At 38.7% G+C, this 131,112-nt stretch overlaps 4 protein-coding genes and 3 long non-coding RNA genes across 32 annotated transcripts; 4 read left to right on the forward strand and 3 right to left on the reverse strand.

Annotated features, from left to right (window-relative positions):
• Positions 1-7,319: 7,319 nt before the first annotated feature.
• On the reverse strand, positions 7,320-18,766 carry LOC124211062 (uncharacterized). 9 transcript variants are annotated; one of them, XM_046609726.2, is made up of 14 exons: positions 18,368-18,766; positions 17,754-17,808; positions 17,266-17,426; positions 15,191-15,264; positions 14,960-15,069; positions 14,660-14,874; positions 13,018-13,126; positions 11,900-11,979; positions 11,409-11,472; positions 11,273-11,348; positions 10,126-10,383; positions 8,605-8,710; positions 8,277-8,505; positions 7,320-8,194 (listed from the first exon to the last, which is right to left on the reverse strand). In XM_046609726.2, the coding sequence occupies exons 3-14, from the start codon at positions 17,406-17,408 to the stop codon at positions 8,057-8,059; spliced, it is 1,602 nt and encodes a 533-aa protein (XP_046465682.1). In that variant the 5' UTR covers positions 17,409-17,426; positions 17,754-17,808; positions 18,368-18,766; the 3' UTR covers positions 7,320-8,056. The 9 variants fall into 9 exon arrangements, with proteins under 9 accessions (XP_046465682.1, XP_046465689.1, XP_046465683.1 ...); XM_046609733.2 differs by having other exon boundaries at positions 10,126-10,158; positions 10,249-10,383; positions 17,754-18,766; XM_046609727.2 differs by lacking the exon at positions 17,754-17,808.
• On the forward strand, positions 18,264-20,379 carry LOC124211064 (uncharacterized). The gene is made up of 2 exons (XR_006881376.2): positions 18,264-18,588; positions 18,654-20,379. It is a non-coding gene; the product is annotated as an uncharacterized lncRNA (long non-coding RNA).
• Positions 20,380-26,287: 5,908 nt separating this feature from the next.
• On the forward strand, positions 26,288-28,155 carry Idh3g (Isocitrate dehydrogenase (NAD(+)) 3 non-catalytic subunit gamma). The gene has a single exon (XM_046611034.2). The coding sequence runs from the start codon at positions 26,507-26,509 to the stop codon at positions 27,665-27,667; it is 1,161 nt and encodes a 386-aa protein (XP_046466990.1). The 5' UTR covers positions 26,288-26,506; the 3' UTR covers positions 27,668-28,155.
• A 4,659-nt stretch (positions 28,156-32,814) lies between these two features.
• On the forward strand, positions 32,815-54,152 carry LOC124210969 (uncharacterized). 2 transcript variants are annotated; one of them, XM_069133922.1, is made up of 6 exons: positions 32,815-33,249; positions 34,102-34,310; positions 34,407-34,539; positions 38,474-38,607; positions 39,752-39,959; positions 53,302-54,152. In XM_069133922.1, coding segments are annotated over exons 1-6 (747 nt in total). In that variant the 5' UTR covers positions 32,815-33,188; the 3' UTR covers positions 53,304-54,152. The 2 variants fall into 2 exon arrangements, with proteins under 2 accessions (XP_068990023.1, XP_046465440.1); XM_046609484.2 differs by lacking the exon at positions 53,302-54,152 and adding an exon at positions 41,276-44,834 and having other exon boundaries at positions 32,828-33,249; positions 39,752-39,953.
• Positions 32,830-33,830, reverse strand: LOC124210971 (uncharacterized). The gene is made up of 3 exons (XR_006881346.2): positions 33,324-33,830; positions 33,122-33,247; positions 32,830-32,965 (listed from the first exon to the last, which is right to left on the reverse strand). It is a non-coding gene; the product is annotated as an uncharacterized lncRNA (long non-coding RNA).
• A 2,008-nt stretch (positions 54,153-56,160) lies between the features above and the next one.
• Positions 56,161-63,935, forward strand: LOC124210968 (neurogenic locus notch homolog protein 3). Of its 4 annotated transcripts, none has more exons than XM_046609481.2 (8): positions 56,205-56,320; positions 56,489-56,539; positions 59,073-59,151; positions 59,852-59,977; positions 60,134-60,307; positions 61,369-61,622; positions 62,786-63,008; positions 63,394-63,935. In XM_046609481.2, the coding sequence occupies exons 1-8, from the start codon at positions 56,315-56,317 to the stop codon at positions 63,756-63,758; spliced, it is 1,278 nt and encodes a 425-aa protein (XP_046465437.1). In that variant the 5' UTR covers positions 56,205-56,314; the 3' UTR covers positions 63,759-63,935. The 4 variants fall into 4 exon arrangements, with proteins under 4 accessions (XP_046465436.1, XP_046465439.1, XP_046465437.1 ...); XM_046609479.2 differs by having other exon boundaries at positions 56,206-56,320; positions 59,073-59,223; XM_046609480.2 differs by lacking the exon at positions 56,489-56,539 and having other exon boundaries at positions 56,161-56,320; positions 59,073-59,223.
• A 13-nt stretch (positions 63,936-63,948) lies between these two features.
• Positions 63,949-69,162, reverse strand: LOC124210970 (uncharacterized). Of its 14 annotated transcripts, none has more exons than XR_011176511.1 (4): positions 68,875-69,162; positions 66,310-67,555; positions 65,418-66,241; positions 63,949-64,790 (listed from the first exon to the last, which is right to left on the reverse strand). It is a non-coding gene; the product is annotated as an uncharacterized lncRNA (long non-coding RNA). The 14 variants fall into 14 exon arrangements; XR_011176509.1 differs by having other exon boundaries at positions 66,310-67,662; XR_011176506.1 differs by having other exon boundaries at positions 66,310-68,114.
• Positions 69,163-131,112: the final 61,950 nt, after the last annotated feature.

Consider the following 131,112-nt stretch of genomic DNA (forward strand, 5'->3'; position numbering starts at 1 on the left):
GACGGCCAATTGAAGTTAATTTTTCGATAAAATTATGGTTTTTTTTTTTAATTTGTCTCAGTAGTTAAGTTTGGGTAAAAATCATCAAAAACGGCTTGTAGAAAATTAAATTCTCTACAAAATTTTTTTTTTATCACCATATTTAGAGCTAAAAATTCTGTTTTAGCTGTTTAGCTCTAAATATGGTGATAAAAAAAAAATTTTGTAGAGAATTTAATTTTCTACAAGCCGTTTTTGATGATTTTTACCCAAACTTAACTACTGAGACAAATTAAAAAAAAAAACCATAATTTTATCGAAAAATTAACTTCAATTGGCCGTCGGCACGTGTTATTTTTGTTTAAATCGCAAAAGCAAAATTTTCCCCGTAGTTTCTCATCAGAAGGAAGGATTTTTTCGGGCGCCGCAAAGATTTTAATTTTTAACGACCACACTAATATATATGTAATCCAAATCAAATTTTAGCCAAATTTGTTCAGGTTCATTTCTGTTAGATTGTAGAAATGATGGATTCATGTTTGCCGTCATCGACGCAAATAACATTACTGAAAACTATTTAAACAGTTTTTTGTCTGTTCTTGACTTGGAATTCAAACAGTTCAGTCCATCCAGCTGTTCAGCTCCCCATTAGCAAGTATAAATTATGAACAGAAACGGTGAAAAGTGCAAGTGCGAAAACTGTAACTATACTAAAGGAGACTATGATACCTTAAATTTCTGATGAAAGATTACCGCGAATCGTTTTTTACCCCAATGAAATAAAAGTCGTATTAAACAAAACACTGAGGATGAAATTCCATTGGTTGAAATATCTAGCTGCTAATTGTTCATCGTTGCCAATTATAGCTTTTACCGATCGAACAAAATCATCAGGTATATCACGATCTTGTATACAGTCGTTCGACGAGATCAGTCGAGTAAAGGGATAGCACCACTCTAACGGCCGAAAAAGGCCTAACTTTGACAATTTATTTTAGGAGTATGGAAAAAGGAATAGGATTTCTTTTCCGAGGATTTATTTAACACATATAATTGGAGTGTGAAAAAAAATGTATTATCATTTTGATGCAAAATGGCGGAGATAGAGCTAATCTTTGAAATCACTTTTTTTTTAAACTCCTTTCAGAGAGGACGGACGGATATCTCGTACAGTATGAGAGCTGGAACAAAAATTTTTATAATCTACTGGGTGTTGATGTTAACTTTGGTCAGACTTCTAGAGTGTGTAGGGGCTGTCTAAGCAAGCATTTGGAGGCAAGACTCCCATGGTTGGAAACTCATCCTAACAGCTGTGAAGGGCTTTGAAGGATTTATTACCGCGCGCTTGTTCATCGTCTGATGAATCAGACGTGATCGCTTTTGACACAATGTTTTATTCCGCCGTAGATAACAGTACAAAATTCTTGTGTGAAGTCAACAAAACAATAAAATTGGTAATAAAAAATAACAAAACAATTTTCGGTGCTTATAAACAGAATTTCAAACAGTTATGGAAAACGAAAAGCTCAAGTGTGCATGGTCACAGTATGTAGAGTGGCCACCTGTGACACATAACGAATTTTACATATTCCGAATTACAAACAATTGTTTTGTAATTTTTCTCATTGTTTATCGTTTTTTTAAGCTTATCGTTTTGTTGATTTCACTCAAGAACTTTGTACTGTTGCCTGCAGCTGAATTAAAGGTTGTGTCAAAAGTAATCACATCTGATTCATTACATTACGAATAAGCGCGGGGTATCAAATTCCTCAAAGCCCTCCACAGCCATTAGGATGAATTTCCGACCATGGTTGTCTTACCTCAAAATGCTTCCCTAGACAGCCTCTACACACCCTAGAAGTCTGTCCACAGTTAACATAAACACGCTTTGTATACTATTGTCTATGGAACCACGTGGGGTTTTTTTTTATATCGAATTTTGCAAAAATGGTGCATTTTGAAAAAATGAATCCATTATTGGCTAGAAATAAGCAGTAAATGATTGATAAAAAAAGTTAATATTAAATTTTTTAAAATGGCTCTGCACTTCGATAGATAATGTAATTGTGAAACTACTGGCAAAATTTCAAATCGATCCATGCAATGGTGTTCAAGTAATCTGTCTTCTCAGTTTGAATAAAGTGTTTTCGAGAAAAATGCGTTTAAAGATTTAAGAGTACTCAGCGCGCACTTCGAGGCACTGTGCCAAAATTGAGAATTGAACCTTTTAAAAGAAATTTTTCGCTGCGGGACCAACAGGGTATTGTTTTTATGGACCGAAAATATTGTTAAAGCAAAAAAAATCCAAAATCTTAGAGCGGTGTTACCTATTAAGGGTATGCAGGCGTCTAGGTCGAAATTGGTCTAGGTCGATGAAAATTAGGCAAGTTGTTTTTACTTTGAACACCTGTGTAAAATTTGAACGCGATTATCTGAACCATACCAGAGTTACATTACTTTTAATTTTTCGTGATTTGGAATTGATCCTTATGGGAAATTGTCAGGTTCAATGTAGAATCACAAAAAATTGTATATAAAATAACTCCAGTATGATTCAGACAATCGCTCCCAAATTTTACAAAGGGGGTTTAATTGAATGTAAGAACAATTTGTATAATTTCCACTAATCCTCCACGATTTCGACCAACACGCCTGTACACATGCGGAAATTGATTCTGCGACAGCTAATTTTTTTTGGCCGCAAGTTACGATGGCAATGAACACGGGACAAAAATTAGCTATCGCACAATCAATTTCCGCATACGTACCACGGCCTTTGATACTACACTAGGACCTCGGTAATTGCAACCACGTGGGACCGGAAACGCATCACACTTGCAGAAATCGAAGGTGCGCAAGGCCCGCCCATGCTTACAATGCGCCCATAGTCGCTAACAATGCCGTACTAAGTTCGAGTGTCACGATTAGCGCCTTCTTGCATATAATATATATATATATATATATATTGTGAGTTTTCCCGCTCCTCGGTCACTCGGAGAAAATGACCGAGAACTTACCGCGTGCACAATAATTTGGCGTCCACGATGTACCCTGGATCTAAAAACAATATCGCGAAGTTTTGTTTAATGCGCTATACCTCGGGCATATGCTCGATAGCTCAGTACCGCGGAGAGGGGAGGGGTAATATTTGAAGAGAGAGAGAGACACTCGAAATACACACGCTATTTAACAAAAGAAGTAAAATAAAATCTTATATTTCCCAATAGCGGTGATACAAAAACAAAAAAAATATAATCCAAAAGTCGCTCATCGCGATTCTAAAAATAAACAGAAAGTTACACGTAACATACTCTATTTCTTACTCTACGGAGCTCGCGGCACCTTAACTAAAATGTCACTCAACGATCACAAAATCTTCATACGCAATTCTGAATTTGCAAATTCGCCATTTCTTCTTCATGGCGATTATTGCTCGAAACCGAAACTAGAACTAATCACTCGAAACCGAAACTAAAACTAATTACTCGACGGTGCGCCGTCGGGCTACCGAACAGACGGCGTCCTCAATCTCACCCGAGATCTCACCCGACTCGGAGCTTCGACGCTACCGCGAGCTGCCGTAAATCTAAACGTGACAACATAACTTAACCGAAAGCTTATTTCCTACTTATCTCAACTAAATGAATCCGCAAACGTTACTATATTTCAAACGCAACCAAACCTCAATACTCAAACTTCTCGTCTCAACTGCTGCTCAACGCAACGGCAATCTCGACTAAACATTATCTTAACTGAACGGCAACTTAACTAAGCGCAAGCACCACTAAACTTAACTTCAACTAAACACAAGCTCAAGGTAACACAACTCAATTTACATTATCTTAACTAACGGGTACGGGACTCAATGCAGGCGCAACTAAACGTAACCTAAACGATACGCTATCGCAACGCATCCGAAATCAAACCTTCTCAAAATCCTCCAAAACGTTATCCGCTAATCCGAGCACTCCAATTCGGCACTTCCCGAACTACTCGAGAGGTGACACTGCAAAACCCGATAACGCGGCTTGACCCGGTACACCGAAATTCGGCTATACTTGATTTTATAAACGAGAGAGACTCAACTAAAACCCGTGACTCTACTCAACTTTCTCACGAACTCAAAATTTACTCTACTCTAACACGCGTACTCAGGCTACGGTCATCAAGCAAAAGAATTGGCCAAAGAATTTCGAGTACTTTTCTACCTTATTGAGCCTTATTGGCCTCCTTCTTTCAAGGCAGGTCTCGAGCTTCCTTGAGGAAACCTTCGGCACTGCGATTGGCTGTTTCGTTTCATGTAGCCAATCCTTGCGCTTGCGCTTGGCGTCTATGCACTTATGACCCGTATGACGCAGAGATCACAGCCAGTCTACAGGTTAACTTCTTTGAGGTTATACACTCTCATCAACCGATGCAACTTGACAATGAGAGCCAAGCGGTTTAAGTTAGATTTAAATATAGCCGAGTGGCGCTTCGATCAGCAGTTTCACCACCATAAGCAATGACATATCCCTAAATATGTCTTCCTTCTGGAAGGGAGAGCCAAGTTGTGACTATGAAACGAGGACGCCTCTGAGATTCAAGGAAGCCTTCATCAAGGCGTCCTTTATCTTTGAGATAAGGAGACACTATGAATACGGGTGTATGAAATGTGAAATGAGAAACAAGGAATCCTTAGCTCTGTTCGTTTTAGTTACACTTTCTACACTTTTTACACTTTCCCTAGGAAAGGGCACCTTCCATTGACTAGATTCAGGAAAAGTGTAAAAAGTGTATAAAAGTGTAACTAAAACGAACAGAGCTCTTGTTCCTCAAGGAAGGACTATGAATGTAGCTGTAAGACTCACTAGGCAGCGACAGAGCTAGTCACTAAGGCTAGTTCCAAACGCGGCAGCCCAAAATAAATAAAAGATTGTTAACAGTACCGGGAGCTATTTTCGGAACGTACCTTGAATTAATCTTCCAGCTCACTTGTTTTCAGTCCGAAACAAAATGCGACTTCAATTTTATACGAATTATTTGACAATGACTAGCGATGCAGCTCACGTGAGAGAATGAGATGCACGTCGGCTGCACAGACTTAAGAGACTGCGCGGTCTGAAGTATTATTCACAATCAGTGTTGCCAACACTCTGAATTCCCTCCCACTAAGACGACCAATCAATTCCACTGAAAAACCACTAAACTTGCCCCTGGTGGACTGAATTAAAAATTTTATTTCAATTTAGCGCGCGAATATTTGCCTAAAAATAATTATCTTATTTGTATGTATTAAATGAACATCTATAATAGAATTTGGATCTAATTATTACTTTATAATACATGGTAATATAACATTAGCATTGGACGTCAATATACCGTTAATAAAATCGAATAAAAAAACAAAAAACAAATGAAGTTTACTGTTATTAGAACATGAATATTTATTATTGATATAAATTGTAACATCCATAAGAAGAAAAGGAAAAAAGATTTACTTTTCATGCTGTCATCTAATGATTAAGGAATTAAAACGTGTAAAAACTGATGACCAACCATACCACTGACAAAATCTACTCACTACCAAAAGTGCATTTTTTCTACCGTCCCAGAATAAAAACAACCAGATTTAGTGGAAAAACTACTGAGTTGGCAACGCTGTTCACAATTGACCTAGCGCGGTTGTAGTTCGCTCGCATGGTATTCCTATTTCCAAACTTCCGCACTGCACTACCACTGCACTAAATTTATTGTGAAGTTGTGCAGAATATGTCTATGGTCAGCTGCGATAAATGACAAACACTGATAATAAATTAATGTTATAGAGTGGAACTCACATTTTATTTCGGACGGCAAGCAATTAGGCGAGAAAGTTAAGGCATTTATGCATTTTATTGTAGTACATAGGTCTCAACCTTCACTCAATGTTTGTTGGTGGAGGGGTCCCCTGAACGGTTCGAAAAATTACCTAATATTCCTCTAGTGGAAGCGTTACAAATTAGGTGGCAAGTTGCTTACTTTGATTTAAATAAGCGTTAGTACCCTGCATAGACATGGCGGTTACCCTAATCGTTGACTGAAGAGATATATATCCTCAGTCAACGCCCTAATAAGTTTTGCGTATCTTCATAGCTTGCACGTTAAATGGGTTTCGTCGATAAAGAAGCTTTTGGATCGGTAATGCGGCTTTTTGTAGTCCCCTGATCATCTCGGTCTCACTTACCGGCCGAGTAGTGATCACGAAAATCTGTCCAGAGGTCAAATCCGTCTTTAAATTTTTTCGTCAACAAAATGCAACGAACTTCCTCATACCTTTCATACATGTCAACATACAGCTGACACCGTAACCGATCAGCATCCCTTATCAGTTGTTTGATCAAGTATGTACGTTTGCTCCGCAAATACATATTATAGTAGAACCAGTTAGTCTCAAGACTTTAAGACGCGAACATTTACCTGTCATTAACTGACCTACTTGACCTACTTTCACCTAATTTATTTTTGCCGGGTGCAGTATTCCTTGGTTTAGAATTTACTCAATACGCACCGAGAAACCTTTTATGTAGTATAGTCGTTACAATATGTTAAATATGTATTACGTTACATAGTATGTAAGAACTACTTATTCGAATACTATGGATGAAATTTTAGTATAAAATTTTTAAAATGTGACATGATAAGTTTTGCAGCTATGTGGAACAGCCAAACGCTTCACATCTAGGTATTGTAGCATTTAGTAATTATTAGGATTAACAGTCAACATTTTCCTATCAATTGTTATTCGAACATGATGAAACTTGCTAGTTTTTCCAGATCAATTAATGAGCTGCAGCTCAAATTGTATAACCTTCAATGATCTTTCATGTTGATGATGTCACAATATTTTAGACACAATCATCTTAACAATTGACTGCCAGTTTTAAGCCAAAATCTTCGCACGCTCCTCGTAATGTTCGTATTTGTAATTTATAAGTGGGCAAAATTACCACAGCATTTTGGAGTATTTATTGGGTATTTTGGTTCATACTTATAAGTTGTGTGCAAAGTAATACCATTTTATAATACAGTAATTCATAAAGATATCAGTACAGTAATATGCTAAATTATAGTACTATAACCGAAAGGAGACAGACATGTCTTATTCAATTGTTACTGGTGAAAAAAGAAAATAAGGATGGAATTTGTGTATGTATATTTTGCTTTCAAATACCATAAAATACAAACACAATTTTATAACGAATTATAGCGAATTGCTCAGAATTATAATTCGGAAATGAGTTTGAAATAAAAAGAAAAAATGGTATCAATTAAGTAAACAAAGCTTAACTACACTGGGACCTCATTGATAATTGGACGTATAAAATACAATGTGTTTAATAGTTTTTAATAGAGAATGCTCCAACAGTGGTAACGATAAATCTTACAATTCCGATACACGTGTATATAAATTGAATAAAGTACTCAAAGTACAAAAAACATATCAGTTAGTATTTAAAGATTGTCATATTTTGCTACAGTTTTTTGTTATAGATAAAAAGGCATGAGAGGCAAAGATTGAATACAAAATAATAATACTTTGCTAAGATTTATTTGAAAAAAAAAAAAAAAAAAAAAATAACCAAGGGATATACGTGATTAATTAGAAAATTATTCAAAGGTAAATGTTGAGCCACTAATGTTTAAATAACAAAAGTCTGAGCATTTAATCGAGATTTTGTTATCTACTGTTGCCATTATATACACACACACGCACACACACACACACATACATATATATATATATGTGTTGTATATACATATCGCATGTGTATGTGTATAGTTAAAACTGTTACTTTCATAAAAAAAACAACGTTTTACGTTTTTCCGTTATAACTGCTGTCAGTGGGAATTAACTACAGTCGTTAGAATAATTAATGATATATACACATATAATCAATCCTCAACCAGTTACCAAAAAATTACAAAAAATTGTCAAGTTAAGTTACGGTAAAAATAATTTTAAACAAAGACATAAAACAGAAGAAAAAAAAATTGTAAAATGGTAAAACAAAAATAAAATAAATTAGTTTAGAATTGAGGAGCTATTATATAAAAATTAACGACGTTGAACTTCTTCTATCGCATGCTGTAAAGCATCGGCAATATTTTGAAATACAGGTACACCTTCGCGAGTCGCATAGTCTGATAAATACATTCTTCCTCGATTATAGTCCTTAATAGCTTGCTGAGTTAGCTAGAAGAGAAAAATGCAAAGTACATTGGTACATCTTTCCACTGAATTTATTTATTTATAGATGAAGAGTGATGAACTATACCTTTTCTCCAGAAATTGTACAATCATCAGGAAGACTCTGAATGCATAAAACAAGTTTTGAGCGGAGTCCTATGAAATGAGCTGCCAAAGCCATTATAGATATTCCCCTCGAATGGGGCGGAACAATTAGTAAAATTAAACGTGATGCTTTCATATGTTGTAATTGTTGAGATAATATCCTCACATCATATTCATTTAAATCTGCTTTGTACACAGATAAATCCATCGATCTAAACACAATGTGAACCAGAAAATTAATATTCAACAAAACTCTTGACCTTTAGAGATATTTGCCTAAAATTAAACCAAATATAACTTAAAATACTCACTTTATCAGAGGTGCAGCCGTTGAGTTTAACCAGAATATATCTTTCCCAGTTACACCAACAAATATGTCTCGATTTTCTGACTCTGGTATTAAAGTGCTAGGCCAGCCTGTAACGAAAACTTTATAAATCTCATTTTCCCATTCCTTGTTCCTTGGTATATACATGCAGATATGTAATAATTTGATTCTAGATCAAGTAAATATGGGACGTTTGCTTGAATATCCACTATCTTTTTCATTTATATATTTACATATTTATAATATATTTAGCCAATTGAAGATTGAAGAAAGAAGGAAAATAGACTACAAAACGAAAAATCGTATAATACAAAATTACAATCCTATACATTTATAGCAATGAATAGAAAAGATTTAAATTTCATGTGGCCACAATCTTAATTTATTGAGATTCATTCAATGATAAAACAAATAGTTATAATAAGCTAATCAATTTAGCAGGGCTGACATCGTAGTGGCATAAAATTGCGCACCTGTAGTTACATTTCGAAATTGCATAAAAGGAGAATTTGAACTTAGAAGTATTATTTTCTTGCCGTAAAAACATTGCACATTTTCTCGTACATATACAATTAGTAAAACCATTATAACCCAGACTCTAGGGGGATATATGATTCGAATCAAACTAGTCCTGAACTGATTTCCAATTTGGCAAAAAAGAACTACTACCAATGTCAAATGGTCTAATATACATGAAATGTGAATATAGGGTTTGCAGAGACTGAAATTCACTCGACAATTGGTGGTATATTAAACATATTTCGAGAAATGGAAATACCTCAGTTTCAAAACTCAAATTTAAAAGAGAACAATCAAGTTTACGATTGAAATATAATAACGATATTTATACGTATATATTAAGGATGAATCGGTCAGACTGTCTGGATCAAAAGTTAGGAAAAGAGGAAAAACTGTTAAAGAGATTTTCAGCAATGCTATTTGCGCCAATGATAGTGAACATGAAATGAAACAACATCCTTTATAAGTAACAGAAATGAATCTGGCCAAATCCAAATAACATAAGCTCAAATATCAACAATTTGAGAAAACATTTCACAATTAGACCGTACAAAAGAATCAAACTCTAGTGTTCTTTTCAAAGTTCTGATGTTTTTGGGCCCACTTTGCTCACTGACTAAATATTCACAAATTGTCTGAAAAACATATGAATAAAACAAGCATGAAAACATTAGAATCAGACAAAAAACGCACTGCAATTTAATCATTTTGAACGTTCTAACTATACAATCTTTTTTCAAATTGTAATATCATACACTCAGGTTGTGTTATTCAAATTTGCTCAGATAAATTTTTTTTACTGAGGAGGTATTCGGTTTCATTCATTTTCATCATCATTGCAGCAAATAACATCGCCAGACTTTTTGAACGTTTCTTCCGTCTGCTCACCAGCCAATTGATCCTCAAACGTAATTTTTGTGAAATATTTCAAAGAGCTCATTCGCTATTGCTTGTGATTATATGGATTATCAAGGATCCACATTACCAGTTAGCAGAAGACTGTTTGAACAGGAAATACCTATAAAGTTGTTAAAAGGGCGAATGATAGCTCTGTGGAGGAACTTTGAAGCCTTCTTATAAAATATACTCCAAACTGAAGGTATCTCACTTTCACTGGTAACGCTGTTATTTTTTAATTTCCAAGCCCATTCAGTTGCAACGGCACAGAATTGTTCAAAATTAATTTGATATTCAGCCGGATCATCTCTTGTCGAAAAATTCGCTATCAATGTCTCATATACATCTGCAACATTAAAATTAGCAGTTAGGTGGGAATAATTGTTTAAAAATTTGAACTCAATTCATTCATTTGAACTTCGAAATAGTTTCCATAAAACAATGACATTTTTTTGATGGAAAATTCTTGAACGTGGTTTTAACTCGATGCATTAAGACAGGGCTGCCTTTTTTTGGGCAACTCTAGGTGTATTATCTGGAATTTTTATGAAATTTTTTTCCGTTGTATATTGCAATGAAACTCGGTAAATATTTTTATTGATATTATTACATGATGCAGGAATTCTGTTTTGTCACACGATATTGAATGCTTTAGGGTGGTGCAAGCTGCGCTGTAGGACTGCTGCTTTGCGACCTGGACTATGATCATGGCTCTTTTAATGACCTGAAAAAGAATATGCAGACATACTTGTAACCAGAAGACTAGTCTCCATTGTCTAACTACGGCCGTTTTTTTTTTTTTTTACATTCGACAAAATGGTGGCACAATTTCGAAGACTTTCAAATATTTTATTATTTTGTTTAACTTATTATTTCCCTATAAATTGTAATTTTCAAATCTGAAAGTCGTCTGTAGTCCGAACAATAGATACTAGTTTTCTGATTACAAATATGCCTGGATTTTCTTTTTCATCTCAATAGAACATTCACAATTGTGGTCCAGGTCGTAAAGCAGCAGTCCTACAGCGCAACTTGCACTAACTTAAGGATTCAATATTGTGTGACAAAAACATTTCTGGATCATGGAATAATATGAATAAAAATATTCATCGAGTTTCATTGTAACAAACACAAAAAAAAATTTTTTTTCAAAAGGGGACTCTATCCTTAAATACAAATAAGCACTTATTCCGATGATTATCATCTCTCACATTCTGTTTATATACATATATTACCTGAATTGTGTATAGCATTGAGCGAATCTGCAACTGATACATTACTTTTTGTATTAGACTGTAACGCAATCCATGCCTGAAAATTATTGGTCATATTATAATACCAAACAGTTATTAAGAACGATTGCATACTTACTTCGCCCAAGCTTACTGTTCCCGTGTTATTAACATCCATAGACCTAAATATCTCATTCAATTTTCTGAAAAACAATTTTATCATCATCAGAATTTAACGATCTAGACAATGCGAACGAATTTACACTTATTCAGTTTCTCACAATACCTGAAACCCCAAAATCGACTCGAACGATTCATATCACAACACACGAAACGTCAAACCTTCGGCTACTAGCAGACTCGCGAAACTAACTTTCTCAGCATACCGTGTGACAAAAATATAGTTACTGAATCTTCGAAGTACTAGAACGATATTAGAAGGAAAAGAATTGACAACTTCCAAACGGATAATCATTAACATCAATATCATCAACTCCTTTCTTTTGATAACATTACTACTTTTAGCGATTTTGGGCACAGTTTCTGAATGACAAGATTCAGAAAAGCGAATGAAAATTGAAACTGAGCCTTAAATCTTGCCCAATTTACACATGTTTAATAGATACATACATGAGGTCAGTTCCCAACCGAAGTGGCCTAATTCCATCTTCAACATTTAAGTCCTGTACATTAATAGCATCACGAAGTATCTGCAATCACAGCAATTGCGCGTAGTTATTCTCATGGTTTTAAATTTGGTAACAACAGAGTCAGAATAGAAGAGAAGTTTTGCTACGTTTTTTGGAGAAGATCGGAAGTATTAGAACTTGAAATTTCGTGTACTAAAGTACCATAGCATCCCAGATTAGTGGATATACGACTAATATCCAACTGAAGGTAGTAAAATTGGACCAAAATGAATTACAAGTATATATTCGACATCCGGGTAGAATATAAAACACCTGAACCCGTTAGGCAAAGCTTTTGACATTGCTCGATTGCACAAAAATACTGCCATCACTGCTCATCCTTTCACGATGTTAAATACATTGATAGCGATGCATAATAAGAGATGATCGCGGAACGTAACAGGATTTGAATCTTTAGTACCAAACAGAGTCAAGGAAAGCCAACGTTTTTTGTGACTTTTTTTCTCAGACAGTGAAGACATCTACGCAGCCAAAAAGCTATTATGTTACGCACTAAGCTACATACAGAATATAATTAGAAGACCATCTAAAATTTCATAATAAAGTAGTTAACTTTTTGTCTAGGTCATGATTGAACTCTCTGTAAAATAGCTACATGTTTGATAGTTACGATTAGTTGGGTAGTTATACACTTAAATTTTCATTTGACTGTCAGAAATTTACGGGAGCATCTATGATATACCTATATTCACAAAATAAACTCTCATTCAGAACAGAATTCGTCTTCAATAATTGTAATATACAGTATTAGGTATTTGAATGATGATGTAATTGACATTGAGCATTGAATAACATTTGCAAAAAATACTTCATCGCAATAAGTGAGTCATGACGCGAATGTATGCCATTACAAAATTTCCAATTCAAGTGTTTTTCAGTATTTCCTAATGAACTGATTCAAGTTTTTGATATTTCTAACAATCCAGGTTAAAAGCTTGATACGATTTACTAATGTGTGTTATATGTTCATGTAATGCGTCACATAGACAATGCTTTTTACGGATTAATAATGAGGTAGTTTGCAATTTGAGCAGTTACCTTAGATGTACAATTGAGAGCAATCGATATATTCCCAAATATTGGTATTCTTTGCCGTTCCACGAGATTTTGAAGTACTAGTAGCCCATTCATCAAGTCATAGTATTCTCTGGAATAAGAAAAACCCTCAAGTAGAATCTATTGCATGTTATAATAAACGAAGAGAATGATCGTAACTCTAATTGTAAAATGAAAGGATAGATGGGGCCATATTGCCTCGATCAAAAGTTAGGAGAAGAAAAAAGAAGAAACCGTTCAACTAATATCCAACAATCTTATCTGTGCCAATGATGGTGAAAATAAATGAAATAGCATCTCTACTATGGGATAGAAATGATTCTGAGCAAATTCGAGTATCATAAGCCAGGACCAACAATCTGAGAAAATGTTTCATCATTTGAATATTCAAAATGATTGACATTTCGTGTCTTTGATTCCATTCTGATGTTTTTCGACTTGTTTTGCTTCCTCTAGAAATCTATAGAAATGGCTTCGAAAGATCGTAGATATAGTTGTCTCCAGAACGAATAAATATATTTTTTTGACACAGTACAACAGATTTTAGTCAATAATTATATTTGCATTTTAAAACAGTACTATAAAAAGATTTTTTGAGTGTTTTTCAGACATTTTTTAGCGATCCGCTCAGTGAGTAAAATGAGCCCAAGATCATTATAATTGGTTCAAAAAGACCAGAGGTGAAATATTTCAAATGTTCAAATTATAAAACCGTTTCTTGAATTGCTATATCTTAAATGTCATTATCCAAATTTTCCCAGTCACTTCTAATACATGTTAAGGATGTTGTTTGAATGGTTGTCACTAGGGTGGTCCTTAAATTAAACTTTGCAAAGTTTGTTCAGGCTAGCCCCTAACCTGTTTTTATAAATAAATGAAAGTCTCTTTCAAAGAATAGTTCGCCATCTCAAACGTAAACCACAAACCTATGCAAAATGCAGAGGGGGTGAAATTTGGCATTTAATATGCATACTTTTTTTTTTAACTTGACTTTCAGTATACATTTTATCGCACTACCAACTATTTGCATAAAAATCTATAACCATGGGAAATTAGTAAGCATTGACACTACTATTTGATAAAATATCAGTATCGTCCAGAGAGCATTTTCAAGTTGTACACCATTATCAACCTAAGAAAAAATTCACGCTCTAATGGTGTACAACTGATATAGTTCTCTATAGACTATGCTGTTATTTTTGTCAAAAAGTAGGATCAATACTCACCAATTTCTCACAGCCACAGATTTTTTCGCAAACATTTAGTGTCGCGATAAAATATATACTGGAAGTGAATTAAAAACGCATATATTTTAAATGGCGAAATTTATCCCCATTGCAAGCACAGTTCAGAGCTGAGGTCTGTTAGTTATGGTATGAAAGAAATTTTTATTTATTTATTCGAAACAGATTTAACGGGCGGCCCAATCAGAAGTAAAAATAGTCTATTTTAGAAACTACCCTGGTGGGCACCATACTTGGTGCAGATGATACGGCTAGAAATTTATAAACGCATTTCCTTTTTTCCCAGCTTTTGAGTCATATGTTACGGCCCGTTTATCCGTAAATACCAGTTTGTATTCTTACTATATAAAGGCCTTTCATTTATAACTGCATATACTTACTGCATCGAAACATTTTCTCCAAGTATGCTTTGATCAGGTCGATAAGGATAAATAACAAGTATTAAGGAATTGCTGCGCGTAGCTGCCAATTGAGCTGCTTCTATAATACCTGCAGTGTTGCGTGTTTGGTTGTCTATAACAAATAGTAAGACCCTTGCTGCCTGTTTAGCTTCATATTCCTGAGCTATCAGTTCTGGTCCCCACTGTGAAACTTGCTGCAAAATTCATTTCCTCGTTACAAAAATTTGCAATCGTCGTACTGAGGAAAGGAAATCAGAGAAACAATATCCAATTACTCACGGGATTATAATATGTGATTCCAAGTCTTTGGAGTGTTGGTATCGCCACGTCTGACCTCCAAGTTGTGGGGTTACAAGATCCACCCAAAAATACCTCACTTGCCATTCTCTCTAGGGACACGCATTCATAGAAAATGTATCACAGATACCAATGCACATTGTCAGAATCCAACGGCAAAGAAATATATTGTAGAAATAATGGTATGAAAGTTATTCTTACTCTGTTACTCACTTGAATTGGTTTTAAAATTAATATCCTTTCCATCACAATGCACTGAAAGATTGGCGCTCATAGGAACAGGTACTCTGCAATTTAAGAAATACTTAACAATATGACAAGCTGTTTAACAAAAAAGTGAAGCCTCAATTTGTTGGCTTACATACTTTTTCAAAGCTAACAGTAGTGAACAGTTTCATTTTATCAAATCATATTTATCTTTCATTATTTCAAAGATTTTTTACAAGGATAAAACAGCTTTTGCAAAAAACATTTTTTGTCTGTTTGAGGTTTATGTGGATACAATATATTTGTTATTGAAAAAACAAACTTTTAGCTGCATATAAAGTTTCTTTCATTTCGCTCAGTTTTCAAGCTTCTAATCACGACGTGTTTGACATTTAGACGCACATTGTTGCTTAAATGCATTTCACTGTTACTTTCCGATATAATGATTTGCTTCCATCTCTTTAAAACTTGAGAGTTTAATAGCTCGCGAATTGCGAGAGACTGTGTGAGTTGACTTGTATGAATTATTTTAGTAAAATTATGTAATATTAATGTAATCAAACTTATGTCACAGCTATTTCGATTTAATTTATAACGTAGTAGCTTTTAATGAATATGTTGATGTGTTAATACAACATAGTTTTCAATTAGCACATACCAGATACATACAAGCAGAAATTGATTTCCATGAATACAAAGCAATGTTAGTATATTAATCAACAAGACCAACTAAAAAGCATTGAATGATTCATTTTGCCAGATTTTGATTATTTTCAGCCTTTGCACTTTCGGCATGTATCATGCCACTCAAAGTACAGAAGCACAACGCTATTGCGACTTTAATTTTGACGATTAAAAGGAAAAATGGTGCAGACTCGATATTAATCCATGAAACAATAATGACATAACATGACAATTAGTTTCTGAGGTAAATTTGTTGTAGTTGGTTAAACAGTTCTGCTGTTGCTATCAGCTTCACATCTAATCAATGATACATTGTTAAATCAATATTACAGCCAACCATGTGTATTATTCAGTGAGAATTATCTTCAATACTTATGTCAATCATATTTTGAACAGTTGAAACGATAATTTTTCCATAGTTGGTAACGATTTTTCTACGAGTCACAAAGATTTTATTTCCTTCATACAGCATTTTTCCTCTGTTTCAAAACTAAACAGTAACGGCGTACAGGAAGAAATTTGATAAGAGAATATAGATAATCAATGTCTATTATCTACAACAGCCGCACACCGTCACAATGGCGTTCGAGAAAAACGCCATATGCATAATTTGAAAGTGAAACATGATCACGCCCTATGTTCGTACTGAATTTCCAATTTCATCATTTGTTCATTTTTTTCCCCTGTTTTCCAGTGCATTGTGCAAGTTATCAGATGCTTCCAGATGAGTTCAATTTGTTTGCGGCAATTGGCTTTGGCTTTTGACGAATAGTTGTTAGTTCGACATGTTACTTAGATAAACCCTTAACTTTTAATAGTAATTTTGTTATTTTTTCCAAGTATTGGTAAACGTACTTCCAAATGTCAAATCCTTTTGCAATGAAAAACAGCACACCACGTTTCAACATCATTAACATATATGAGTATCCTTTGTAACAATTATGTTCATTTACAATAGATCTTTAAATACTCTTCCCTGGAACAAACAAAGTAAACTGTCATCTAATTTAATTTGTGTTTTTTTTTCTCTCATAATTGAAAACAGAATATTTTAAAAAAGAATACGAGTACTCCAATTCTCTTGTTATGAAGATGAAGTTAGTAGCCGGAGTTAGCGGCCAAACGTGTTAAACTGCGTGGAAATAGAAAACTGCAGTTCAGTTTTGTCTTGATAATTCTATAAAAGTATTGGGTTTTAAGATATTTTACAAAATTTTGATTTTCTGACTTCATTACCTTATTCGAATGAACATTAGAACGTTTGGCTGCTAATTCTGAGTGCTAGCTTCATCTTTGTTCTTCAGTTTCATTTATCATATTCTAAACTATTTCTCTTTTCAGGCAACGATCTACAGTTAATTACTGTGTGCATGCCTTTAAATTTGATACTTACTTACCCTCGTTCGCATAAGCGCTCAAGTTCTGTAGCAAATATGCAAAATTCTCCAAACATTATACAAGTGACAGAACTTATTTCAAAACATTCTTCAGCGCAATGCAGCATCTCGTGCAGCTGCGACCGACTTGGAAACAACTGCATCACGTAAGGGTAAATTATCTGAAACATTGAAAGAAAATTATTAAATAAAATACATTTTCGAGCAGAAACATCGATCGGGTCACAAATGCTTGAGATTAATGGTAAGAAGTTGATAATCAAGATCGAAAGAAAAGTTTATATAAATTACGTGAGTTTTTTTGAACCGAGTCGAAGAAAACGATAATACGAATATTGAATGTCATGAAACAAAATGTTGTCGTTCATCGGAGCGAGGGGTGGAAAAGAAAGCAGTCTTGATCTAACATCGGCTTGAGATTGAACTGAGAACGCACTGGCCGAAGAATAGAAACAAGAGGTGAAAAATCGAAGGTAGGAAAAACTAACCTTGGTAATGTTTGATCATCAATAAACGTCCACTCGTAAAGGAAATATGTGGCAGCTGTCATTGGAAAGGTAACAAATGACGACTGCATTTGATGTACAGTAATAACGTTGTATTTGTAAGATGTAAATATTAAGAATAATAACGATTGATAGTGAGAAAAACGAAAATAAACAAACAAACGGATGACTATTGTAAAATTGTGTGCGTGTGTGTATGCTGGCGTTAAAAAGAACGTTAGACGGTTGTAGTGGTGGCGGTAGTGGTGGTGGTGGTGGTGATGATGATGGTATTGGTCATACTTATTTATACACTGTTATATTTAAAGTAAAACACGTCCGAGTTGTTTAAATACTGGCTGAAATTATCGAGGGATACATTGACGAGGGGGAGGGGGGACGCACAAGCGGAGGGGGGTTTAACTTTGTACAACTGTTCCGCGTGTTTTGGAACAAACGATATTAAACCAGGAATATCGGTCTATTCGGAAATTCACAATCGAAGCCCGCGTCGTCAAAATAATACCGATCACCACCGTATGACGATTTTTTTTTTCTTTGCTTTATTCCGCCAGTAAATAAATGTTATTAACGAAAGTACCAGAAGTTGGCGCTACCGTAAAATGTAGCGTGCATGCAGCACCAGCAGCAGCAGCAGCATCAGCCAGCTAGGCTAGCGGGCATGAAACAAGGTTGACATGTTTAAATATAAATGCGTCTGCTGCCAGCGTCGAAGTTGTACACGATTGATAATTCAATATCGGACAGGATTTTTTAATGAACAATACGCGATGCATCATGGGTGAATCGACAGAATCCATTCCTAATACTGCACGAAGTAAATAACACCAATCTAACAGTCACGGTAATACGTATAATATTGTAATCAGATTTTCTCGGTAGATATTCCAACTTAAGAATGACGTAAACCTCCAACAATGAACCGTGATGTCACACATCGAAGTTCACACAGGCTGCTGTACCATTCTATCCATGCATATTATACGTACGTACGTGTGCGTAGTAAAGAGAACGTGAATGGTTTTTGATCAAATATGGTATGAGAGTTGAATGGAAATTTCAACCAAACTCAATCCTATAATCATTGTAACTGTCAAATCACAACACACTTTGAGTAATTGTTCACCACGATTCACATATCTTGTCGCACAAATAATCTATGATTGAAATTTTTCTACACGCGCTCAAGGCACGCAGCAGAACCGCGAGAACGAAAAATTAGAAAATCTCGAGTGCGTACAACCAGCGGATACTTTCGACTTATACGCCTCGGTATATATTAATTTCTTCCCACGCGATTATTACTTTTTACGCCACTCGCCAATCGAATTTCAATTATATACACGCACAGGTATCCGCATACACACAATATATACGTATCATGTACACACATATATAATGTTATATATATCCGCGTTTATAGTTATTATTACAACACTAAAATAATTTATGCAGATTATTATACCAGTTTTGCAATCGGATTTGTTTTAGTCACCATATATTACATTATTAAAATACACTCACATACACACACGTATATAATATAAAGTAGGCTGTCACATACAGATCACACTAAAGAAAGTATAGCGCTTTTGAATATGCTTATGAAAATATGGATTATTGTTATTTTTATTATTATTGTTGTTGTTGTACATACTTGCGACGAAAACGTACCAATTTCTGTCTCACGACGATTTAAATACGATTACTGATTTAATCCACGACAAATATATGTAATTTTTTTCTTTCAATCATCACGCGAAAAAATACGAGAGCACTTCGCTTCATTTAATGTCGATACCTTTGATCCTGAGCCTCACGTCTACTTATCCGAAGCCGTATTAACGCTAGTATAGATTACGAACGATGATCCGTTTTCTAATTATAATAGGTAATAATAGTTTGTAATAAAAGATCTGCAGATAAGTAACAGCAATTTCTGGTCACATTTCAAAGAAGGAAAACGAAAATACGAATTAATCAGTGAGAACGAAAAAATTCCAACTGTTTTATCATTTGTTCGTGTAGCTGTAAAACACGCGGGAGGTCCAGACTAGGTATACTACTATTTTTCATTACTTCAGTAATTTATTATATCGCATGTGTTCTCAGCAGTTGCTCAATTTGAATTAAACGTCATGAAGGGATATCTGCGCAATAATGGCAGCCAACAATTACGTGATTCTCTACCTCACCAATGAGCTGTCGAAGCACGTCATCTCTCTCTTTGGAAGCTTCCTTGAAAATTACGCAGATATAAATTACGTGTGTGTAATTGAAGAGGGTTTTATTGAGGCTTTGATATGGTTCCTCGAACTCTGTGAGGAACTTTGTGAGGGTCTAAGAAAAAAGAAATAAACAAAGAAAAACTCGTACGTAGTTTTTATCATACGAGACCAGGAAAACCAATAATTCACACAATGCATGTAATTCAATTCCGTAAATATAATCTTGATTTTAAATAAATTTTCTTCAAATCTTCCTTGAATACGTCAAGTGGAGGACATTTTTTTCACAAACGAAAAAGAATTAAGCAATTTCAACGAGTGGATAGAAACCGTTGGAAATGTGTATACTTCAACACGTGCCAAATAAACTTATTTTGCAACCTTGTTCAATTGAGATTATCAACATCACATTGACGGACATTCTCTTCAGCAGTTGAATCTCGGATTCATGCATCTAGAGCCTATGGAAAACAATATCAATCAATTATAACGAAGATATACATGAAAGGATATTGAAATCCAGGTGTGGCTTTTGGCGCAGGAATCGGAGTTAGCATGCGATGAGGCCCGTAATCATTGATAATAGAAAGATAAATCAGACAGGGGACACTCGCGGACAAATTGAGAAGTTTTTTTTCGGCTGGAGAATTCTATACGAGATTTGCTTTCTAATCCAAAATTCGATTGGTCTATAATGCAGTGAATGTTTTATAAAAGGTCATACGCACCTATTTGAACCTCATAATTTCAAATACCGAGGAAATGACTTCGTTTTAACTAATTTACATCTAAAAATTGGGCACTATTCTTTACTTTTTCATACCTCCTAGTGTGATGGTAGAGTTTTGCATATTTAGACAAAAACAACTGTAGAGTTAAAGAGTTATAAATGAATCTTGAACTGAAATTTAGAACAAGACGTAGAGGTATACGTTAAATTACACCGGCCCACAAAAAAAAAAGTGTTCTGTACATTTGAACAGACCTACCTACCTTTATGTATTTTGGCGCGCTGAATCTGAATCTGAGGTCTGTTTGGTCCGTACAGCCTCAAAAGTTTGAGAAAAGTGCAAAAAACCGTAAGAATTGCAAAAAACTGCAGTTTTGGTGATAATAAATATTTCTAAATATAAATCATACAAGTTTTACATGTGATACGATCTGCTGAGTATAAATCTGAAGTTTATTTTTCCCGTAGGCCTATAAAAATATAAATAACCTGCAAAAAATCCTTAAAAATTGCTATAAATTGTATTTACAGTAGTAAAAAAATTGATTAAACATGATTAAATTTATTTCTCACATATTGTGATGCACTAAATCCAAATAAAAAATCTTTTAATGTGAATCAGTCAGAAATTTACCAAAAATCGTTCAAAAAAGCATAGAAAGATAAGGTAAGGAATGAGCTTTATCGATATCAAGGGAAGTGGAATGTCAACATGATGGCAGATTTTTGCTGGACGCTGAAGAGAGAAGTAACGAAGGACAATAAAAAAGGAAAGAGAAACCCGTTGCGTAGGTCATTTGAAGATAAAAGAGTTCGACACAAACGAAGAACAGCTTGAAATCGATAAAGCTCGTTCCTTACCTTATCTTTCTATGCTTTTTTGAACGATTTTTGATAAATTTCTGACTGATTCACATGAAAAGATTTTTTATTTGGATTTAGTGCATCACAATATGTGAGAAATAAATTTAATCATGTTTAATCAATTTTTTTACGACTATAAATACAATTTATAGCAATTTTTAGGGACTTTTTGCAATTTATTTATATTTTTATGGGCCTACAGCCGAAATAAACTTCAGATTTATACTCAGCGGATCGAATCACATGTAAAACTTGTATGATTTATATGTAGAAATTTTTGTTATCATATAAAACTGCAATTTTTTGCATTTCTTACGGTTTTTTGCACTTTTCTCAAAATTTTGAGGGTGTATGGACCAAACAGACCTCAGATTCGGATTCAGCGCGTCAAAACACATAAAGTTAGGTAGGTCTGTTCAAATTTACAGACCACTTTTTTTTCTGGGCCGGTGTTATTAAAGTACAACAATAACAAAATCGTTTCGGGTTAATGTCGACTACAGTAACAGCTTATTGCCATGAAAAATGAAACTGAAGTTAAAGTCTTACCATATCCGTATATACAAAGTGACCGAGGACTATTGCCTCATAGACTATCCAATATGTATTCCTCGTGAAAATCTGCGATTGCAACATTTTATGTTTCTCATAGGAAATTTGTTGCTTACAAATTATAAACATTTGAAATCGGCCCAACTAGCAGCATCGAATGGCTCGAACAGAACAAGAAGAGAACTGGCCGAGCGCTATTTGATCGTCATGCGCTCGGGAGCTGTACTTTAAAATTAAAATTAATTAAAAAAAAAAGAAATTATAACAAACCAAAACAAAAACAAAAAAAGTACTTGGCGCGACTGTTAGTTTATACATTATTAATTTATAAACTTCACTTCATATTAAGGCAGTCGCGCTAAGTACTTTTTTTGTTTTTGTTTTGTTTTGTTATAATTTCTTTTTTTTTAATTACTTTTAATTTTACAATTTTTATTTTTATTTCATTTTATTTTCTATTATACATTTTATATCTATTATTTTGTGGTTTAGAGGAAAAGCTGAACTCGGTAAGTACTTTTTATTTTTTTGAATACATTTTTTACATTTTTTACGTCGAGAAAGATGTTTGCGTTTTTAAATTGAAGCACCTCAGCTCAATAATTACTATATGATTGAAAAAATGAATGACGGTAAATCAGCAAACCACATGTGCTTGGCGACACATGCTTCAGATGTTATCAATTTATTTCACAACTTTTTGCAAAGGATATGTCGAAGACTATATACTTTATTATATGAGAGTGGACTTGATTCAAATTTTTGTGCATAATTTTTTTGTGTATTTTTAGTGTTTCATTATACATTTTTTTTGTGGGGATATAGATAAAGCTACGTACGTAAATGTACTTGTCTCCAGTTTTTTACACCATTTTTAGTGTTTTTGGGGTTATACCTATTTCAGTGGAGTGATGTAAACACGAATGAACTAGTCAGAACAAGATATCGTTGCATTACCTCAACGTCACGCTAGATAGCACTGTCAATATATCCATGTCCCACATCTTAATGCCAGCTTTGCCGACTACTAAATGGATTCATATGTTTCGGGTGGAGTACACGCAAATGCATGTCATAAGAAGTCACTAAATCGAAATTCACCGGATTCGTGTATATTTACGCAGTTTATCTGCGCTTCAAACACATGGTAGAAGGCGGATTTGTCAGATGAATACGCGAATTTTATTAGCAACATGAGTGGTAATTAATTTTTGTGTAAAGAATTCCAATTTTTGAATAATCTTTAGTTAATTTCAAAAAAGTGAATACCCAAATTCCTGTGCTCGTGAGACAGAGGCAACTGTTAGCTAGGATATGCTATTCACGGTGTACAGTGTGCGTGTACTCACGTGCGTGACTGACTGAAAGCAAAACTGATATACGCTGTCTCTTTTGTTCTGCACCATGATTGGATGGCTCATCGAGCGAGGAGAGCGCTCGGCTAATCACGGTGCAGAGCAAGAAAGACACAGTGCATCGGTTCCAGCTCCCTGCAACTCTGTGTTTCAGAAAACGAGTCTATGTTGTCACACTCGGTAGAGAGCGTTAGTAGTACAGTTGCGCGGTTTGCGATATATATCAGTGGGTTTGCGCGATTACCTTTACGGCCTTTACAGAGTGCAACCCGTGCAACTGCACTACTAGCGCCTTCAATAAGAACTAAAATTATGTGACATACTAGGTTACTCTTTTTACTTTTTCGCTCGATCTAGTTGCAGGGGGCTGATCGGTTCTAAGATCCGACTGGCCCGCTACCAATATTTTCCCTTCATTACTACTGTACATTATTCTTATAGCGTTTTCCACTGGTTGCACTGAGGCCGTGTTCGAAAATTGACTGACCGTACTGTCAGCAATCTTTCATCTCTTTTGCGCTTCCGAGTTCGTGGATAGCTTTGACTCTGTCCTAAGGAATTTTCAGTACTGTCAGTCAATTTACGAACACGGCCTGAGTGTGAACTGAGAGCGCACTAGCGGTAGACTCGTATTTCCAGCGTGTTCCATTGGCAGCTCGGGTGCGTGAATTTAGCATTGAGTGCGTAAAATATTGCCCTGAAATCGGGAGTCGGTGTCAAAGCAGTGCAATTATGGCTGCCGATCGTGAAAGAGTCGAAATAGATGCTGTGACAGCAACTCTTTTATTAGATCTAATTTCATCTTCGTCTAGCAGTGATGATGAATTGCTGGAGCCGAAAGATGGAGGAGAGATACCCAAAATTTTAAATTTCATAGGATTAATCCACAGCATGTCCGATATCAAAGTGCGGATACACATTTTTTCAGCTTTTAGAGGTTAACTTCTGGGTATATTTCAGGAGATTGGGACAACTTGACTTGTTGCTTATTAATTTTTATCTTTTCAGTGGAATTGTCAATTTTTTTGGCCTTGTATGGTCGTGCCTAACATTTGTGACATTTATTTACAAACAAAAAATTACCGTTGCGTTTGTACAATTGGCTTGCTTGAAAAACTGACAGTCGCGTAGTCGCTCAAGTAACGTCACATTATTTCTGATTTAGGAGAAATTATGATCTAGTCTGCCTCTATACGTTTTACGGTGTGTTCCACACATAAGGTTCGCCCCGATGCCGGGCGACGCATGTACGGAACGAGTGCCCCTTGTTCGAGCCAGTGGGCACTCAGTGCAACCAGTGGAAAACGCTATTACCAACCACGCCTAGTTTTCGCACGAGAATCTTGCAATAAAACCAAAAGTTACTAGATGACATATAACTTCTCAGATCTAACTATGTATTACTAAATTATAAACCAGATTTACTTAAGAATCGCGAGATCCTCTTACAGAATCTCAATATCACTATATTACAAGTGCGCCTATTCAAAATTATTATTCGATATTAATTATAGTTAGTAAGGAAACTCCTAGAGATGCTTTTCTGGGAGAACAGACTAATTGTGCTGTCCCATGTAAGACTGGATCGCCGGTATCCGCAATGTCGTAACGGATCGCAGAGGAAATCTAATGAACTTCCGAGACCGTTTCAGGCATCAATGTCGATGGTTTTAGGTTTGAAGCAAATGTTACTGAAAAACCCTGCCGTCCTACGTAGCAAAATTTCACGCAACGATGGAGCGAAGTAGATTTATATTCATGAAGTAATACTAAGGAGACACCGCATGTAAAAGTTGACTCATTTTATTGCACGAAAAAAATTGCACAAAATTCGCTATTACTAGAAAATGCAAATATTTAAATCTTTCTGTGCCAAAATCGTAATTTGATTGAGTAGAAGAAATATTTTCCTATAAAAATATCCGTATTCCAACGAAATTATTATATTGAATAATATTATTACAATAATGTGTATTAAATACATAATGCAATCATTCATTATACGTATGATGAATAATCGTAATTCGAACAATCATTTGATTAATACATTTAACACATAAAAAAGTTAATCAATTCCTTTTTTCTTCTTTTTTTTTAATTCAACTAATTTTGGACTGTTTTAACCAATAACCGGTTGAACGTTCAATTATTAACTGTTTAGCTGTTTAACCGGTTAAACCATTAGCTGATTAACCGGGTTGGCCGTCTTGGCTAGTTAACCAGTTAAACCATCGGCTAATTACCCAGGTTAACCGTCTTGGCCGGTTAAGCCAGTTAAATCGTACAGCCTTTGTAGCGACCTCAAGTAGTATATGCTCTAAGGCATTGCAAAATACTGCATTATCCCCCCAAATACTTCAGCCTCCATTGTCGACGGGCCAAATTTCACGAGGCTAGTAGTCTTAGGGTGCTATTTCATGAGCAGTAAAAAGCAGCAGCAGCAGCAGTTTTCCCCTATCACTTCCGGCGCAAGTTTCTGCTACTCACAGTTCAGTTTCTCGAGCGACAAGCCACAAGATCACAAGACCTTATTTCATAAGCAGCGCGCTGCTGCGTAAAATTACCAGCCTGATGCTAGTGAAAACTAGTAAGTTACTAAACCACTGTTGCTTTTTACTGCTCATGAAATAGCACCCTTAGGCCGTGTTCGAAAATTGACTGACAGTACTGTCAGCAATCTTTCATCTCTTTTGCGCTTCCAAGTTCGTGAATAGCTCTGACTCTGTCCTAGGAAATTTTCAGTACTGTCAGTCAATTTACCAACACGGCCTTAATATTTCCTTAGCTAACGCTGCAGAGGTTCATTGTTGTTATCGAGTTTCGTATCTGGGTATTCGGACAGAATGAAAAGAGGTTGGCTCGGTTACTCTGGCCAGGTGTATAAATAGAAATTGAAAACCAGTATGTGTGGTGTACGCGTTAGTGCCTACTAATAGAATCCCCGAAGTAGTTTGTTAACACTTCGGATCCTAATTAAAGTGAGAATAATTCCTCTCTCTCATCAATATGGCCGCTCGATACGTGTCCAAATATGTTCGAACGCCGCAGCTTCTGCTACTGCAGCTTCACCGGGGAGCGAGCACAATGTCGATGTTTGACATTCAGCACAAAACCCCGACCGTTCGAAAGGTACCAAACATACCGAAAGCTCACTACGGTGGAAGGCACACCGTTACGCTGCTTCCAGGTGCCGGTATCGGCCCAGAATTGATGGGTTATGTAAAGGAAGTATTTCGATACGCAGGTGTTCCAGTCGATTTTGAGCACGTCGATATCGACCCGATGTCCGACAATAACGATGATCTTGATTACGCGATCACGACGATAAGGCGTAACGGTGTCGCCCTCAAAGGAAACATCGAGACGCGGATAATGGAGGCAGGTGTTCCTTCTCGCAATGTCGCAATGAGGAACGAGCTCGATCTCTACATAAACGTGCTCCACTGCGTATCGTACGAAGGCGTGTCGTCCCGTCAGAAAGACATGGACATTGTCATTGTCAGACAGAACACTGAGGGCGAGTACGCAATGCTGGAGCACGAGAGCGTGCTTGGCGTGGTCGAGAGCATGAAAGTAATAACAAAATCCAATTCTGAGCGTGTTGCCAAGTATGCCTTCGAGTATGCCAGACGACATGGCAGGAAGAAAGTCACGACAGTTCACAAAGCTAACATAATGAAGCTATCAGATGGATTGTTTCTAGAGACCGCTAGACAGATGGCCAAAAATTACCCGGAAATACAACACAACGATATGATCATTGACAACACTTGCATGCAGCTTGTGTCTAATCCCCACCAATTCGATATTATTCTCACAACCAATCTGTACGGTAGCATTGTCTCTAATGTTGTATGCGGATTGCTTGGTGGTGCTGGCCTGTTGGCCGGTAAAAATTACGGGGATCAGTATGCCATCTTTGAACCTGGTACGCGAAACACTGGAAGTTCCATCGCTGGACAGAACGTTGCCAATCCAATCGCTATGCTCAACGCCGCCGTTGACATGCTTAGGCATTTGGGTCACAGGCAACATGCACATGTCATACAATCCGCTATAAATAAGACGATAAACCAGGGGGTTCACACTCGTGATCTGGGAGGCACTGCAACGAGTTCTGAAGTTGTTGAGACAGTTATAAAAAACATTAAACAAGGGGTGCATTAGAGCCTTCATCGTTGTATCTACCGACTTTCAGAATGTAATTGTACGATGTTATGTAGTATTGTATATTCAGCTTTGATAATTTATAATAATCATAGACATACCTCTTCAATATCACGAACAAGGCTGAAGCTAGCTGCCAGAATTAGCAGTCAAACGTTCTAATGTTCACTTGAATAAGGTAGTGAAATCCGAAAATCTAAATTTTTTTTTAATACCTTGAACCCCCAATACTTTTATAGAATTATAAGAATAAATCTGTACGGCATTTTTCTACTTACAGAAAGTTTTACACGTTTGGCTGTTAAGCCCAGCTACCAGCTTCAACTTCATATATCATGACTGTTACGATGTGAGAGGATTATTATCAAAAATATTGTAAAAGTCACTTGCTCTTTAGGTGTGTACAGAATAATTTCATCCCTCAAGTTGAAACCAAAAACATTTACCCGTTAGTATTGTAATTGAATAAACCCACTCGTATTATTTGAGATTATTCTTTTAGGTGTATACTATTCATCTTTCTCGTTTGTTGCATGTTACGAATGAATAAACACACACACACACACACACTTCATAAACATTATCAAGTTTGATTGATGTAATACAATTCATAAATCATTCAGAGTTGCTTACTTTGTTGTAATCAAGGATTGGATACAATCAGAGCGTGCCACTGATTTTTCACAAATCTTATTATCTGGCAATTAATTTACTGTTTTCAGAAAGTGGTGGTATGAAAATAAATTACGATGTTAGTCAAAGTGTACGTCTCATAATAAAAGAAACGCGATAATATTGTTGTATGCAACTGATGCATCCAATTCCTGAATTATGCAAAGCGGTGAATAGAAAATCTGCTGAGAAAAGATTTCTTTACTCATCAATAATCCAATAACCATTTAAAAAAATGTACCATGACGTCATTGGCTACAGCAGTACTTGTAAGTAATCGTTAAACTGAATTTAGTTTCGAAAATTGTAAAATAGAATTGTTTTTTTTTTTTGTTGGCTGTAAGTAACTCGACCAACGTGTCTGATCTTTGCCATTTTTGATTTTGTTGAACAAATATTCTGCAATTGGCCCGACTCTGAAACAGTGTCCTGAATTTTTTTCAATTTTTTTATTCAACTGCTTAATTATTTATAAACATTTAAGTTGAGCACGAAAAGGATCTTTTTTAAAATTCTCAAATATTTCAGAAACTGTATTTTTTATTCCAAACATTTCAAGATCGGACCCATGTTAAGCCGATTTTTATTCCATTTTTCTTCAGCACTTTCAATTTTTTTAGTCAGCTAAAACATTGATTGTACGGTCTGAAAATTCCCGAAAAATTCTCAAAACTTCTACTTTTCACTTCGAACATTTCTAGACCGGTTCCATTATGCAGCGATTTTTGTCTATTTCTTTGGCACATGAAACTTTCTTTTATCAACTTCGTAATGAAACCGCTGTAGAAATGTTTTGAGTGAAAAATAGAAATTTCGAGACTCCTGGAATTTTTCAGCTGTTTAAACAATGTTTCACTTAATCAAAAAAATTAAAAATCCTAAAAGAAACATCGTAAAACAAATCGGCCCATCATGGGCCCGGTTTTGAAATATTTGGAAAAGAGACCACAGTTTTTTAAAATTTTTTGAGAATTTTACAAAAAAATTTTCCTAAAGTTACTCGTAATATTTACAAATAACTCATCAGTTGAATAAAAAATCTGAAAAACTTCAGGGTACTACTTCAGAGTTGGGACTATTATAGAAAAAATTATGAAAAAAATCAAATTGATGAGGGTCAGACGTTGGTTGTGTTCACGTGGAACAGTAACATCCTAATAAAACTATGAAGCCCATTATTTTAATCTGTGAATTGCGTCTGTATAAAAAAAAGAAAATTTTCATCGATAAACTTGGACATTTACCTGCAGAACACAATTACTGTAAATCATGAAACACATAGCTTGTAGAAATTTTTCGTGAAATTAGATTGTCGACTCTGTGGAAACGTACTGTACTGATTACGTTCAAACGGGTGCAGCACGTGGCTTATGACTACCATGACACTATATTATAGTTTTGCTTCTGTCACAAGTGACATACATACATCCCGTACGTGTACCGATTTGCCATTGACGCTTAATATTACCTTTAAGTTAGTTTAGGTAAGCTAATTAGATGTCGGTGAAATCTCGTGGGGAGAATGAAATCAGACGTCGGGTTTTACTCATAAAATTCACATAAATCATGGGTCGCTTTTAGTACGACAATAACGTTTTTGTTCGACTTCTGTTTGCTAACATATACTTCGTCTAGTGGACCATGCTTGCGATTTTTTATTGGCCCTACGTTACGTAGATCGATGAATTACGCTTATAGATATGCAACTTACATTGCAGCAATGCAGTGTTGTGTGAGCACGATACACTGCAGCAATATAACTGCCCATTCAGAAGTTTTTGTATTCCAGCTTGTGCAGATCGATTCTGATTCGATTTTCAATATGTTGCTGAAATAATTTCTGCCCGTAATAGGAAATTGCGGAATCACTTTCCGATTTTCATACCAATGGGATTATAGTTTAACTACAAGGTCAATTGGTACTTATATACGTGACACTATTTCGTCCTCCTTGTGTCGAGTCACAACATTACTCGAGAACCAGAATTAGATTATTGACAAAATTTAATTAGCCCGAGCTTCAACGAACTTATGAGGGGTATTACATGAAATCTGGACAAGTTAGTCGTAATTTGGAAAATGGACCAATACCTGATAAAGCTGTAATCGGACGGGAATTGTCTTTTATAAACTGTCCACATCCTGTTACAAGTTCACCGCGGACATGACATCGATATATTTTAAACGGAGGATTAGATAAAAGTTATCGATGTCGAGATCATCTATTTATTCAACATGCAGCCTATTCAAAACCGCAATATATACTCAGAAAAGAGTGAAATGCAAAGCACCGAGGTCCCAGAGCCTGGGGGAGGGGGGTTGGTACACGAAGCCCCTATTGTTAACATAAAACGAAGTGTTTAAACCTTTTTTCAAGTATCAAACTGTTTTTTATTTACAAACGTCGTTACGATAAGTTCTAGCAGCTGGTGTTTATATAGTTATTGCTGAATTCAATGCGGATAATCAAGCACCGTATGTTTCGGGCTTTGTTCAAAAATTCTTTCAGCAAGTCATGCTAACCTTCGCAATTTACAGCTTGGTACAACAATTTCGTACATCATGCGTGGTGTGCAGAAATAGCTGTGTTGAGTTGGGTAATTCGATCTTGGTACAAAATGATTTGAACGCTTGGCGCCTCGTACAAAGGTTGCTGTGAGATTCGCTAAATGTACGATTTCGGACTGGGTACGTACCATATACATAGATATATAGATTATAGGTATGTATACGTCGTAGTCTATATTTACGGCATGCGCAAGCACGGATCTACTAATGAATGCTGACGAAAAGCAATAAATTGGGTTAGAAATTTCATTGATGGTTCAAAGTCCGGATTATTAATCCACATCTGAGAAGAAGAATAGTAAAACGCCTAATTAATCAAAACTTCTCATTGGGCAACATACCTAACCCGGTATCTGGATCATGTTTTGACTTCGGCGATCGCATTCGAAGTCGTCGTCATTTTTATTACATATGTAAATAATACTTACAATTGGTACTAGTAATAGTATCTAATCATAAATTACATCATTTTACAACGTTTATATTATATGCGTTATCATTATTTATATGCTTTGTTTTATACATGTTATGAGTAGGAGCTTTACGCAGAAACTTTTATAAATTTGCCCGCGTTCGCTCTTTTAAATCTATTTTCTGCCTGAATGAATAATACTAATTAACGTATCGATATAGATGCTTTTATATCTTAATATTAAATTTATTCCGGTAATGTATTGAAGACGTAGGAAAATTTTATTGAGAAAATACTACTGGAATAACATTTCTATTCCGTTGCATCTGAGCGTGAGTAAGCGATTCTTAAACTTTCGATCCTAGCATTTTTCTTGCTTTGTTGGGCTTTCAGCATTTAGAATGTACAACATTTACAGATTTGGCCCAACTACTACTTCGTGGGCCCAATACATGAAAAACGTTCCGTGACTATCTTCTCGTTACATTTAGTTAAAGCAGCCATCTACTTACCTATATTTCGATGGTGCCTGTTAAAATTTACTGAACTTTGGAGAGGTTGATTATAAAAGACCTAACTTTGGCGTGACGATTATAATCCAAGTAACTCTACAGTTCCTGATGATGAAAAAATCATCTTCATACCCCAGGATTTAACTGTTTTACCATCATGGTTCGTAGAGTTATTTGGATTATGATCGTCATGCCAGGTCTTTTATAAACAGCCTCTCTAAAGTTAAGTGAATTTTATTAGGGGCCATCGATTTCCTCTTATTTGCACCTAGCGGTTTTTCACACCATATACACTACAACCTCGTATGTAGACCTTCGCTTTCAATACGATTACTATTATTTTTCCTTGCGTTTATTTATACAATTGCTTGAAATTTTAACTAAACTTTATTCTCTGTTGACAAAAAATATTTGTTGAAATAAATCTACAATACAATAAATATCACTGTTTTCAGCGAACTCATATTAAGTATCATAACAATTCTTGCAGTAATATGACGTTTCGATTTTGACGGTTGATATGTTATACCTACGAACTGCAGTTACTGTTGGAATGACTGTAAAACACTCATGAGTACATAATATTTTTGGGGAAAATTAGTTACATTTCTCTGTGTTTCGTGTGTTTTCAAAGATTTCCAAGATTTCAGCTCACATTTTTACAAGATTTCACATTTCGTCCGGTCTACACCAGATTTCAAGGGGGGTCTTTCCCTCGGCATGGCACCACGTCACAATTCCGCGGGACCGCATCTTCACATCGATTAAAGTGACACAACGAAAGCAAAACGAACCCCAGTACACAACGTAAATAATAAACATAATCAACCTAGATAGGGATTTGTGAATTGACTGGTTGAATGACGTCAGTAAGCGCAGAGAGTCCTGCGCATCTGGTTCAGCCCTGAAAGCCGAGGTCCTTCGTGGCTGACCGAGAAGGGGACAGAAGGGCGACCCTCCGATGATCCGGCGGGCGTTTCACCGGTTCGTATAGTAGCTGCTGGTGGCTGCTGAAAGCAGCGACGGGCGCAAGCTCAGAAGGAGTCGGCGTAGTCAAATGGATCGAAACGCTTAGTTGAAGCGCCGACTGGGCACTCGATGTTGTCGTAGTGTAAAGCACCCATTCGTAACACACTGTAACATAGGCACTTTTATATAGAGGAAAGAAGAATCTAAATAAATAAACATACACGCACATCATTGATGTAGATCACTGTTAAACCATATTAAATTACAACATTACAACACGGCACGAAGGATAATGTTGATATTATAGAGAATAGCTGAAACCTTGCGAGCTTCACACCGTAATTTATCCCCTCAGTAAACACACGCCACCCATTTAAGTACTGCTAAAATGCCGTGTCAAGTGGATTGGAAGCGAGTTGTCCTCGTCTACGTTCTTCAGATTTATTCCTGTAAGTTGGAATCAAGTTATTTTCAAGGTTTATTCATAGCATATCGCTTTTTTGTATATTTAATTCGCTCTCACAGTCGCTCCAAAGGTTCTTTCACGATCTGAAGTGCCACGCAGATTCTCACCCCTTTTAAATTCTCAATCCCCGATTACTGAACGCACAATTTAGCGTTGTGTAAAAGGTCAGGGATTGGTGAACCGCATATTTATTGATTCGAGAACCTGTGAAAAGAATTTGTTTCATCTTCTGACGTGAATGCAAATACGACAAGTAAGTTCGTGGTGTACATTTGAGTCGATGACGGCCATCGGCTAATACAATGTATGGATTTTCCTTTTCTCGTTAAATGGGGGCTGAGCGGTGATCTATTGTCAGTCTTGGATTGACATGGACGCGACTTTCAGATTTCAATTATGTAATTCGTGAATTCTTCCGTTAAAACGCTGTAAAGTTAAGAATCAAGGCTGTTCAATGTGTTCAATGTAACTTTACTTTCAGACTTTGAGATTTATAAGGTTTATAGAGTATCGATATACCTGACTGGACGCCATTTTGAACGATATGCCGCGAAAATGTTATGCGAGCACTGTGTTACGTGGCGAAAGTAGATGCAAAGGCAATGTTGACACGAAATTTCACAGACTTTAATCAAGTTTTTTATTTTCATTTCTTTGTATAATTATAACATACTCCTTGCCTAGCGTTTCCCGATGTTTGTGAGCCTAATTGATCAAACTACTCGAACTCCAAAATCGTGTTTTTATTTTTCGAAGCTTATACAGCTTGAATGTATTTCGATTTGTTTGTTTCAATCAAGGATGAGTGAAACACGGTGTACGTTGTGCATTTCAGATACAGCTGCAGTAGTCGTTTGGGTACAGTTAGACGTACCCAGATACGTAGAATATCGAAGCACTGTAACATTAATCTGCAACCACAGCGTATCTGAGAATGTTTTGCATAAGATTGAATTCATACGAAATGAGTACAAGATATTTCAGTACATCAAAGATCGGACACCACCAACTCAGATGCACAAAGTTCCAGGGGCCGAATTGCAGGTACGGAAAAGAAAGCTCGTCGTCAAATAATACGTTGTTTCTCTTCTTTTTCCATAATGTGAAAGAATTAAACAATTCTTTTGCAACGCGTTTCAGCCAACGTCTGCGATGAACGTGATTAAGTTGAAGGACGTTGGATTTGAGGCGTCTGGAGTTTATTCCTGCGACGTATCAATGGCGACTCCGATTTACACTGTGGGTTCGGATTCCGTAAACATGGAAGTTATTGGTAAGTTTTTATTACATTGATAGGGTACGGAATTAGCTAAATTACGCTGCGGTCCGTGAAGAACAAATAAATGCTTGAACACACTGTTGCAGGATCGATTGACCGATTGCTTAAATAGGGTGTATTTCGATGACGTTCAATTACAACGTCGATAGCGCGTTGTATTAAAATGCAGTTTTCGCGAATTCGGAAATTAGATTAATTACGGAAAGCCCTGAATGACAGACAGAGATTCTGATATAAATCTGTTCTTTAATTTCTGGTACTGCAATATCCACTCTTTAACTTTTACAACTTATTCGTCCTTTTGATAGACGTTATTATTATTACTGTTAATTTCTTGCATAAATCATTTCACTACAGTAATAATAATAATAAAGTAATCATATTTCTGGCATGGTATCATTTGCAGTGATTATAATGGGATGAGATTATGACGTCAGTTACTGTTGAGAGGAAAATTATGTGATAGTTGAAAGACGAAGATAATAATGCGCAGGATATATGATGATAATTTATGCAACACGTATGACTAAATTTTTGCAGTAGGCTTTCCAGATGTGACTGTGATTCTTTCGACTGCTATTTTGGCTATCGGAAACTTTAGCTGTGTACTTTGTCATAATCATTGGTTCTTTTTATGTACGCAGTTGTTAATTAATCTGTATGAAAGCGATTTTGAAGCATAAACGTTCAAGTTTGAACCCCTTTAAAATTGTAACCTTAAATTCCCACCATTCGGGCAAAGGATATGAATCCATAATTTGGAGAATACCGCCTGCTTGACAGCCGTATATTGAATATTTAAGATTCATTTTAAAATATCGTCGAAAAAAAAATTTCCTCATATGCATTGGGGTCCTGAAACTTTTGACGTAATTACCTACGGCAACGTGGTGACGGAAGCGATGATCAGCTGATCGTTTTAAATTAATTTCACAGATATCAACGCACAAAAGACATCCTAGAAACTGTTAGATCTTTCGAATCGGAGGATTCCGATACAATATTTTTCTTAATTCTAAGTAGTTATTTTCGTAGCAAGTGCGCATAAAATAAGAATTTTTTGACGAGTGTAAAGCACCGCAAAAATCGAAGACGAGTGCAAAACTCAAACGAATCAAGATATGTCCCTATATGCCACAAATCCTATATATGCTCTGCGCCACCTCTTGTCAAAAACTACAACGTAGTCGCGTTGTTTACGAAGTTAGCGCAGATAATAATTTATCAAATCTCAGTAGCACAAAAACCAGCGAAATGAATTACGAAAATGAAATATAACGCATTGATTCATATTTTATGCTCAATTGTGACGAAACCAATTTAGACGCTGATTAAGGGTGTATGATACTCCTACCTTTTTTCACCGAGAAAACTCACCCTTTGTCTTAACTATATTAAATTTAAAAAATGGATGGAAAGGGTTCAAATTTCGACGGTGCATCTCTCTTTCGTAGCGCAATTCAGGGAAATTACGCATGTCCCAAAAATCGTCAAAGAATGTGTGATTTTTTGACACGTGTTACGATTTCCACATTTCTCGCATTTCAGAAGCCAAAAACTGCATAGTTGAGATACTTCGCGCGATTCTGGAAAGAATGAGAAGTAAAATGATGAGCAAAATTTCTTGAAAATAGTCTCAAGATGGCTCATTTTACTTCTCATTCTTTTCGGAATTGCGCAAAGTACCACAACTATACACTTTTTGCCAGCTGAAATGCGGTAAATGTGGAAATAGTAATACGTCTCAAAAAACCACACATTTTTTTGACGATTTTCGGGATATGAATAACTTTCCGGAATTACGCTACGAAAGAGCGACGGACTGTCGAAATTTGAGCACCTTTCGTTCATTTGTTTATTCAATATAGGAAGAAAAAGGGTGAGTTTACCCGGTCGGTAAGGGTAGGAGTACTGCACACCCTTAAGAAGGATTTGCCCACTTATTTTATAACATTAGAATTCAGAAACATTGTTATGTATGCAATGTATAATGCAAGACGGATCACTCGCACATGTAGAAAATTTATACAGCATACCATATCCTATATTAAATTCGAGTGAATTATCTTGCATGCAACAGTTGTAATATTCGTGCAGATTGCACTCTATCAAGATGTTTAGCTCTTCTTTTGATCAAGCTCTTTTCGTATAATCACGTTACATTGAATGAAATGAGTATAAATATATAATCACTATAAAAATTTAATGAAATTTAAAGTTTTCACAGTGTTGGTTTATTGCACAAAAGATACCGATAATTCTGAACTAAATATTGAATTCTATCATCAACCGAACTTTCGACGATGACGTCTTTAATTACTAAAGTTTTTTTTTTTTTCTACGAGAATTCCATGACCGCCTTGATCAAAGGGGCTGAACATTCTTAAAACGTGTCGTTATTACGTCCTTGATACCCATTCCACAGCCTAAATAGAAAAACTAATTATACTCACATTATCCGTATACGTAGTCATAAGGTGGGCGCATGACGTGAGAGGGTTATAGATAGCACATTGTCCCATTTTTGGCCGTGAAAAACAAAGTTAAAACAACTATAAATCAATAATGTTATAAGATAAAAAAAAAAAAATCTTAACTACAGTGCTGAACTGATGTGATAATTACTTATAAACAAATCAACGAACAGTTCTGATAGTGAAATTGCGGAAAGTGATGACACAGCTTTAATAGGTCGTTACAGAGCCGCCGTGGGTGTTCTTGAAGTGATAAAAAAAAAAAAAAACAGCCGTGGCGGCAAAATCGTTCCCTTAACAAATATCGTAGCGTGAAATTTTCCCCTTCGCCAAGCCGAAGCACTTAAATTATATACTCTGAGAAAAGAGAGGAGGAAAATTCGGAAGAGCAAAATGTCACACAATGGCTACGGAGGACTGTTAAGATGTACGTTAATGAGAATGAGTACACGGTCTACGTATTTGTAAAAAAGAAAAATAAAAACGCTGGTCTTCCCGCGGGGATTTACATCAGGTTCACTTAAACCTGGAAACGAAGAGGACTGAGAACTGCGAAATACGTAACGCGTGTAAACGGCACACAGAAAAAATTGGCGAAAAGCTCGACTGGCTGTTCCGAGGCACGAGTTTATGTGCGAACAAAAAACACAGGCCAAGCGTCAACTCACAGGGAGGAGGACAATCGTGCGATCATATACCATACAGACATAATATTCTCACTGAATTGATCCGACGCTTTTTTCATTTATCGTTCTTTATGTAACTAATAAATAGTACGTTAATCGGCCTTGATGTATATCAAAACATGACGGGCTCGTATTTTTCATACCAAATGCCCAATTGTGAAATGTGAGAATAAATCGCCCCTCAAACAACTCAACAGGAGTGAAAATAATCAGAGGAGAGGGATGAGTTCAAATTACGCGCGTACATAATACAGCGTGCATAACTATTTTATACTTAAGATGATGTTTGGTATTCGGCAGATATTGCTCCACTTTTCGAAATCTCGAGGCAATTCACAGAGTCGTTGTTGATTGTGTGATTATACGTTACACGTCGACGGTTCGGATTAAGAATAAAATTGGTTAGGAAGTAAATTTGATTTTTCAGCGTGCAAGATTTTTACAATAATGGGAATTTTTGTGTTCCGTTATTAATCGTTATCGGGTGATTATGTCACGCGTCGGTTTGTCGTCCGCGGCTCGGAGTGTCAATAAAATTGCGCAGTGGTACGTTTTAATTTAGAACGCGTGGGATTTTTGAATATCAGTATTTTTCGGTATTTTTAATTGTTTTTTTTTTTTTTTTTATTAATGATTATTGTACAAACTACGAAATGTCTACCTATCGACGATCGACGGTGAGGAGGCGAAATCGAACGAATACCGGCTCGCGTTCCCGTCGAACGGATGAAACCGATGTATGATAATTTGTTGTTGTGTTATTTTCAGTGCCTCAATCGGAAGATCCACGTATAACATTTAAGAAGCCTTATTACGTTGTGGGAGAAATCCTTGAAGCTAATTGTACTTCGTCCCCCGCACATCCGGCTCCCCATATAACTTGGTTCATAAATGGCAAAGAGGTAAACTACCAACAAGATATATTATATCGATAATCTCTGTTTGCCTTCAGTTTAATTTCTTTATTTTTACGATACATCGATTTTCGACGTACTATCTCATTCTCTCTTTCTCTCTCCATTTGTTTTCTATTACCTTCAATATTTTTTACGGCTAAAAATTATATGAATTAATTAATCCCACGAAAATTTTGCGTTTATCTCTTTGTTGTCTGGCTGTTCTTAAAAATTCGTACTCTGAATTCAATTCCTCTGACAACGTACGTAATTGTATATTTTTTGAATACCGAATGACACAAACTTGCGGTGCACTTGTATAATTGCCTACGATAGAAGGAAAAAACCGGAAAAGCTTTGAGGGAGAAAATAACGTCGCCACCGGATTGTTTTAAATGTATCGGTGTATCGAAATCGCTTCAAGTTTCGCCCAGGAGCGTTATAGAAATTCTAAGGCTGGAGCGAAGAAAAAAAAACAAGCAATAAGACTTCATCGAGTATTCAAAAGCGTGTGATTATTCGGTGTATCGCCTACTCGAGTGGCTAAGAATAGGATCCAGAAAAACTGCGAGAGGAGTGAAACAATGTAACAAGAAACTACAATCGATCATCGATAAATGTATTTGGCAACGAAGACGTGCCTCGCCAATATAATAATAACTTTGAGTAAAATTTATTGCGTTTATTAAGTGACGTAAAACTAACGCTCACCTTCTCGTGCGAAGCGATACGCCTAATTTGATAACTGACAATACACGTATTCATCAGTCCTGTTCTGACCTTGACTCTGCACAATAGTTATATTATCCTTTATTTTGTATTGAAATGCAATTTAAACGCATGCCTCGCACTATTTCCTGGATATGCATCCTCATTTGTACGTACACGATTAAAAATTTATACGATTATTTCACTCGCACTGTGGCACGCTATAATAGATATTTTTATTCTCAACGTTCTCTATACGAACAATAACATTTGGTCAAATTTTACGAACAAGAGATGTAAAAATATAATCATATCGCTCGTCGATTGTCGGAATAATTATGTCCAAATTTTTAATCAGCCGAATAGAATTGGCGTTCGGTCATGGTCTTTTGTTAGATATGGTGATCCGTGGGTTTTCTTATATCGTGGACCTTATTTTCAGGTTGACGTTTTCCTGGTCAGAACATTTCCCATTAAAACACGTGAAAATCAGCTGATGTCAACGGTTGCGCAATTGAGCATTGAAGTATCAGCTCTGCATGCCGGTGAGAACGGGCGTTTAGAGATCAGTTGCAATTCAACGATACCAACTTACCCGATGCAGAACGGGCAATATGCTGATTTCAAATCAGAGACTAAGTCAAGTAAGTGTACAATATAGTTTACAAATCGCTTTGTGAAAGAATTTTTCTCTGCCTCATTTTCTGGGCTACCTAGTACCGTCTTGACCCTTTAATTCACGCTGGGGCGTTCAGTGTTCCACCTTTTTTTGCAGCTTTTTATTTATCAAACTACTTTCTTGGTAACAAACGTCGAATTTTTTGTTTCCAAATGGTCCCTGAAATAGTTTTAAGTCTATATATATATATATATATATATATGGGCAGAATTCGTACTTATCAAGAAAAAAAACGTATTCTCTGATAATCTACCATGATAATCCGAGTGGCAGTTTTGACGCAAATTTAATACACAGTAAAAAATTTTACACATTTTTCTCCGAAGTTTTTTTCCTGTTTTCGTCTATCCACCATTTTTAATTTTCGAATTTCGAGTACAGTTGCGTAATCAGCGATCCCAAAAGCCATGGTTGCAGAATTTCAAGTGAATCGCATATATGGAAAAATATATGCATGAAAGGGTTAAGGGGGTGCTCCGGTCGAACTTACCGACCCTCAGAGTTTTTTCCGGTGCATCCACATCGCTTTTTTATACGGTCTTAGATGTTTCTTGAGGAATAGATAAAAGGTGTCTAGGCACAGATTTCAATCGACGCAAGTAAGACGCCCACATTTTATGATTCACACGACGCAGTGACGTAAAATTTCGTCGATTTTGATCGACTTTATACTTTCACCGAAATCTATTCCTCAAGAAATATCAAAGGCCATAGGATCAAACGATTTCGATGCGCTGTTTTGGAGATATTCAAAAAAATTCTAGGGGTCGGTAATTTCGACCAGGACGCTACATCCCTCACGGAGAAAACCTTCAGCTTGTGCATAAATTTGTCCCCTCGATTTTATTCTTGTGCGAATTTTAGTATTATCTATGAGTTGGAGGTAAGAATTTCCACCCGAGTTGAAGATTTTTCCGTGAGGGTTTAAAGTACGCTTAATGAACGGCAGACATTAATTTCACTCCTAAAACGGACGTGACTGAGCAATATGGCGTCGAATTCAGAAACAGCCGATCGTGTTGGGTTAATTTTACCTATATCAAGGTACGAAAAGCTCTGTGTGAGATGGATTGTTTTCATTTTGTCGGATTAAGTTGATTTGTGGTAAAAAAACGATGGAAAATAAAACTTTTCAAACTGTAAACGACAGATGGCATCGCCCGATAAGTTAGGTTCCTGCAATACTGTGGCCATTTTACGAGATTGAACCGGTAGAAAATGTTTATGCAGATTTAAAAATCTGCATTTCGCATTGTTTTTATAGTTCCTTTTTACAATGTGTTTCAGTTAAAATCATTTCTGTTCCTCTCACTCCGTCAACGGCGTCCAGCTGTCACCGAGAGAACGTCGTCTTGTTGACAATCAGCGGAATTATCGCGACTAACGGAATAACTAATTATTTGCAATCGATAGTCGTAAAACTATTAGGTCTAAATCTCATTGTACCATAAAAATATTTTACTTATATATACGTATATATTTATAAATCTAACAGGATAATAATTAAAAATGCAACGATGCATGGTAACTTGGAAAATATATTGAAGTTTAAATCAACCATTGCGGGTATAAATATTAAATATACGATAATATAAACAGGGGAGAACAATGTGAAAATTTTTATATTTTTTATTTTAGGTTTCTTAAATCGTTTTGTTTTATTACCGCAGACCATCGACGATTCATGATGTACGATTTTTCGTTATTTATTTCTGATTTTTGCAAAACTTTATTCAAATAACACAGTTATCTTGGCGGACATAATCAGCAGAATGCTTTTGAGTTTAATCGGAAAGTTAGGAAACAAGTCATTGAAAGAAAAAAACTGGACTGGTTTTGTTAATTCCATTAGGAGCCCTCTTCCCTGTAGTTATCGATATACTTAAATTGGAATCATGCCAAGGTTGGATTATATTTCCACTTGATCTTGCACTCTCTGTTGCATCTTATGAGTGGCATAAATTTTATTCTTTTTTTATACATGTATGGGCGACCGACAATTACTTTATTGGCTTAGTAAACAAATAATTATACGTGTTCTCAATATATTATATATTTTTGTGGCAAATTTGAGGATGCAGAAGAAATAGGTAAAGATAAAATAAAAATTAAAAGTAAAATAATTCTTCACGTCAACAGGATCAATTACATCAGTCTCTTTATACTATTTCAAGGTATATAGATACATACCCATGAGCGATTTACATGAAATTAGCTCGCGTTAATTGTACTGATTAATTGGGATTCAGCATATAGGCGTGGCTGAGTAATATGGCGCCAAAAAGCACGCCGTTTGGAAAAAAAACACCGTCAGTATCAAGGTACGGAAAACTCTGTGCATCACTGTAATTTTGGGATTTTCTTGTGTTGAATCGATTCTTGGTAAGAAAGATACGAGAAAAACACTTTCAAAATTAAACGCAATCATTTTTGAGCTCCACATTTTCGATTAAAAGATGGCGTCTTGCGATATGTTGGATCCCGATGGTACAGGTATAATAATAAACACAGACCGGGTTTGCCAAATTCATCTGTTGAACGTCCTTTTTTAGGAACGCATAATGATGTGAATCAATGTAGTATATAATTATAGTAAATGTGAAGTTCGCATATCATATGTATATAAGTAGCTGTATAGATGCCTTTAAGGTACCGTTAACGCGAGTTGACTAAATAACCACAAATATGATCAAGCTGTCTAAAAATCGTGAAGTTGAATTTTATACATATTGTATCGTCTATTATATTTTTGGCATGATATACAGAGCCTTGTTCAATTCAACTTTGAAACGATTGTTAACGCATGGGAATAATAATTATGTCAAGTACTAAACGCAAATTTGTGTTTGAATGATTCTATGAATCATAAGAGCTTAACTCCACAAGGCAACCTTAAACATTAATCTACATAAATGTGAACGAATAGATAAATGAACACGTTATACACGTCATTTTATGTGTATTCATGTCTGTCAGGTGACGAAACTTTCGTTCCTGGTTAGGCGTGACGTAAACGCGTGTGAATCAAATCAATGTAACACATAAAAATTACTATGTTTTATATATACAATAAATGGGATTTCACGTGTGTATTATATTTGTATGTAAATTACAAAATACGTATATTATAAGAGTTTCGCCACTTGACAGATTTATATATATGTGTACACGTGTAATATATGTAGGTATAATATCAAATAGACTTTTATGTAAATGGTAGGAATATTTGACACGTAGATGGCTTAGGACAGCTGCCGAGCACATGACGATCAAAATTCGATGGTCCCTAATGAAATTCACTTAACTTGAGAGAGGCTGATTGTAAAAGGTAATCCAAGTAACTCTACGGACCTTGATGATAAAACAGTTAACTGCTGTGTATAAGCACAGACCCTGATGATAAAACAGTTAAATGCTGTGTATAAGCACAGAAGATAATTGTTTTATCATCAGGGTCTGTATAGTTACTTGGATTATAATCGTCACTCTAAATTTATAGGCTTTTTATAATCAGCCTCTCTAAAGTTGTGTGAATTTTATTAGAGGCGATTAAAACCCTGTTCTGAGCCATCAGATGCTACCGGATTGGCCAATTTCAAACGGCTGTAGTTCGCAGACGACAAATTTCTGATAAGAAATAAAAAACTCATCAGTCGCAGGTCTTCACGAGGAATACATTGATCCGGCTATAGGGCGATAGTAACCCCGAACATAACCTATAATAACTGAAATAAAACTGATCAGAAATAGGACATTGTGTATCAAGGGCGGATCGCCTTCCTTTCTTTGCAAGAAACTCCGGTTTTCACACACACTTCGCCAGCAAATGGACATGGAACTTGTCGGCCACTTCGCAAGTGCGAAAATGCAGGTTTTCAAGGGTGTTTCGACGGAAATACCAATAATTACAATAAAAACCCGAAAATTAATCCTTTCCAATTTCGAATTGAAAATGAAACAAAAATAATAATGATATGTGGCTAACGAAACGACGTGGACTAGAGAGAATTAGGAAAAATATAATATCGCCACATGTACAGTAGAATTAAAAAGAACTCTTCATCTGCGACAGTGTTGACATTTAAAAAATCCAAAATTTTTCTCGCTGCAATTGTTCGATCTGAGTATTTAAACGTAATTGCGAATTACTATTAAATAATCGTCAGTTTTACGTGGCAAAATTTGTTCATTCCGAATTTGAAAAATGTTTTCTTTCCTCTGACAAATGGAATAACGTTTCCCTAATTAGGTTGGAAACGAATACGACTTTACGGCATTCGATTTTTTGTCAATTTTGTGTGTCGCTATAGCCGAGTATACGATTTGAATATTGGAAAGGTGACTGTAAACTTTACGATCCTTTTCGGTAGTCCCCACGCCAAATAGACAGAAGCAAGCGATCGCAAATCAGTGTAAAGACTTTTTTCCTCGTTTGCCACTTATCCAAATCTGATGCTTATATGATGCGTTCCGCCGGTAATAATTGTAAGTTATTGTCTACAATTGTAGCGCTCACAAAGATATTGTAATATATGTATCTATGCAAATTATCAAAATTGCCATACTGTAACGATACGATCGAAAAAATCAAATCGATCGGCTGCATAATGCTTGCAAGGAAATGAGCGTGAATCGTCGATTGCGATCGAACATATCAGGACAAGCAATATAGTACCGAAGAAACAGTTGATCTTTTTAGGGGCAAAATACGGTGATATCAAGGTGCAAAAAAACTCGATAAACTGGCTGTTTTTACTTTGTCACAATAAGCCGATTTGCAGTAGACCATAGAAAAAAAAAAAGACTCTCAAAGCCAAACATACAGCTCGGTTTTCGATCAATGGATTTCGTTCCGTAAAATGGCGGCTAATTGCAATATGTTGGATCCCAATGCATATTAATTTTCATTTGAGTGATCAATTAATTTATCATTTGTGAACCTCGTTGTACCTTTATTTACAATGGAGTCAAGTCCTTGCAGCGGTGACACTGTAGCCATTGTAACTACGTATAAGATGAACATAGAATACATGTATATTCAAATTAATTCACTTCCGAAGTATCGCGTCGAGAAATAAAACAATCGACCGTTCTAACGTCACGCATCGTAGAAGTGATCAAGATGTACAATATTAATAGCACATTGCGTTGCGAGTGCGGAAAGTGGGCGATTTCCGACGACTGTGGAGATTGCAGAATGAACCACGGCGAGCCCAGTAATCACACGAGTCAATTATCGCTCATCGCTACTTTTTTCAACACCTGTGGAGGAAAGTTCAATTTGAGAAGGTGCCACTAACAGCGCGTAAAATTTGAGCTGGGTATTTTACGCTCACAGGCACAGTGCGTAAAATTGAGTGATTCGAAAGTGCGCATGAACCAAATATAACCCTAGTGTGTAAAATATAGCATTTCAATGGTGCGCATGTGCCAATGTTATTTTATCGCACTGTTCGGAAATGGGGCATTTTACTTACACATGCTCCACAAGCTTCGAAAATCAAACTTTCGAAGCAGGTGTTCACGAAATATTATTATTTGTATCTACACTATGTCAATATATATTATAATTAATAACTAAGGTCGATGAACCGTTTTCCTTTCGCTGAATGCCATAATTATAGCAGCTTAGCGGGGAATCCGGTGACTACAAAAGGCGAAGTTTTTGAAAACAGTAACTATATGTGAAAAGAAAATTGCAAATTGTGCAATTTCACGGGCTGTCACAAACTGTAAATCCTTATACGTTTTTTTTTTTGCATAGGTATGTGATTTGTCAATCAATAACAAGACATTGAATGAATAAAATTACTTTCTTCCCAATACCTAGTAATAATATGTCATCACCGTCCTTACTTATGATCCACGTTTTTTTTTAAACTTTTGGCATGAATATTAGCACACTGTACTTGCTTGAGAACAATTTTTTTTCGTGCAAAGTAGACTTTCCATTAATCGACGTTTCCAATTGATCGATCAATGGATTAATCAAGTTTGCAACCAGCGATCTTTTGGATTAATCGTTTTTCAGAATAACTCTTCGTTTGATCAAATCTTTTTTCCGATTAATCCACGTTTTCGATCAACCGTTTCGTTGAATAAACCTCATGTCAAATATGTGTAAATGAAATTGCTCATTCTAATAATTTCGGAACTTGTTGAGGAAAAGATGACACACACAGTTGAGTAAATCGACCTGAAACCGAAAACATGAGAAATAAGATTGCGGTGTGACGCTGTTGCTGTGCACACAAGAATAAATGCTTAGGCGTGTCGAAGTGGAACTCTGGACGTCCTTCGAAGTTGTCATACCATTTTCGTCTTGTTTGTGCCATAATTAATCCGATGATACCGCCGATCCTCAGATGATGTGCGTGGGATTTTCCTCAATGCTATATAACATTCCACGCACCATCGGCTGCAGCCGATAGGACTAGAATAATTGAACACAATACTGATGAAACTGAGTAAAACGTGTTCCACGCTAAATATGTAATAATAATGAGGAACGCCTGCTGTGCAATTCAGGTAAATAGGATCTTGATCGAAAAATAGAATCGAAACACATAATTAAAAATTTTCACCATGTTTTAATGCTTCGAACTAGCCGGAACTGAATTCTTAAAATCGATATCCTAGACTTTCAAACAGGATTTTGTTGAGTACTAGTCAAGCATAGAGGAAGATTACGCGTTCATTTCTACGCCTACGCGTGCATGGAGTCGGCAGAACAACTGTGTGCAAATTTCTTGAACGGTATCAGCGATGTAAAAAGCTGATGCGTGTAGAGTATACGTAGATATACCCACATAAAACAGAAATAATTATGCTCGGTGAATAAAAATCTCACTTTCTAAATAACAGCAGTTCTACCCACGGGGAACAAGTTCGAAATGTCCGAAAAGCACGTTTGCCAAATGTGGCAGGAAGTACGTATACCAACCGGTTCACCGATTCGACAAGGTTACTTTTTCGTTTCAAATGTATCTTGTTCTCTGTGTTTTTTTCAAACAGTTGTTTAGTTCTCATTGAGTCTGTTGAATGAAAAAAAAAAAAATTTTGCGAATGTGTCACTGTTCTGCGTTACAGATTATATAACGAATGATGGAATGAAAAATTCTATCATTTTATTAAAATGTATTTTGTTTGCAGTTTCACGAAGTCACAAAAAATAATGATGGTTTAGTCATTTTAACGTTGAAGCAATGACGTGGAAAAGGATTGAAACGTGACTGAATAGTCATTTGTTGTTTGATTGGCAGTTTCATGTTTTTATACCTAGTTTAAATACCGTTTTTCGTTTCTATGAATGAAACGTACTACTCCAAATTTATAAAACAATCCAAGAATTTCAGATTACATTTAATGTTCACTACTTTTGGTAGCGAAATAAAGAAAATATCAAGGAGTTCATTTAATTTAATGCGGTTGTTACGCGCTAGGTTGGCTGATGACCAAACCACTCCACAAATATAACGCTTAGTTCAGGCTAATTTTCCCGGATATGAATTATTGGAATTTTGATATAAAAATGATCACTTACCTTTTGTTGCTAACTGTTGATTCGAGCTCTGTGGGGCGGCTCTGCGTGCTCAGCGAGGACTGGATACGGTATTAATTGACTGATTGTTTAGCTTTTATTGGCTTGTAAACTGTGTTACTTTGCTTGTGGGGTTTCAAAAGAAAAGATAAACAATTATACTAGATGGATTAATTGAATGAATGCGTTAAAGGTAATTGATTGGTTTACTCATGATATGAGTTTTAAAACACAATTATTCGTTTATTTAATTTAGGTTTATGAGGATAGTTAAAATGGTTTTAGTTATAAATAATGGGAGAAAAAAAGTTTATATTCAAGTAACGGAACACGTACTTTTACGGATATTTAACAGACTCTACGACTTGATATATTGGATTATCTAAAACTGAGAGAATGATTTCTTGTTAAAGACCGAATGACGACTATGAATGACGACTCTCTGACAACTGTCGAAAAGCAAAGCTTTTTAAAGATTCGCGTGCTGTTGTCTAAACTACTTCCCGATTGGTTCCCAGTATCCTTAAGGGATGGTGGACCGATAAGGAGGTCCTGACAAAATTTTGAGTCTTTTCATTTGTCTAGATCAAAAATAAAACTAATGGGTAGGTGCAGAGGGCATCGAGGATGAGACACGGTATAATTATGAGCGCTTGTAATTCGTCTAATCATTACCGTGAAAAGGTATTCGAACGCATTGCATATTGTTGTCTATGATATAATATTTGAGGTTGAAGTTCGTAACCGTTGGAGTATATTTGAATAAAGACTTCGTCGAGGTAAGGACAATGAGAACATTTTATTTATTTATATATAAAAAAACTTTGCGACGTTTCGACTGGGACCCCAGTCATCATCAGGCTACTGATATAAACAAAAGGAAAAAAACGAATTGTTTGACATTGGTTATCTTTTCGTTACATATCTACGCAACATACGACTTTTAAATTTATACTCAATGGTCAACAGTTTATAAACATTTAATGGGAATGAAAGCAAAAGAAATAATGACGACTTTGAAATTTTAAATGCAAATGACAGGTTTTAACTGTTAGTGTGTGAAGATAAAAATCAGAAAAATCATCTAAAAATACTGAAAATAACATAGAAAAAGAGAAAATAGATCAAACTAAGTAATTTCTCGAACAGCAAGAAAAATTTTGTTGTTACAGAAGCGGATAAAGGCAGGGTCACTGTTATTATGGAAAAAGAAGATTACATGTCTAAAGGTCAAAAAGTACTCAAGGATTCAGAAACTTATGAACTTTTAAATAGAGATCCTACAAACAGGATTGAAAAACAGGTCAACGATATAATTAATAATTGGCAAAAAAAAGAATTTCATAAACGCACAGGTAGCAAAAAATTTGAAAACGCATAATGCTCTTCCACCAAATGTATATTTCTAACCTAAAATCAATAAAAAAGATATTCCACTTAGATCTATAGTATCTAACGTCAATCCACCAACATACAAAATATCAAAATTTTGCAGTGGTATCCTTTCGAATATAGTAGGTAAATCTATTTATCATGTCAAGGACACATGGTCGTTCGTGAACAACATAAAAAATATACCTATACCTGTAGACCATGTTCTCTCATCATTGGATGTAAAATCTCTATTTACAATTATTCCTACAAAACTGGCATTAGCTATCATTACTAAAAAATGGCCTGAAATTAAACAACACATCAGTATGAACAAAAATGAATTTATTGAAGCTGTGAAACTCATTTTAGAATCTTGCTACTTCGCACACAATGAACAGTTTTATAAACAAATCTATGGTGCTGCTCTGGGCCCACCTATAAGTCCAGTATTAGCCAATATTGTTCTTGAACTAAATATATTCCGTAGAAATAAAGGTCAGTAACAACACTAAAATTTGTTTACGTTTTGGCCCGATTGGGGGCCCTCCTCGGAACGATTATATATTTACAGAACCATCTGGTAATAACGTGGAATATTTAAAATGTGACGATCAAACGAAGAAAAGAATAATTAAAAAACTAAAGTAGGATAAAAATTAGTTGTGAATTTAAAAATGGCGATACAAAGTTCCCAAGCACTCATATTAGTTTATAAAATTAAATTAAACACGCAAACGAAAATTTTCAGTAGATATATTAATTTTCATTCACAGCACTCTATCCAGTATAAAAAATCAGTTACAATAGGCTTACTTGATCGTTGTTTAAATATTTGCCATCCTAAGTTTAAAACTAAAAGTTTGAAAAAAGTAAAATCCATACTATTACAAAACAGTTTTCCTTCATCACTTATCGAAGAGTTAAAAGAAAAAAGAATACATAAACATTTCAATTCAATTAACTGGAACAATAATGTAAGCCCTGACAATAATAAAAAAATAGTAACATCTATTCCGTATCTGGAGGGAATGTCAGTGAAGATTAAAAAGATTTCAGAAACCGAAGGAATAGACGTAGCCTACAAAATTACTAACAATACCAGAAAACTGTCCACCTATTTGAAAACCACTACTACTGTTCTCGATAAAATAAATACCATCTATCAGATCAATTGCAAAGATTGCCGAAATATTTATATTGGACAGTCTTCGCAACACTTAAAGAACAGAATTTCACGCCATCGCTCCAATAGTAAAAATTACGACTTTGATAGCTGCGCCTTAGCTCAACACAGTTTAAATTCAGGACATTCGTTTGACTTTGAAAATCCATCGGTACTAGCAACCAAAACGAACCGGCTGAAACGCAATAACAAATAAATGATTTTTATCAGTAAAAATAATAACATCACTGTAAATAAAAGAACAGATGTACAAAACCTAAGCCGTTTATATGATGACATTGTACGGAATTCGAAATTAGGCGCCATTTTTGACAGCAGCCATCTCGGATAGATCAGATATCGATTATTAGAAATCGATAATCAACCATCGTTTATGATTACAAACTTAAAATCTTCACTTCCTTGTATAATGGCAAGTTAGGAACATCTAATTGTAAATCAGTAGGAATGTCATAATAAGTAAGTAAATCTGTATACATCTAGTCTTCTATACCTGTTTCTTTATTGTCAAACATATTTTTGTGATTTTTATCTTCACACACTAACAGTTAAAACCTGTCATTTAGTACATTGCATACGCAACTTAACTTATCATTGTTAAGAACACACGTTTCTACCTTATTATTTCCTTTACTTTTGTTTTCCATTATATGTCTGTAAACTGTTAACCATTGAGAATAAATTTAAAAGTCGTATGTTGCGTGGATATGTAACGAAAAGATAAGCAATGTTAAATAATTTGCGTTTTTTCCTTTTGTTTATATCAGTAGCCTGATGATGACTGGGGTCCCAGTCGAAACGTCGCTAAGTTTTTTTACATATCAATAAAGAAAATGTTCTCATTGATCTTACCTCGACGAAGTCTTTATTCAAATATGATATAATAAACCAATGAAAAAGTAAGAATTGTAAACTTTGAAATTGGATACCAGAAATTTACGAGGTAAAAATTGTCAAAAAAATAACGTTGAAATTTAGATTGATGAAATCAAATATCACGGAAGGCATTCATATTATGGTATGTCAAACTTGAAGCATATGTATCTTTTCATATGTACAAAGTTTTCGTCGAATTAGTCATCGACCTGATATGTGAGAACAAATGTGCGAAATTGGATTTTTAACACAGGGTGTGATGGAATAATTACGCATTGAAGCCTGTCACTCGTAAAATGAATATATTTTACGTAATAGAATTTGTTGAAGAACGAGCAGTATATGGGGCATTCCATACCAAAACGATCAAGATTCTACGGCGAGGTCTCAGATTTTTTAAATAATTTTTTGTATGATAGTACATGACAAAAAACTCATCCGGTAATTTTTTCAGAATTTTTCGACTCAGCGTATCTGAGTTATGATTTAAAAACTCGAAAAATAACCTCGCTTTCTAAAATCTGAAAAAATTCTGAAAAATCTTATAAAATATAACAAAATTTTTGACGCTTATTAGAAGATGGAGATTTCATAACTTTAAACGATAAATTGAAAAAAAAAAAATTATTATTATTATTGGATCGCACTTTTTACATAAGAATGAACATAAAACCTCATTATAATACAGGCCGAAATATTTCTCTTCAGAGATATAATGAGATTTTATATTTATTCTTTGGTCAAAAATGCAGTCCAATAATAATAATATATGTTTGTTCAATAATTTTTATTATTTATCTTTTGAATTTGTGAAATATCCGTCTTCTAATAAGTGCCAAAAATTTTGTTATATTTTATAAGATTTTTCAGAATTTTTTCAGATTTTAGAAAGTGGGGTTTTTTTCCGAGTTTTTAAATCATAACTCAAATACGCTGGGTCGAAAAATTCTGAAAAAATTACCGGATGAGTTTTTTGTCATGTACTTTCACACAAAAAATTATTAAAAAAAACTGAGATCTCGCCGTAGAATCTTGATCGTTTCGGTATGGAATGCCCCATATACTTCTACATTTTGTGACGATTCATGAGATATCCCATCAAATCATCAGGCCATTGACTTTATTAGAAAAACATGTAAGATTGAAAGAAATTTTTCTGTGATAAAGACATTAGGAACTGCCAAATTAAAACTTCGGCAACACTATAACATATCGAGAAATGAAAAAACTTCTCATTCAACTAGTTTGTCACGCGAATAGCTCAGTTCACCAAACTGCGCTTCAGTGACGAGCAAAATTGTAATTAGTCATTTACTGATTGTACTACAAGTACGATTAACGATTGAGTTGACTATAAAATGTAACAAATTATATTTGCATTGTGTAATTAAAAATTAAAAAAAAGCGAATTCTATTGTATTTTGTAACGAGGACCAAATAAAATACAAATGGACATCTGCACAGTATACATATGTATACATTACAATGTATACTATATGTAATATTGTATTTTATTTGGTCCTCGTTACAAAATACAATAGAATTCGGTTTATTTTTTTTATTTTTAATACATATAGTATACATTGTATACACGATATGGAAGTTCGATGCTCGCATATGTTGTTTGAGATTTAGAGCAGTGATTAATTGTGACAAAAAACTGTAATTGGATCGAGTATAGATACTGGTCAGATTTGAAAATTACAATTAATTAATATATAAATCTGAATTCATCAATTGTATCGATTGTATTGAATCGATCAATGGTCATTCATCTGAATATATGAACTAATCATAAAAATCGTGATTGAACCGAAATTAATTAATACTTACAAACGTAACTTGCACTTCGTTTTAATCACTACAAAATCCGGACGTAATTATTATGTTATTGTAGTGTCGTATAATGCAAATGTGATTTGCAATTCATTTCCCCCCAAATCACAAGTCAGATGTGGACTCGAATGTAACTAATTATAAATTGTAATTAGGCGGTGCTCAACATTATTTTAATCTACAATCTGATGGGTATTGATGTAAAAAAAGGGGCGTGTTTTTTTATGGGGCTCATTATAGAAGCAAGCAATCGAAAAATACGGTCCGATACGCAACCTTTCGATAACTTCTGTAATGCTTGAATTTATCTCCCTGATTATGCGGCACACTGCCTATTATTTTACAATTCCGACTTCACAATTTCTCAGCGTGGGAAGTTACAGAAGATGTATACAACGTGGCACCAGAATTTCAGGCGGAACGTTTCAGCAAACAAATATTTATATTGAAACGTTTTCTTAGCATCTGTTGACGATTTATACCATTCATAAATTCCAACTCAAGAATATTTTGGACTCACCTGGACAGCTCACAAGGTTACTTGATATCGGATTCAAGATCCCATTGGAATTTCATAACATTAACAACGACTGTTAATTTTTCCCACTGTTTGAAACCTGTTCGTTGGTATAGCTGCTGAGGAGCAAGGTCGTTAAATTTGTATTCCTATTACTAACAAAACAAAAAAAAAAAAAAATTAATGATCGTGGTACCGTGTTTTTTTTTAATTTTCATTCTGGTTTGTCCCCTATAAAAAGTTTTATTCGGCGCGGGTTCTGATTCCACGTCTTTTTACTCTACTTTGACCGGTATTTAATTAATTGAAGATTGAAAAATCATAAAAATCTCTAAGAATGCGATTTCCACAGACGTTTCTCATATTGTCATCGTTTATCTACATGCAGCCTGCTGTTAATTGTACAGTATATGGATGTATACAGGGTGGTCCATTTAAGTTGACGCAGCAGAATATCTCGAGAACCGGCCATTTTAAAGAAAGATGTTTGAAATAAAAGTTTCATGGTTCAAAGGGGGAATTACACTGTGTCATTGTACTTTTGATTTGGTGGAGGTTTACAAGATCATTTGGAGGTCAACATTGTTTTTTTTTTAAATAGGAACATGCACTTGTTTTTATACATTTTCATTTTAGACAGAAAAATAAAAAAATTTTATCCCGAACATTTTTTTTATACGACATCAAAGAAAAAGTCTACAGTATCATACGAACCACTGCAGAAAATATGAAGGAACGAATTGGAAATGCTTGCAGAGGCATCGGTGGAGTAACTTTACTTCACGCATCTTTTATAAAACTTATTGAGAAGTGTATTGAAGTTGACGGGCATAATTTTGAGCATAGATTGAAACGACTGTTTTTAGTTTTTTTTTTTTAATTGTAATTTACTGTTCATTTGCACAGTATTAAATACCGTTTCTACTTTTTCGTAATTTTATTCTTGTTAATTTATTGTCGATATCTCTAAGGGAAATACTTGCTTGATAAAAAAAAGACTTCCTTACGATAAAAGGAGTATCGATCATTCACACCACGACTCTTCTCTACATTATATTTAACGACTGATACGACAGAGTATACTATTAATTTAGTTGTGTAATATTAACCTTGTTTTAGTTTGTTAAAAAATACATATATGATAATTCAGTAAGAGTGTTAAAAAAGTATAGATTTATTTGATTTTGCAAATTGATTAACCCTTCATGTGAACACATGTGTTTTACATCTTTTGTCTGTACACTTTTTCGAAGAAGAAGAAAAAATTCAGGGTTTCTTCTCAAAGTGTTGACTACATTATCCAAAAATTGGTAGACTCAAAAGTTTGGAAGTGGTGTTCGTAAGAATTGATGTTTGGAAAATGACTGTTCCCTAAAAGACCCAGTGTTCACACGGAGGGTTAAATAAAGATTGTCAGAATCAACTGATCGCATCTTCGTTGTGTAATTCTTATAAATCTAGTTGAACTTATATATGAGGACTTCCTAATTTTTGATTATTCAGAATTGTTACTCGTCGAATCTTTTGCAGATGATTTTAATCGCGTCACGAATTCATGCTTCACGAATAAAAATTACCTATTGGTGGAACTTTCAAAATTATCAAACTTATAACCTACAAGACTTCGGGGAAGACAATTCTATCTTCTCAGGATTATATTTTAAGGGAATGTTGGACTTTTTCGTATTACCAACAAATTGCATAAAATGTATTTTACACTTTTTTTTAATCACATTGAAGTTACTCTCTAAAGTTACACTAGTGTAACGGAACAATGAAATAAAACTCACTATTGTGTAATTTGAGTTTGCTTTTGAAGAAGTCAAATTTCGAAAATATCAGTATGCATTGTTTTATTACGGTTTACTGAATTTTAGACAACCCTGCCTTTGCAAAATGCCGATGTTGTAAAAAAAAAAATTCTTTTCAAACTCGCATCAAAATTTCGGTACAGCATTTCAAATAGAATATCTCGGCTAAATATGAGCTCTTAATATTAATATTTATAAGTTTCTATTTAATTTTTTTCATTTTCTATTTAATGACACGCAAAAATCAGAAAAATTTTGAATTCTGGTTTTCGTAAACAGCTTGACTTATAAACTATCTAAATATAGATTCATATACGAAATTTCAGGCTCTATGAAAAAGTACTGACAATCTTAGTCTGAGATGGAATTTTCCTAATTCTTACCTATTGCGAGATATTTGTTTAGTTAGAAAGTTAAGTGTAGTTAGAAAAAAGTTGGAAAAATTTTATTTCAGTACTTTTTTACAGAGCGTAAAATTTCCTGTATTAATCTATGTTTAGATAGTTTATAATTCAAGCCGTTTCCGAGAAAAAAATCCGAAAAGTTTTATACAATGATTATTTTTTTAGATGTTATTTAAATGGAAAATGGAAAAAATAAAATAGGCACCTCTGATTGTAAGTATCAATATTAAGCGCTCATATTTGGCTGAGATATTCCAATTGAGATGCTCTAACGAAATTTTGACGTACGTTTGAAAGTAAAAAATTTTTTTTTTTTTTAACACCGTAGTGTATATGTACAATTGTACACGTTCGCAAAAAAAAAAGGATGGTTGACTCTTGATTAAGAGTCATTAATCATGTCGCTTGACTGCCGAAGAGGTAGAATATGCCATTTTTTGCCCAAGTATTAATATGCGCGGAACAAACAAAGCGCCAACCGAAGGTGCAAACCAATTAAGGTACCTGCGAGGTGATTCGCAGTATGCGAAAGGCTCGCAACTCGTTCGTTCGTCATCAAGGCAGGCGAGTCAGGATCGTAGTGGGCGAAGAGGGCGGAGGATGCGGATGCCTTGATTTGACTCCATGACGTCGTCGGCCTTTTGCTCCAGGATGAAGCTTGGATTCATGGCATCCCATGTGGAGGGGAGGCGTCGTCTTTGCTTTAACTTGGGCGCTCCGTTACTTGAAAATTTACTCAGTGCTCCTCGCCGACTGGCAGAGTTAGGATATTTTAATTCGTCGACATGAAGGTGAGACACACCGCACTTATTTACACACGTGGTTTTGCTGTTTAAGTCGTAGATTGCTGTTTCATTCCGGTGTCAAGTCCGCGGTCGCAAAAGTGTCAAGAACATAAAATAGGTTCTGAGGATATTCTTTGATTTTTGTACCAAGTATTCTACTTTTATTTCACGCAGGGAACCTTCATCTGGCCCAAAGAAACAAATCATTGCGTTTTCGAAAAAGCAGTAAGTTATTTACTTCAATCTGTCGGAGTTTTGTTCATTTTATCAAGTTATATGATGCTGTCGGTAATGGTATCGAAAATATCATTGTTTGGCATTGTTTGAGATATTATTTTCATACAATTCAATTTTATGATATTATTTATTACTTCGTCGAAGTAATGTAAGCAATTTCTTTGAGTCGAATGAAGTTTTTCAATACAAATACAACTGAATTATTTCGTACGGAAAAGAATTATGATTACTGACAATTATAGAATTTATGTTTTTTCAATGAAGAAATAAAGGAAAAATATTCATAATTAAATCAAATTTTGATCAGTTTTATCAGAAAACTATATCATCGGAATGGAAAGACAGGCTACATTATCGAGCAAATTTTTCTGATCCTAAACACTGTTAGCAAAATTTAACTAAACACAATGTCTCAGCAGGTTCACTTTATATTTGTGTCATTTGTTAAATTTCTGTTAGCGAACATGACACAAATTTTTTCAATTTTAACATTCAAGTGATTATTTCACCATTTAATTTATAATTTTTTCGTTTTTTTTTTTTACTTAATAATACATTAAAAAATGGTTAACTCAACCAAAAAATTTTAGTGGACCTGCGGTGACTATTTTTCGGAAAAATCGTACAATATTAATGAATAATAGCAAGGTTAGTATTCTTCGTAAATGAATTCTGAACAAATCATTTGAGACGGATTTTTGATAAAAGAAATATATTTCGAAATTAACGTATAGTTTATCGTATGCAGCCCTTATAGATTTGACACAAGTTGCTTTCGGTCAATTGGCGAGATGAATAAAAATTCAAGTTCATGTATCTTGTTGACACTACATTTACAAACAAAATGAGCAATGATTGATAGAAATCGAATGTGTGGTACAGTTTCATCGTTTATAAAAAAAGTAAAATCGTAGGATGCCTAGAAAGAAGTTTCTGTTTTACCATTGTTAAGGAAACTTTGTTTAGACCTAATTCAAGTTGATTATTCTTACAATTAGCTGCATTTGGTTTGTGTCTGTATCGTAATTCTTTCGTTTGGAGATGATTCTGACGGGATTATGCGCCTGATACATCGTGGCTGAAAGCGTGATCAGAGTACAAATTCTACTTTACTATTGCGTTGCCTTATAGCTTTCGGTGCTTTAAGCTTTTCGAGGATAGCCTAAAATTTTTAACACTGCACCATTGAAAAATGTTTATTGTCCAGATTGAGCAGAAAACTTACGTGAATCGTAACAGTATAACAAATTATATTCTCTACGTACGTTACAGTTTTTCGTTTAGTACAGAAAATCAAGCCAATCAATTCGTAAATGATAATAATTATTCGATCATTTCATAAATTATATCGAAATTATTCTAAATTCTTGCTCCGAAATTAATGTTGTATACCTCATACAATTGAGTCATGTGGATATTAAAAAAGTGAATAGGATCAGGAAGCTGATAGCATCAGAATGTTATGTAAAATTTGAAATGACTGTACGACAGATGATTGGTGTTAATCGGAAACAATAAGTTTTGAATTTGAATCAGATTTTTGTAAGAGTGTCTGAATTGTTAAGTCATCGACATTTTTCTATTGCATGTCATTTCAACACTTTTGTTCGAAAAGTTATACCAGCGTAATCCGTAGCATCGAGAATTTATGTTTGTTCTAATGAGCAAAAGTGAAGGTATAATTTTCATAGCAGATATTCTCTTAGTGCAAAGGCATAGCGAAAGATATGTATAAATTAAAAATGCGCGAAAAGAAATGCGATCTTCGTTACTTAACTCCTGGTTTTTTCTAACTCAATTATGCATATATCTGATATAAATTTATGCCAAATTCCATGAACTTTAAAATATTGGAGAACGCGAGAAACTAAACGTTGGGTAGTTGACCTGGCGTGAGGTACAAACATGGTATGCAGCGGAACTTCTTGGAAACTTTCAACTTCTCTGGAAAAAGCGAGAGTCATGCAAGTGTGTTCGGAATGAAATTTCGGCCGTTCGCTGATCGTAAATTCTGCTCTAGGTGATGTCACCGTTGACGTAATCGCGAGAAAACCGACACGGTGTAAAAGTCACTAAACGTAGAAGGATTTGCTAATAACGTGTGCGTATCCCGCGTACAATTATACTCGCTTCAAAAAAGATGTAAACAACTCCGTAGTGGGCCTTGTTTTGGTATAATTATTCTGGCGTTTCAGTGTCGTGGTATCTGTCAACAGACTTCAGCAATCTTATTATTTCAATTAGTTTGTATATCCAAAAAGCAGTCAAATCAAATGTCTATAGTGAATGATATTTTTTATACGATTTTGAGAAAAAATCACAAACACGGTTACAAGATTTTTGGCAAAATCAAGTAACTTTTAACCAGTGTAAGATTTGGAAATATTTTTTAACACCGTTTACCGGTGTAGATACGTTCAACAGAAGCGAAGCAAAACGATGAAGCACAATTTGAATTACACGGCGACTAACATATAACGTGTATAATTTGTTTTTTTTCCAATGTTTCGTCGGATCGCAGAGGAGCTTAGGAAAAATGGAGTATATGCAGATTGCAGTTCTGCTAGCGATGCTGTTCGCTGGATTTGCGAATGGACAGGGTAGGCAACAACGAATTCTCAGCCAAGCTGGTGTTTCCTACATTTCCAATTACCTACCCAGATACGTTTCGGGTAACACTTATTTACTTTATTTTTACCACGCATCCTCATATCCTCTCACAATCTGCACGTATTATAACTTATTAGCAAAAGTTGGGACTAGTTTCAATCTTTTATCAAAGTTTCTAAAAGACCCTAGATGGGGTTCCTAGATCCAAAATCGTCATTTGTCACAATTCAAGTATTCAAATATCCAAAATTTCGCACTTTCTTTTTTATTAACAAATTGTTATTCGACATATTCGGCTTTGCTATTTGTAGAACAAATCACGCGCATTTCTAGGAAACTAGCGTGTCGAGTTTAGAATTTAGGAAAAAGAATTTACGTTACTCTTAAATTCTGTCAAAGCAGTAAGTCACGCATAACCAACTGTTTGCGCAGTCTCATAGCCTCTTCAAACCGAGAATTCTCAAAAACTATCTGGAATACTTAAAATGATCTCTACAGCATCACATAGATGGTTATATCATAATAATATAATGAAATTTCGAGAACCTGGCGAAATCTGCAATCAAATCATAGCAAGCTCTCCATTGACTTTTAAATACTTTGGATTGACAAAAACTAAGTAGCACGGCTCTTTGATGCTAGAAAAATAATCTACTCGCGATTAAAATTTCTCCTCTGTACGTTATACAGGTTGCGACACCTACACTTGCGGAACGAACGCAAAGTGTACGATCAGCGAAGGCCGCCCGGTTTGTTCTTGCCTCAACCTCCACATGGGGGATCCTCTCGTCCAATGCGTACGGGTTGAGTGCCAAAGTAAGCAGCATATATATTAATCCGTTAAGAAATTACTGAAATTGCTCTACCCAATACGAGTAAATTTCATCAAATTTGTCTTACTTTTTTCTTTCACCTCTATTTCGTAATAGCAATAATAACAACAATGATTTTCTGTACTTCAAAATCGCTCAGTTAATGAAGATTGCTTGGGGAGCCGAGCTTGTTTGAACAACAAATGTATCGATCCGTGTCCCGGTTTCTGCGGTCTAAATGCAGAATGTCACACCAGGGACCACGTTCCCACATGTACTTGTCTTGCCCGATACACCGGTGATCCTTACACGTCGTGTCGCATCGCCGATCCTCGTAAGTCGAAATTCTTAATTCACAGATGTTTAGTATTGATGACGAGGAGCTTGAGCATTACTGTAAGTTAACAAAGTCGAACTGAGGGGTTGGACACCACTGAAATATGGTGTACACTTGGACTCATAAAATTTTATGACATCATTTGAATGGCTGAAATTCCTTGAAATGATCTGAAATATAAATAATGTCAGAAAATTTTGAAATTAGATGAAATCCTAGAAATCCTTCAAAATTCTCTAAAATCTTATGAAAACTTGTGAAACCTTTATATTACTACGCAGTCTTGCGATCTGGTGAACACACATACTGATGAGTGGTTTACCCGAGGAGGTATTCACTTGTTAAAATATTAAATCACTTTGGGAAGCAGTCACTTTAAAGTGGCGTGAAAGCACAATTGAAATCGCATGAAAACATGGAAATTACTGCAATCGCTTGTAACCCAATTAATGGTTAATACCCCCTCGGGCTTACCCCTTGAACTGAACAATGAAACTGTGTGAAATATATTAAGGGACGACATCTTGAAACGGAAAATCTAGATCTCGAAAACAGTAGTATTTAAAATTGAATGTTTTAAATACTATCGAATTTCCATTTGGTTCTTTACCGTGAACCGACTTAATGTGATTAGTTTCTTCAACGTTGTATGCCCTACATAAAAAATCCGACAGACTTCTGTCGGATTCGACACAGATCCAACACAAAATCCGAAGTTATCCTCCAGGCGAGAGACAAGGATAGAAAATGTGAACGAATCCTATTCGGCTCTGTCGTAAATGAACTCGGTTTGCGGCTTGATGACCAAAATTTTATTTCAGAACGTGTCCGGTTTCTATTCCCGCGTCCCGATGAATCTCTCCTACATAAAAAATCCGACAGATCTCTGTCAGATTCGATACAGATCCGCTACAAATGTCGGACACAAGTCGGACACAAAATCCGGTCGGATTTTTTTTGTAGGGTGGCTCAGTCATGCGCACATTATGATATTTCAGCCGGGTATATCGTAATAGATCGATTTTGTGCATTGAATTTACTGATTTTCTCGTATTCAGAGGCTGCTTGCAAGCCCAGTCCATGTGGTCTAAACACGAAGTGCGAGGTGATCAATGAGGTTCCAAGATGCACTTGCTTACCGGGATATCAGGGATCCCCGTTGTCTGGATGTCGGCACGAGTGCGAGAGCGACGCAGAGTGTTCGAACCATTTAGCTTGCTCAAGTAATTTCAAGTGCGAGAATCCATGCCAATGTGGGGACGGAGCCAACTGCGAAGTAATCAATCATCGGCCCAAGTGTACTTGCCCCAACGTGAGTCAATTATTTGTCTGGACTGTAATATATTGAATAACTGCCTCCCCAAGTCTGATCCTTCTTTGTTCTTATGTATGTACGTCTGAGCCTTCCATCAATTTCCCGGGACAATCCGCAAAACAATCTGTACTGAAAAATTCCTATACCACCTGTGCAAGTGCGGTATTCGTGACTAAATTATGAATCAATTCATACATTATACGAGTAATTTCTTACACATGAAAAATTTTCTCTGATATGGATGCTCTATAATGACTGTTTGGTATGCATAGATATACATTATACCGTGCGCATTTGATTAACTGTCATGACCACAGAGGTGTAAGAATAGGATAAGGAAGCGATAGGTTCTCGTGCAAATGGAGTGTCTTCCTACTAGAAAGAGAAAGAAGATGGACGGTCGTACCCCTCTCGCGTTAATGACACATGCTAGAGCGCGAAGGGTGGTGGTCTTACATTCTCTCGTTCTTTCAACAGGCCGGTCACTTTTGGAGCCGCCTTACCTACTCTATCCTTGTACCTTTATGCTTATGACGTGTAGGCGCTGCGCCTGCAGATAGGCGACTAAAATTACATCTGATTTGTTTGTGGCTGTAGGATGGTAACTGTGGGACCCGTAAATGCTAATTCAGCAATTACAGACGCGAATAGATCAGATGTAACTGTAGTTGCCTACTCACAGGCGCAGCGCCCGTTCTGGTCATGACAGTTCACCGAATATGCACGGTGTACATCATAGACATACAAGAATAGACCGCGTGAGTGGGCTGAGAAGGCGATAATGCGGTAGAAAGAGAAAGCTGCATATAGGCCCCTCTCTATCCTTGTCTAATCGCGGATGCGCGGGACACGCGAGTCGTGTATGCCAGTATACTACACTGCGAGAGAATGCATGCGCGCGATTAGACAAGGATAGAAGGATGGGCCCATATGCAGCTTTCTCTTTCTATCCCGCTATCGCATTCACCACGGGCTACCTCCGAGCTCGCGCGGTCTATTCTTATATGTCTGTGGTATACATTTACCGTCTATCGGAACCTGCTATACTTTGTCAATAACGTAAAGCTGCAAATAAATGCCAACTTCATTTATGCGGCAGTTGAAAAGTGTTCCATTTTGTCTTGATCCAAACGTTTACACTGTAAACTTTGTTGATACAGAATTGGTTGGGAAGCCCGTACGTTGCCTGTCGCCCAGAATGCACGTATCATTCGGATTGTCCGCAAAGTAAGCCGGCTTGCCTTAACCAAAAATGTGCCAATCCTTGCGAAGGGGTGTGCGGTATCAACGCCAACTGTCAACTTCGTGACATAACTCCGATCTGTAGCTGCCCCAAGGACATGACTGGTGATCCCTTCGTCAGCTGTAGACCATTCGAACCTCGTGAGTATAAGATTTGACATATGATTCTGGCATTACGCGCTGAATCTATTTCTTATGGAAACATGATCAGTGTTCACAAATGAACAGAACGCGATTTTGAATGGAGTACCTACCAGTCATATCTTTATTCACTGCGTTACACTTGTATTCTTGACATTTTGCATCTGGTCGTTTACTTCTCCTGGCATTGAAGTGCTGGACAATAGTACTGTGAAAAATTATTTCACTCATTACTGGTTCTAAAACCGTGGAAGTAAGTTCCTCCACTATGGAAACTATTGCCATGTTGAATTTTACGCAAATACATGTATCGACGTTTTATATTTGTTAGGGTTCTACTTCGTTGAGTGATTCTTTCATGTAATACTGTAACTTTCATCCTCAGTTGACTTGTGCCAGCCGAATCCTTGTGGAATTAACGCAGTTTGTACGCCGGGTCATGATAACACTGGCAAAGAAAGGCCAGTGTGCACGTGCCCTACAGGGTACATTGGAAATGCATTGATCAGCTGTCAGCGGGGAGAGTGTTTATCCGACAATGAATGCCCTGATAATCGAGCCTGCATCGACTTCTCTTGCCAGAATCCTTGCACAGGAAGACAATGCGGACCGAGTGCCACTTGCAGTCCGAGACGACACATCGCTGTGTGCACATGTCCAGACGGCACACGAGGCGATGCTCTTGTCACCTGTAACCCAATTGACTCAAGATCGTCCTTCAATTACGCCAGATACTACAGATATAAGTAATCCTGTTTGATTACCTGAGTATGAATTAAAGAAAACATATTTTTATTGTTTACCCGAACAACAATCTGACTGAAACACGTAAAGTAATTTTTTACTCATTGTTAGACGTTGCAGTTTCACCAATATGATCATATGCGAAAGGATTGGAATAAAAAGAAATTACCTTACATCTAGAAAGATTTATGCTTTATTTATATGTATACCCAATGTATGTACATAATATGTATAAAATTACTTTTTCCCTATAGCTTTCGGAACAAAGATTGTTATGAATTTCTCTTTTCTTTTCTCGGGTCAAAACCCAACGTCTCAATTAACGTTTCGGTTACTAAGAGGGCCCTGTTTAGAATTGTAGTTTATTCAATATTAGTTGACCCGTAGTAACCACTCCATGAAAATTTGGAAGTAATTGATTACATAGTTTTATTTTTACGAAAACTCAAAAAAATTATCATTTTATCGGAAAAAATAGGACACTAGTGCAATTTGGGATTTTGCATTTTCAAAGTACTACAGGGTTTTTATGTTAACTATGGACATACTTGTAGGGTGTGTAGGGGCTGCTTACGCAAGCAGTTACAGGTAAGACACTCATGGTGAGATTCATCCGAACGGCTGTGGAGAGCTTTGAAGGATTTGGTACCGCGAACTTGTTCGTAGTGTAATGACGATCCCAGGATGTTCCTGACTCAAGGTCTCTGCCTTTTATTAGGGGGGTAGATGAATCCCCAATTTGTAGAACAAGAGTAAATAATGAGGTTGGTTTTTCCGAGCCTCTGTCTCAGGTTCAGCCTCGATATTCTCATTTAAATCAACTTAATAATTCGAGATTTCCTGGGGTTGCTTCTCAAATTAACGAGAAACCCTTTTGTCCTTTAAAACCGCCAATTTTTGATGGAAAAATTCCATGGGCAGAGTATGAGCGTCAATTTAGCACAATAGCAAAACATAACCAGTGGGACTCCGCCATGAGGGCCCACAGCCTTGCCTCTTGTCTTCGAACGCCGGCTTTGAATGTTTTAACGGCATTATCTGAAGAAGAAATTTCCGATTATGAAAAACTTAGCTCTGCGCTTAAATTAAGATACGGAAATGACCATTTGACAAAATTGTACACAGCTCAATTACAGGCTAGAAGACAAGGACGAGACGAAGACCTCGCGTCTCTTAGCCAAAATATTGAACGGCTTTCTCGCGTAGCTTTGCCAGACCACGAGCCGTCTCGTAATTTATTAGCGACACAAGCTTTCTTAAACGCAATCAATGATCCAGAAATTAAAATGGCTGTTGGGACATCGGGTCTCACTTCTCTGCGGGAGGCAACGGCCAAAGCCCTTGAGGTGGAGGCAATGAGAAAACAATATTTTGGGTTGAACCGGTTTCGTCGGATTGAGGTGTCCAAAAACACCTCAGAAAGACGAGGTTTTGAGCACTCGGAGGAGTCAAAGCCTCAAAATTACAGAAATAAAAATAATAACAAGTATTATAATCGTGAAAATCGTGGTTCTCTTCAGAATCAGAGTAACAAACACGAAATTAGAGGCGCAGTTACAACATATCAAAATGTAGTAACTTGTTTATTTTGTCATAAAATAGGACATGATGCCAATCATTGCTTTTTACTTAAAAAGAATAGTAGAGAAATGATACAAAACTCGCATTCAGATTCCTATAATCGGCGAAGAAGAGATATAGAGGTTGGGGAAGAAAATCCTCAATCCTCAAACTAACTCTTCTTCTGAGGCTGATTTGAGGAACTAGTTTCAGACATTTTTATATAAAATCATCATTGGAGTTAACCTCTTTCTTTGAATTATTTTGGTTATGCGTGACAGGCATTCCCAACCTATTCAATTGCCTGTCAGGGAAATGAAGCTCGTCGAAGGTTAGGTAATTTTCGCGACTTCGAATCTCATTTATGGATGAAAATTTTCGATCTTCTCATTCGCTTGTCTGAGCTGAGAGTAGATTTAATTGTTTATTTGCGAGTTTCCCCAGAAACTTCTTTTGCTCGAGTTAGTTCCCGTTCTCGTGAGGAGGAATCGAGCATTTCTTTAGAGCTACTCAGAACTATTCATGAGGTTCATGAAGATTGGCTAGTAAAAAAAACCTTTTCTTCTTTGTCGGCTCCTGTTTTGGTTATCAATGCAGAATCCACAGCCGACCAAGTTTATTCTAGTTTTTTTTTTTTGCAATAACACACGGACAAGGTTAGAGAAATTTCTTGTTTGGCGTTTAAAAAAAGGGATTTATTCAATAAGAAACTTTATTCCAATTTCAACAAACAATAAAATTAAGGAAGAAAGTAACGAGTAACATTTTTAATTTTCTTAATTTCGTCTTTCACCTTTTTGCATTCGTTGCATCCACTCGTCCCTCTTTTTGTGACGAACAGACTTTGGCCGCAGAACCAACATTTTGCCTTTTCCTCGTGGAACGTGAGGTGAAAGGATATTTTGTGGTCCAATAACTCGGGTTCTGAGCTGTTTAAAAAAAAAATGTTTGTATGTTTCTTATAATTTATTTGTGTTATTCGATATGATGAACTTACTGGAGGATGAAGCAAGATCGGCAAAAATAGTCTGTTCTGCCTTTTTCTTGGAATCCCTCTAACTTGCCACATGACATTTCTTCCCATTTGGAATCGAGGAAATCAGAGATTTCCTTTTCAGAAAGATCTTCGATGTTATCCGGGAGACATTTGTGTGATAATGCCCCTGCATTTAAAGAGATGTGTTCTTTTGAGTTCAAGTTCATGTGTACTTTTGAGTGGGTTCAACGGAATTATATGAGGACTGTCTTCAATGAGGACTTTTCTTATAATGATTTATTATTTCTGAGTTGCTAATCAACTTGAAATTTGTTTTCTTCGATTGTTTCTTTCTAGAAACTTCTTCTTTTGAATCGGATTTTGTGTCGGATAGGCTTTGGTTTATTAATGTGAAAAGAGCCACGATTATTTTTCGAGGTCGATGAGCGATTGCTTGATTTTCACATTTTATTAACCTTAAGTGTCAGTTTTTGTGAGTACTTTTTCAGGTTACTTGACACAGCCTTTTCCCATCCAATCTTTCCCCGATTCCTGAGGATGACTGGTGGTCTTATTTTGAAGGACGCAGAAATGATTCAGATAAGATCGTTTCTTTTCTTTTGAATACATATTTAATTTATTTTATTCGTGTATTCTCCCAAATTCACTTAGTGAATTTGAATTGTTATACCACCACTCACATTTGTCCTCCAAACTCTAGGGTGTGCTGTTTCTGAAGAAGTCTTGGATTCAGTCACCCATTCCTTTTTCCTGTTTCCTGTGCCGGTTCTCAGAGGGAATCAGCCTTTACGTTGCCTAGGATCCAGAGTTTTTCCAGTTATGGTTTCCCGCCTCGTCGATCTCATCTGTGTTTGATTCACCGGACTATTTTCTCTGAAGAGGAATGAATTTTCTTTTCGACGACGATCCGGATGATTTTGATGTCCTCAAATTCAAGAAGATACATGACACTAGACAACACTTACCTTTGTAAAAACAAGGCACATAAATTTTTGAAATTATTTAACGCTCAACTATCTGCTCAAGGTTTTCTGTGGTTTACCTTGAGCCTGAGGGCAAATGCCAGATAGTAAAAAAAGGGAGTCCTCAAATTTTTAGAGCCACAGCTCCAACTCACCTTTGAGCACTGACTGCTAGATCACTTTTATAATTGTTTTATCTATCCCGAGTCGGGACGACTCTTTTCCTTGGGGGGGAGTAGTGTTACAAAGGGTGAAATCACCCGTTTTGCCCCCTCTTTAATGATCTAGTAGTCAGCATTGATAAAAGACGTTTATAAACCTCTTATGTTTTTTAAAAAGAATAAGGTTGCTGCGTCAACCAATATTATTGTAAAAACAGTCTTGTTTCAGACTTTAAGTGAGAAACACATATTATGCATTAAAGCATTTTCACAACATTTTATTCACGCTCTTGATTTTTTTTGACTTGATAATTAACCTCGCGGATCCATATTTATTTTCCGTAACGTCAAAGTACGGTACAGTAGTTTATACACACAAGAACAGGTAACGAATAAATTTTTACAAAAAAAAGTAATATTCCCCTGAAAAGCACCTCTGGTGCAAAAATCTTCCGCCAAGTACATTAAAAATATGGTTATGACCCACAAAAATACCTTCCCTGATCAAAAATGTGTGCATATATTCGCTTCATACCAATAAATATTCAAATCACATACTAATGCCAAGTACATGTCTGTCAATTCACAATAAAAGCATGATTCAAACTTAACCCTTAGCTTTCACGTTTCTCTGTAATCACGCTGCTGCCACACTGGCAGGACTGACCCTAAACTCATTCAACTACAAACGATAATTAAGTTGGAATAAAAAACATAATTACTTATACATTGATGAAATTCCAGAAAAAAAAAATTAAATTGGTAAGTGGTACTTAGCAGGCTTTTTTTGTAAAAATACCTTGAATAAATAAATTCTATCATTAACGTTTCATGCATGCATCATTCCTTGAGAGACGCCTGCCAAGTTTCACGTATTAATTTAATTTTAGTTCTTGGAGTTTCATCAAAGGTTTTTGCACCAGAGGTGCTTTTTGAGAGGATGGTCTTTCTGAATCGCATTATATTATGTTGCAAAGATGTATATCTTTTCACTTTCAAAAGGACACAATTTCTAGTTGAATTAGTATTTGCAATGACAGTAAATAAATCTCACAACTTAACAAAAGGAAAGATTTTTTGAATCACTGACATTTGTAGATCGCATTTTTCAGAGTTCGGTTTTCAGGATGCGTTACGAATCTACTTACGTGCACAATGTGACAATAATTTTGTTGAAAAAAAACATGCGGATTTATATGCAAAATTAGATCCTATGAAATGTAATGTATAATTAAATTATAAAATGAAAGATGATAAACTGAAATAATTGATAAGAAAAATTTGAGGTTCTAAATTAAGAACGGAATTTAAAAATTGTAAAAAAATTACATATAAGAAAGTTTTTCCGGCAAATTTGGGCTTTTACACATAAAACTTAAAGATGAATTTTTTAAAATCAAAGATCAATAGGGTTGCAGGGCTAATATTTAAAAAATCTTAACCTATGATCACGTAATGTCAGACATGAGCACAGCAAACTAATCAATTTTTTCATGCTGGAAACAATTTGCATAAACTGATTATAAATAAGACACTGTTATTTCAAACGTATATGTTTGCAAGCATTATTGGTTTGTGTTAAAGTAAAAATTAAAAAGTAGAAATTGATAAGCATGCGCGTGGCACTGTTACTAGTGTTAGTAATATCGTTAGGTCGTTTTGATATTTTTATATTTGTATAGTGGAGTATCGAATTGTTTTCCAATCGCGTCAATAGATGCCGTATCAATTCCAAGTTTGACCCAAAATCAACTTGCTGCTGCCATCTAGTGGCAAACACCTGTACCCGGTTGTTTAAGTTCTGTAAGCGACCGCTAGGTGCTACCTAGAGCCCGCGACGCTGGTATCGCCGGCTATTCCTATATATTGATGTGCCACGTGAAAGTCTCGGGCGCACACCGTGGTGCCCCAGATAGGTCGGTCGCGGTCAGCGACGTGTCAGGTCATGACACAATACGAGCGAACAAACAGTGAAAGCGCCTCTTCGTGGCCGTAGTTGGTAGTATTACAAGCATGCGGTATCTACGGATTCGCTTAGAGCAGGCGGGGTTAGGGGGATCGATGTGAGGTAAATTGTAGTGGCGATCGCGGCCGGTGCCGTGATGCCAGATTCACGAATTTCGTGACGTGTATTGCATCGTGGCCTCGAGAACGCCTAAGCTCCTCCACATAGCATCATCCGTGCATCGTAGTCTCGGGCCTAGCTGCCACCAATGATACCTGGTCTACACACACATACTGTGAGGGGGGGCCGCAAAGTCCAGTATGTATCAAGTCTGTTTGGGATGAAGTGTGTACTCGGCTACACACAATACTTTAATGTCAAAAATTTATATCAGATTGGTAGGCCTGCAACCGTGATGGGGTTAAAATGGAAACCATGTGCCAAGTGGAAGGTTAGTTCTAACCTTGTCATTAAACGGAGTAACGAGAAGAATCTTGACGTACTGTCAGATTGTGTTTATAACCTCGGTACTACAGTATATGGAGCAATATAATGTAATATTCTCCGTAATTTTATTCAATAATTAATAATCCCCTATTTATATCTTTTATTTTTCATTTTTTGAATAGTTTATACTCGACATATCTCTCATCTGTAATTCAAAACGCATTTTGTTTGTTGTAAACCCTAGTGATGCTTCAACATGTATTATATTTTCATATCATTGATTGTTGAAGTAATAAATATATACCAAACCGGGTTACGGCAAAATGCCGACCGAAAAGAACAAAGCACAAAGAACAAAGGACGGGTTCAAAACACGCGAGATTTCAATATATCTCGTCATGTCGGTACGGTTGGCATTACTTCTCGCTGAAAATTGAGCTTGAGAAATTCTTGGGGTGGGAGGCGCTTAAAGTTCATACCGACCTGGCTACACATCGGCTTTAATGGAAGCGCACTTTGAGCCCTTCCACTTCAAGCGCATGTGTAGACCAGGGGGCTTATTACGGTTCTCGAATCGAGTGAAAATGACGAAAGTGAGTGGCCGATGTATTTATGAACACGTCAATTTTTGTAGCACGTATTAGCACGTTTGGAGGTTATACCTGGACAATCTCTTGGAACTATACATACAACGCGCATGCGCCAAGTAAGTTAATCTCATTGGTCGGTGAAATCGCCCCGCGGCGATGTCTTCCTCTGCTGAGCAAGGCGCCAACGTACACAAAATGAAGCAAAAGCTGCAAATCTCGCGCGTGAAGTCGTGGATTGAGGTTATGCTGCTGTTTATTTTTATGTAGCGTGAATTGTCTAAGAAGAATAGTATCGTTCAGCAATACCGTGGTCGCTATCGGAAGATATTCAACCGACGCAATAAAGAATATAACGGAAAAGTGAATATCTAATGATACAGAAATTGGGTGTTGTTTATTGAAAGAAGATATATGAGATTCAATGTGAAATGTCATTAACAAGTAGGAGTCTAGACAAACAGAGGTAGCCAAGTAAAAACTATGTTTATTGTGAACAGATTCTTTATTTACATAATATTGTAAATAAATGAATGACTGAGACACGGTAGAAGGTATTTCCAGAGTAGATTTCGTTACGGTGCAGTGCTCCAGAAGTCAGCAATTAGTGCCGATATAAATGAAATGAATATAAAAAATGAGTAACAAGGACTAACGAAATTATGTTGAGCACGAAGCTAAGGAGGACAAAGAATAGCAATTAACAGAAAACGTACCCGACGTAATACTCACAAAAACCCTCACCGACATCATTGATTAGTTGACAAAGTTTTTGCAGCTCCATTGTACAACAATCAATGTTCCGTTAACAAAGAGGGTTCACCAGATATCCAAAAACAAAAAGAGAAGAACAACAGTTAATATTACAGTGTAAATCATTCTAATAATGTAAAAATTGGGGAATAAAACAATAACTTACAGAACAATCCTCCGATAACACTGGGAGACCAATCTCCACTCTTCTGATCACCCCTCGTCTGGCTATTGGTTGCCTTTCAAAAAGTGCTCAAAATGCCCTCCAGCAGCTGTAGCGCAGTAACCGAGCCGGTCGTAGAAGGCATTTGTCGTGTTGGTTATGATATCCGGAGACAGGGTCAGCAGGATGTCCTAGATCCTAGCTTGCAGTGCGGCAAGGTCTTCAATCCTACCTTGGGCATACAGGACATTTTACAAATGGCCCCACAAGCCGTAGTCCAAGGGAGCGAGATCAGGTGAACAGACTGGCCACTCGACCTTCGGGCTTGCCCTACCAATCCAGCATCCAGGGAATTGTTGGTTGAGGTAATCACGCACTGCGGTGTGAAGTGCGGTGGGGCTCCATCCTGCTGAAACCAAACAGGTTCACCCTAAACACAGAAAATGATACGTTACTGGTAGTAAGCATAAAATTATTCATTCTAAAACATACGCGCTCTGCTAATAATCACGCCAGCTCTACATGATGGAATACACTCACGACTTCTTCTTCAATCAGCCTAAGAGCCGGTACGATCCTCTCTCTTAGCAACGAGGTACTTCTCACCGTTGAGGTTTCCATCAATAAAAAATTACCCAATGAGCCGATTGCCAATCGCGCCAAGCCAGACGTTGAGCTTCAACTGTGCTACCCGCGTGCCCGCCTGAATGAACAGACGGGGGTTGTTTCGACACCAGGCTCTGGTGTTCTGCCTGTTCGGTTTTCCGACATGTATTACCGTACTTTCATCAGAGAAACAAATGCGATCAACAAGCCCTCGTCTGCGTTCAGACGTTCCATCATCTCTTGGCTAAAGCGAAGACGACTATCGCTATCACCAGCCAAGAGTTCTTGATGGACGTGAAACTTGTACGATCTGTACTTAGCTTTACGCAATACTCTTCTGACCAACGCGTCAGATATTTCTAAATCCTGGGCGATGCGGCTGATCGACTTGAATAGATCCTCTTCGCCGGTCAAGCAGATGTCCAGCTTGGTATCCCAGCTCAGCTGAGGGTTTGGTTGAGAGATTTTCCTGGTCCTCTGTCGACACTACCCGATTTTTCAAATTGAAGATTGATCTGAATAAACCAAAAAAATGAAAAAACAAGATACAATATGATTCTGATATGGAACATGGAGATGAGATCAGGCCGTCTTGGAATGTTGTCTGCATAGCTGCGAGGACCATAGAGAGTGTGGGAACATTCGATCTTGGCCTGGAGATTGACCTTATTGAGTGTTCTCTAGCGTTCCTTATCTCTCCAGAGAATCCCCCTTCATCCAGCATGCCCCATTTGGTGAAATAAGTCAATCTTACGTCTTCAGGCACCATTTGAGACTAATAGGAAGCTAAGTAAAATTGCCACATCTGCTGTAGCTGAGTTCTCTTTGTAGGAAGGTTGATTATGTCGTCTACAGATATAGCTATAAGCATTACCTGTGGATGAATGTTTGAGCAGTTTCCTTCTTCCTTGACGCTCCTAGGAGTACATGCTGGGATTAGGGGTAAGAAAATGGCTGCGGGTAGTTGAAAATCCGGGAAGAGAACTTCAGGCTGCACTAGCAAGCGAGCCTGTCCTGCGAAATAGAAGGCGGTTGTCATAGCCGGGAAGGACGCGGCCACTCTTGGTATGGTGATAGCACTTGCTGGCAATGTCTCACCAGTTGCTCTTTTGGATGTGTTGAGGTTATACTTTTCTTTCACCATATTCATCAATTGGGCCAAATCTTTGCTACTCTTTGCAGCAATTTTTGCGAAAGAGGATCCTCTAGTTCAAAATATCATATGGAGTAATTAGACGTCTGTAGATAATAACTCGTTGTCTGCGTATTCCAGACATTCTGTTCTCTCATCAACAGAGTGATGAAGTGTGTCTGCAGAATTCTCTCCCCAGAAGCAATCGCTCTTGCTCAGGCCTTTCGCGAATTATTCATCATAGTGATTAATAGTATTGGGTTAAAGCCCTCATACTTAGCACACTCTTATCCTCTTTATCCAGTACTAGCTCTCATCCCTACTCTGGATGTGTTTGGGACCAGGTTCCTGATGGTCGCCAGCGAGCGTGTCGGTCGGTCGGTCCGTCCGGGTGTCGGTCGGTCGGTCGGTCGGTCGGTCGGTCGGTCGGTCGGTCGGTCGGTCGGTCGGTCCGTCCGGGTGTCGGTCGGTCGGTCGGTCCGTCCGGGTGTCGGTCGGTCGGTCGGTCCGTCCGGGTGTCGGTCGGTCGGTCGGTCCGTCCGGGTGTCGGTCGGTCGGTCGGTCCGTCCGGGTGTCGGTCGGTCGGTCGGTCCGTCCGGGTGTCGGTCGGTCGGTCGGTCCGTCCGGGTGTCGGTCGGTCGGTCGGTCCGTCCGGGTGTCGGTCGGTCGGTCGGTCCGTCCGGGTGTCGGTCGGTCCGTCCGGGTGTCGGTCGGTCGGTCGGTCGGTCGGTCGGTCGGTCCGTCCGGGTGTCGGTCGGTCGGTCGGTCGGTCCGTCCGGGTGTCGGTCGGTCGGTCGGTCGGTCCGTCCGGGTGTCGGTCGGTCGGTCGGTCGGTCCGTCCGGGTGTCGGTCGGTCGGTCGGTCGGTCCGTCCGGGTGTCGGTCGGTCGGTCGGTCGGTCCGTCCGGGTGTCGGTCGGTCGGTCGGTCCGTCCGGGTGTCGGTCGGTCGGTCGGTCGGTCGGGGTGTGTGACGGTAAAATGGTCCTGATTTTCCCGGTAAGACAGGCGCTGATGATGATGTTTCATCAACTCCACTTTTCTTCTGCACTAAAAACTTGTAATTAGGCATTTTTTATCTAATGAACACGATAAAAAAAATTCACAACAGGGACAAGGTAATTGCCAGACACGTGGTTGGAGACGCGCGATCTTTTTGTGAAGTGGTTCATTGACGCGGGCGGGGTCGTTTATATTCGCGAGTGGGAAAGTTACGAAATTCTGGAGAAAGATGATTGTATTGGCTGATACCAGTCGCGATCGTTGCCCTCATCCAATCAAATTCTGGTATCACCAGAACCGTGGTTTTCGCGCCCTCCCAGTGTCGCCGGTATGCACAGAATTAGGATACGAACTATTAGGTTAAATATCACGTGGTGATCTGTGAGTTTCAATTCTAGAAATCGATGTCCCTCTTCATCATTACGTAGGATAACAAGGAATTAGTTTCGCGATGTGATCGGCGATGTTTATTCACCTCATATTCAGCGGTTCAGGTAAACGAATTTCAGTAACCTCGCGATCACGTCGCGACATTCGCGATGTGATCACAGGATGTGATCTACGTTCCTGAGTTCTACGATTCCGATTAGATTTTCTTTGTTTCGAACCGTACTAACATGAAATACATAAATCAATTTAATAAATCTAATATTACTTGAATTTTCAATTTGAGTATTAGGTTCCATTTATTTATTTAATCAAACATCATTGAAAATTTGCGAAATGAACTCCGATAATCAATGGAAATTTTTTAATAGTAGTAGCAATAATTTATTGATCAAAAGGAATACATTGACTATCAACTATTTGTGAATTTTGTTGAACTATTTTCAAGAAAAAAAAGGTCCGTTACAGATAGTGAGATATTCGAATTTCTTGAACGCTCGGTTTAATGTCTCATTTTCGAAAGTGATCGAATTCAATATTACCGCCTGAAATCACTAGAGAGTGAGAAAGTTGTTGAGTTGCTTAAAAGTGGCAATGATCTTATCTTTGTACGTCTGATAATTGAATGGGCAGATAACAGTGAATATCAGAGATGTAATTATTTTGGCCGTATCACCTGTTGATCGAAAAAAATTACACTGTTATTTCTAATGTACGAAATAATGAAAACGATTGAATAAAGTGTTCTCACCTACCTGCTGCGTTTCTTCCAAGCACCCAACATTTGAACAGATTTTTCATTTCAGTCGAATAAAGCCAATTTTCAAAGAGTATTACCTTGACTGTTGGGGATTCTAACCTCAAAAATTCGTATGAACAAAAAACTCGCGTATGCGCATTGTATGTATATTTTTCAAGAGCTTCTCCCGGTATTTATTCCTATATGCTAAGAACCTCACGTTTATGATGAAATATTTACGTTTTTAACGGAGATAAAAATCAGGTATACAATGAGTGAAAGGTAAACTTTTTTACGATTTCTAGAAGATTGTCGAGGGAAGCTGTGCGAGCCTTAATTGGAGACTTGCGACCTTTCCCACCAAGTCCAAGACGGAGTCATGGAGTTGCTGTGGAATTACAGGTACTAAAGTAGAACACAATTAAATATTATAATGTTTTGAATTAGAGTGGCAGCGGCAATGATAGACCAATGCGAAGAAATTTTTTTTTTCCTTTTATTTTTACGTTTCGGCCCCGATCGGGGTCCTCCTCAGAATTTATTTTATTATTTTTCTCTGATTGTAGATAACTTGTTTGTTTGTTACATTTAATGTTTTGTATAATGTTGACCGGCGTGCTGGCTCCCCGGTCCAGCGATTAGAGGAAATTCTCTCTAATTTCCAAAAAAGTTTTGAAATTCGAACACAAAGAGAATACATAACATCGAAGAAGGTAACGTAGGCGTGGGCAAAAAAAAGGAATAATATACACTCACAACATCGAAGTGAGAAAAATAAAACATTTGATTAAAATGAACATTTACACGCTGTTACCTAACTTCAGTAAGAGGGAAAATAGAAATTTAAGAATTTTTGAGCTACGACCGGAGAGTCCGGTCACCATGTTACATCTCTCACCTACGCACATTACATCATTCCTTTTTTTGTTTTTTGGTGAATCCCACTTCTAGAAATGATGTTTGAATTTGTGTCGAAATTGAATATTCTATACATTCATCTCTTCACGGCTATTTTTCTTATTGGTAATAAATATTGTAACGTTCTTGGACGTTACGGAAATGAATATGGATTCGTGAGTTTGATTATCAAGCCAAAATCAAAGGCGTAAATAAAATGTTGAGAAAAAGCTTGAATTGAAGGGTACGTGTTTCTGGTTTTAAGTCTGAAACAAGACTGTTTTCACAATAATGTTGGTTGACACAGCAACCTTGTTCTTTTTAGAAGACATAGGAGGTTTATAAACGTCTTTTATCTATGATGAACTACTAGATCATTTGAAGGGGGTAAAACGGGTGATTTCACCCTTGGTAAAAATATCTTATTCATTTATGACATGTATAGAATGCACATACCCTTTTGAGTGGTGTACTTTGGTACAATGGTACATTTTCTTCACATCCTCTTTTTTTAATCCCCTGCGGCATGCAACCTTTCTGCATCACTCGATCGAAATTCTCTCCCTCAGGTATATTTGTTAGACCTGCCGATTCTGTATCTACCGTTGCCAATAAATTATTTTCGAGTTCTGTTAGCTGTAGAACTTTTGGTGGTCCGCCGCCGGTACCGCTTACGTAGCTTCGATTGCTCGCACACTTTTTAAGAACAGCTGACTTCCAGTGACGCCATGTCTTGATTATTATAAAATATTCAATTTTTTAATCACCTGAACAGTGTAATTTAATATTCTCTCCTAGTAATTGAATAAAATACTTGAATTCCTAATATAACCTATATACCTTTTGCCATTCTTTTGATTGTTTCTGCGGTCCACATCCAACACTGTTCAATGTAGTTGAAATGATGAACCACATATCATCCTGCATAAATAAAAATATACTACTTATAATTCATAATTATATTACTTGTTTATCAACTACGATTAGGAAACTGCATTGCGGGTTGGGATTTTGACGTGGTTGGGATTTTGACGTGGTTGGGATTTTGACGTGGTTGGGATTTTGACGTGGTTGGGATTTTGACGTGGTTGGGATTTTGACGTGGTTGGGATTTTGACGTGGTTGGGATTTTGACGTGGTTGGGATTTTGACGTGGTTGGGATTTTGACGTGGTTGGGATTTTGACGTGGTTGGGATTTTGACGTGGTTGGGATTTTGACGTGGTTGGGATTTTGACGTGGTTGGGATTTTGACGTGGTTGGGATTTTGACGTGGTTGGGATTTTGACGTGGTTGGGATTTTGACGTGGTTGGGATTTTGACGTGGTTGGGATTTTGACGTGGTTGGGATTTTGACGTGGTTGGGATTTTGACGTGGTTGGGATTTTGACGTGGTTGGGATTTTGACGTGGTTGGGATTTTGACGTGGTTGGGATTTTGACGTGGTTGGGATTTTGACGTGGTTGGGATTTTGACGTGGTTGGGATTTTGACGTGGTTGGGATTTTGACGTGGTTGGGATTTTGACGTGGTTGGGATTTTGACGTGGTTGGGATTTTGACGTGGTTGGGATTTTGACGTGGTTGGGATTTTGACGTGGTTGGGATTTTGACGTGGTTGGGATTTTGACGTGGTTGGGATTTTGACGTGGTTGGGATTTTGACGTGGTTGGGATTTTGACGTGGTTGGGATTTTGACGTGGTTGGGATTTTGACGTGGTTGGGATTTTGACGTGGTTGGGATTTTGACGTGGTTGGGATTTTGACGTGGTTGGGATTTTGACGTGGTTGGGATTTTGACGTGGTTGGGATTTTGACGTGGTTGGGATTTTGACGTGGTTGGGATTTTGACGTGGTTGGGATTTTGACGTGGTTGGGATTTTGACGTGGTTGGGATTTTGACGTGGTTGAGATTAATGTAGAATATTATGTGTGAATGTAGTAATTACCAATTTTTTTTTTCATTTTCACCACTGTACCGCAATCTTCCTCGTGCAAAATCTTCATTTTCCTTCATATACATTAATAGAATTTTTTTTGTACCTCTGTCATGTTCATTGTCTTCAACAATTCTTTCTCTGACGAAATGGCGTCAACTTTCGTGAAAGTGTGAGATCCCAATACCGGAAGTGCCTAGTTACTTCACATTGTCACTCGAGAGATCCGTACTAGAGTGACTAAGCTCACGTGAGACGAAAATGTGAGAAGTGAGTAAACTCGCTCCTGAACCGTAATAAGCCCCCAGTCATGAGAAGCGCTCAACTTACAATTAGATCATATATCCAGAGACGAACTAGTTCGCTCTATTGGTTCATTTGTTTATTTTTTAAAAATAATATAATTATGTCGATGAACAAAGAAAAAAAAAATTTGTGAATATTGCAAGTTTTGTTTATTTTTGAAGTTGTTAATTATCCATATCGAAATATCAAGGCGCGGACAGTAAAAGTAACTAACTGTTGGTCACGTAGCTAGTCACGTAGCTAGTCACGTAGCTAGTCACGTAGCTAGTCACGTAGCTAGTCACGTAGCTAGTCACGTAGCTAGTCACGTAGCTAGTCACGTAGCTAGTCACGTAGCTAGTCACGTAGCTAGTCACGTAGCTAGTCACGTAGCTAGTCACGTAGCTAGTCACGTAGCTAGTCACGTAGCTAGTCACGTAGCTAGTCACGTAGCTAGTCACGTAGCTAGTCACGTAGCTAGTCACGTAGCTAGTCACGTAGCTAGTCACGTAGCTAGTCACGTAGCTAGTCACGTAGCTAGTCACGTAGCTAGTCACGTAGCTAGTCACGTAGCTAGTCACGTAGCTAGTCACGTAGCTAGTCACGTAGCTAGTCACGTAGCTAGTCACGTAGCTAGTCACGTAGCTAGTCACGTAGCTAGTCACGTAGCTAGTCACGTAGCTAGTCACGTAGCTAGTCACGTAGCTAGTCACGTAGCTAGTCACGTAGCTAGTCACGTAGCTAGTCACGTAGCTAGTCACGTAGCTAGTCACGTAGCTAGTCACGTAGCTAGTCACGTAGCTAGTCACGTAGCTAGTCACGTAGCTAGTCACGTAGCTAGTCACGTAGCTAGTCACGTAGCTAGTCACGTAGCTAGTCACGTAGCTAGTCACGTAGCTAGTCACGTAGCTAGTCACGTAGCTAGTCACGTAGCTAGTCACGTAACGCCACTACCTACCAAAGCGGCCGCTAAATAATATGTTTATGGAACTAAGAGCGAGATCATCGATGAACTAGTTCGCATAGTTCACCTAAAGGAGCGGCCGTTCCCACCTGAAGGAGCGGCCGTTCCCACCTGAAGGAGCGGCCGTTCCCACCTGAAGGAGCGGCCGTTCCCACCTGAAGGAGCGGCCGTTCCCACCTGAAGGAGCGGCCGTTCCCACCTGAAGGAGCGGCCGTTCCCACCTGAAGGAGCGGCCGTTCCCACCTGAAGGAGCGGCCGTTCCCACCTGAAGGAGCGGCCGTTCCCACCTGAAGGAGCGGCCGTTCCCACCTGAAGGAGCGGCCGTTCCCACCTGAAGGAGCGGCCGTTCCCACCTAGGTCGTTCACGAACTACCCAAGACAAGAGTGCGAACTCGTTTTCCGCGGGCGATGTAAATTATGACTACCTAAGACTCGTGATATGTAGCACATAGAACGGACAACTCTGATATGTAGCACATAGAACGGACAACTCTGATATGTAGCACATAGAACGGACAACTCTGATATGTAGCACATAGAACGGACAACTCTGATATGTAGCACATAGAACGGACAACTCTGATATGTAGCACATAGAACGGACAACTCTGATATGTAGCACATAGAACGGACAACTCTGATATGTAGCACATAGAACGGACAACTCTGATATGTAGCACATAGAACGGACAACTCTGATATGTAGCACATAGAACGGACAACTCTGATATGTAGCACATAGAACGGACAACTCTGATATGTAGCACATAGAACGGACAACTCTGATATGTAGCACATAGAACGGACAACTCTGATATGTAGCACATAGAACGGACAACTCTGATATGTAGCACATAGAACGGACAACTCTGATATGTAGCACATAGAACGGACAACTCTGATATGTAGCACATAGAACGGACAACTCTGATATGTAGCACATAGAACGGACAACTCTGATATGTAGCACATAGAACGGACAACTCTGATATGTAGCACATCGAACGGATCCAAAGGAAATCTCGTAGTACAGACTACAGTACTTACATACCGAACATGCCCCACAGTTCACGCGTCGTCCATGTTTTCGAATAAACGTGCAATCCATATCTTTTGATGTATTTACTTGAGTGAAAACTTTTTGAACGAAAACACAATTTTTGTGGTGATCAGTACTCTTAAATCGATATTACCCACGCAATCACAGATATGGATGCCAATACTGAGATACGTAAATTGAAGCCTGGAGAGCTGTATACAACTTGCTAGAATATTGACTGCCTCTGATTCATGGCAAATGTTGATGGCGATTGTGTCCAAGGAAGGAACTAATAATGTTCCAAAATTCAGTACACCGAACACTTGGAGTGAGTCGCATACATTGAATATAAATTCAAAATATTTCTAGTACAAATGGGAATATTTACCATTTTTTTAATGCGCGTCAGACTGATCGAAAAGGCCAGTCGCCAACAACGAAAAGCAGCGGCAGAAATATTTTTAGAAGAATGGAGCACAATGGGAAAACGTAGGCCAACCTTGCAATCCACTTTGAATCGTCTCGTCAGGGTTCAATTGTTTGAAGCCGCAGATTATATTGCAGTTGATTCGTTGCATGGTAAGAAAGTTGTCAATGTGCAATTTTATGAAGTATTTACATACCGTGACCGGTTTTTCAGTAATTTTTACAGACTTGTTTGAATAAATATTTTACACACAATGTCAAATATGTTGGCTAAAACCACATCCGAAATCAAAGGTACAAACTTGGTTATTAGTGCTATGAGGTTCGTCATTTTCAGGTCAACCTCCGCAAAGACCGTTGAGTGGCCCAGCTGCTTCAGTGATCAATTCTGATCAAGAAATTGAAATGCTGTTGAATGAGGCAGCCTCGGAGCATGATAAAAAGCTAACGTGTCGAATTCCGGAGCCACCAGAAAATTGGGATGTAACCGTGGACGGAATGAGTTATCCTAGTGAACTTCTTTCAAAATTCAACAGAATCCAAAGTCTTGGTTATTGGAGCTGTGAAGAAATCTGATTTAATGCAATTTAGTGTAAGCAGTACAAAGTTGTGTAAAAATAGCCGTCAAAATCTAGATGTGGACCCGGAGTCCAATTTAATTTGATTCAATTCAGTAGCAATAGTGTTCATGATAGTATGAATAGTTCTCTGTCTAGACTTGAACAAGTTCAAGAACGAAGCTCCGTGAAAAATGGGCGTAAAGATTTTCGCGCACCAAATAACAGCGTCGAATCATCATGTCATGGCACAAATGAGTTTACTACTGTCGGTGATTATGACCAGCTTGAATTGAAGTGTAGCGGGTTGCCGTTTAGTGTCTAGCGGGTTGCCGTTTAGTGTCTAGCGGGTTGCCGTTTAGTGTCTAGCGGGTTGCCGTTTAGTGTCTAGCGGGTTGCCGTTTAGTGTCTAGCGGGTTGCCGTTTAGTGTCTAGCGGGTTGCCGTTAGTTGTCGCTGAAATTGGTAAACGAGAATCACCGAATCTAATCGAATTGCCGGCCAAACTTCATTCATTTGGAGAAATCACTGAAGTTTCAACTTCTTCGACATCATCAGATTCGTCGTCATCAAATCCTGACACTAATGCCATGATACATATGACGATTACACTAATGACAATATAATGATTTGTGTAAACGCCCTTCTCGGAAGCTCGGAAAATTATGAACTGGTGATAGCTGAATCGCCGCAAATAGTAGCGGACTTCGGACGGGATCAACGCCACGTCAGTTCTTGATTGCAAATCAGTTTTACCGATTCAAAATCTGTAAGAAAATCTGCCGAAATGACCAATTGTATCAACCAATAGGCGTCTAAATTGTTGTATAAACAATATGTCACAATAAATTGTGAACAGAATAAACAATGTCCTCCAATGTCATGAGTTTCATCCCAACCGAATGTTTGCTAAGAAATGTGCCGCCGCGAAGAAATGTGCCGCCGCGAAGAAATGTGCCGCCGCGAAGAAATGTGCCGCCGCGAAGAAATGTGCCGCCGCGAAGAAATGTGCCGCCGCGAAGAAATGTGCCGCCGCGAAGAAATGTGCCGCCGCGAAGAAATGTGCCGCCGCGAAGAAATGTGCCGCCGCGAAGAAATGTGTTGCAACATTACGTGCTTTTCCAAACTATGTGAAGAGTATAACTGCGTTGATACTGTAAATATTGAAAATATATCTTTCTGGTACAGGTGTAAATGTTCATTTATTGCGCGTAATTTGTAAGCTCTGACAAATATGATTGATGACGTCAGGTATTAATAGAGATAGACGATCGCCGATCGCGCCAAGTTCATTAGCATGAGCCGACACCACGGTATGTCACCAACGTTTTGCACGCGGTAGTTATCGGTTATGAAGAACCTCTCTTACCAGCGTGGATAGTTGCTTGGTTGATAGCACGTGAAACTGCCAGCACGTGAAACTGCCAGCACGTGAAACTGCCAGCACGTGAAACTGCCAGCACGTGAAACTGCCAGCACGTGAAACTGCCAGCACGTGAAACTGCCAGCACGTGAAACTGCCAGCACGTGAAACTGCCAGCACGTGAAACTGCCAGCACGTGAAACTGCCAGCACGTGAAACTGCCAGCACGTGAAACTGCCAGCACGTGAAACTGCCAGCACGTGAAACTGCCAGCACGTGAAACTGCCAGCACGTGAAACTGCCAGCACGTGAAACTGCCAGCACGTGAAACTGCCAGCACGTGAAACTGCCAGCACGTGAAACTGCCAGCACGTGAAACTGCCAGCACGTGAAACTGCCAGCACGTGAAACTGCCAGCACGTGAAACTGCCAGCACGTGAAACTGCCAGCACGTGAAACTGCCAGCACGTGAAACTGCCAGCACGTGAAACTGCCAGCACGTGAAACTGCCAGCACGTGAAACTGCCAGCACGTGAAACTGCCAGCACGTGAAACTGCCAGCACGTGAAACTGCCAGCACGTGAAACTGCCAGCACGTGAAACTGCCAGCACGTGAAACTGCCAGCACGTGAAACTGCCAGCACGTGAAACTGCCAGCACGTGAAACTGCCAGCACGTGAAACTGCCAGCACGTGAAACTGCCAGCACGTGAAACTGCCAGCACGTGAAACTGCCAGCACGTGAAACTGCCAGCACGTGAAACTGCCAGCACGTGAAACTGCCAGCACGTGAAACTGCCAGCACGTGAAACTGCCAGCACGTGAAACTGCCAGCACGTGAAACTGCCAGCACGTGAAACTGCCAGCAATACCTCCAAACCCGGTGAGACCCGATAAACTGTTGGGCAAAATAACCCAGAGTTATCAGCCTTTATATATCCTCAGCCAACGCTTAAGGAAAGGGGCCCTTCATTAATCACGTGATCTTTTTTTTAAGCATTCCCCCCCCCCCCCCCCCCCCCCCAGCGATACGTGGTGAGGTTTAAGACTGCCCCCCCCCCCCCCCCCAGCGATACGCGGTGAGGTTTAAGACTGGCCCCCCCCCCCTAGCGATACGCGGTGAGGTTTAAGACTACCCCCCCCAACCCAACATCACGTGTATTTTTAGTATCTAAAAAAAAATCTTAAATTTTTTAGAATCTTTTAGAGTATTATCTTAGATACAGATATAAAATATAATCTTATTTTATTCTGAAATTAAGGACCATGATAGAAATGTCTACATAGAAAGGTTGCAGGTTGTTTTTGATTGGCATAAAAATAATAATGAACGAATGATGTACTCATGCGAAAATCATGTATTGTACTTAGTACATGAACATATTTAATGTACATTGTCCTCGGACCACGGATTAGCAAGACATTCTTCAACACTAACAACTGGATAAGCATCTTGCAGATCAGTTGTTGGAACTGTGCTTTGTTGAAGATCAACGTCAGTTTCATCAAGCCATTCGGTGTAATCATTTTCGCGCACAACGCAGAGAATCTCTCGATTTACCAATCGATCGTCGCGTGAGGATGCGTGATGGACGAACATTGTGCATCTCTAAACTATTATTGCTCGGATTAGGTTGCTTGTGACATGAATTTACATGTTCCTTAACTTTTTTTCTTTGTACAGACGTACAATCCACATCGTCGGCACGTCCTTTCCAAAAGTTGCTGACGATCCTTCTGCAGACTAGGGCAATACAGGTCATAAGGTAATTTGTTAGAGCCCTCATGCGTTGGGGTGATTCCAAGAGACCGACGCAGAAGAAATGTAGCAAACGTCTGGCCATCATGCTCTTGAGGCTTCGGAATACGTAAGCCACTAGACGTCTGCAAAATTAGGTAAGGAGGTATAACGAAGCGTTCCGAAAGAATAGATCGAAGAGAACTCCGCACATCCACAGTAAGCGTGATTATCACACTTCACCACCTGGTAATGATATTAAGATATTTTGATTGTATTGTCGAATATATGAGAAAAATAAATGATAAAATAATAATAAGTGAGATTTTACTTCGCCTTACAAAGATATTTGAAGGAAGAAAATGAAGAAGATCAGTTAAAAAAAAAATAAAAACATGAAGATGAAAAAATAAAAAAATTACAAAAAACCAAAAAAAGTGAAGCCAGTTAACCACTACGTCCTCGCCGTTGGCTTTGGCTTACGCTTACGCTTAATGTGGTTGGGACAGTTTCTTTGTTAAATTAGGGTTTTGAATCACGTGGAGGTGCTAATAAATTTAAAAGATAAGAACAATTTTCTCCAATTTATTTTTCCTTTACATAGAAATAATTGCTAACAGACTCGTTCTTTTTGCAGTATATCTCTAAGAGATTACTACAGGTGAAATAGAATATGGTTTTGTTGTTTCTGTAATTTTTTATTTTTTGATGATTGCAGTTACAATTAGGAATTGTTTTCAACAACAAAGAAATTAATTCCTATTTGAAACAAACTCAAATTCGGTTTATGCATCTCAAAAACACGAAATACAGATGGTTTGAGTAAGAAGTTTTGGATTATAATGTAAGGATTCTCAAACTGTTGATACTTATTTTACGGATCGGCGAGTACCGGATAGTTCAAATCTTATATGCCCATATCTCGAGAAAGGGATCAGCTAGGATTTTCATTCTTGCTAATTTGAACACTCCAAATGTTCCGGAAACTTCCTGCGTCAACCGTATTTGTCTACGTTTTTGTCTACGTTTTTGTCGAACTTTTGCCCGCTACCAGCCTGGTGTGTGCTGTTCGGGAGAAGTTCCAACGAATGTTGCTACCAACGGTCCTGTGAATAGTAACAATATCAGCTGAGTCTATGTTGATTGTAAATTTTTTTTTTTCATCTCATTTCTAGGTAATCGCGTCAAATTGCTTACAAACTTGTAGCATCCAAAATCGCAAGGCTCCTACTGAAATAATAGCCTAGAAAACTAGAAGTGACTTAAAACACAAATACTAATCAGTTTTACGAAAATACGTTTTACCAAACGTTCTTCTGCAGAATATAACAGTGGTAACTTGGGTTTTGTACAAAAACTTACCCCACTGGGATAGTTTTTTCTATAGGATTTTGACCCATTCCAAGTTTTTTTTTAATGCTATTAGTAAATAAACTAGTAATACTAATCTGTACCATCTTAGACAAAGTAATTTCAATGTTTTCGTCAGATGTGAAACTCAACTAAATTTACAATTAAAGACAATCAAGCATAATCCAATCAACACTTGTCTTTGTAAAGATTGTTTACAAAGTGAGGAAAGTTATCTGTCAGGAGCCTTGAGATTCTGGACCATTGATTAAAATAATTTGAACTTATTTCTAAAATAAAATACAACTTATCAAGTTCCGTCTGATTTTCAATCACGGAAGTTTCATGAGAAAACAATTCCAGATTTCAATACGTGCTTGGAGAATTTAAGAATAATGAGGCCGTGTTGCATTCCCAAAATTATGTACAATTGAACATCACTCCTTTATACGGTTGGCGGCACTCAGTACCTTTTTCATTCTGTTGTATGTGTTTGAATATTTCGAGCTTTATTTTAAACGACGAAAGAAAAGCCGCGGGCAAATTATTTTTCTCTAAACGATTATTATAGAAAATAATAAATTCCATAAAGCTTCTCTATCAGAACATTCCCTACTCATAGTGAATTGAGTGAGGAAAAATGTTGTGTGAAGCTATTCCAGTCCGATGATTGAATTTTCAAAATGGGTACAAAAATCGTCTAGGTACAGCCAATCGCCTGCGACTGCGCTTGGGCCGCCTTTTATTCTTTGTCCGTATTTTACGTCTCCTGTCATTATCTCTTCTCATTTTTGCTGTCCTAGCTTCGCTCCGCAGAACGATATTATCATCTTTTCTTACATTCGTTATCTCATTATTTTCTCTATCTGCATTCGAGCTCAACGTGTCAGCAAATGTTTTTTCTACGTATTCCACAGTTGGATTATTATTCTCATCTGTGACATTCATTATTGTCCTCATGAAACAATTACTATGTCTACTTTGGTTTTTTTTCGTTGGAGTGATTTTCGAATATTCAGTATCGTCTTTAGGATTGTTCCCAGTCACAGTTAAGATGAGATTCTCTTTTTGAACAAGACTCGAATTTTCTTGTTCGGTGCTTGGCCAAGTCGTTGCACGTGTTTTATTGTATTAAGCAACTCGGTTGTACTTGAATCGTCATACTTGCCAGCAGGTTTTTCATTTGAAGAATAGATTAGTTCTGAATTATATGAAGTAATAGGTTGATATTTGTTGTCGTTTGTATGGTAACTGATCCGGCTCAGTTAGTTGCTAACTTTCTCATATTTGGGCATCAGAATGGCAATTTTTGTCTCCACGCATTGTTCCTAATCAAAAAAAGCATGAAAAATTTTTCCTTATCACAAGTATTACTTGATCCTTATTTGAACGTTACACCTAATCAGTCGTCAAAACCTCATTGCTTCTGGAAAGTTGGAAATACTATTGTAATGTGATGATTATTTATGATTTATAAGATGATACTAACAACATGAAAATGCCCTGGATGCCTTTATTTTAGACATACCCTTTCCACTATCCAATTTCAGATCAATGAACAGTTGGTAAAACAACTAAGTTTTTTCTTGAAATTCGAAATCTTTGATGTATCAAAACAATCGATTCAAAACATAATGATGGAAATAGAGCTGAATCGATTTGAGCACTCGTTTTCTATCCATCCTATTATATTTTGAAATTGACCGAAGCAAAGACTTTGTATAAATGCAGGCAAATACATACACGTGTTCACATAAGCACGTTTGTATTACGTATACTGTTGTATTGAGTAAGGTGTGTCACGCATAAGGTACCGTATCTTTTATGTCATACGATCCAACGTATGTCAGGTAATTTTTGTCCTTATTTTATGTTTTAGTTTTGCATAACTCTTTCATGAATCTTTCCTCTAAATCAAAGCAGAAACAAATTTTTGAAATACTACTAAAAATTCCTGAAACAATCAAACTGTTCATCATCAAGGAATTTCATAGATATAAAAAACTGAAGTAGTATTTTCATTATATCCAATCAGAAAATCTAAGGTTGAGATTGTATTTGTTCGAGTTATAAATTATACTAAATATGCTCTAAGCGATTGCAGATTAGTTGCCTGAATTTTTGAGGGCCTGTAATTTTCTTTTTACGTTGTAAAGAATAATGGTGTTGAACAAGAGAACGAAGAAGAGAAGTGATTTTTGAACAAATTTTGACCCGTTTGAATACTATGAGGTTTGCCTTTATGTTTACGTCAATCACTTCTGCCGGTTTCTCCTTGACACTCCCATGAATTCTAATGACATTTTTTACACCTGCTGTTCTCACACCGGTCAATGTCATTTTTTTTCGTTTCTTTTCAACTTCAAAATTGATTGAGTCCACCTGATTTCCTATTTCTTTGCTGTCTTGTTGCCAAGATACCGGAATTCTGCAGCGTTGTGTAACTTAATGATAAGCGAAGAGTATTTGGTTCGGATCTTCTGAAACATACGTATATCTGTTGTAACCGGCCAATCGTTGCAATCTTCCGGGGAAAATGGATCGACAGCAAGAAAGGGTACAAAATAAGGCTATCGTAAGGCGTGTTATTAAAAATCCAAAAACGATATAAATTTACAATAACGAAAAGCTGTTGGGCGTCAGGTACAATGTACCACGATTAACCTACGGCAAGGTGGGAATCGGAAAGTGTAAAAGGTAGCTCAGTAGCTCAGTAGCTCAGTAGCTCAGTATGTGGCTGAGGGGAACGTGGACCGGTGAGAGGAAAAAATGACACAATGACATACAATCGCCAAATTAAAGTGAGAAATTAAAAAAAATGTTAGTTTATTAAAAGCCAAGGAATTGGTCTCTAAAATACCCAATTTGTACAATGCTTTCGGCAACCAAAAAAATTACGAATCCAATTTGTTGAACGATATTCAGGCGAAAAGCTGAGCGGTTAGGAGAGGCGTTGAAGTAAACGAAATTCTTAACCAAGAGAATGTGATATAGTCTAAAAAACCCTAACATCAATAGAGGGAGCAAGATTAGGTGGGTGATTCGTGAAACAAAATAATACGGACAAATAGGAACGATACAGCTGACTAACAGGGACTCGATGCAATACAAGGGATTCGATACAATACAAAGGGATTCGATACAATACATGGGATTCGATACAATACAAGGGATTCGATACGATACAAGGGATTCGATACGATACAAGGGATTCGATACGATACAAGGGATTCGATACGATACAAGGGATTCGATACGATACAAGGGATTCGGGACGACTGACTACACACAGGTCAGCTGTCGCTCGATTCGTACGACGGCTCCGCGACCTACGCACGCCGTTACAGATAGGATACGATAGTAAATCAGAGTCAGGGCGGCTAGGTGGTCTAGTGGAGTAAGGCTCCGGTCAAGCATCTCTAGATACCAGGTTCGATTCCTGGCTCCGCCGTTAATTTTTCGAATTTACCAGTTTATCAAATTTATATCTTCAATACGATAGTAAAGTAATATGAAATCCAAAGACAAAAGGAGTTGGTAACAATACAAGTATGCCTAACGATAGACGACAAGGAATAGCGAGAGTGGTATCAAATAGTTGAAGAATGTCTGGAGTAAATTCAATGAGTCGCCTCCTTGAAGAGGAGGGGGAGATTCTGCGCCGTGGCCGCCTAGCGACGCGCGAGCGCTGCTCTACGTAGATCTACCGCCGAGAATCGATATCTCGCAAGCGGCTGCGTTCAGCCGCCTGAAGTTAGCGCGGAACTAAATTCAAACGAGGGCGCGACCAAGATGGCCGTAACCGACGGTATGACCGCGATAGCCCCCCCAACTGCGCTATTTTAACGGTGACAAAATCGGGAGAGATACGATTATTACAATGTTGAGCTATAGAGAGGCGGTACTAAAAACAGGATATACAGTAATTAAACGTTAACCTACAAGATAACTTGGGGACACGTCCTGCCCGTTAGGGCGAGGAGCAGAGGGATCACCCCGAAACGGTAATACGCGGTGGCGAAAGACAAAGATAACTTTAGGAAAAGAATAAAATATTTAAATAGGGTCGTCGATATGGTCAGAGAGGAAAAGATAAAATGATTAGCCACACGAAAACCCGAGAGACGATACTGGTGGACCCAAATGGCCCTCAAAGATAAACAAGACAAAGAAACTCGAGGGTTCGTGCGGTAACAAAAGCTAACTTACGTTAGTTGATCCGAACTAGTCCTCGCGAACCACCGTGTTCAGACGCAGGTATCAGTTCACCACAAATAACAATTAAGGCCGATAATTCAACCAGAGAAAAAAAAACGAAAAGTAATTGAGGTAATTCCAAATCAAAAGGAGGCCGACAGGCAAGGAACGCTTCTCGATCGTCTCGCAGTAGACTCGGAAGTGACGAGACTCAGCTCGTCCCGGTAGCGGTAGGAATCCCCGAGAATGGTTCTCTCCGGGCTCGTAGGTGGCAGCAGCTGCCGGGCCTTGACTCTGGCAGGCCTCGCAGCGCACCCAGGGTTCGCCGCCGTGCCTAGTCCCCTCGTTTTCCCGGGGAATCCCAGGCGATAGCTTCGCTAATTCAGCCGTCAGAGGGCTGTTCGGTAGATCTCGGTACTGGTTCGACGTCTCTATGATTGGGAGTTGCGAGCTCGACGGTGTTAGAGACGTCCGGTAGATGGGCTCAGGACGTATAGCTATCACGCTCCGTCGAAGACGTCTGAGCCCTGGGCGACAGCCTCGTTGTAACCGGAATTAGTTGCGGGGGAAGGTACGGGTACTACCTGCGAGGCTTTGAGTCCCCTGCCAGGTAGTTCCAGGCTGCGGAGGTATTCCCTCATCTCGGGAAGTCGAGGAGACTTGCTGACTTCACTTTCGTCCGTCGGCCAGCTCGAAGATGGGGAATTTTGGGATAGGTATTGGGCAGAGAAACCAAATCAAAAGCATTATTAGTAAATAAGCCTAACGTGAATTCAATGACCATATCGAGAGCCTGTACTCCTTGCTGCCGGCGGAAAAACTGGAATGTCGGAGGTCACATAACGCGGTGCTAATCGCCGTGTTACACTATATACATGCACATACCTTTATACGCAACAGAATACTGTCATGAAAATTCAGCTTTGAGCGTTCTGCCAATATTTATTTATTAAAGAGTACGTTTGCACTCGCCACAGTTTACGCTACACGGGGACGTCAGCCACTGGGAGAAAGGAGAAGAAAACTGGCACATACAGAGAGAAATCCGAGAGAGCCCACGGAGCGAAACACCCAGGACAAGACTAAGACTGGTGGAGCTCGGTTCCGTCGGATCTGTGTGTCCGTTCCGTGCACCAAATTCTCGGCCGGTAAGCCATGGACGCAGATGAAGAAGTATGGTCTGTATTATTTGCTCCGCCGCTGAGCTCTCTATTTTGGCAACCCATACATGTGAGCTCATACGCACTGGCCACATTCTGACTTATTTTTCACTCGTGAAAAAAGATATTCCGTTTAAAGCTACCTTCTAATTGGTCTAGCTGGCGCTTATCACCGTTTTCACGAGTGACCACCATAGGTTGAAACCAAGTCAGAATCGGGTCCCAGGTACTATCCTCATCAATCAAAACCTTATCGACCAAAATTATAAGGCGAAGTTCGCCTGGCTAACAAAGACGCAGCTAACAAAGACGCAGCTAACCTCTAAAACACTTTTCAAAAATCGTTGATAGGGTTCTATTTCCTTCTAACGTATGATTATGTTGAGTTGGATTAGGTTCGCTTCGCCTTTGATTATTAATTTCTCCTCTTTCACGTTCACAAAAATTTGTTTTCCGTTAGCGACATTTTTCAAACGCTTTTTGAAATTTATTTTCACCAGTAATAACTTTATAATTATCAAAATTTATTTATCCATTGACTTTACTATTGTTATTGTTCGTTTGTTGGATTCTTTGATTTTGATTTGGGCATTGAAACTATAATTGGATTTCAGACATATCTCAGCTCGCGATATCAACGTCAAAACGTCAGCATGTATTTTTGGGATGTGACACTCGTTCAGCTGCATCAAGTACTCGAGGACTACGTCCAGGAGATACGGTCCAGGAAGATTCTCGACATAAGGGATGCGAGGGTAATTGCCTCGAGAGGGTTTAGCAGAGCGAACACCGAAAACGAGGCAGAACAGATTAGGATATATGTTGAAACCAATATTTTTGTGTGCGAGTGAGGGTCAATTGATAATGTGAGATTGGTTACCTCACGACGCAGTTACTAACCTGAATAATTAGATATTGAGAGATGATAAACAAGAAAGATCTAATTGTTGGGTGCCAGACGCACAAGAGTCAGAAGTTAGATGATTAGAAGAAAAGATATAGATCAAGGCAAGATCAGGTTCTACGACGGTTTTGCACAGCTTGCTCAGTATAGACAAGATAATGGCAGAGGGGAGGGGTTGAATCCAATAGATAAAATGAGAATCAGGTGAAGCAGAAATAGTATCGAATATATTGGTCAAGAAGCGATAAATCTTATTAACAAGCAAACAACTGAAGAGATTGAGATACAATTAGGATAGGTGATGAGTACGAATGACCACGTCACAATGTCTACAAACATCGGGTTTTTTTTGCTCAACACTCTCGGAGCAAATCGTGAACCCCTCGCATCCTCCGGCGGAGCTGCTGAAATTGTCGATCGCCCAGCAGAGGGCCCGGCGCAAGCAGTAAATGATGGACCTTTGGATAATCCACCGGAGGTTTCGGCAGCTGCCGAACCTGTCAATCCTCCAACAGAGGGTCCGGCCCTAGTTCCTTTACCGACAAAAAAAAGGAGACGTAGAAATCAGGTTGACCTATTGATGGAGGCAAAGGCCCGATTCGGAGAGTCACCTGCCTCTAGAAGACTGCAAAGACATTCATTGGCGGATATGCATGCTTGTGACAAAATAAAACTCGCAAAAAAAAAGTGAAAAAAATCCCGCATCTAAATGTAATTATATTTACGTAATAATTTAACTTAGTTTCCTTTGTTTCATGAGGTATAAAGCCTTGAATTTAAGTTGCGGGTTACTATTATTATTAATATTGAAGATGAATTTAGTCGAAATTCCGGTCAGGAGAAGAAGTTTAATTATTTGGAAAACGTAAACATAATAATCGACGTTTCGGCCGGGCCCTGCCGACCATCCTCAGGAAAATTTCTATAATAATTAACAAAAAGAATGCTTCAAAACACAATTCTGGATTGAAAGCATGGAGATACGTTCATAAGAATACTTGTTGTTGCAAAAATAGGTGATAAATTAAACAGTTATACAAACATGTTTGAGTGACAGTTTTAGGTTAAGCGTAAAAGTTTTTACGGATGGTGAAAGAGAGGAAAAATACGTTTATAAGAAATGAATTTTGGCGAAAAGAGTACTCAATAAGAATGTGGAATTTGAATTGAAAAAGAGATCAGCTAAATTTGGACAGATTACTCACAAAATATGACGACCAATACATGCTTAGGTGTTGCTAGTTCAGCATTTCGGACGGAAGTGAAGGTTAGCGGAAATCGATCCGTAAATCTATGGTAATGAAGTGTGATATTGATCTATGTTCGAATATCATAGATTTCAAGGCAGATGACCAATCGGAGCAAAGGGCGCCAAAATTTGAAAACTAGATTTTGAAAACTAGAGAATGTTTGACTATAAGTGGCTAAGATGTTCAATATCAGTACGTTTGTTAACAGAGTTACTTTTGTTCTTAAAAATATGAATCATTTCCTTAATGATACGTTTATACCAGTTCGGTTCTGTAGCTAGGGTTATAGAGTTGTTGAAATCGAAATTGTGTCCCAGACTTGAGGAGTGTTCTGCTAAAGCGCATCTATCAGTGACATGGCATTTAATATTAGAGCGATGGCCAGAAATTCTATTTTTTAGATGTTGTGACGTTTGTCCAATATAACTCTTGCTACAGTCTCTACATGGTATTTTGTATACACAGTTAACTTTGTCTAAATTAGGAGTTACAGATTTAAGATGAGAAAACAGAGAAAGTTTGGTAGTATCAGAGATTCTAAAAGTAATTTCAATACCCTCGTCATTCAAAATTCTTTTGATTTTGCTAGACAGATTTTCAATGTAAGGTATAGAGATGGAGTTTTTAAATTTGTCCTTAACATTAGTTTGATTGTTGGAGTCTAAATTCCAATCAATCGAGTTGTACATTTTATCCACTCTATACTTTTTGATATCATTAATGAATTTTAAAGGGTAGCCATTAGATATGAGAGTTGTTTCGACCAGTTTTAAATTTTTTTTAAGAAATTGAGGGTTTGAAATTTTGAGGCAGCGATCGAATAAGGATATGGCGACAGATTTTTTATGTTTTATGGGATGATAAGAATTAAAGTGAATGTATCTCCTAGACCAGGTTGGTTTGTGATGCCAATCTAAAATTATAGGGTCATTATGGTTAATCACCATAGTGTCAAGTAAACTGATTTTACCATCTTGAAAATGGGACATTAAACCGAGCGTTCAAGAAATTTAAATACCACACTATCTGTAATAGAACTAAATCTTTTTTTTCTTGAAAATAGTTCAATAAAATCTACTAATAGTCGATAGTCAATGTATTTTTTCCGATCAATAAATTATTGGTTCTACTATTTAAAATTTCCGAATAATCATCAGAAGTCATTTCGCACATTTTCAATGATGTTCGATCAAATAAATGAAGGGAACCTAATACTCAAATTGAAAATTCGAGTCGTATTAGATTTATAAAAATGATATCTGTATTTCACGTTAGTGCGGTTCGAAACAAAGAAAATCTAATCGGAAGCACAACTCAAGAACGTAGATCTCATCCTGTGACACAAGTTGAATATCAACTTTCTCAAAATGCGCCTTAACGTCACAATTAGCTTCGAGGACAATTATGTTTTAGAGTAATGTCGGAACATTATTACGAGGACATTTACTTATCGGATTCAAGAATGTGTCCCTATTTCATCAAAATAAATGGGTATCTAATTTTCAACGAAGTTCATGAAGATTGTTTTCCAACTAATGTCATCCGATACAATATCTTGTTAATAGTCCTCCGAACATCACCTTGTAACAAGGATATTTGGAAAGAGTCCCTTTGTTGCAGGAACCATTGTAAAATTCTTGGTTTTCAATTCGTGCTACTGAATAACTTCTGCGTTTCAGGTTTCATTTCCAATCTCAAAATGAGATTTTTTTTGCTCCAGACAATACTCACATGAAATGCAGAAATAATTGCGGTAAATGGAGATTCCAAAGCTTTCAGTCCTAGCGTAGGACCCTATAAAGAGTGTAATCTTGAATTTGGTTTTGAGTTATCGTGATTATTTATTTATATATTATTTTGAGAGTCGCAAAATCAGCAGCGCTCATTAATGGTTGCATGTGTTGATCAACCATTTCCAACACCACCCCTTTACCCGGGCCATTTGAAACTACAGAATGAAACGAATCAACACTTTCAGTAGGGCTTGTCAGACTGCGTGGTGCATTTGACTTATGCATTACGGCCGACGCCACACGATCATACTGCGGATTCAGAAACTTTCCTGTTTAGTGAGCAGTCCATACCAGTGCGGTGTCTACCAGTCAGTCAGTCACGAAGCCGAGCCAATCAGGCTCGCTTTTACACTTTCGGCAGTTGACCTGCAATGTGTTGGGACGTGTCAGATTAGTGAGCCATTGGGGGTATGCATCAACCAGGCATTGATAGTTGTAATTGTTGTTCATCACAAGCCCATGTAAAGCCGTCTCGTCGGATAAAGTGTAACCCCCCAACTTCAACCCCGCGGTTATCAGGCTCAAATCAAGATGTTGCAATTGTATAACACTGACTGAGTGTTTGGTAACACGAGGTGTCTGTGTGGCCACTGTTCTGAAAGTGGGGCAAGCGGGGACATCACGAGATAACAACCCATAGTGCAGAATGTGTAGTGTTTGATACTATTCGAGCAGGCAATACTATATAGGGCAGGTGCAAATTAACCTCTCGAGGAAATAGCATTTGTCATCTCCATGATTTTACTGATTATGAGATAAACCTGATCCACCATAACAGCGTGACGTAGGTGGGCTAATATGTACAATTTCCAGATCTTAAACACTAATATACTAAGTATATTACCGTTTAATGCGTGCATCAACTTGTTTCTGTCTTTGTGTGCGGGATGATGATGTCCTTGCTCGCAGATGGCAAGTTCGGAAATGAAGGCAACAAAACCAGATGTTCGAATCCTGACGGCCACCTGTAGGGGCACAGTTGCACGAGCAGACATACGGTCGGAAACAACAAACTCGCTCCTTGGATCGATTAGGGACCATATGTATTCGTCAGCTACACACGCAGATGACGACCTTGGGAATCCTTGATCTTTTGAAACCACGTCGGTTGGCTTAGGTTGTGTCACACCAAACTCCTTCATTATGACGCTCACCGCATAGGAGTAAGTAGCGGCAAAGCAATATAAGGTTGCACCTTGGGATGAATATAAGGCGCTGCGAATAGCGGGGCCCAATTCAGAATACGCGGAATATAACAACCCAGAGACCTTCCGCAAAGCTGAATTGGCATCTGGTTTATCCTTGATAGTTGCACTAGAGCTGATGACCGCCCGGATACCACGCCGGGAGGTGGAGATATTTCTTCCAACAGCATACAAAAATGCACCAATGTGTGAGTAAACGCCGCGACAAACCACATTACGAATGTATGACATAAGCCTGCTAGCGTTAGATTGTGAAGGGGAAGAATAATATCTGCGGAGTGCAGCGTAAACGCTGTGGTTGTCACCACTCCTTAGACCAGGTTGGTTGACTCTGATAGTACGGGGATCTAAACTCACATGACCCCGTAAAAACCGGGCGCCAAAGTAGTAAGCTAGCTCAGCTCGATATTCTAGCTTATCTTCCATATTCAACGCAAAAGAAGAGGCACCGTTGTCGGAATACATGCTGCCAATCATCCTTGCGATACTCGCGACAGTTTCCCCACAGACACGAACGAACTCCAACTCCGGCATAGTTTCTAGGAATACCTTCGCTAGTAGCGTCATTTTCTTGGTATCCATTCTGTTAACCGTAAACCCAATCAAGCTAAACATGGAGAATGGTTCCACCTTTATCACTTCGCACAATTCATCAATATATGACCGGTGGCAATGCTTCAGTCGGTATATAACCTCACCCAACTCGTTACGTAGGCCCATGGAATGCAAACTGATTATAAGGGGTCTCCCCCGCTAAGTGTGGCATTGTGGATTAAATGATAATCATAAATATATCTAACGATATATGTGATGAATAATTAATGATATGACCAATAACAGCAACACGGGTAGTCAGTCCGATTGGAGAATCAGTCAAGCAATAAAACACTAAGTAGTATGATTAAATAATGACACTAATACGGTGTGTCAAACCACCTGAAAGATTAATGAACCTCCGGTTCTAAGTGACACTATTACAGGGTGTCGGTCTGATGAGTATGTGCTGAGTCACCGTAAACGTTTACTCCAGCATAAACCGCCTTGCCCTACGGTTCTGACCAGCACTCCAGAACTATGTCTCGCTTCAGTGTACGGCTCGGCAACCGCACAATACCAGTTATGAAGAGTGACAACTGCTTGCACTTCGCTAAGCTTTGCTCAAAGTTCAAGATACCAATAGCTATCCTTATCACGTTATCAACTACATGGTGGTCGGTAGCTGATTAGATAACCATTGGAATCTATCACCGCTTTCATGTGTCGGGTCATCGACGCTACTAAAGCTTCGGTGTACTTCTACATTTCCTCGCAACGCTTCCCAGCCTGCATCGACTCGAGCTCGAAGTTCTTCGACCGTTTCACCATGAACTGGTCGAAATCTCCGGACAATCTCGGACCAAACATTTTCCATCGCATTGAGGTCCGGACATTGAGGCGGCCAATTAAAACGGACTACGTCTGGTTGGGCGGCGTACCACTCGTGAACGATTCGTGCCGTATGCACGGGGCTGTTGTCCTCGACGATATTTACAATCTGCATTTCGTCTGCGGGGTAGACCATTCTCACGGCAGGAATCACCGATGAATGGAGAATTTGAACATATTCTGGAGCATTCATTATGCAGGTAGCTGCCTGCCAGTTCACCCAGACCTTTCGTAAAACACCCATGATACGCTAAGTGGTAACGCGTCCGCTGGCTTCATTTGAAAGACAATTTTCATGATTGTAGCACTACCCAACTTTCCTCCACACCCTAAAGCGACCATCCTTATCTGAAGAGAAAACTAGTTCGTCGGTGTAAATCACATTCTCATATTCATTAGCATGCATCGGTAAGCATTGAAGGGCAAAGCCCACTCGCTGCTCCCGATGCCATTCGATTTGGGCAATTGTTTTGGCCGCAATACGGCTCCTCAGCCCTGCCTCCCCTTCCCTCTACGGCGAATCAACTGGGCCGAGACATCAAGTCGTAGGCGACTTGCCACCACATGTGTTGGATCCCATCTATTGGCGTTGAAGTCGTCTACTATCCCAACGTCCTGCTCGGCAGTAGTGTTTCTGGCCCTTCGATTAAATTTACGGCTATCCTGCACCGCACCAAATCCACCGTTGGTAAATTTACGAACATGGCATCCACAGCTAGCTTTCCTACGTCCAACTGCAACTAGAATCGCAAAAGCCATTCAAAGAAATTGAACGATGTTGAACAGAATTAGTAATTAGTACATTGTGCAGTAAGGAGGCAAAGTAGGCCTTTCAACACTGAGCCCGAGTTTAGTTTGCAATACACGACGTATAGGCGAGCGCGTGTACGAGCGGAAAGCTAATGGCATGTGTGAGCCGACGAAAACGAGTATTGCAGACATTCGATGCGTTGAAATACCCTGCCTCCGTGGTAAACACGGTACTTCATACAATGCAAGCATGTTTCACAAGGTTTTTAAAGAAAGCAGAATTCAGGAACTTGTAACGCCTAAGAGATAAAAGGAGTACGTATTCAGGCACTTTTAATGCGCAGGAGTAACAAGCAGTGTACGTATTTGTGTACAGTATCGCTAAAATGGCTACTGCAAGTACCTAATACTGTCATTAAAACCGCATGAAACATGCTTGCGTTGTATAATAGTATATTGTGCACCTAGGGAAGAAACGTCGAGTTCGCCTCCGGGTGTGTGGCTTGCTGCTAGAGCGGCGCGGGGAGAGAGGAGACTCGATAAGCCTTCGGCGCCGAGTCGCGCCGAACGTGAGGGCAGCAAACCACGCTAAGCGCCGCAAACGGCGTGTCCGTGATTCAAACGTCATTTTTGTTAATACTTAATGGCTTCGTCCCTGCGCGCTTCGCGTGCCAACCCCATCTCGGCGCTACGCGCCTCACTATTTCCTTATGCATTGTCTAATAGACAGGCGAATTCCTTCATATTGATTTGATGACAGGTCTGCAACTGTTAATCGGTTGTTTCCGATCAACCCAACATTGCTATTGGCTCCCTATGCAGGTCTGCTCGATTATTTTCGTAAACGAATCCACTCACATGTACAAAACTCCCGATGCCATGCAACTCCAATTGCATTCGGCGACTTATTTTGCTATAGTTATTATTTTCAGATTTTTTTACGTCTATCTACGTATAGAGATATATAGAGTCTACTGCGTCTGGTTTATAAGTAAAAATAATTAATATTAATCCTTTGTTTTTTGAAATAGATTTATTGAACATTTTTCACTTTAAATTTAGTTCGAAGTTGACTTCGAATCTCATTGATCGGTGCAAAAATTTCGATCTTCGCTTTCGCTCGTCTGAGCTCAGAGTAGATTCAATTGTTTATTTGCGAGTTTCCCCAGAAACTCCTTTCGCCCGAGTCAGTTCCCGTTCTCGTGAGGAAGAATCGAACATTTCTTTAGAGCTCCTCAGAACTATTCTTGAGGTTCTTGAGGATTGGTTGATGAAACAAACCTTTTTTTTTTCATCAGCTCCGGTCTTGGTTATTAATGCAGAAGCTACGGCTGATCAAGTTTTTAAAGATTTTTGTACTTCCTTGACATGCGTAAGTTAACCTATACTTACTTTATGAAGGAATAAACCTAATTAAGTGAAAGACAAAAAAAAAGTAAAATAGATTTTCTATATTGGAATAACACAAAGATTACATGAAATTCATCATTATTTTGTACAGCTGGTTTCCGTTTTGTAGGTTCGAGGCGGGGTGACGCTTTATTAGTCGAAAACGGGTTTCGGTCAACTTGATCTTCTGCGTTGTACCTAACAATCGCCCCGAGCGTTGCTCTGTAATTTAGAGAGAATAATTTTAAGATAGGCTTGATTTTTTACGGAATTAGAATTGAATTATTTCTCATTAATTAACAAACTTTTCAAAGAGCTTACATTCGTTGTCATCAAGGCGGAGCAAGATGCGGGCACAGCTCCTTGGACCGTTAAGATCCAATTGCGCGGACCGATGTTGATTCGTGAATACGTACTTTCTTCGGTCAAATCAAAGTGTCCACTGTCTCCGTCGCCGGTGAAGAGTAGCGAGAATTGTGTTTCATTTTGTGATCCGATCCGGTGTGGATGAATTTGTTCTTCGCGATACACGATTAAACATATCTTAAAAATGTCCGCAGCTGCAGCTAATTCTGTTTCTCCCCCGTATATTCCATTTTTATTCATATGTGATTCGTAATCACCAGGTGACCTAATCACAGCACCGTTTGACTCATTACCTGTAATAAAACCCGCAAATGTAGACCAATTATCCACTATAATTGAAACGATACCCAGTCTCACCTCTGCGTGTCGATCTTGAGTGCCGTATACACAATACGCCAACGCGCGAAAAAGACAATTCCCGTCGGGAATCATCTTGATAATTTTCGTTTGCATGTTCATTTTTTGCGCGTCAGAAATAGATACCTATAAAGATATTTGTCAAAGACTATCATAAACAGCCGATGACAGCTGTCAAAGGGTTTGCTAGATGCTTTTTGTTTTGTTTGCGGGATCTCACCCACCGCCAACTTCATGCGTATACTACTGTTATTATAGTCTTTTTTTTTTTTTACTATTGTTATTATAATCTTTTTTTTACTATTGTTATTATAATCTTTTTCTACCTGTTCATTTGTTTATTTCAACTTTCTTATTACATAGAGAGACATGCACAGCAAGAACCGGAGGGGGGGAATCGTTCTTCTTTTAGGAAGAAACACGCATTCTCTCCTTCCGCGTTTCAGTAAGTCATTTCATTAGTCCGTTCCGTGCTTATGTTGAGATAACTTTTTTTAATATTTGGGAAAGAGATAGCCCTGCTTGATGCAAGCCTATAATGCGTCCCTGATCTTCCGGTGAAATAGCAGCCACATCGATAAGCAATATAAGCATAGTTGTAAAAATGACGTAATTAATAAATTGAACAATTAGATTCCAACCACTGAAAGAAATGAGTATCGCATACCTGTTGATTGTATTTATTGTCTCCAATCGACTGAATATTGCTACGATTTCGTATTTTGTCGATTTTATTGTCATCATGACGACAACGTAAATTTTTATACGTTATAATTGCATTTGTTTTCACCACCTCATGGAATAATCCAGAAAACTTATGAACTAACTGCAACGTCGTTTTCCTTGTGGGCAATATCTGAAGAATACGGCGGGTGGGTTAGGACTTCCCAGTTCAGTGTTTGTAGATCTATATGTTTTCACTAGTCTTGCAACATGTGGTCAAAGCATTGTTGTGCAGGAAAATAATTTTATCGTACCTTTCACTCCGTTTTGGCCGTTTTTCCTTCAATGCACGACTCAAGCGCATCATTTGTAATCGGTAACGATCGTCAGTGCTGATTTCATTCGGTTTTAACAGTTCATAATGAACTACACCCTGTTGATCCCACCAAATACAAAGGAGGAGCTTAGACCCATGAATATTACGTTTTACAACTAATGATGGTGGTTGTCTGGATTGACCCATGATTTTCTACGCTAAGGATTGTTATAATGAATCCACTTTTCATCACCAGTAACAATCTGATATGACAAACTTTTTCTCTTGTGTCGTTGAAGTAGTAATTCACAGGTCAGGAAACGCCTTTCAACGTCCCTCGGTTTTAATTCATGTGAGACCCAATATCCTTCCTTTCGGATCATTCCCAAAACCTTGAGGCGTTTTCCTACAGTTGATAAATCAACCTCCAACGATGTAGACAACTCGTCAAGAGTTTGAGATGAGTTTTCTTCAAGTAATTCCTCGAATCCTTTATTTTCAAATTTTTTTGGCTGTCCAGGTCGTTCCTTGTCTTCCAAGTCAGAATCACCACTTTCGACATGTTTGCACAGATAAAGCATGTTTACCATAAACTGCTGTCAAAACCTGATGACTGTCCGCTACACTTTTATCCATATTAGAATAATGAAGTGAAGTTCTCCGCAAAAGGACTTTATTTGGCACAAATTTCGACATTTCAATAATTGCAACTTGTTATTAACATTTGAAAAATGAGATGTGTCATGAAAATAACAGCTAATTTACGATAATCTGTTTCTGAAGGTGAAAACATAATATTGTAATATCTACGCTATCTCGTAAAACTCTACGAATTAAGTCCAACACTTGATAACTCGCTGATTTTATGTGTCAACAGGTTTGTAATTTAATTATGATCGGAAAGAAATAGTGAGAATAAACTGAATTAACGAAAAATAACTTCAATAATGTTCGGTACTACCTAGCCCAATATACTTAAGCAATAGTTATAAAAGTTTGTCATATCACTGAACTGACTCATCAAATTTTCCACACCATGAGGGGAGGCGATAGGGGGGGGGGGGGGTGAGTCGACTTGAAACTACTAAAGGTACAAAGGGGTTGTAGACATCAACGGGGGCTGATCACGCCTCAGCCCTTAGCGTCACTTAATCCTAACTTACAGATACGCGCGCGGGGTCGGGGGGGGGGGGGGTAGGGTGATGGGGAGTGTGGGGTAGAAAGGGTTGGTATTGCGAGGGGAGCGGCAGATCGGCTGTAGATTGCAGGCTAACCTGGTGTCGGCGGCGTGTGTGGGTAACGGTGTGTAGCGGTGTGTACTGTGTGTCTCTCTCGTTCTCTCTGGCGGTGTGTAACTGTCTCTCTCTCTCTCTCTCTCTCTCTCTCTCTCTCTCTCTCTCTCTCTCTCTCTCTCTCTCTCTCTCTCTCTCTCTCTCTCTCTCTCTCTCTCTCTCTCTCTCTCTCTCTCTCTCTCTCTCTCTCTCTCTCTCTCTCTCTCTCTCTCTCTCTCTCTCTCTCTCTCTCTCTCTCTCTCTCTCTCTCGCTCGTCCTCTTGGCTTCTCGTGGGTAAACTTGTTGCTGCTTTGCAGGCCGTGATCGTACTGCTCGCTGGCGCTCGGCTCCGCCGAGCGTCGGTGGGCTTCGGTTACCTTCGGGTGTTTCCTGACGGGACGGGACTCACCCGTTCGGCTCTTCCCCGCGGGTTTGGGGTTTGTTGTGACTTGCACTCTAGGTGCAACGTCACAATGGGTACATAATTTTTTAGGTGTTAAATTCTCGTCCGCTGATGACGTGATGAATAAAAAAAAAGGCTCTTACTTTTGTCCGAAAAAGTTACAACTATGGTATTGTACTTCCACGACAACTATACCACATTAAGGGGGAAGATCCGGTGCAATTTCTAGCTATGGAAATATCAATCCTGAAGGGTTCATACATTCTTTTGAACTTGTATTGCGATTGAGAAGTGTCCTTGAATTAATTCAATGATTCGATGTTATTACAGTTACTAAATGATAAAAATCGGACGGCACTCTCTTTCGTCTTCGATACTGATGACTAACCGTTCTTTGCAAAATTATTTTATCGGTCTGAAAAATGACGAGAGGCTCTGAAAAGTGATGATTTTGACGATTCCTCACGGGGACAGCAGTTGTTCGAAGTGTCCGTCGTTTTCTTGCAGGCAAAACCTGCAACGTTCGACCAGCTGGCCAATTGCTGCACAAACAATTTCCGGCGTCACCGTCGCCGTTGCCTCTACAATTTTTGCCTCCAAGGCTTCCACAAAGAATTCGGTGGGTCCTTGTACACGAATTCTTTGATCAGACCCCAAAGGCAATAAGCTAAAAGATTCAGATCGAGTGATCTCAGTGGCCAAGCGGTGGGACCCCCACGGCCTATCATCTATCCAGAAACCGTTCGTTCAAGAATTGTCGAGTGCGGACACTGAAATACCCTGGAGCACTGTCGTGCTGGAAGAACATTTCCGCTCGGCGTTCGAGGGGACGGTCTTTAAGAAGATCCGGAAGCTGATATTCAAGAAAATGCCGGTACGTATCACCATCTGACCTTGCGCTTAAAACGCAGAGACCAATCTAATCATCCCGTCGTATCAAGTAGTTGCCTAATAAATCCACAATGCTCATTGAATCGTTTATTAGTCAAATATTCAATATCAATCAGATGTCTCGATTTTACTAATTTTACGAAGGTTGTTTTTCTCAACAGCAAAAGTGATTTTCACTGAATTTTCAAAAATCCAGCCAACGAGACGGCAGAAATTTGGTATATCTGTATTCGAGCACTATCTAGCAAGCTTACCAAGTCGTCGATCATGTCCCACCCCACACGTTGAGGCTCCAACGAACCTGGTTTCTCGACTCCCGAATATCGTGTGGGTTTTCTTCGGCCCAATGGTGGATGTTGTGGCAGTTGAATACTCCATCGCGATCAAAATTTTACTCGTCCGTAAACAAAATATTAAATACGAACAACGGGTCCGCTTCGGTTTGTTGGAAAACCCACGTGCAAAACATTCGTCTCGGGGTACGGTCGGGCCCGTGCAACGCTTGCCCCTTCTGGGTGTGGTACGGTCGCAAATCGTTCGATCGTAATACTCGGTGGACGGTCGAGTTGTCCGTTTCGTGTTCTGCTGCCAAACCGCGTCTACTTTCATCGGGCACTCTGGCCATATCATCGAGTGTACGTTCCTCGAACTGGACCGTCCGTCTAGATACCGGACGTCCAGCTTTGGATTGGTTTGGGATACAGGTGCCGGTTTCAAAAAGACTCCGTTCCAAGCGCCTGAACGTTTTCGCGTTCGGATGTCGTCTTCCGGGAAAACGGACTGTGTACGCACGATCTGCTGCCCCCGCAACGTTGTCACACGTTCCCATCATTACCATCCGAGGGGGAATTCACTCTAAAAATCAGTTGTACACTTTTGTTTAGAATCAATTGGTAGTCCCCAGAAATCGTTATGAATAAATCGTCATAGTATTTTTAAAACGATAAATGGAGTTTGACGTGCATCAAAATCAATTGGATGTAAACTCGACTTTTCACCGTTTTTGGGACGCCATTTTCGCATCACAGGATCGCTGAAGCTCAGATTTATTTGCAATAAGAAGCATTCATTGGAGTTATATTTAATATGAGCGTTTAGTAAAAAGTAACTTATTTTGCGTTTCATGTTTGGTTTTGCCAGCCTTTCGTGTCCGCCGATAGCCATAACTTGCTTATCCTCGAGACCCCACGGGACTATTGTACATATTGTCAACATTAAACAACACAATAAGAAAAATACAATGTGCCTTTTTTGATGATAACGATTCCTATGTTGTTCAAATATCAGATACAGTGTTGTGTGCGGTAGCAAACAAAAAGAGTTGACGTCCCACTATTTTTGTGATATTATTTTCACACATCCAAGGCTCAAATTTTTTTTGTTTTGAACTCTCCATTAACAATAATAATGATTCGTGAGTTTCACGTTGTCAATCATTGAAGATTTGTAAAAAGAATCATATCTGACATTTCATTCCTGGTTCCGTTGCCTGAGGAGGTGCTCGATGTGTCCTCCGTTCTGCTGGACAGTGAGTGCGAGCCGTTTTCGGATCAACCCTCGCACCCGTTGCATCTCCCTAACAGGAATAGCGGCACACGCTTCGGCGATGCGGTGGCGCATGTCGTGTTTCGTTGTGGGGGCCCGTTCGTTGACGATGTCCTTGATTCTACTTCTGAACCAGAAATCACAGACGGCAAGATCTGGTGAGCGCGCTGGCCACCTAATCGGACCTCTCGTACCGATCCATCGCTCCGAGAACATGGCGTCCAGGATTGCCTTGTTCTCGTTGCTGTTGTGGGCAGGGGCCCCGTCCTGCTGCCACCAAACCTCTTCCATACGGATGGGGTTTCCGTCCATCAGGCGGGTGAGTTCCTTGCTGAGTACGGTCCTGTACTTGGCAGACGTCAGATTTCCGTCGAGGAAAATGGGCCCGGTGATCTTGTCCCGTAGTACTCCAATCCAGACGTAGAGCTTCCAACGGTGCTGGTTGTCCTGTTCGACGATCCAGTGTGGGTTTTCCGGAGGCCACCAACGACAGTTCTGCTTGTTGACGAGCTGAGGTTCGTGAACAGTGCTTCGTCCGTGAAGCACACGTTCCTGCAAAAATCGGGATCCTCATGCAGACGCTTCAGTCCCCAGCGACAGCACGTCAGTCTTCGTTTGGCATCACCTGGGCACAGCTTTTGCACCGGCTGGTATTTGAACGGACGGTTCAGCTCACGTGCGATTTTTCTCACAGATTCTCGAGGAACCTCTGTGGGGAATTAATTACTTCTTTTAGAAAGCACGAAGAGACAATTATCGCATTTGACCCTTAAATATACGTTAAATTTGTGTCCAGCATTCTTGTGTAATTGTCTCATCTCTAATGAATCTCACCCAACAGAACGAGGAATGACTTGGAAATAAAATTTCACAGCAAACCGACGGGGAAATATCTCGCTGAACTGTCGACTCAATGGATTTGCGACTCAATTATCATTCACCCGAATTAATGCAAAATAACTCGATGAGAATTACTGAATTACTAAATTTAACTGAAATATTGAGAATCAACTGACAAGGGGAGTGCCAGGGTTGGTAAATGAGGCTTGGGGTGAGGCGGTGCGTGGTTGCAGTACTACCCCATAGTGTTACAATGCCCCAGCCGTAGGGCCAGATGGCCCTCTCCAATTTTTCACAATATGATCCAATACGCATGGTTCGCATCGAAACTAACCGGAGAAAGAAACATTTTTAGAAATATTAAAATTGTTCAAAAATCTTTTATTTCGAATGTTTTTACGACGAATATCATTGTAGCTCTTGTACAATATCAAAATCTAGCGAATAAACATATCGAAGGAAAAAATTGGGACGGAAAATTTCGAAATGCTGAACTTGACCATGTTTTCAATTTGAACTTCGTTGTATAGTTATTTTTCAATATAAAAAAGCAAATGTATACGTTGAAAGTACGAAGCAAGAATTTTTTTTTAAATATCTATTATATCATTATGATTATGATAAATTAACTTATTGATAAATCAAATAAACAATAATTTGAAGAAAAAAAAATGAAAAAAAAACCTTGGGAGGATTTTTCTCGTAAATGGCTGGTCATCTGGCCCTATGGCTGGGGCATTGTAACACTACGGGGTAATACTGCAACCACGCACCGCCCCACCCCTAATTTCATTTACCAACCCTGGCACTCCCCTTGTGAGACATAACTGAATTATGAAATATTAAATGAAGTTTATTCGAATTACTTTGAGTTCATGCCAGAATTATCTGTTTACAGAGTAATAATTAGATGAAGATGAGAAATCAAGTAGAATTAAGAAAAATAATTTGATATGATTGGTAAGACGAAAAAATGAATTTTAAACTTTTCAAACTACTTAAATTGGAGTGAACTATCAAGTGAGAATTATAAATTATGAATCAAAATGAATCAAGTCGAATTGAAGGAACCACCTTACCTAAAAAAATTGATTTTAAATGAAAAAATAAAGTTGAATTACAATAATTTATTCAGATTAATTCAACTCAAACAATCACTGTGTCACTCAAATCAAATTATTTCCCCCCCGCACGACACGAACAGCTTAGGCTTCCGGCGCCCATTGATTTTCATGTGAATAACTAAAATACGGTTGATTCTGATCACTTGCAAATTTCTGGAGAGGCCGAAAGCGATATTTGAAAAATCGTCTAATCACGGGGTCAATCCGAAATTGATGAAAACAGGAAATTGAATTTTTTAGTGTTTTCACAGATCCTTGAACAGGTTTGGATATTCTTCACTCCCAAGCGGATACACGGAAAAATGTTGCACAGCAATTGGTAATTGTATAGATACTATCGCGTCAAAAAAATTTGAGAAAATCAATAATAGAGAGTATTGAAATTAGCGAATTTGGCACGGAATGCCCCATACGTTCATCTTGGAATAAATTGAATTCAGAAAAAATGTAACGAAGAAAAAAGAAACGTACGCAGTGTCCTCGCGAGGCGTCTGAGGCTCTCTCTTCCGTTTTCCTGCACGGCGTGTTCCACCGCTTCTCGAACAGGGCCATCCCCCGCACCGGCTTGATGCGCTGCTCTCGTGCCCGCTTCAGCACGCCGGCGCCGTGCTCCTGCTCCGTTGCCGCCAGCCTAGAGATGAAATGTCGCATACGCGAATCATACATTGTTGCAAATTTTCATAAGCATCGGTTTCTTACAGGTAAAAATTGACGTAACCGATGGTTATGTCGCATAAATGTTTAAAATATATTATTCAGGGCAATGCGCGCAAGCTGCATAGAGTTCTAGTGCAAATTAACACGATTATGCAATTCTGAAAATTATTTCATTGCGAACATCGTACCTTCGAAAAGACTGCCTCGACGGTGGCTGCCCGTCCTCCGGGAATCGCTCGGTACATCCTCGCCGATCCTGTAAAGTTGTTCCCGGTCTCCGCCAGTATCCGATGCATCCTGGTCGTTCGCACGTCCCTGTCCATCTTAATCTCTAATTTTCTAGTACAATTATTCTAACAATACAGCTACAGTAAATCAACGTTGGTAAGATTATTGGTAAAATAAAAATATTCTTTAACAGCTAACTACGCTACAGTTAAACGTGTAAAATTAACAATTCTCACAACACTTCACGGTAACTTAACGATTATAAACGTAATGCGAATATTTAAACGATTAAAAATACGTGTAATGCTACGAATTAACGTGGCAATAATCTCGATTTTTTGTAAGTTTTGGGTAAAACTGTGCTTTCGGTTGTTGATGCTTCGAGCGAATCTTAGCGTCTGTTTGCTGAGATTAGCGCGATACAATGCTAGACCTTCGATTGTTGTTTAATACGCCTGACGCGCCGAGCTGCGTCCGTTGGTTAGAGCTATTAGGATATCGGACGATCCCGAATGTATTCATTTGTTATTACACGTTGCTGTCCGACAGTTCTTGAATTGAAAAAAAAAATTAAAATTATACGTACACGCACGAAAACAGTATCTCAGATTACGTCAATTCAGAACGGACCCCGCACGTTTCTTATAGGAAGTGGCCCTTGGTGAAATTTTCTGAAATTGATATATGTTATTCTATTCGAGCTCCTGATCAAAAGTCTCCATGGGTAGAAAGTGTAATAATGGACAGATTTCGAGATATCCGGGGTAGAAAGTAAAGTTCGGCATAACCTTCAATATAGAAATCGTCGGCCTTAGAATGACTTTTGGTTTTATGTTTGTGACGGACAGGGGGTTTTCGTGATTTCCAAATTCTAACCTAATGTCGGAAATGACAATTGTCACTTCATAAGTGACACCCGACCTTTTATATGCATCAAAATCACCTGAAAAATACTGGTAATTCTCCGATTTGTCAAAGAATCTGTGACATTCGGGATGAGTCGTTGGGTCCACCGACCTTTGTGTGCGTATCAGTGTCGTGTGTGTACCTGGGTCTGTATACAGTCTGTATACTGAGCATGCAGTCGAACCTCGATAATGCGAACTTTTGGAATTTTCAAAGGGTATAGAATTATGTAAGGTCTTTTTCTTAGCATCTCCCAGGGCTAACGACGTGGACGTGGGAAGCATTTATAGCTCCTCTAGTCTTTTTTTTCTATAGATTTCATATTCCTTTCCCACACTCTTAGTTACCTTACGCTCTGTAGTCTGCCCTTATCGTCCGCGAGTCGGCAGATTCTTCTCTAACTCGCGGCTAGCTTGCCTTCTACATCCCGCTAAACTCCGCAGATCCATTCTAGCGCTCAAGCAAGACACCTATCCCTCTAAACCAAAACCACATCTTTTTCCTTCGACGGACTCCTTTGCGTTGACTACTTGATAATGATAAACAATCATATGCTTCAAATCGTTTACCTCTCCTTAAAACCGATCCCTTCCTATTCCATTCACTTCCTGCATTGGGAGTAGTAGCACGCGAGTGCATAGTCGACGTAAATGGACCCTATAATAGCCAAATAACACCTTGGCTGGGCGTGGAGTAAGCTCCGATTACCGCTCACTGGAGCCTACGCATTCTACCCCGCAACAAAATTTTTGAATTTTTAATTCTTTTTTGAATTTTTATTCTTCATTTTTTATTTATTTTTCTGAATTTTTTTATATATTGATTCTACAGAGGGGTTACCAAAAATAATTAGTGACACCACATGGTATGACCCTGGACGTCAGGAGACTAATCGATCGGACGACGCGCAGCATCCACAGTAGCATTCAGCAGATTTGATTATGGCCATTTCACTCCAGGTTCGTGTCGAGCATATCCAATGTACCAAATGATACTTGCCACGTGAGCGCAAGTTAAAAGTGATTTTTTAAGTGATTTTCATGCATTTAAAAGGTCGGGTTTCACTTATGAAATGACAATTGTCATTTCCGACATCAGGTTAGAATTTGGAAATCACGAAAACCCCTGTCCGTCACAAACATGAAGCCAGAAGTCATTCTAGGGCCGACGATTTCTACATTGAAGGTTATGCCGAACTTCACTTTTTACCCCTTATATCTCGTAATCTGTCCATTATTACACTTTGTGCCCATGCAGACTTTTGATTAGGAGCTCGAATAGAATAACATATCAATTTCAGAAAATTTCACCAAGGGCCACTTTCCATAAGAAACTTGCGGGGTTCTTTGAACTTGTATGTCGAGTTGGTGCGCTTGTGATCTGTGAAAAAAAGCACCATTTACAATAATGCCTCGTCCATTTCATAATCCATTAAATTCTTAGTAAATAATGCATCAATTTCATGTCTGTAACCGAATGTTGCGTAGCTTTATTATGAAACTGCGATTACAGTTACATTAAAACAAAGAAACGAATAAATGCGTTAATGAAACGAGTTCATGTAACACTTTTGAAATTGTCCTGAAAGTAACAGCACCTAGTAACGGAAAACGATCTGTTGGTAATACTTTTACACTAAATTGTCACTAATTTTGATAAGATAATTATCATTTTTAAATTGTCATCAAGTACGGTTAAGCATAGGGTACGACGTATGGGTTGACAATGTGCAAATGGCAGCCGTCACAGAGATTATGTACAAGGGTCCGAAAGAAACGACACGAGCACTCTTGAAAATTATCTTACGATTAGTTAACGATAGTTTGAAAGAGATGAGTCCAAGCGAGAAAGGCAAACACGAAGCAATGCCGGCGAATGTTTGTTACACAGTAAAAAGTCGCATTATTCATTGTATGAAATGTAGCGGGAAACATTGCGAATACAGTCCGACCTCTCTACAAGCCTCCTCCCAATAAAGCCGCTTCCCCTATTTTTCGCTTGCGGCGTTCCCCTACTCTACCTTGTAACCTGAGCTCGCTTTCGATCCGCGCGCGAACCTCTCAATAATTTCGAGGTACTCGGAGCAGTTGAGAGCACCTTTTCATGACTTTTTTATTTCATAACCGTAGGTACAGAAAATTTCTTATTCACGTATTATGTATTTCATTTTTTCTAGCAAATGAAATTTCACCAATAAAGTAATACATTGGAAGGTTTCAGAGATTTTGATATAAATCATTCGCTGACGTGGTCAAATAGTCAAACTACTGTGATTCTTCGTTTTCTGGAAAGACCTCCCTCAAGAATTTATCTTCATCTAGAAGGTTGGTTTGAATGACAGCATCTGTTTCTTTTCGTCTTTGACAAATCATTCGCGGTGTTTTTTTCTGTAGACACATTGCTCTCATCATAAGATGTCACATGTACGCTAGACTGTACGTATTTGCGTTTCTTCTCCAATCCGGACATTGTTGACGGCAAGGTGCTAATTCAGCGAAGAAACCGTAGTCTTTATCAAATAATAATTCACTGAATTCAACACAACAAAGTGGTGGAATATCATTACTAAATATAGAGGCCCCTTGCATAACATACATGCTTAGTGAAATAAGATTTTGTGGTGTGTACATGCATCGGAAAAACTATCTCTGTGACGCCTTGAAACTCCGCTAGGTAGCGCTGACGGGCGGATATGTACACGGATTTTATCCACACTAATAACATGCACGTAGATATTGAAACGTTTCGATTTTATCTACAGGCCGAATTACACCAGAATTTCATGCATAATATGAAAAGTAACGTGGAGGTTTCGCGCAAACTCGAATATTATATTAATTTTAAGAATTTCCTGTGTCGTGAGTAGAACGGCAGGATTCGGTCCCTGGGCGCGAACCACGCACAGATAGATTGCTATGAGTAATTGACTCGTGATGCAAGAAATTTGTTTCCAGAGAGGAAATGTTTGAATAATAGTTGAATGTTTTGTTCCCGGGAGGTGGGATGAGAGACAGGATGTGACGTCTTGAATTTATCTTCCTTGTAATGTTTAGGAAATTTGTGGTAAGTTAGGAAGGAATAGCTCTTTCTTATTTAGTGTGATAATAATTCGGTTTACCGATTAATGTTATTCTTTGATATGAAGGTCACAACTCAAAACACTTTTTCATCGTGTTAACGTTTTGGCCCTGGTGGGGGCCCTCCTCAGAACATTTTATTTAAATATCTGTCACGAACAAAAATAAAATAATGTACAACAAGGTTTTAACAAAATTAGACATAGTGGTATAAATAATATGCAAGGATGTTTAAGCAAGTATAAAAGAGGAATTACCTCGTATGAGATGACACTTCCAATTACATAGAATGCGTGTTGGTAATTGATGAATAAATAGAAACAATAAAAAACAATAAAAACAAAAACCGAAACACACTGCGTTCGCGACACGTAATTCCCACGAATTCATATTTGTTGTTAGTTTGGTAAAATGAAATAAAACACACCGCCGTTATAGGTTGAGTCCAGAGCACATAAGCACAAGTGGAACGTCCAGTGTGTAGTGGGGGGAGGTCGATCTCGATAGTTATCAGAGCAACGCAAAGTCAACGGGTTAAAAGGGAACCAAAATTTTTGTTAAGTTTTGTTAATTCGGTTTATCTACGGCAAGACTGAATATTATTTGCGTGATGGGATGGTCGTCAGAAGGACGATATTCGACAATGCGGAATCGTCGTTGACAAGGTTGTTTCGATATTGATAATTATTCGTTTAGTTAGTACTGAGACAATGTTATTTACGTGATAGCGTAGTAGTCAAATGATAGGGAATTCTACGCAAATATACTGTCACCTATATCAAGGCATCCAGTCGCAATGACAGAGACTCTCTACAGGTTCAAGTGCCCTACCTATGGGCCAGAAGATTGTGAGACGATCACCGGTATCTGAGCTATGAGGTCAGACGCAATGCTGGTCTTCCCTCAGACACGGTTCCCTAATACCTAAGGACTTTATTGAAAACAGATGAAATGTTTAATACTTTGCTTACCCTCCTTTGATAGAGAGTGGTGTTTGAGGAATCTTGGAGTGACGAGTCCACGTCTCGTGATCGTGGGTCGCGTCGACTTCTGGTTCCTCGTTGATGTAAGATGCTCCGCCAAATAGATGTGCGGATGAGTCCTCGCGTTGGACGATGTGTGGATCTACTCTGTTGTATTATACGATAGATGATAGATGTCGAGCCACATTTGCAGTCGACTTTTATACTTGCTTATTTTCTAGTTTCGCAGTTTTCGGGGATAGCGATTGGCCGTTTCCCTTGAAGAGGGGGCACGGTAAATCGTGTGATTTGGTTGGTTTACCGGTATGAGGTGGGGTTACCGAGTGTGTAGCGAGATTTCGGCTGGTCACCTTTGAGCACAATTTTTGGGGGCACGTATTGTCTGTAAATTTTAGCATTCGCAGAAAAAATTTTCAGCGGGGAGGACAGATTAACATGCGAGGAGTACCGAAGGTGCATAACTCTGTTGTGCAATACTATGCGCAATCCCAAAAAATAAGGGATTCACGTATTTACGCATTTCGAGTCATTTCGTTCTTATGCATTACGTCTCAATTTGTCGGACAAACTAACGAAATAGCGAAATGTAACGACATAGTGTCCTCGAAAACAATTACGAATCGTAGTTTATTGTCCCCGGTTTGATCATTGCATGAAAATAACGCTGGGTCGTGGCAATATTGCGCTCATTGTTACCACTAGAATCGCAGAAAAGTTGGCCACCCATGTGCCTTGTTGTCGCGGAAATATTCGAAGTATGCAAGTAAATACACGGTGTCAGAATTAACCAATTTTTCAGCATTGTTCTCCAAAATGTAGATAAATCGACCTAGAATTTTGCGGTGAATAATACACTGTCGAAATTCGGGTTGATTCTTTCGTTTTTTCAAATTATTTTTGTTTAAAATGAGAAAGTAATGCCATTGTCAATAAGGCTGCACTTTGACAGAATCGGGTTGATTCAATGATTGTTCACAACAATCTTGTGAAACCAACTTGTCGGTCGTGCGCAGTACAATTCATGTACCGCAACAAGCGTTTCACGCTTTCTAGTCGCGCGTCACAGAAGAAAGCACTCACTACGTCACACGCGCCGCTCATGCTACACACGCAGCCGAGCGCGTCCCGCAATCAGCTCACGTGGTCTCCCGCTGTTGAAGTGGAGCCGCGGCTGAAATAAGAGACTACCGATCTCACCGATCGGCAGGACAACTTCGGTCTCACCGACATTAAGCCATAAACTACAAGATTTACTATTAAGCCACCAGAGAGCCATTGTACGCCGCCACCAAGCACAGCACCCATTCGTCGCTGTTCATCATCACTTCAGCCTCCACCACGGTGCCAGAGGACCACGACAATCCCTTCTATCGCGTGGAAACCAAATTATTGACTGACTTGTATATATGTGTAATGAATGAATAAATGAAGTGTTACTAAAAACAACTTCTCATCTTTGACACCACAGCGATCAACTCCTTCCACGCGGCTCGGTCGAAAAGCTATCAACAAATAGCGAACAATGATCATTTTCGAAAGAATTGCAATGTTTGCCCTACGACATCTTGTCGTCGGCAAACGGTAATAGCGGAATACCGATCAGCCGAATCGGCCACGCACGAATGTTGCCAACCTCCGCGCTACAACGATTGTCACCGACAACCGATGATGACCGAATGCTTGTTAACCTACTTTCATGCTGTTTTCGTGTTAATTATCATTGATAATTTTAAATGCGGACGTTTTTGTCACGCTTGTCATAATGAAGATATTTTCAAACTATTAATCTTGCTGCTCGCCTAGAACTGTAAACAGAGTCAGTTCAACGAAATCCATCGCGCAGAATCTTCAATGATATATCGTATACCGCTACTTAAACTTGGATTCAAGTTGGCGCTGGTCAGAAATTGTCAGAAAAAAATTCAACCCCATTTATAGACTCGAAATAATTGAAAATTTTTTTCGCGCACAAAATCGAATGTTCAAAAAAATTTCGACCTCACTATTGGAGAGATCGTTGCCTTTGCTTTAAAAGTCATGCAAAAAATTCGTCAGAATATCACAGGGCTAGATTTTGGAGGGGGGTGGTCACCTTATCGAGGTCACTCTGTATATACACCGGGACAATCTCTAGAACTATACAGTCAATGCGCATGCGCCATATAATTTAATCTCATTGGTATGTGAAATCGCCCCGCGGCGATGTTTTCGTTTGCTGAGCAGGAGGCCAACGTACATAAAATAAGACAAAAGCTGTAAATCACTCGCGCGTGAAGCCGTGGATTGAGGTTATGTTGCTAATTATTCTTACCTAGCGTGAATTGTCTAAGAAGAATAGTATCGTTCAGCAATACCGTCGTCGATATCGGAAGATATTCAACCGACGCAATAAGGAATATAACGTAAAAGCAAATATCAAATGATACAGAAATTGAGTGTTATTTATTGAAAGAAATATGAAATTCAACGTGAAATGTCATTAACAAGTGGGAGTCTGGATAAACAGAGGTAGGTAAGTAAAAACAATGTTTATTTTAACAGATCCTTTATTTACATAAAATTGAAAATAAATGAATGGTTGAGACACGGTAGACGGTATTTCCAGAGTAGATTCGTTACGGTGCAGTGTTCCGTATGAAATAAATAAAAGAAATAAGTAAGAAGAAATAAAAAAATTATTTATCTTGAACACGAAGCCTAGGAGGACAAAGAGTAGCAATTGACAGCACAGGTACCCGGCGCAATACTCACAAAAACACATGATGATTCTAAAGAGTTGGGGTAAAAGTTGATACTTCTACTTTTTTTCGGGAAATGAGCGGGAAGCGAATAAGACCTGCGGCAATCAGATCTTTCTTTGCTATAACCGGTGTCTGTTTGACTTTGGGTTTGATGTCTACTTCCTCTCTATCAGTGATGATATCTATAATATCAACTGACGTAGACTTAGTCGGTCCTTTTAAGCTTGATGCACCTGTTGGTATGGTGTTAAGCGAAGTTCAGTCGGTAGTCTTGAAGATAGCGGTCTTGGGCTTTTCCTCTCGTGAGGGTTTAGAATCTTTAATGTTGCTCATCGTTCTATCTGTTTATTCATATTTGGTTCAAGTTTCTTACTTTTAGAAAGCTAATTCTTTCACAAAGGGTCTGCGGAATTAGTTGAAACTATTCCATCGCTGACATCATTGATTAGTTGACAGAGTTTTCACAGCTCCATTGTACAACAATCAAGGTTCCGTTAACAAAGAGGGTTTACCAGATATCTAAGAATAGAAAGAGAAAAAGAACAACAGTTGATATTACAGTGTACCTCATGTTATTAAAGATAAATTAGGAAAGAGAACAATAACTTACAAGACAATCGTCCCATAACTCTGAGAATCCAATCTCCACTCTCCTGACCAACCCTCGTCTAGCCACTGGTTGCTTTTCAAAAAGTGCTCAAAATGCCCTCCAGCAGCTGCAGCGCAGTAACCGAGCCGGTCATAAAAGGCATTTGTCGTGTTCGATATGATATCCGGAGACAGGTTCTGCAGGATGTTCAAGATTCTAGCTTGCAGTGCGGCAATGTCTTCAATCCTACCTTGGGCATACAGGACATTTTTCAAATGACCCTACAAGCCGTAGTCCGAGGGAGCGAGATTAGGTAAACGGGCTGGCCACTCGACCTCCGGGCTGGTCGCTCGACCTCCGGGCTGGTCGCTCGACCTCCGGGCTGGTCGCTCGACCTCCGGGCTGGTCGCTCGACCTCCGGGCTGGTCGCTCGACCTCCGGGCTGGTCGCTCGACCTCCGGGCTGGTCGCTCGACCTCCGGGCTGGTCGCTCGACCTCCGGGCTGGTCGCTCGACCTCCGGGCTGGTCGCTCGACCTCCGGGCTGGTCGCTCGACCTCCGGGCTGGTCGCTCGACCTCCGGGCTGGTCGCTCGACCTCCGGGCTGGTCGCTCGACCTCCGGGCTGGTCGCTCGACCTCCGGGCTTGCCCTACCAATCCAGCGTCCAGGGAATTGTTGATCGAGGTAATTCACGCACAGCACGTGTAAAGTGTGGTGGGGTTCCATCCTGCTGAAACCAAACAGGTTCGCCCTAAACACCGAAAAAGATAGCTTACTTGTAGTAAACATAAAATTATTTATTTTGAAATCATACGCACTCTGCTAATAATAACGCCAGCTCAACATGATATAATTCACTCACGATTTCTTTTTCAATCAGCCTAAGTGCCGGTACGATTCTCTCTCAGCAACCACAGGTACTTCTCACCGTTGAGGTTTCCATCAATAAGAAATGGCCCAATGAGCCGATTGCCAATCGCGCCAAGCCAGACGTTGAGCTTTAACGGGTCTGCGTTCCCGCCTGAATGAACAGACGAGGGTTGTTTCGACACCAGGCTCTGGTGTTCTGCCTGTTCGGTTTCCCGACAAGTATCACCGTGTACTTTCATCTGAGAAACAAATGCGACTCAATAAGCCCTCGTCTGCGTTCAGACGTTCCATCAACTCTTGGCTGAAGCGAAGTCGACTATCGTTATCACCAGCCAAGAGTTCTTGATGGACTTGAAACTTGTACGATCTGTACTTGGCTTCACGCAATACTCTTCTGACCGACGCATTAGATATTTCCGAGTCCTGGGCGATGCGGCTGATCGGCTTGAATAGATCCTCTTCGACGGTCAAGCAGATGTCCAGCTTGGTATCCCAGCTCAGCTGACGGTTTGGTTGAGAGATTTTCCTGGTCCTCTCGTCGACACTACCGGATTTTTGAAATTTTAGAACCAGATTCCTGATGGTCGCTAACGAGGGTGTCGGTCGATCCGGGTGTGTGACGGCGAAATGGTCCTGATTTTCGCGGTAAGACAGGCCCTGGTAATGATGCTTGACTAACTCCACCTTTTCCTGCACAGAAAACTTGTAATTAGGAATTTTTTTATCTAATGAACACGATGAAAAAATTCACAAAAAGATCGAGGTAGTTGCCAAACACGTGGTTGAAGTTGCGCGATCTTTTTGCAAAGTGGTCAATCTACGCGGGCGGGGTTGTTTATATTCGCGGGTGGGAAAGTTGCGAAATTCTACAGACAGATGATTGTATTAGCCGATACCAGTCGCGATCGTTGCCCTCATCCGATCGAATTCTGGTATCACCAGAATCGTGGTTTTCGCGCCCTCGCCGTGTTTCCGGTATGCACAGAATTAGGATACATTTGAGAATTCGTTGCGAATACACACAGTTTTGACTTGTGTGTAAAGCTTGTTGGTATGTGTACTGTAACGCTAAATTCTGTTACCCTCGGATGAGGACTTACCGTTGACACTTTGGCGCGATTCTCTACTTATTCACAATATCAAACTATAACAAAATCAATTATGTTGGGCGCCAGACGCGTTAGCGTCGATTTTCAAACAATAATGCAAATCAATAAAATTAACACAAAACCGTACAAAACAGATAAATAGAGAACCCGTTGTATGGCTGGCTAGGCACAGGTACGTTCGCGTACATCCCGGTAGAGTGGCGGTATTCAAGGCAGCTAACAGTAATTCCAGAATTAAAGAAAATAACAAAATAAAGAATAAACTCCAGTCAAAAGGAAAATGAACAGGTCAATCGATCATATATTGTCGAGAAGTTTACATGGTTGAGACAGGCAAATAAAATAGTATTGACAGCGGTAGTTGATAAAATAAACAATCGTTGTTCACAATAATTTCGGTAGAATAGCAGTAAACGGTAGCTTTAAAACGAGAGACGGTAGTTGACAGAGAAAAATGAACGTAGGTCGGGAGATGCGATATAATGCAAGAATTGACTTGAAACTACACGTGACTGGGCGACGTGATCTTACCCAAGTTGCAAATGACGCTACGAAAATTATTATTCTGTCAATTAGAAACGAGAGGACTTTGCTGCGATCGGTAGAAAACAACGTAACGATAGTCCGGTAGATAAGACGACGAATTTACCATAAATTATAACCAGTATGAGAGATTGACATTCAGTAACAAATTACAAAGTCGGCAAACGATCGACTAGATAGCCTCCGGTAGAATTATTCATAAACGGTAGATTCGATAATTAATAATTATTACGTACTTGAGGAATTAAATAATGAATCCCTAAACATAACTTTTGAGAGAATACGAAATACAAAATTATAAGAGAGTGAGAATTTCGGAGAGTTTACAAAATAAAGAAATACACTAAAATACACCGCAGTACAAAAGAATAATTCACAGAACTTGATTTAACAAAATACAGAGAAATAAATAACAGGCAAAAATAATATAAAATTGCCAATAGCAATAAAGAAAAGTGCGGTAATATCTAGGGGCTGATTCTACGCTCGCTTGTACTCCAAGGAACTCGATATATGATACAATAGGCACAAAAATAAATAAAAATATAATAAGCAATAACAGAAATAAAATACGAAGCACATTACTATTACAAAAAGAGTATGGAATGAAATATGAAGCCAATAGGGCTCAAAATACAATAGAAAGTACAGAAGCAGGCTAATAGTAATTCACAAATAATCAGAAAAATCATAAATACAAAAGAAATAATTATTCGGCAGTTACGAGGTCGCTCAGATACAAAAATAATAAATTACTGAAATCATGCAGTCACACGGCGGCTTACTGCAACTATAGGCCGTGGACCATGATTCACATAAAACTGGCATCACACAATGCAACCAAGAAACAATAAATATAATATTAATGACCGTAATCATGCAGTCACACGGCGGCTTACTGCAACTTTAAGCCGTGGACGATGATTCACACAAAGTCGATAAATACCATAAGAAAGAATAGAAATTATGAGCAACTTCGCAACGATACACTTCAAAGGCAGAAGCCTTACCTTGGCTGTTGACTTCAGGCACACAAACTGACTCTAATTTAAATTATACGTAATACTAGCAAAATTGAGAAGGAAGGGAAAAAGAATGAAAAGAGTTGATAGGATAAATTTTTCGGTAGAATAAACGATAGAACGATAGCGGTAGAAGGAAAGGTATCGGTAGCTTAAATCGAGAGAATAATCGGAAGGATGCGGAAAACAAAGCTGTCTCTCAGCAGGTCAAGCGTAGAATAGCAGGTCGTAGTTCAGCTCGCCGATCTCGCGGTTGTCGTGAGGTGATTCTTCTTTGATTGGTTGGTTGACCCCCACCGCAAATAGGCCATCCCCCTGTGGCGAATATTGGTTACGGCGTGGTCATGCGTTTTCCAAAATTACCGCTAGATGATGCGTAATGTGCTGCTCGTGATTTAGTCATTGACATCAACTCTTACGATTTTGTAGCTGCTTCAGTTTACTGTCCAGGTTGCCTATCATCGGGGACTTCTTTGACAGAGGCATACACAGAGTGCCTCTCGGCCAAAGTTACCGAGTGGAGAGTGACGCCTTACTGTTCACCTCCACCGGCTTTAGCACAGGCAGTAGCTAGCTGCCTGTACTCGAGGTCATGCAGTCAGACGGTTGGCCAAACCGTGGACCACGATCCACACAATTAGTCCTTGCCGATAGGAAGGCAGCGTCGATCCTCGGAACGATGGCTTTATCAACCTGAACGTAGTGGTTTGGGGTCGGTCCGGCACCAGGCCGGTAAGTCGGAGGATGGCAGGCTACGGTCTGCCCTTCACGCTATCCTTACGGCATCCGATAGAGCTGGCGGCTGGTTCCTCTTCGAGAAACGGTGCCCTCGGCCGCCGGGAGGATTTTTATCTCCCTGTTCACCGGCAGTCGAGGCGATACGGAAGGTTCGGGTGGATGCTACCCCAGGTGTATATAAAGGTGCACCAAGGTAGCCAGTGTAGTCTGATGAGACCGTCGGTAGGCGAAGTCGTCGAGAGCTGCAAACGGTAGCTAGTGGTCCCTTGTTGGTCGGGATCGTTGTCGTCCAAGTACCTTATTAGCTTGCGCCGAAGCGCGAAATAAAGAATTTACAAAAAAGAATTGGTTAAAAGTAGTTATTGCCTATTTTGTGTCGAGTTCGGTTGGAGTACCCTGCTGAGGACGCGTAAACTAAAAATAATAGCGGTTGTGTGCCCTTGTGACGGGCGACTCTGAAACGCCACGTTACAAACTACATACCATGACTTCTCGTAGATGGTGTACGCTACGGTGTAAGATTTTATTTTCTTTCTCTGCATTTATTGACAATAAATCCCACACATACACACACACATTCCATCCATTCGCATTATTTAAAAACTTATTGTAACTAACTGGAGGTCGATTTCTATCGTCTTTGACGAGACGTCACATAGACGTTAACAATTCAACTGTTTTTGGAGTAGATTTCACTTATCGGATTAATTTTCGGTCCCTCGGTGGCTCTCTCCCCGGGACCTGAGGGTTCTAGTGATGAAGGGATTCCACAGAGTCGACGATCGTCTCGTTTTGGGCTGGCCAGTTTTTCCCTTGGAGGACGTTGTCGCGGAGATGTGCCTTGAACCGGTTGCGTTGACGTCCCGGGGTTAAGAGAGCGAGATCGGGTCGAATTCCCCACCACTCGATCTCGATTTTGATTTTGGAGTAGGGCGCCGGCTTCCCCACTCCATTTTCAAAATCGGTGTAAATCATGATCCCTCCCAAAATGAGGGGATCACTGATGCTCGTATTTACAAAGGTCGGGATAGGAGATCTTACAACGGATATCAACCCAAAACTCGCGCGGTCTAGTGAGATTGCGATCAGCCATACCTACTAGCGAGTTTTGGGTTGGTTTCTGCTTCGTATACGACCTACGAAAAGTCAGGGTATGTGTTACTGCTGTACATCAAAGTCCGCGGCACGGTCAATCATGCGCCCTACTGAAAATTGCTACGAAAAACCATAAAAAATCATTCGAAGACGTTACAATTTTCTACGGATTCACTGCAATCCTATAAGATTTCACAGAAATTTGGAACTCTCGAAGGAATCAACTTCTTCGGATTCCAAGTACCATCCCTCCTTTTTTGAAATACAATACCACTCGTTTATATTATAATCCTCCCTTTAGTTTATTGAATGTGAAACCATAACAGTTTTCCGTGAATTTCTATCAAATGAGGAACTTTCATGAAGCAATTTTTCTAATGACGAAATAACTTCTGTAACATCTATCATGTTTGGCGATATTGCCAAATAATACACAAATAAAACATTTATCAATAAGTAAAAGTGATTCCCCCAACCATCGCACGAGAGATTTTGTCATGAATATGGGACTTTTTACGTGTGTATCAATAAAGCTATGAATGAAAAATTCCTAATATTTTAAACATTATTACCTGCATTTCTTCTCTGCCAGATATTTATTTTCCATCAGATTGGCGCGGACGGGTAGAGTTCAATACAAAAAAAAAAACATTCGCGTTTTATTGTATCGGTATACGAAATACGTGTTACGAGTGCTGACTTCAACCCTGATTTTGTAGTAAATGCATGAAACAATTGTGTTGAAAATTTGTAAAGATATTAATCGTTATCCAAATAAAAAGTTTTAAAAAAATCGAACTCGTTTACACACCATAGAGCTTACCGTAGTAATACCTTAATTTTATTTCGCAGTAAACAGATAACTCTGGCATGAAACCAAACTAATTCAAATCAGCTTGACTTCATTTTCCAGAATTCATTTATTTTTCATTTAATTCTCATTATTTCAGTTAGAACTTTTAGTAGTTGAGTTTATGCTTATTAATTCAGTTATTTCGTATGAATTCAATTAATTGTCAATAATTCAGGCGCATTATAATGAATTCACAAACCTGTCGACACGACAATTAACCGAGTTATTTTCCCCTCGGGCTGCACGGTAGGGTTTTCTTCAACGTGATTCGTAAATAGGAGGATTATGGGAAGTTGTGGGATGAATAGTACTGACCAGATCAAGGAGAGTATTTTGAAAAATTATATTTTATTACGAAAAAAAATATTTGATAAAAATTAAATGTGGGTTGGTCCCCCCCCCCCGCCCTCTCCCGCCCCTGCGGTTTCGCCGACCACCTCCTCGACGGCGGCGGTGTCGGTTTCGGCGGCTGCCTTTCCCTCGAGGAACGGGACCGCGGGTGGCCATGGGGGCTGCCACCGCCACCCGGACGGCCTCCGTGTTCCGTTCCTATCAACAACCAAATAATTGTGATCCAATGTCACGAGCATCTTTGACCGATGAGCAGCTATTCTACATGAAATTATAAAATACGAAAACAGTGAAAAGTAAAACTGTTTCGCTACGGCAATGACAGTATACAGCGGTTCACACGCGGCGAGGGTATAACATCCCAACTCCTTGGGCAATAAAAATGTGTCAGAAAAATATGGTATGCTTCGCGAAGATATCTACTGACGGTCATCGTTACATTATACTGGCTACTGCATAGTTTTCGAAAATTACACAATTGAACCACTTTTTAATTCTTGGACAGACTCTTTCAATAACTGCAAAAAAAAAAAATTGGAAACCATCAAATGTGTAGTTGGGGACGAACCTCAAGCGTCGGGCTAGCCGCGCGATCAGGCCTCGCCGCCGAGGAGGCAGCAGGAGAGGACGGCGGAACCACCATCATAGGGGACTGGAGTGGCGGCGGTGGCGTCTGTACAGCGGCCGCCATCAACAGCCCCTGTCGCTCGCCGTACAGTTCCGGAATCTAGGCAAAGAAAATGCATAAGCACACGCGTAATTGTGTACGAAAACACAAGGTTACTTACCGGTGTTAGGGGCTGTTGAGGCTCCTGCCGCCATCCATACCACTGGGGCGGCGCGTAACCCCAGCGGTATCCCGGATGTGGGGGATTCGGGGTGACCCCCCACGCCACCCCCGGCTGTTGTAGAGAGACCAGGGGCCTCAGCCGCACACTCACACCTCACCGGGCCATTGAGTTTGCGCCTCAACGTCCGGAGGTGCTGGCTGGTTGAGATCCACCCGAATCCCCGCTGGATTGAAAATCCCTTCTTGATTGTTATTTCCTAAAAAATATAGTTCCCAAAATTAGTCCCATGCCAAATCAACGATTTATCAAAATCAACGCGATCGGTCTTCCCTACATCCGCTTTGCTAGTGCGGCAGTTGCCAGGTGTTTAGGTATACATACGGTACTTGGAAATACAGAAAAATATATCGCTCACGAATAATAAAATGCATTCAAAATCTTGGTCCCGAATTCCCAGCCTATATACCGCATCGTGATGGCCACTAAGCTAAAAATAATCGATGCATCGGTTAATCGAGCCGAAAAAAATTATGGAATAAGACTCGATTAATCGATCATTTAATATTTTATTGAAATTGGGCGTTCGAATTCCTAATTTAGTGCGGTTTATAAATATTCTCGTGCTGCTGAAGCTGAATAACGGGTGGCTCAAAAAAACAAAAAAACAAAAAAAAAAAAAAAAACGAAAACATTAACGCCCCAATTCAAAACCTGAATAAACTAAGATCGCGTTTCTCTATCAGCAAGATCTTTTTGAAGCGAAGGTTCCAAATCAAAGCTCTTACGCACGTTTGTAATGGGGATCTAACTCACGAAAAGTGAAACGTCAGAAAGGGAAGTTGCAACGCGTATTGTTGCTGTGAGTAAAGCGAACCAGAGTACTAAAGAAGGTAACTGCGAAAGTTTCAGTGTAATCGGGTTATAAATATTATAGCTATGAATGATTTTATGAAATAACGCTCGGTGCGCGAGCGGCTCGTACAGCGTTCGTGTGCTGCGGTAACGGAATATCACGCGTTATTCGCAAATTTTGTTAACTCTGCTACGGTACATTGCAAAGCTTATTGTTATTTAATTATTTACAATGTTGATGTGTATCGTTGATCGTACTCACGTACCATTTGTCTCGCCGTTAATTATTTTCAGACATGTGTGAAAATCAACATTTGTCATATGTTAATAAATATTCAACAACAGAGAGCGTAGAATAGGTCTGCGAAAAAAATGATTAACGAGTACAAAATTTTTGATTTCGATAATTTCGTGTGGATTTCGATGTAAAAAATCTTGAATTTCACAATGAAAACAGTGGGACGTATTTTTATAATAAAAAACATAGTTAACGATACCCTGAGTTTCCGAAAAAAAATTCATGACATATTTCCATGACTATTCCAGAATTTCCGAATTCCCTGCCTCTTACAGGTTTTCCAGAATTCCCTGCCTCTTACAGGTTTTCCAGAATTCCCTGACCAATAGCCACCCTGTTATTTATAGCTCAAATGATATACATTGTGACGTGGATTTTTCCCGCTCCTCGGTCACTCGGAGAAAATGACCGAGAACTTACCGCGTGCACAATAAATCGGCGTCCGTGAGGTATCTTGGACCTAAAACAATATCGCGAAATTTGTTGGGCGCCTGGCGTGATCAACACGCCTCGACAACGGTAATGCGAAAGACCGCGACCATATCCTCGGTAGCTCAGTACCGTGGAGAGGGAAGGGGTAATTTTGGGTAGACAGAGATACGAGACACGTACGCCAACACGTTATTTTACGAAGCAATGATTAAATCAACAAATGTATTTTCGTCGGTTGATAATACTAACAAAAAAGAAATATAAAAAAAATAATTATTCAAACGTCGCTCACCGCGACTCAAAATACCAACGAGAAGTAATAATTCGTAATTCGCGACTCATACTCAACTACTTAGATCTAACCAACAAAAGAAAAGAAAATAATATAACAGAGAAGAAGAAAGAAAATTAAATGGCTAAATCGGGATGACCTCTCATTTCTACGGGCGCTAATCGCCATTTTATAGCCAAACAACAATTCAAAAACCCAAAACAAGGGAGGTTACTCGACGCGCTAACCGCGACCGTCCTCTACTATTCACGGCGCTAATCGCCACGTAACAATAAACCGCTAGACAAAAACTTGACCGTAATCATAATTGACGCGCTAACCGCGATCGTTAATAAATCTAGAAAATTTCTTATGCCTACGTGCGCTAATCGCCATCTTACTGATAAACAATAATTCATGAACTAAATCACAAGAACGTGACTCGACGCGCTAATCGCGACGAAATTAATAATTCTAGGAAGTTTTTCTTTTCGTGCTTGTTTATAGCGTATTATTACGCATCCGGGCTTCAGTCGTAGCCGCTATTTTCAAAAAGTTCGCAACCGGTCCCGCTAAACCGAGCGTCTACGCCCGACGATACGCGGCCTACACGAAGGTGCCACTCTTTTTTTTTCATACACAGACTCGACGAGACCCTGTGCAGCGGAATTTCTACACTCAATTTCAAACGGAAAATGACTCAACTCGAAACCGTGACTCTACGCGAGACGTTACAGGAACCAAATTGACTCTACGCGTTATCGTGAAAACTCAGGCTACGGCCATCAACAAGGAGATCGGCAAACAAATTTCGAGTGCGACTGTAACTCAACAAGGAATTGGCCAACCGTTTACCGGTGCGCCGATCTAAATCGCACTCGAAATGCGTTCGCAAAGAATTGAAAGCGCTTACCGCTCCGTAACCACACCAAGAATTCGCCTACTCCCGTTTCGGCCATGACACTCAGTATTAGGTAACTATTCTTTGTTTTTTTTTTTCGCAATTCAACCACCTCGAACTGTCGCCAGGACTCAAGTGTCGAGCTCCGCAAATCGGAGCCGCGATTCGAACATGCCCCGAACATAGGCGCTATCCGTCGTGAAAAACTCTCCTGCTCTCATTGGTGTTTTCTTTCCGAAATTCTTATAGTCTAACTTATCGCTACATTTGGCGCCCGCTGTGGCGGGGTGATGATTGGCTGTCCAGTCTCCGCTATCCCGTAGTTTGACAGTGGCGTGGTGACGACTTCGGGAGGGTGCCTGTCGTCGGTTGGGCGACGGGGCGTGGGGGGACTACGGCTCGCCGGCCACCAACGGGAATCTCGTCCGCCTTGGGTTCCCTCGCGGCAGAGCTCTCCGTTGACGCTCCCTCCGTAGCTTCGTGTGAGACCCTCCTTTCGTCGCGATCCGTCGCGATTGCCATCCGGTAACGTCGTTCGAATTCGCCGCCGATCCCCTGCGTGATGCCGCATTTACTCGCAACAAAAAAAAAATAAACGAAAATCCTGAAAAGTCGTATTTGCTAGACCGACAATGGTCCCCTCTCAGAGTCTCGGATGCGTGACCGTTGTCCTGGCGCTCTTTTTCGAAATGAGTCGCGGTCTGATCCGCGGGATCCCTAATTTCGTGTTCCGTCCAGAGTTCGGGGAGTCATGTGGAACGCGCATCGAAAATGCCACGTTACAACATATATTACATAACAAAAAAAATCTAAAAAGATGTAGGATTAACATTTTTCACGTATTATGTGAGGATTAACATAGTTTTGACTATTACGGAATTTGGCTTTTTGCGAGTGGTATTGGGCCGGAGCTGTCATGCATAAGCATAGGCCTATCTCCCACCGCCCGTTTCTCGCGGGCCCAGACCTACTTCCTTGAAATATTTTGTACGCTGTTGATGTTTTTCGATAACACCAATAATGCGAAAGAATGCATTTTCTGCGTGCAAAAAAGTATTTACGCGCCAAATATTATGATTGGTCACAAATTACTTACGGTTCATCGTTGCCGGTGGTTCATGAACGACTGACTTTTCGGAGTCTTCTTTTGGCGTCGACGCTTGCGCTTCACACACGCCACTGTTCCCACTAGCCGTCACTTCTGCGTTTCCTCGCGTACCGTCTACATCCACTTTTCGCGGCGAACGAAGCAAACGCGAGTGTTTGGTAATTTGCCGTGTCAAAAGTTCTAATCACGTACAAATTTTTTGACGCGGCCAGTGTGTATACATATATTTGTTACAAACAACAATAATCTTGTGAGTGCAACAATGGATAAGTCACGTCGCACGGCTGGATCGAAAAAAAGGTTAAATTTGACGCGCCGACGAACGAATCGTTCGTTGCAATGGTAAGTGTTTTATACTGCAAATTTCTGTTATGCAATTATAGATATCATTTACAAGAATTCTGCCAAATATGCACTCGCTATGCAGGGTGATTCGTAATTCACAGCAAATACTTGACAGGGCGAATTCTTGTCAGAATTGGAGTCGAGAGTTCTTAAGTAATTTTTCGGGAAAACGCCTTTTTTCATTCAAAAAAATGGAAATTTAATTTTTTCGGATTTCTTTTTCGATCAACCTTTTAATTTCTTGGATCGAATTTGTACAAAAATGTTATCCCTCGCGGAAAAAAGCCTCAACTTGGTCTAAATTCGTACCCCCGACTTAGATAATGCTGAATTCCCATAAGAAAAAAATTGTGGGTACGAATTTACACCCAAGTCGAGGCTTTTGTCCGTGAGGGATTTCCAAGAAATATTCGAGAAATTATTCATGGAGAAATAATTTGTACTACAATTTGTGAAAAAGTTAACCAGCGAACTTTGTTCTCAATTCTGATGATGATGCAGAAAAATTTATAAAAATTAAAACTAAACTGATAATATTCGATTGAATTTCAATTGTTTTTTTATGAGGAACGTCGTTTTTTCGAATAATTAATCAGAAACTTTCGACTTAGATTTTGACAAGGAAACCCTATAATATATTCGACCGGTATCCGGAATCAACTTGTAGTCCCGTTATGTTGTTGATTTCCGAACGTAGGCGGCGAAATTATTATAATTATCTTGATGACGACTGACGATATTTTGACACAGGACTAGTTAAAGTAAAATTTGTGAATATATTGAGCATTTCGGTATCAACAATGCAAGTACTTTTCACTCCGAACGACGTATCGTACAAGAGAACAACATATAGTTATACCACTTTGTATCAGGCAACGTTTACGGCGTAGACTTTGTATAATTTTCCATTGGCAAGCCGTTTTACTTTTCAAATATATAAACAATATGTAGCATAATAAAAACAAAGTACGAAATTAATTCGTTTACGAACAAATCAGATCCTCATTATTGAATACAGAAAACGTGCCAAGATAATAAAGATTACACAAATTAAAATTCTTTCAATACAAAACGTAACATACAGTAATTATTTTGTCTCTACAGTGAATTGAAATTGAGTCGAAGCATAATTGGAATTTAATGAATTATTCTTATGTTACATCATATAGTCCAGGCAAAGCGTGCTCAAAAAATAGGCTCGTGAGAATTTTGGATAGAACGCTGTTTTTTGTTTTTTTTTTCATTCTCTGGGGGGTCGGCCATGAGTGTGAAACTCAGTTTCCGGGTCCGAAAGGGTTGGCGAACGGCCGCCATCTTGAAATTATGGGTGTGATTGGTTTTCGTTATTCACCTCTGTAACCGTGAGGCTGACAAAAATTTTGTTGAAAGCTTTTTTGTAGTTGATATAATTATCCATAACTTTTTCCTATAACTTTTTGTGCTAATGTTAATAATAAAAAAATTATAAATAAAGAACGATGAAAAATTAGGGAATAGAAAACTTTGTGGCCAGATTATTAATTAATTTGAAATCTGACCATAAAAATGCATCCAACCTTTTTATAAAGAATTTCGTTATAAACAATTTGACCTATTATTTTTTTTTTTCGCTTCGTTGTTACTGATTCTTATGGTAATTAAATTCTATTATTTCTTCTTCATTTGATTTAAGGGCGTTGCCTAGCTAGAAAGCGCGGGCTACTCCGCTTCCCGCGTTAACCGTGGCGAGAGAGAGAGTAAGAAACAAGTGAGACGGAGCAATCGAGTTGTCGCCGGAGTGGGGCGGGTGACGCGGCTAGCCTCTTCCTCCACCCCTCACGGGCAGTCGGATTCAAATACTTGCAAACAGACCAGTGTGCCGTGCTCGACGCAGCACCTGATGAATAATAGAAAAAAAAATAGGCTCCTTTCAGATTCCACTTGAAAAATTTACTAGTAATACAGAATTTAACAAGGAACCCAAAACTATTATTTTTATAATTCAAGAACTTGTAAGTGCCGATGCGAAGTTCAAATATTCGCGGCCTTATTAGGCCACTAGAATGTTAGATGAGAGGAGATAGGTGACGCGGCGCCGAGTAGCGTTAATAGCCGATACGGTCGCGGTATTTGCTCGGCCAGCGAAAGGGGTAAGATTTTCGGGGACCACGGGATCTCTTTCTCTTTCTCTCCGGGGACATGGAAGAGATCAGTCGCGTGCCACTTTATAATAACTTACGAAGGAGGAAGGGAGGGTAACGTGGAGTGGATACCGGCGGCCCATCCCGATCGCGTTGAACACCGGAAAATTCCACAAATTAATTCTTCACCAAATCACCATCTGAGAGTCCCCGGAGTTGAAGGAAAGAGCCAACGATCGACGAGGCATCTAGAGAAGATAAGTTGCTCAGACCATTGTAATTTCGCCCTGTAGGGATTGTACGGCTGGTGAACCGATATTCTATTATTTAATTGTTGTAAAGAAGGAAAATCGGACGTCGGACTGGTGAAGCTAGATTCCCAGAATTGAATATATTTTTGTCTTTTGTATAATCTCACAAACTTGTCATTAATGAGGTAAAAATCGTCGAACATTTGAATTGTTTATAAAAATTAGGATTTTCAATAATGTTCAACATTACATTTTTTTTATGAAAGCTTATTCGTTCACCTTCCGAATGCACTGTAAATGATGCCTTTACGTCGAATAGAACCGGATATATGCGCGCTCCTTTTGCATCAAAATTGAATATTTGTCTTGTAACTTTCGAAAACAAACATAA

The sequence above is a fragment of the Neodiprion pinetum genome, chromosome 2, assembly GCF_021155775.2.
Source record: "Neodiprion pinetum isolate iyNeoPine1 chromosome 2, iyNeoPine1.2, whole genome shotgun sequence".
Classification (NCBI taxonomy): domain Eukaryota; kingdom Metazoa; phylum Arthropoda; class Insecta; order Hymenoptera; family Diprionidae; genus Neodiprion; species Neodiprion pinetum.

Bases quoted from the DNA above. Each gene is read 5' to 3' on its own strand.
- LOC124210968 (XM_046609479.2), top strand. The intron at 56,540-59,072 runs GTAAGTTATTTA...GTCGGATCGCAG, and splicing joins ATTGCGTTTTCGAAAAAGCA to AGGAGCTTAGGAAAAATGGA. The intron at 61,623-62,785 runs GTGAGTCAATTA...TTGTTGATACAG, and splicing joins CCAAGTGTACTTGCCCCAAC to AATTGGTTGGGAAGCCCGTA.
- LOC124210969 (XM_046609484.2), top strand. From the start codon at position 33,189: ATGCCGTGTCAAGTGGATTGGAAGCGAGTTGTCCTCGTCTACGTTCTT. The intron at 34,540-38,473 runs GTAAGTTTTTAT...TGTTATTTTCAG, and splicing joins CGTAAACATGGAAGTTATTG to TGCCTCAATCGGAAGATCCA. The intron at 39,954-41,275 runs GTAAGTGTACAA...AATGTGTTTCAG, and splicing joins CAAATCAGAGACTAAGTCAA to TTAAAATCATTTCTGTTCCT.
- Idh3g (XM_046611034.2), top strand. From the start codon at position 26,507: ATGGCCGCTCGATACGTGTCCAAATATGTTCGAACGCCGCAGCTTCTG.
- LOC124211062 (XM_046609727.2), bottom strand. From the start codon at position 17,408: ATGCAGTTGTTTCCAAGTCGGTCGCAGCTGCACGAGATGCTGCATTGC. The intron at 14,875-14,959 runs GTGAGTAATTGG...TGAATTTTGCAG, and splicing joins GAATCACATATTATAATCCC to CAAGTTTCACAGTGGGGACC. The intron at 8,506-8,604 runs GTGAGTATTTTA...CATTGTGTTTAG, and splicing joins ACGGCTGCACCTCTGATAAA to ATCGATGGATTTATCTGTGT.